General features: G+C 42.1%; 3 protein-coding genes across 6 annotated transcripts; 2 read left to right on the top strand and 1 right to left on the bottom strand.

Moving 5' to 3' along the window:
* The first annotated feature begins 3,855 nt into the window (after positions 1-3,855).
* On the top strand, positions 3,856-50,441 carry KDM7A (lysine demethylase 7A). Of its 4 annotated transcripts, none has more exons than XM_053404737.1 (20): positions 3,856-4,113; positions 19,472-19,557; positions 25,402-25,519; positions 26,257-26,417; positions 27,382-27,523; positions 28,570-28,756; positions 29,704-29,866; positions 31,300-31,387; positions 32,029-32,135; positions 34,025-34,116; positions 34,271-34,360; positions 34,880-35,089; positions 36,985-37,109; positions 38,740-38,912; positions 40,193-40,290; positions 41,079-41,227; positions 41,372-41,529; positions 43,792-43,874; positions 45,014-45,290; positions 45,985-50,441. In XM_053404737.1, the coding sequence occupies exons 1-20, from the start codon at positions 3,962-3,964 to the stop codon at positions 46,077-46,079; spliced, it is 2,754 nt and encodes a 917-aa protein (XP_053260712.1). In that variant the 5' UTR covers positions 3,856-3,961; the 3' UTR covers positions 46,080-50,441. The 4 variants fall into 4 exon arrangements, with proteins under 4 accessions (XP_053260712.1, XP_053260710.1, XP_053260711.1 ...); XM_053404735.1 differs by having other exon boundaries at positions 3,857-4,113; positions 41,372-41,577; XM_053404736.1 differs by having other exon boundaries at positions 3,858-4,113; positions 38,755-38,912; positions 41,372-41,577.
* A 2,366-nt stretch (positions 50,442-52,807) lies between these two features.
* Positions 52,808-70,758, bottom strand: LOC128422505 (cystine/glutamate transporter-like). Its single transcript, XM_053406591.1, has 12 exons — positions 70,382-70,758; positions 68,437-68,563; positions 66,241-66,356; positions 64,152-64,277; positions 61,335-61,434; positions 60,810-60,854; positions 58,911-59,034; positions 57,600-57,703; positions 56,769-56,865; positions 55,445-55,594; positions 54,423-54,600; positions 52,808-53,450 (listed from the first exon to the last, which is right to left on the bottom strand). Exons 1-12 carry the CDS (start codon positions 70,593-70,595, stop codon positions 53,386-53,388), a joined length of 1,446 nt encoding a protein of 481 aa, XP_053262566.1. The 5' UTR covers positions 70,596-70,758; the 3' UTR covers positions 52,808-53,385.
* Positions 70,759-85,950: 15,192 nt separating this feature from the next.
* On the top strand, positions 85,951-100,029 carry LOC128422360 (cystine/glutamate transporter-like). Its single transcript, XM_053406283.1, has 12 exons — positions 85,951-86,198; positions 91,659-91,785; positions 92,256-92,371; positions 92,532-92,657; positions 93,125-93,224; positions 93,313-93,357; positions 93,599-93,722; positions 94,936-95,039; positions 95,431-95,527; positions 95,957-96,106; positions 97,978-98,152; positions 99,344-100,029. Exons 1-12 carry the CDS (start codon positions 86,003-86,005, stop codon positions 99,406-99,408), a joined length of 1,425 nt encoding a protein of 474 aa, XP_053262258.1. The 5' UTR covers positions 85,951-86,002; the 3' UTR covers positions 99,409-100,029.
* Positions 100,030-103,204: the final 3,175 nt, after the last annotated feature.

Genomic DNA, 103,204 nt, shown 5'->3' with positions numbered 1-103,204 from the left:
TGCAAAACACATCCCAGAAGAGGTTGGGTTACACAGGATTAACATATGGAGGAGGGAGGGGGGAATATGCAGAGCTGGAGATATGCGCAGATAAGCACATCCTGATGAGAAGACAATGGTCCATGTACTGGCATTTCCTGGAGGAAAGGCTTGGCAGAGTGATTTGACAGGATTAGGGTCTTGACACCTTGCTTGAGGGATTATGGAGGACAGGGGAGGTGTGATGGAGTCCTAGAGAAATTGAGCAAATTGGCACGTTGATTTTCTATGAATTTTATAGATTTTAGTCCCTTTTGACATTGACAATTGGAAATAAATTGATATATTGTAGCGAAGAAGAAGGTGAAGAAGACATGCCCCCCCCCTCCGTATCACAGCGGAAATGCAAACCCCCAAGCAATTTCCTCCTGGCCTAAACTGGAAGAAACTTGAGTACTTCATCTCAAAGTAAGGGGTGTGCCCTGAAAAAGGAATGGGAAAAGAGACTTACAGATCTTCATAAAGAAACAAAGCAAACCTTGTCTGTAAACATTGGTACTAAAGAAACATTAAGGACTGTGTGCTGAACCTCCACTTTAGATGCACCCTTATTTAGGACAAATCCCTAGTTCACTCATGCCAGAGCCCGAGATTGCTCAAAAGGGAACCATTTGTAAATGGCAGCCAAAGACATTTGCTCTGTCACATATTCCAGATGAAGGGAAGGGTGAGGGTGCATGTATGGCATCAAGGCATTCAAACTTAGTGTATCTGCAGCAGCTGCACTGGCAGCCGACCAGGTGCCCAACGCTATTTTTAATTACCATAAAATGGAGCAGATTGCAGCTGGCCTCGCTGAATAGCGAGGTTTGGCTTATGAGATGGAGAGCTCCTTGCAGCTGGGACTTGTCACGCTGCAAAGAGAGGACAGGTCTCAGAGGCAGCATCATGCTGTCAGTCACCATCTAAAATGTCAGGCCGCACACTGTTAGGCACCATCCTTTTTCTTCCCTGAGCCCAAACAATACTGGGAGTGCAAGAGCCACCATTTCACTGAATAAGAAGCTAGTTCAAATGTACATAGGAAATGGGGTCCGCTGCCATCCACAGCTGCGGCCTCATCACATCGGCTCTTTTCTCCAGAGCCATGGACTGAACATACTGGTGTCCGTGAGACTCCAGATTCCCCTTCCTCTTCTTCTGCATTCTGAGTTGGGGATGGGAACATGATCTGCACCTTTAAAAACAAAAAGCAAAAACTGGGTCTTTAGGAAATTCAGGGGTCAGTGTTTGTGATGGCTACACTCTGCAGGTCAAGGCACTATGTTGTTGTTGTTTAGTCGCGTCCGACTCTTTGTGACCCCATGGACCAGAGAACGCCAGGCACTCCTGTCTTCTACTGCCTCCCGCAGTTTGGTTAAACTCATGCTGGTAACTTCGAGAACACTGTCCAACCATCTCATCCTCTGTCGTCCCCTTCTCCTTGTGCCCTCAATCTTTCCCAACACCAGGGTCTTTTCCAGGGAGTCTTCTCTTCTCATGAGGTGGCCAAAGTATTGGAGCCTCAGCTTCAGGTTCTGTCCTTCCAGTGAGCACTCAGGGCTGATTTCCTTAAGAATGGATAGGTTTGATCTTCTTGCAGTCCATGGGACTCTCAAGAGTCTCCTCCAGCAACAAGGCACTATATGCACTTCTTAAAGGCATGAGACTCAATTGGTAGAGCATGAGGCTTTTAATCTCAGGGTTGTGAGTTTGAGCCCCACGCTGGGTGAAAGATTGCTGCATTGTTGGACTGGATGATCCTCGTGGTCCCTTCCAACTCTATGATTCTATGAAGGCCCACCTGCAGAAGATAGTAGCATGGTGGGCAGGCAATTCGCCCTGCTGGGGCTAGCAAGTGAAGGTGGCAGGCAAGGGATGGCAGGTCATCAAGTGTGTCACATGACACCAAAAGATGCTGTCTCTTTAACCTTACCCTTCACACCTAAACCATGCATGTGGGTGCCTCTAGAAAACTCGTGTTGATAGTGTTGTTTGGCCCACAAACAGTGCCAACTTGTTTTATGTAACTTATCAACAAGCAGATTTCAAGACTGAACCAGGTCTCTGGTGCTTTTTCAGTTACCTGAAGTTTTCAGCATTAATTGCAGTAAAGCATATAAGCTTTTCTTTACTATTAATGTTCATGTTTAATTGCATTCATTCAATGGCTGTGGGAACCTTGTGCCCTGCCCACAACATTTACTTGTTAGTCACAGTTCACGAAGTTTGTGCAGAAGAGTATTGACTCAAGAGCAAATTGAAACCTACGTGACATGCTTCCTGGGTGTGTTGAGGGTTGCAGCCCTAACTGTGCCTCCTTATTCATATAACTCTGTGGCCCCTGAGGTTATCAATTGACTTTTATTCAGAAGTATAGGCAAGTTATACTGGAGTGTCATTATCCCAGAAAGTACCATGAATGATTTGCAAGGTTTGCATTTCTGCAGATCCCCATTTAACCTTCCACCCCAAACAGTCACTTGGCGAACATTTGCAAGTGATGTGTGTGCCCACAGTGGAAAACTGAATTCAGAGTCCGCGGCAGATATTAAATATAACTGTGCTGCTGATCACTCTCGCCTCCGCAAAAAACATCTGCAAAACTCTGCCGATATGTTAACCGGCGCATCGCGGGAGAACGATATGCAAGATGTAGGAGGCCATTCAGAGCAAGTGTTAATAAATAACTTTTTAAAAACCGCGTGCAAAAAAAACATGCGGGTGTTTTTAATGGAAGGATGGCTGCAGCACGCCTATAACGCTGCTACCTTCCCTGCCCATAAATGCACGTGCACGTCCATCCACACGTGCGTATAAACACGCACGCATACCGGGACGCAGCGGGACTCCGCGCACATTTAATTATTCCCCGCCTGGCCTTTGCCACAGCCCCGTGGCTGTTCAAGGTTAAGGCGCTGCCACTGCCGCCGCTGTCACGGCTCCAGCCCCGCCCCGGACTCGAAGAAACAAAGTCAAGCGCTTCGGGCAAACTTCGGCCATTTCCGTGAGGTTCTGACTTCCGCCGCTCTCCTTCGGTTGCATAAGAGTGAGCGAGCGTGACGCGCGGCCGACGAGCGTTCGAGCAGGGAGGGAGGGGGAGAAGAAACAAAAAAACAAAACCACCTCCACAGTGTCCTCGCGGCACCTTCCTTCCCCAAGCACGTGATGGTGCCGGGAGGGCGGGGGAGAGTGAAAAGGGGCGGGACCAACGTGTGCCTGTGACCTCACCCGCCCGCTGTTCTAGAGCCCCGCCTACAAAAAAGAGGGGAGGGGGAGAAAGAGAGAGATGTGTGCGTGAGGGGAAGAGAAGGATGTGTGGCGGCACGTGCTTCTCTCTCTCTCATTGTCAATTCAGAGCGAGACCGGGAGGCGGGGCGGGCGGGCTTCCGGGCGAGGGAGAACTTTTATCCCTTTTGTGAGCGCGCGCGCGCGCACTTGACGCGTCGTGAGAGTTCCATGCCGCCTTGTTTCCTGCCGACGGTTCCGTTCTCCACACATACATACACACCCCGCCCCTCCTGCCGCCCTTCACTTCCTCCTCTTTAGGGCGCATGCTCGGCGATGTACCTTACGTGACTGTCCCTCTCCGCCGCGCGCCCTTGCCGTTTGTCCGCTCTCTAGGGAGGGAGGGAGGGGTATCGGCCGCGCGCCCAATGTGGGAGCCTAACGCACGCGCACGCGCGCTCCTTCCCCCTCTCCCTCTAGATACGGGAGCCTAGCACGCGCGCTGTTGTTATTGGTGCTGCCGACTGACTGGCTGGCTGCTGGCTGGCTGGGCTGGCGGCGGCGGCGGCTGTTGGTTGGGCTGGCGGGGTGGGGGGAGGAGGAGGCGAGGGAGGAGGAGGAGGAGGAGAGCAGGGCGGCTCAGTCAGTCAAGTCAGCCAGCCAGCCAGCCAGCCGGGCGAGAGAGAGAGTGAGCGAGAGAGCGAGTTCTTTAAAGATGGCCGGGGCGGCGGCGGCTACGGCAACAACGGCAGCAACAACAACAACAACGGCGGCGACGACCCCCGTGTACTGCGTGTGCCGGGAGCCTTACGATGTGAGCCGCTTCATGATCGAGTGCGACATATGCAAGGACTGGTTCCATGGCAGGTAAAACACGCGAGGGGGCAGCGAGGAGGAGGAGGAGGGGGCCCGGGTCTCCTCACGGGAAAACAACAACAAAACAGTGAAGTGTGTGAGGGGGAGCATTATTCAGAGGGGGGGAGACCCTGAGGGCCGTGAGGGAAGGGGGCGGCCGGGGGGCGAAACAAACAGAAGGACAATGAGGCGGGGAGAGAGAGAGAGAGGCGGTGTGTGCGCGCCGCGATGCGTGTCTGCGGGAGAGCTGTGTGAACGGGGCTTTTCGGCGTACCAGGAAGCGGCGTCGGGCAGCCGCCGGCGCTCCTCGGTTCCCTTCTCTCTCTCTCTCTCCCCACCCCCTTCTCCAAACAGTGTTATATAAGGGACTCCTTGGCCGAGCTTGAGGGGCTCTTCTGAGGAGTTTGGCGGGACGAGAGGTGCCCGGAAAGTTGAGTTGCTTTTATTATTATTCGCATTGTTCGAAGCGCGTCGCGGCTGAGGTGCCTTTTTGTGTGTGCGCGCGTGTTTTTATGCGTGTTCATCTCGCCGTCCCGTCCGCTTCCTGGGCTCGTGCTTCCCCCGGCCAGAGAGTTGCGTGCGCCTCGCGGACGCTTTTCTGACGTTGCGCTCGCGTGAGTGTCCGGGTTGGTGTTTTCCCCCTTCCTCCTTTTTTCCTTTGCACAGGGAGGTTGGGTCAGTTATGTTGGGAAAGTGCGAGCTCCGAAGAGGAGGCCACGCCGGCGCCGCGGCACTAGCTGCAGCCTCCCCTCAGCTGCGAAGGGAGGAGGTGGGGTGGCTGGGTGGGTATCCATGGGCATTTAAACAAAGGAGCAAGTTTCGGGGCTGCCGCGGCGGCGCGAGTGGCTCTCTTTCGGCCGCCCTTTGATCTCCCAGCTGGCCGGAGGCTGGATGGCGACTGAAGTTCGGAGGAAGGGGCATCGATCTGGGAGAATATTTGTCCGAGCTGCCCCTGCTGCCGCGGCTGCGGAGGGGAAGTGCGCTTTGATTGACAACAGGACATTTAAATACCCCCCATTTAACAAAAACAGAGTCACGATGGAGCTGGCGAGACAGCCTCATCTCCCTCTGCTGGCTTCCGAAGGGAAGCTAATTTAAAGGGACATGGTTCATGCTTCAGATCGTGCCCGGATCAGAGAGACATATACTCCCTCTCTGGTTTGTTTGGGTTTTTTTAATCTTTCTTGTTTTTAAAGGAGACAGATAACACAGAGAGAAGGTCTGTAACTGTCCTCGAGGGTCGAGCCGCACGCGCGGTGATTATTGCGAATACATTGTTCACATTTAGAAGCTAGGCTGGCTCGCCGTCTACAAAGTGCACCTGCCTGCCATTGCAGGTGCACATGTGGTTCTGTATTCGTCTCTGAATAGATTCCGTGTGTTCCGTGACAGTGGGGCTATTATAGATTTAAGTGTTTTACGGAGGAGCCTGACAATATCCTGGTGCATTGCTGCAAATGTAAGCATCAGTGTTTTAATTCAGAAAACTGCAAAACTAAAAAAGGAAACAAGCTTCTATTGTTGCTAAATTTCTGTGAGTATATTGAACAAAGCATTTATTTTTTTCTGAATTACTTCCAAATTCCTAAGCCTACAGCAGTGAAATAGTTATGTAATCAGTCTTTTGGTTGTGTTAAAGAGAACATTGCTGGAATAGTCTGTAGAAGTCCTATTAAACAGTAGGAGAATTTGAACTGATATTTGAAGTTGTGATTTTAAAAAAATCCCTTTGAAATCTGTTACAAAATATTGATCCATGCTTTTAAAAGTTAGGTGAGCTTAAAGTGGCAAAAAGGCAGGGGAATGGGTTGGGCAGTAGCAAACTAATGCATTAGGACAGAAAAAATGATAAGGTGGATGTAGAAGTGTACTATATGGTAGCATTCTAATTTCTTTTATTTATAAGTGTGCAACCAGCTAAAAGTTATTCCTAAGAAAATGATTTCTTGTGGAAAAGAGGGAAAACAAAGATCTAGTCTCTAATGTTTATCTAGGTAAGTCCCATTGAACTCTGTGACTTACTTCTGAGTAGGTATTCATAGGATTGTGCTGTCAAATAATTGTGCTTCTGCATATGGCTTGGCTCCTGAAATCCAAATTACTTGGCAACTGAACTATAAACAGATTTGCTATTGCTATAGCGCCCGGCAGTATCCCACAAGGAAGATAATAAACAAAACATCACAATTTTGCTAAATATAGACTGTCACAGATACATTATTGCTGGCTGTTTGATCCTTTTCCTGATAATTTATCTTAATTTTTAAAATAACCCCCTGAATTGTCACTTTTGCAGTGCAATACTTTAAAGATTACTCTGAAGTAACTCCAGTTGGGGCTTATTTACAAGAGTGTTCAGCATTGTGGCCTGTTTCTGGCCTCAAGATCTGTCTCCTAATTTACAGTTCAGAAAATATTAGTCTATGTGTAGTTAAATTATGTGTTCAGTTGCTATTTTCTTAATACTTTTTTCTAATTTGAAAGGAGCTGGAGTATTTCATTTTGCTTTGGATTTTAGTGTTCAGATGTTTTGTACTTGAGAGAGCTGGACACCTCAGCTTGTTTGCTTATGTTGTTGGATCAGTGAATATGTTTTTAAAGCATTGGCTCTAGTGGTTCTTACAAGATCCTGGACTGTTTTGAATCTTTTGTATGAGTTGTCCACTTGCATGGACCCTTTGTTTTCTGTCTTTTATAATGCAATACATCCAATAGAGATCAGAAGGCATCTTACAATCCTTAGCCTTTCTTAGGAGCTTCCTCTGAGTGGAATTTTAAATTCTTCTTGAAATCCATATGTACTGTATTCTTTTGAATACCACTTTGCATGTATGGAATTTACATTAGGTTTGGCGCTTTCACATGATTTCTTTTAAAATCTGAGGTTTGATTTCTACTTGTAGCCATGCCCTATAGCAGGGACGGTTAACTCCTGAGACTGCAATCAACTCACAGAATAAACTGGCAGGTTGGCGGTTCAGGTCGAAGCTGTTGAGTGAGCTTTTTTAAGGGAGGAAAGTGCCGTTTTTTAGGGGTTCATGGCAAAGTTGTTGAGCTATTTTAGGGAGAAAGGGGGAAAGTGGCTCACCATAAGATTGCTAAGGAAACAATCAACATCACTATTATAACTCAGTCTGTCATTCTGGAGATCGTGCAACAATGGAGGGTGGGCCCAGGGGGCAGGGCCGGATTTTACCACCACTAAGGAAAGGGAGCCAAAAACCTCCCGGGGATATGCCAGTAGATAGCGATCAACCTGTTGGACATCCCTGCCCTATAGCATTTTAGCTGGTTGCACAAACCAGATGAATTGTCACTGAGTGACTTGTCCTATAGTTAGTTCTTTAAAGAGTTAACTGTAGTCATCTCCAGTTCCTGAATCTAAATCTGTTTTTAAACTTTAACACATTAATTATCTCTTTGAATGCCAGGTTAAGGACAGTACTTTTTATATAACTTGGCTATACAGTGGTACCTCAGGTTAAGTACTTAATTCGTTCCGGAGGTCCGTTCTTAACCTGAAACTGTTCTTAACCTGAAGCACCACTTTAGCTAATGGGGCCTCCTGCTGCCGCTGCGCCGCCAGAGCACGATTTCTGTTCTCATCCTGAAGCAAAGTTCTTAACCTGAAGCACTATTTCTGGGTTAGCAGAGTCTGTAACCTGAAGCGTATGTAACCCGAGGTACCACTGTAATACTTTTGCCCCATACAATACTTTTTTTACAAGCCAGAGGAGAATTAGACTTGTTTTAAATGTGACACTGGTAAATAACAATAACTTAAATATGCACTATTCTATATACCAGCTGGTGTATAGAACGCGGGTAGCACTGTGGGTTAAACCACAGAGCCTAGGACTTGCTGATCAGAAGGTTGGCGGTTCGAATCCCAGTGACGGGGTGAGCTCCCGTTGCTCAGTCCCTGCTCCTGCCAACCTAGCAGTTTGAAAGCATGTCAAAGTCCAAGTAGATAAATAGGTACCGCTCCGGCGGGAAGGTAAACGGTGTTTCCATGCACTGCTCTGGTTCTCCAGAAGCGGCTTAGTCATGCTAGCCACATGACCTGGAAGCTGTACGCCGGCTCCCTCGGCCAATAAAGCGAGATGAGCGCCGCAACCCCAGAGTCGGTCACGACTTTACCTAATGGTCAAGGGTCCCTTTACCTTTACCTTATATACCAGCTGTTTCATTTAAGCCAAATTACCTTCTTGCATTTGCTGCACTATAATGGCTAGAACAGAGTCGGTCATGACTGGACCTAATGGTCAGGGGTCCCTTTACCTTTACCTTAATGGCTAGAACCTGTGGCTCAAGTGGATACCATAGTAGCATGCTAAAGGGAATGCTGTGGCCATAGTCTGTCTTGATTTCAGTAAGGTTTCTGACAAAGTCTGACAGTATTCTTGCAGAGAAGCTGGTAAAATTTGGGCTGGATCAGGTAACTGCTTGAGTGACCAAACACATAAAGTGCTCACTGGTGGTTCCTCATCATCCTGGAGAAAAATGACAAGTGTGGTTCCACAGGGTTCTGTCATGGGCCCTTTTTTCAACATTTTTATAAACGACTTGGATGCAGGAATTGAGGGGATGCTCATAAAATTTGCAGATGGCACCAAGTTGGGAGGAGTGCCTAATGCTGCAGAAGACAGAATTAGGATCAAGATGACCATAACAGATTGGAGAACTGGGCCCAAGCTTACAAAATGAATTTCAGTAGGGACAAATAAAAGGTTCTGCACTTAAGCAGGAAGAACCAGCTGCACAAATATAGGGTGTGGGATCACTTGGCTTGCCAGTAGTTTGTAGGGATCTGACCAGGATTTAATGAGGATGAGCAGGGGTTAAATCCTGCTGCTTTGGCCAGCAAGAGAAGTGGCACATGTGGCTAAACTGAGCAGGATTTAACTACCGCATGAGCCAATATTGCTTAGTTTAGCTGCTGGGAACAGGCACATAGGTCAGTGCAGAATTAAATCCCAACCTTCCCATTGGCCAACAACTGACATCATCAGCCCATCAGAGTGATATAAGCTGATTGGTCAGTGGGCATGTTTTTGGACTTTATAGGCCAGACTGGACCCTCTAAAGGGCCAGTATTGGCCCACAGGCCACTATAAGACAAACAGCAGGTTTTTTCTCTCTCTAATGGTCTAGTCACTGTCTTCTCAATACTGTGACAGTTTTAGTTTTTTCGCTTTAAATAATTTTGAAATTTTCCATTTGTGTCAGATCACTGATAAAATCATGTAGCAGTTACTGGTTTTGTTACTGGCAAGAAAAGAGAAATATGTTTCTTTCATTCTTTAGCGTAGTCACATTGGTTATTCCCTACCCTGTACTGGCTAAGAGGCAGCACAGGTAAAAATGACAGGCAGAGTCACTTGATTAATGAAAAGGCTCTGGCTGACTCTGGTCTGCAGGGCTTGTTTACAGATTAGTGGCTGTGAGGCTAATTTATGCAGTCTTGCTATTTGAACCCAATTTTGCATGCCAGCTCTTCGAGAACATGTGTCTATGTATATGCATTCACATCTGCACATGTGTACAGTCAACTGCTGCTCCATGTATATCTAACTGCACATGCGGTGGTAGAAAAATACATGCCTCTACATTGAGGACACTGAGCAGTTTTTCTGTCTCTCCTGGGTTCATATCTTCCAGTTGTGCAGCAGGCCAATAGCATAAAATTCTGGCTAACCCTAGTGCTTGAAACAGATACTTGTATTTACCTGCTTGTCTGGTAGGTCAGGTAAGTGACAAGGAATTCCATACTGATGAATGAGTGGCCCAACAGAAAAGGAATGACTCTCTCAACCTTTCTCCACCAATCAACTTGGTTTTTGTTCTGGCCATTGAGGAAGGGAGGCACATTCATTCTCTGCTGGCCTGCTTGGTAAAAAGCATTTTTAAAAACTAGTCACTATTAGTAGTCCTCGGTTCTATGCTGTCATGGAAAATAGGGTTCCACTCCTCTGTAATGAATGTGGAAATACAGGCTACTAGCCTCTTAGCAGACTAGTAAAAAAAGTAGGCTAGTAATTCTTGTAGGCCTATTTACAAGGCAATCATGTCACTTTGTGACAGTTTTATGTAAAAAGTTTCCAAGGAATAAAATAATTAAATGCAGTTTCATTAGCAAAGTGTTATGTCAGTTAAGGATTAAGCCTTATCAGTTTTGCAACTACATCATTTGCATATTACTCTGAAGTAAGTTTCACTAAGTATGAAGGTGTTTACTTCCAAGTAAGTGTGCTTAGTATTGCAGCCTTAGAAGCTAATTTTGAACAGTGTGGATATCCTAGGCCAGATTCACAGAGATAGAAGTGTAATGACAGTTCTATTTCTAATTAATGTACATTAGCATTGTGTTGATTGTCATGTTGCTGATTGTTGTCCAGTACATCTACATCAGTACTGGAAACAATTTTTAAATGTCAAGAGAAGGTAGCAAATACTCTGATTTTTTAATAAACACTGGTTCTCTTTCTGGCATATTAAAACCAAGTTTATTTATGTTCTGTAAATAAATAGGACTGAATCCAGAGTAAAGGGTACCAATGCAGTTTCAGTTTAAATGTGCAAGTGCAGTAGAGCAAGTAATGCATAGTATTTTAAAAGATTACCTGGAAATAATTTACGGTCTTGTTGTCTTGGATAATAGTTCTGTACTTGCATATTTGCATTTCACATTTGCCTTTAACTGATAGTAGTTTCAGTTCTGTATCTTGCCAAGTGGTGGTGGGGAATACTTGACTTGTGTATGTTAAGCAACATGAAGTGGCTGTTACATAATTACAACTCTGGATAGTTGAATTGGTAGGGGGAGCTGTGTATATTATTGAAACTTGCTATGTTATTAAAACATGTGAGTAGTGTTTCTGTGGCAGTAAAGCAGGATTATTTTAAACGATAAGGCACTCTAATTTCCAACCTTCCCATCGTTTTAACGGTATTTAATGTATTGTTTAAAATATGCTTATGGAGTATTATATTTGAGAAATTCAGCTTTGGTTTTTGATTGCAGAAAATATTTGATAGTACTAATGCAAAAGAAAAAAATATAGCCTAAATGTTCAGCATGATACAGTGAGGGGGGAAAGTATTTGATCCCCTGCTAAATTTGCCCATTAGCCCTCTGACAAAGAAATGACCAGTCCATAATTTTAATGGTAGGTTTATTATAGCTGTGAGAGACAGAATAACAACAGGAAAACCTCCAGAAACCAAGAAGACAAAAGTCAGAGATTGATGTGCATTATAATGAGTGAAATAACTATTTGATCCCCTATAAACCAGCCAGATGTCAGGCTACCTGGTATCTTCACTATGTAACGAGCCGAGATTAGAAGCACCTGCTGTAAGGGAGAGGTCTTACCTGTAATCCCAGCTCATTACAGTACCTGTACAAAAGACACCTGTCGACAGAAGCAATCAATCCTGCAGATTCCAAAGTAGCCACCATGACCAAGACCAAAGAGCTGTCCAAGGATGTCAGGGACAAGATTGTAGACCTGCACAAGGCTGGACTGGGCTACAAGACTATTGCCAAGCAGCTTGACAATGACCCAAAACCCACGGCCAAGGCAACAAAGGAGTGGCTTAAGAAGAAGCACTTTAAAGTCTTGGAGTGGCCTAGCCAGCCTCTAGATCTTAATCCCATCGGAAATCTGTGGAGGGAGCTGAAGGTTCGAGTAGCTACACATCAGCCTCAAAATCTTACTGACTTGGAGAGGATCTGCAAAGAGGAGTGGGACAAAATACCTCCTGAGATATGTGCAAACCTGGTGGCCACCTACAAGAAACGTCTGACCTCTGTAATTGCCAACAAGGGTTTTGCCACCAAGTACTAAGTCATGTTTGGAAAGGAATCAAATACTTATTTCACTCATTATAATGCACATCAATCTTTGACTTTTGTCTTCTGGGTTTCTGGGGGTTTCCCTATTGTTATTCTGTCTCTCACAACTACAATATACCTACCATTAAAATTATGGAATGGTCATTTCTTCGTCAGAGGGCAAATGGGCAAATTTAGCAGGGGATCAAGTACTTTCCCTCCTTACTGTAGTATCTTGTAAAAGTGCTTTGTGGAGAGTGTTACAGAAATATATCATTGGTATAAATAAATCCCTGTGTAGCACTGATTTGTTTAATACAGTGTTTGCGTCAAAAGTGAATTAGTTCTGCTCAAGTTCATCTTGTCCAAAAAGGAGATAGTTCGGTTAAAGTTCACACTTTTACAAACTATCTTTTAAATACCTAGCCATGCAACTGCATACCATGATTTTGGCACTATATGAAGAAGCCTCTGGTTTTTTCTTCCTTCTGTATTGTCATTCCCTCATGGCCTCCATGGTTTGTGGCAAAACATAAGTTCGCCTTCCATTCAAATCAGCAAGCCATGCTTTGGAGCAGGAAGTTGGGGAGAAAAATGCAGTATACATGGGAGGAAGGGAGCCCAACTGTGGCTCATTCTGTGATGATTTATTTAGTGCAGGGGTCGGCAAGGTTTACCTCGCCTGGGCCGGTTCACTCCAGCAGCCTGTGGGCTGGATCGCAGATGCGCATGAGCGCACCTGCCTGCAATTTCCAGCGTCTGGAAATTGTGCAGACACAATTTCTGGCAACATGGAAGCGAGTCCCTGCGCCACGTTGCGCCGGTTTAGCGCAGTGTGTGGGGACTCGCCGAGTGGGTGGCTCGGTTCGGGGGCGGCTCGTGGGCCAGTTAAACGACCCGTGTGGGCCGCTTCTGGTTGCCTTAGGTTGCCGACCCCTGGTTTAGCGCCAAACCATGATTTGGTATTACATTTTGATGAAACCAGAATGTGGAGGCAAGAGATGCAGATCTTCAAATGCACGGTCATTGCCCAGTGCAGCATCCTTGGCTCACATTTGCTGTATGTAGAAGATATATATTCCCTTTGTTATGCATTACATTTCTCCTCTAGGGGACAAATATAAGCACAACTACTGCTGCAAAATAAAATTCCTTAGTGTAGTCTGCAGCATCTCATGTAACTCTTGAAAGTGTGCCTTCATTTCTTGGCAAAACTAGAGCAGGTACATTACTCTTCTGACAGTTTAGTACTGTCCAGGCTGATTCTTGAGGTTGTTAGTGTTACATCATACAGGTGACCACCATTGGTGTTGCATGATGTAGTTACCATATATTACAGTGAAATGTCAGCAGGACTGAATCCTTGGTGGCATGGTGTGACTGTGTGGCATTTTTCAACCCCTCCCTTCTATATTCACATATAGCACATTTTTTATTTACATGGTCTTGTGGCAGTCATTCATTTATTGAATTATTTTTCTTGAATTAATATTGGATCATGATATGGAAGTGTTAGAATCCTTTTTGAGCATTTTGGTCAACATAGCCTGGCAGAAATCTGTTGTCTAAATCTGGCAGCGTATTGTGCAGTTTAGATAAAATCTTATTTGGGGTATGTGTGACTAGCATGGAAATTGTTTCCAATTACCAAGTTAAGCAGACCCACATGTATACTCAACTTCTTTAGAAACTTTAATATGCTGGATGCAAAACTATGGAAAATGTAGTTACGCATTTTTATATGAAATTGTTTTAATTGTTAGATCGGTTTAAGATTTTACAGGAAATGATTAATAAATGGAATGAAAATAAATAACGGTAGTGAAAACTATTAGTAAAGTGTGTTGTTGTTGCAGATAAACTGCCCATGTGTGCGTGTTGATGGCGGTCATAGGAAATGTAGATGTGACAAAGGACATCGATTTCTTGCTCCCACCATTTCCTATAATAAGCCCACGTATTTAAAGCCCAGGATGCCTACCTGGAAAATGAGACATACATGAGCTACAGGCCACTTCCTCCAAGGATTGGGGAGAGAGCTTTTAAAAACTGGGCTGTCATTGCAGCTTTGTCCCTCCCACCATGGGGGGGGGGGCAGGTCAGATCTTCCTGTGCACGGCTCAGAGAAGTTGGCCACGAGCTCTGCCAACTTGTAAGTAGACAGACAGCATTAGTAAGTAGAATAGAAGTAATCAGAATTTGGGATCATCGGGCTACTTTTGCTTTGATTATTTTTACTGGATCTTAAAGAAGTTTCACAATCAAACTAGTGGAGTCTTTGTGGGTTTTCCAGTCTCAGGATTCAGGAATCATCATATGCCTAGATCACTTTGGGTTTCATGGTACTATTGGAGCTCTAAGACCAAAGAGTTGGTAAAGTTAGGATTCTGCTCTATTCTCAGGGAGGTGCTGAGGACTGGAGCACTGGCTTTACGTTCTGCATAAATTGCTAGGAATTGGCTGGAGGTGCCAGGGTCTAGGATCCCCAAGTCTCATTGTTAATTGGACATACCTTGTTTTCTCTCTTTCTGGGGCTGTAAGTTACCTTCAAAAGTGGGTGGTGCCAGAAACTACTGGATAGGAAAGCACTGTAGAGCTGTCAGATGGGCAGTATATAAGTAATAAATTGTTATTATTGTACAGCAGTGGGGACAGTAGGGGGACTGAAAAGGCTTATCTACAGTATTTACTGTGAACCCAATTTTGTGTCACAAAGTCTGTTTAAGAGGCAGACATTGCTGGAATTTGCAGTATTAGGACTTGCTCTCGAGTTCGAGGCTTATCAGTTATTTTACAGTTATTGCTTTATTGCAATGGCCTACAGGTCTCCGTTGAGAACTAGTTCTGTTTTAGACCAAATGTAGTTTCCAGAGCACCTGGTGGGTGACCACATGAAGGACTCAACTTGAAAGAGACCACTAGAATCCAGAAACCAGCACACCCCCTGCAATAATCAGTTTAACATATTTTATTTTTGATCTACATAGAAAACATAGATGTAATGGGAATCGTTTTAATGGTGTTCTGTGTGGTTCCTTATTGTTCTAATTTGCAGAGACTGCAAGCTAGGAAATTACAACACACTATTTAGACTTCACTGGTATCACTGATTATGTTAAAGTGTCTTCATTTATAATTTCTAATACAGTGGTACCTCTGGCTAAGTACTTAATTCGTTTTGGAGGTCTGTTCTTAACCTGAAACTGTTCTTAACCTGAAGCACCACTTTAGCTAATGGGGCCTCCTGCGGCTGTCGTGCCGCCAGAGCATGATTTCTGTTCTCATCCTGAAGCAAAGTTCTTAACCTGAAGCACTATTTCTGGGTTAGTGGAGTCTGTAACCTGAAGCATATGTAACCTGAGGTACCACTGTATTTTCTGACTACTTATATTATTGCCCTTATTGTTACTTAATATGCTTCATAGAGTCCTCTAATTTATGCAGCAGTAATGAGATGCATTACATATAAAACATGTCTTACAATCTTATGATGTGTATATATTGTTGACCAGCATTTAGATTATATTTCACATCAAAATTTTGAAAATAGTTTTTAATATAGAAAACTAGTATGAATAATTACCAATTGTTATGTAGGTTAAATCCGTTCATATTTTAAAACGCGAGCATCTGTTGAAAAATTGAGGAAAATGCTGTTCTAGTTTGTCTCCACCCCCTCAATTTTAACTTTTTAAATAAATCTTAAGTATTAAAGGACTTGACCTTGTGATATACTTAGGCTATGTTCACGAGATTAGTCAGCATTAGAAATCTAGAATACTTTTAGCTGCTCCCTATCAGAACCTTTGATGAAATGAATGAATGAGAAGTTTTATTTGTTTTATTTATTGATAAACAACAAATTCCAACAAATGTGTGAAACTAAGGAGTTAATGCTTCATGCATCAGAAGTGAGGCTAGTTCTCTAAAGCTCATGCCCCGATTTTTAAAAACTTTTTAACGTGCCACAGCCCTCTTTTGGCTCTCTTTGATAAACTAACATTTATATATACCAAGGCTCCATTTGAGAGAGCTTTTACACACTTGTAGCTGGAATATTATAGTAACTTCTAGCTTAGAATTCCCTGTCTGTGAAAATACTGATGTACAAATTGAAAATTAGATTGCAACAAAACTTTTTGCATAGTAGTTTAATAGATTTAATTAAATTGAAATATAATTTATCATACTAATATATTTTAGGCACTTCTTGATTTAATCTGAATGCCTCAATGCTTACATTTCAAGAGGTTAAAATTTATTGTATTGGTCCTGGCTTTTAAAGTTTTTTATTTTATTTTAAATCAGTCAGGCTGAGAAAAAGCTCTTTATCACAGGCTGTATGCCTACAAACGCAGTGAACCTCTGAAACTACAACCTGGCTTGAAGGCAAGCTCTGTTACCTGGTATGTTGCATGGTTGCGGTAACTGTTCCATGCTTACTGCTCCTTGCATTGTCCTTATGGTCAAAGTAGATGTTTTATATCAGTGTTAGCACAGCTTGTGCATCTCCCCATCAGGGGACATTAAAAACAGTGAGGTGAAACTGGAAACATGAGGCATAAGTCAGAATAAATTGAAACTAACTCATTTGAGTACATCAATATCAGTTATGACTGCTGACATCAAAATATGCCAAACGAATGTTTCATTATTTAGAAAATTTGTGTCTTCAGGTCTGCCTCATACTGGTACCAGTGGTTCTAAATAGATAGTGCTAGTTTTCCAGGTCATGAATGCTTTGAATGGAATTAATATTTAATCTCCATTAGTCTGGCATTAAGTAAAGTAGGCCTTTAAATTGGTGATTCTTGCGGAAAATGTTGAGTTCATTCTTGTTCAGCAGGGTATAATGCTGATGTTGCCACTAAAGCAAAAAGCTTCTACATGAAATCACTTCTACATTATTTTTAAAAGGCAACTAGAGTAGGAAAGTGTTATGAATTTTTAATACATTGTGGTATAAAATCTATTTATTTTCATCTAAAGCTGTTGGGTGACATACTGCAAGGAGGTTGCTAAGCTCACTTCATATACTTCATTCTTTTTACATGTTTTATTCACTTTTAAGGCTGTATAGAGAAGTGGGGAAGGGAAAGGATGTCATTCTGTGAACAAAAAATATATATCAAAGATTGGGACTGCTCCTGGCCTAGGTTGATCATAAACACAACACTTAATTTATATACAGAACTGTATTCTTCAGTTTATTAATGAATGTATATGTATTTCTGGTGAAGCACCTTGCTCTCTCCACCACTGTCAGGGGCTTAACCCTCTTTCCTCATGGAATTGGAACCTCTAAAGCAGGGGCAGGGAATCCAGATTATGCTGAAGTACAGCTGCCATCATCCCTGCCCTCTGGTAATGCTGGCTTTGGTTGATGGGAGTTGGAGTGAAATAATGCACGGGTTTCCCACCCCTCCTCTAAAAGGTAGTAGAAAACATGCTGGTAGTTGGGTTAGAGAGAGGGTTGTATAAGGGAAGAAGGTGTAAAAAAGCAGTATGGTGGAAGGAAAGTGAACATATGTTGCTGGTTTTTGTTACTACAGTGGAACCTCGGATGTTGAATGTCACTGTTGACGAATGTTTTGGCTTTCGAATGCCAATTCGAACAATTTTTGGAAGCCGGATGTGCCTTGTGGCTTCCTTTTTGAGTTTCCCTATTGTATTGAGGCTTCCGCTTTTAGCTTTCGAATGTTTAGGAAGCCAAACGGTCTTCTGGAATGGATTACGTTCGAAAACCGAGGTTCCATTGTATATACCATACCTTTGACAGAGACAGAAAGTAAGTGCTCGTTAGTTGTTTTATAAGTGCTGCTAAGTATATTTCATTGTTTCTGCCCTTGTGAAATGACCACATCAACCCATTTGTGGTGGTTTGCAGCAGAAAGTAGAAAGGATGTAACTTCTGTAGTCGTGAGTTTCCAGGCGAAAGGTAGTAAGAGCACTTCTGTGCTTTTACTGGGAAGTAGTTTTAGTAATTTTCATACAACACCTCCTAAGCTGAAAAGAACTTGAAATCCTCTCCAGGTGTAATGATTCCTTCCTTTCATTGCCACCAACTGATTAGCTAATTGGTGTTCTGTTGTTGCCAAGCCAGGAAGAAGGCACTTTACCATTTCCTTTTCTTCAGGCACAAGGCCTGCTTGTGGCAGTCGCCTGTGCTATTTGGTACAGGGAGGAGGGTTTCTATCTTGTGCTAGCCTTCCACTTTGAGAAGAGTATACTTTATCTAAAGGAGGATAAACTGGGGAGGGTGGGCAGAGAGAAGTACTAAGGTGCTTAATTAATTTGGTTAAGATAATATTGCCAATTAGTATAAGGAAAGCATCCAATAGTGTGTGATATGTCTTCAGTTAATTGGCACTATCCAGTCACACTATTTGCTTCTTAGTTACAGAAGTCTGAAGCTTTTTTTTAACACACACACACACACTCTCTCCCCCCCCCTCTCAATAGTTCCTTCTGTTTTAAAACTTGGCTTAATATACTCTTGCTTTGACCTCTAGTAATACTTACTGTCAACATAAAAACATAAAGAGCTAAGGAAGAAAGAAAGGCAATGTTTGTTTGCAGTTTTACAATCTAATGGAAAAACAGCTTGCTATGGAATACAATATACCTGTTTAATGGTGGTGTTCAGATTTGTTGAATAACGGGCTGCATTTTCTGCAATATTATCAAATAAAACTTTGCCACATGATTCTGTTATCTAGTCCTTATGATAATTTACCTACCTTACACTTTGATAAGTGAAAGATTTACGAGTTCTCTACAGTTTACTGACTATATAATTGAATTATAGGCATACAGGTCACTTGCAATTTACATCTGGTTCGCCAGAAGTGGCTTAGTTATGCTGGCCACATGACTCAGAAGCTGTCTACGGACAAACGGCGGCTCCCTCGGCCTATAGAGCAAGATGAGCACGCAACCCCAGAGTCGTCCGCGACTGGACCTAACGGTCAGGTGTACTTTTACATTGTGGGGATGGTGTGTATTCACAAAACCGCATATAGTTGAGCCCCCCCCCAACAATCCTTACCTTCTGGAGGTAGCATGCGATACAGGTCTTAACCCACAAGCAAGGTAGAAAAGGTTTTGACTCTCTGCCTTGCTTACTGGGTTCTGGGAGGCTCAAGAGGGAACAAGCTCAAGTTCTTTATTTAGTAGATGTATACCTTGTCCACCAGACTTTAGCCCCGCCGAAAGTCTAACAATAACATGCAGCACCACATAAAATAACATGGTTTGCTCTGTTTCATAATTGGATTTCATCTGTCACTTGCCTGCAGCCATTCCTTAAGGCTGCAGCAGAGAAGACAAGACAAAGGATGCAGGGTGCCTCCACTTGTGTAGCTGAGGCAGCAACTTTTGGTGTTTCCTTTCCTTGAACTTTTGCACCCCAGCTGGCGATGAGAAGAACTTGTAACTTGTCCTAAGGTTATATATGTAACTTTTGATAATTTTCCTTAAAAGGTGCAGTTGCAACTTAAGAGTTCCTGAATATTTTTTTTCTTCTTCTTTTAGTTGTGTCAGAGTAGAAGAGCACCATGCTGTTGACATTGATCTGTACCACTGTCCCAATTGTGCAGTTCTTCATGGACCCTCCTTGAGTAAGTAATGATTTAAGCAGTGATGCATGTTGTTGTTGTTGTTGTTTTTAAAAATAATAATTTAAACCTCACCTTTCAGTTCTTTTGGGGGCTTGCATGTATGAAAAACACAGATATAAAAGCAAAGCCATTAATTACACATGGCAGAAGGAAGCTTAGAATAGGCCAAATACTTGGTGAAATAAAGAGAGTGCACAAAAACCATAAGAGGAGGCCAACTGAGGAGAAAGTTCCCTAAGGAGGAAGCACCACATCTTTAGGTGCCATGGCCAAAAAGATTATTCCCCATGTCCCAAGTAACTGTACTTATGAAGCTCAACAGGGCATGGAACTATGTGTAAGATAACATGTGCAGTTTTGTGTGGGTGGAGATGGTACTGCAGAAATCCTGGTTGCAAATCATTTAGGTCTTTTATATATAACTACCGTATATATATAGAGGGATGCGGGTGGCGCTGTGGGTAAAAGCCTCAGCGCCTAGGGCTTGCCGATTGAAAGGTCGGCGGTTCGAATCCCCGCGGCGGGGTGCGCTCCTGTTGTTCGGTCCCAGCGCCTGCCAACCTAGCAGTTCGAAAGCACCCCCGGGTGCAAGTAGATAAATAGGGACCGCTTACCAGCGGGAAGGTAAACGGCTGGCCACGTGACCCGGAAGTGTCTCTGGACAGCGCTGGCCCCCGGCCTCTTAAGTGAGATGGGCGCACAACCCTAGAGTCTGTCAAGAGTGGCCCGTACGGTCAGGGGTACCTTCAGCGCAGATTAAACAAAACTGGAGTAATATCGTCGTACCTTGGATCTCAAATGCCTTGCAACTCGAACATTTTGGCTCCCAAACACAGCAAACCCGGAAGTGAGTGTTCCGGTTTGCGAACATTCTTTGGAACTCGAACGTCTGACATTGCTTTCGCGGCTTCCAATTGAGTGCAGGAAGCTCCTGCAGCCAATCGGAAGCTGCGCCTTGGTTGTCAAACATTTTTGGAAGTCGAATGGACTTCCAGAAGGGATTCTATTCGACAACCAAGGTACAACTGTATGCTAAAAAAACCAAAAAGAATTTTCAGCCATTCTGATTGCATTTTGTATTGGGAGCAATATGAGTTCTTTTCAAGGGTATTGTAGAATGCATTGCAGTCCAGATATAACAAAGGGAGGTGTGACAGTGGCCATATTTGTTTTATTGAGAAAAGACTGCTGGCATAGCAGCCTGACCTGTCCAAATAAACTGCATTACGTGGGTTCGCCATGGTGCAGCATTCCATACGCACCAGTATTCTTACACCTTTTAGCTCCAAACTGTGGTTTGCAACTATGATTAAGAATTTTGCAAACTGTGATTTATAGTTACCTGCAGTTTGTGAAAGTTGACATAATGCTGCATCATGGTCAGCTCTGAACATGAAAGGGAAGTGGAGGAGTATGTGAGCATGTGGGGTCCTTCTGATCTCCTGTGTTGGCAAAGCTGGCTTCTTGACTTGGAAACATGCATCATAGATCATAGAATCATGGAGTTGGAAGGAACCTCTTGGGTTCAACCCCCTGAAATGCAGGATTTTTTTGCCCAAGGGGGGGCTTGAACCCACAACACTGAGACGAAGTCTTGTGCTCTACCAACTCAACATGTGTTTCTATAGAAACAGAAGAAGCATCTTTTTAGTCTGATGTTCACAGATTACATATAATATATTCTTATTCTAAACAAATAATGAGTTTACTGTCCCCAGCAATAGCTCACGCAGTGAAACCCTTTCATCATCTGGTTCTAGAATGCCAAGTGCATTAAAATGTGCAGTACTAGATATGTTTTCTTTACTGTCTATTCAGAATGAGCTATAGCTCTAAATGGCGAGCTTTCATTCAGGAGACTTTTACTTACTAGATCTTAGCAATGCTATCCATTTCAGAATTTCCCAAAGGTTTGGTGGTTTTTTGCTTTTTACACATTCTGTAAAATGTGTCTGATCAGTAGCCCTCAGAATACCATCATTTCCAGTATGAAGTTAACTATGCTATTCCTTGCTGAATCTTGATTGGAGTATCAGTTAAGCTCCCAGCCTCTTGGCCTGTTGTTCCAAATCTTCCTGGTGAGCTTGGTGTCCCTTTCAAGGCCCTGAAATAGGCTCCAGAATGCTAGAGCCATTTAGCAGATGGCTGTTAAGATTTGGTGCTCTCTGGCATGCACATATAGGGCCTATTATGGTTGGTAGGAAACAGTCACACCCAACAAAGAACAGAGAATTCCTTTACCATGCAAGAAGGCCAAGCAGACCAATCAGCAGATCACTGGACTTTCTATGGCACTGTGTTAGAGGGTGATTGCCAGGCCAATCTGATTGTACCTGACGAAGGTACAGGGTGAAACTCTCTGTTCAGGACTGAAAGTCTTAGCCTGCTTTGTGATTGTATTGTGATAAGAAATAGATCCATCCTGAATAAATAGATCATCCTGATTTCACATATCTTGATCTGCCCAAATAGCTGTAGTTGTGTAGTATCCTAAGAATCTCAATTTAGTTTTTGTCACTAATGGTAAAGCAAAAGAATCTGTTAGCTTCTTTCAAATATCATTGAGGAATTGCATTTGGAAAGCTGCAGGGAAGCTTCTAAGACAGGCAGATGTGCTTAAGTTACCTTCTGGCCTTCCTTCTCAATCTGGGAAAGTTGAGGAGTCGGGTGGGTGTGCCTAGGACCCCCTCCCCAGTTTAAGCCTCAAATAATTCCCTTTGAGAGGTTAACAGTTGGAAGATGAAGCTTAGGAACAAACTGAAATTAATGCTTCATCGACTTTTATCTATGATTTATTCCTGAATATTATTTGTACCCCCATTAAACATTAAGCAATGTTCAACATTGCTTCTCAGGGTAGGTTACAATGTTTATCTGTTTGAAAATGTGTTTTCTTAAGTGTCCTTTAGAAGGTGCAGTATAAAATTCATAGCTTGGGCTAATAAATAATTTTAGGGTAATTGCTTATAATATATTATACCACCTTGAACTTACGGATAAATGAGATGTTTGCCTTTCTGAAAGTTATTGCAAAGATACACTGGACTCTAATAGATTTCTTGTTTTAATCTTTTCATGTGTGTGATACTGTTGAATTGCTGTTTTGTTTTTATTTCTCTTATTGAAGCTAGCCTAATATTTGTTAGAAGAAATATTGAAAACTTTGACTACAGTAATCTTTACCTTTTTAAAAAAATGCAATTTATAACTACTGGCAAGTAATACTAGCCTGTTAATTCACATACCAATTTGTTCTATAGAGAAGTTCAGTTACATCAGAAGCTTTGTCTTGTGTCTTTTGTAGTGCAGCTGCCCACCTTAATAACTGTCAGATAACATTGGCTGCTTTCCAAAGTGGTCACTGAGCTTGAAGAAACAGGTGTGTACACATGGAGAGAATGATATGCATCATTCCGCACAGAAATATGCACACCCAAGGCACACACTAAAAGACTGCCACATGGAAGTCTCCTTTAAGTGGTTGCCTATGGCAGCTGCCTTGCTACAGCAAGCTGTTTTTGTGTATAATCCAGGCTCTTAATATTTGCTATACAGAAAATGTACCAAGTCTTTGTGATGAGCTGCCACATAAAATGGTTTGGAGTATGAAGCCAGTTTTTGGTTTTGTTTTTTAAAAAGAGCCGTTGAAAGTGGTTTCTGTGTTTCGGCCATCCTGTGTGCACTGAACCTTCTCTAGACTGTGATCCAGGCAAAGCATAAACTTTGTTGCCAGGCCCATTGAAACCCTTTTTATCATGAAGTAGGACACAAGCTGTTTGATTACTGTGCAGTTTCGCTTGTGGTGTATGCTTCAGTTCTGCGTGACATGTTTTCCAACTTAAGTTTCAGATATCATACTACTTCTGAGTAGTAAACTGCAACTTGCAGTTGTGTTGAGAGAGATGGATGACAGTCAAGCATATATTGTAGTAATGCCCTTCTGCTCCTTTGATTAGTTGGAGTAATACAATCCATTGGTTTTGAAACAACGAAAGCTTAATGAGTTCAGAATGCCTAGATGAAATTACTAATACTCTGTCAGCGGCTCAATGTGGAGAATTAAATTTATTTTTTTATTTTAAAAAACCCATAAAGAACAGTAGCTTCAGTGGACACAAGATTTCATAAATACAATTAGTAGTAAACTCTTTCAGATGTTCAAAATAATACATGCTTTGAAGCATGTTCATCTAGGCATGGTTGGAACCCCCCCCCCAATACCTTTCAGACCTTCCTACGCAACATGGAAAGGTTGGGCTGAAGTGGTCCGGCTGTAGCATGCTTCACACATTATTTTTGAATGCTTGAAGTGTGCTGTCATGGTTGACAGTTGGAAGGTGAAAGATAGGAATAAGATACTAGGTGGAATTCAGTGTTGCACTCTTCCAATCGTTCCACCTGTGCATGCATTTCAACTTACCAAATAGAACAACCCTCTTCTCCTCCCACAATGTGCTATTCTGAGGGTTCTTCTGATCTTCCACTTGAACCAATTTTGGGGGGTGCAGGTGGAAGAGGAGGGAAAACTCTCTTATGCAAGTGGAAGCCCTTGCATAGGTCTTCCACTGACGGAGCTGGTTTAGTGAATTCTGTCCCCTGAATGTAATGCTTGAATTAAGAATGGCTAGGGAAATGATATAAATTCTAAATTTAGGGATTTTAATCAACATCTTTCTTTTACGGATATATCCACCACCTAAAATAATTAAATCAGTATACCTTTTTAGTGTGAGAGAGAATTTAAATAAGAAGCTTGCCCCAGATGGAAATTTGTGGACCCCATATAAACCATGCTGAGATCCTAGAGTAAAGAAGGGACTGCAAATTGTTATAAATGCTTGTAGAGCAGGAGTAGCCAATGTGGTGCTCTCCAGATGTTGTTGGACTACAGCTCCCATCAGCTCCAGGAATGATGAGAGTTGTAGTGCAAGGGCTACTTTGGTTCTCCCTTTTGAGAGTACAGTATGGCCTGGTTCCAAGCATGTTTTTCTGAAATAGAGAACAAACCCTGGAGCTGAGCACCTCTCTTCTAGCACTGCTCCCTTCAGTACTTTATTTCTTGCTTGTATTAAGCCAGAGTTTCTCTTCTGTCTCAACCATGGCTTTATGGCAGTTTACAGACCAGAAATATAAGCTAGAAGTCATAAGCCAGAAATGATGCAGCAAGAGGGGGAGGGAATACTCTGCCCAATGTTTGTTCCTGTTACTATTAAACTATGGTTTATGAAGCCTGGAACTATTATCCAGCTGTAACTTTAAGAAAATGTTACGAATTGTAATATTTGGCTCGTAATAGATTTTTCATGCAAATGAGTTCTATTGCTTCAGTTCTGAGTGTAAATGTAGTCTAGACTTTATATTAGTTTCTTTAATGATGCCATCACCCAGCTCATTTATAAATGGGTTTTTTCCCCAATTCAGGGCAGAGGATGATTTATTCACTAATTAATAGCAGGCAGCTTGTCAGAAACTGTCTGAGATCCAGTCTGGTGATGTGATACTTGGACTTGGAGACCTGAGGTCAAATCTTTGATTAGTTGTGAAGCTTCTCTAGGGTTAATCCACACTATTTAAAGTACATGGCTTCCCCTAAAGGATCTTGTGAACTGTAACTTGTTAAGAGTGCTGAGAACTGTAGCTTTTGGAGAAAGCAAGTACTTCAGTTGTATGATGTGCATATGTGACCTTGGACCCAACCATGCATGTTTAAGCATATCTTTCCTTATGGGATTTTTAAAAGAGAAAACTGGATAGTTCTCTTAAATGTCTTGAGGAAAGGGCCAGGTACAAATGTGGTAGTTGCAATTAATTTTAGAAGCTAATGTTTTAATCCTTACTATCTAGTGAAGAAGAGAAGGAACTGGCACAGACATGACTATACAGAATTTGATGATGGTTCCAAGCCAGTACAAGCTGGAACAAGAACATTTGTTAAACAGCTACGTGCTCGCTCCTTCCCAAGGTAAGATAAGTTGCATTAGAACATATATAAGAGCAGGTGCAGAAAGTCTTGTCATTTTTTCTAGCTCCTTCAAACAACAGTTTTGTCTTCAAGCCATAAACTTTAACACACTAAAAATAATGGGCAGCTGAATGTCTTTTTGGCTAAGACATCTAATGGTGATGGTGATATTAATTACTATTACTATTATTCATACAATTTGAAGTATTTATAATTAAAATTATCATTAATACATTTATTTATATCCTACCCTTTTCTCTGAAGGGACTCAGTATTTATAACCTGCCCTTCATTGAATGCTTTCAATCCCAGAATGGGGAACAATCAAATAAAGTAATAAAAATATGCAAAGAAGTAGTATACAAGAATTACAAAATCCATAAAAACAGGGCTATTAAATAACAAACAAATTAATAGCTCCAACATAATGCAAACAAAGCTAAACTACGAGAGCAACAATTCAGATTTCCAGCTGACACTGGAGATACCAGTACTGCAAGAATTCTATTGACTTCAGTTGTTGCAGTGCTGATTTACAATGGTAGTAGTAAATGAAGCTACTATAAACACCCAGCTTAAGTATCTATATGCTATAACTGTTAGGGAGAATGAAAGCCTTAAATTTCAGAAATTGCATTGAAATTACTTGCTGCTCTTCTGGATTAGGTGTGATTAAATACTCAGGTTTTACTGTCATTTAGTTTTCAAATGTTAAAAAGTATTGTTGTTTTTTGTAGTGCTGATGACATCATTTTGAAAATGCATGGCAGCCAGTTGACACAAAGATACCTGGAGAAGCATGGGTTTGATGTTCCCATTATGGTTCCTAAATTAGATGGCCTAGGTCTCAGGCTTCCTCCCTCTACTTTCTCTGTTCTGGATGTGGAACGATACGTAGGTATGGTCTGTTATGAAGAACGGTAAAAACATGTGCAGTAATTAAAATGGTAATAAAACCACGTTTACTGTAATTAGAAATGGGGCTACCTAAACTGATGTATGCAGTCACTAATGGAGTTTAGCCTTTGTCACTCTGCTCTGTGAATGTGGTATGCAGAATACTAACATGTCAACTCTTAGTCAGTGCAATGCAAGCAACTTTGTGGACAACTTGTGTGTAGCTTTAGGGCCCCTTCAAATTAGAACAAAAAAGCGAAAGCAGCCTTTTGGAAAGATGAATATTCACACCTGGAAGTTTAGACATTACATTTCTTTGCCTGCATCTTTACTGTGATAAGGTTTGAGAACATTTAGTTTAAGCTGAGTTCTCTACACTTTACAGTTTCAAAGATGAAAGCTTTTAAATGTGTGATCCAGTGTTGTGCAAGCAGGTTTCTCTTTGCTTCTGTCTTGCTTCCTTCAAATTGTTCCAGAAGGGTTCCCTGTTGTCAGGGGCAGGTTTTGGGGGATTCAGATAGGAAATGAGAGCCCCCTTGTGTACTGAGGCCCATTCTGCTCATGCACAGACATCATTAGATGACACCCTCTATATTTAGACTACACATCAGATTTAGTGAGATTACTCCAACAGTAAAAGTGTGATATCTACATTATCACTATCTCTGAAATTGTAGTTCTAGGTTGCTGGTAAGACTGATCACTTTGTTGGGTAGTGAGGGATAACCTTCAGGTTTCTATGAATTTCCTCAGTGCTTCACAGTTATTCCTTTTACCTTAAGAGAGCATTACAATATAATAAAATATGCCTTGTTCTATATAACTTAATTGTTGCTTATTTTTTAGATTACTAATTACTCCTTTTTAAGAACACTAGAAATGTTATAGAAAGCAATATTTTGCCAAAATCCCTAGATGTGACTTTCAGTTATGTTTATTGGTGATCCTTGTTTTCTTTTTTACAGGTGGTGATAAAGTGATAGATGTTATTGATGTGGCAAGACAAGCAGACAGTAAAATGAAGCTCCATAATTATGTTAAGTATTTCACAAATCCTGACAGACCAAAAGTATTAAATGTGATCAGCCTTGAATTTTCAGACACAAAGTGAGTATATGGTTTTTACACATTTGTTTTGAAATCCTATATCAGGAAGTGGATTACAATATAATTCCCTGGCTTCTTAAAGGGTTGCTCTAATTAAGTAGGAAAATCAGTCTTGGAGGCTGGCATTTGGCAATATGGAGATTGGCAAATGAAAGTACAGTGGTACCTCAGGTTACATACGCTTCAGGTTACATGCGCTTCAGGTTACAGACTCTGTTAACACAGAAATATTGCTTCAGGTTAAGAACTTTGCTTCAGGATGAGAACAGAAATCGTGTTCCAGTGGTGCGGCAGCAGCAGAAGGCCCCATTAGCTAAAGTGGTGCTTCAGGTTAAGAACAGTTTCAGGTTAAGTACGGACCTCCGGAATTAATTAAGTACTTAACCCAAGGTACCACTATAAATATAATTGGCCTGCTTTTCATGTCATATTCAACCATACTTTACAACTATGGTTGATTGTAAACTAGCAGCATAAAGGTCCACCTTGCTTAAAATTCCCCAGGGTCCTACTGCTTCTGCTATGCTGCAGGTAAGCAAGCCCAAGTCTGGCTTCTTGTGTCATCCAAACCTGCAGTTTGGAGGAAATGAGCAATGGGTTTAGTTGACACAACAAGTAAGATTTGGGCTTGTTTAATCTGTGCAATGGTAGCAGTGTATTGGGAACTTTTGAACAGTGTACAGTAGCATGCACTCATTCACATTAAGCCATAGTTTGTTTTATCTTGTGGTTTAATGTGATATGTAAAGTAGGTCACAGTAATTTGATTATGATACCTTTGTCTAAAACTTAGCAGGAATTACCCTAAAATAACTTTGTTTGAAGGAATGAATGAGTACCATTTGATCTTTTAAGGGCAGCATCTGAGAATATGCTAAATATTAATTGGTTATATGAACCGCCATCGCCACTTTTGACTTCTGTAGAGCTACTGTACTTAATTGGTGCAGATAAAAACGTCGTAGACACTGGTTGTATCTGTGTACCTTCACTAAAATTCATTCACTGTGTTCTTATCTATTATTGTATGTGTTTCTTCTTTTAAGGATGTCTGAATTAGTGGAAGTCCCTGAAATCGCCAGAAAACTTTCTTGGGTTGAAAACTACTGGCCAGATGATTCAGTCTTTCCTAAGCCTTTTGTTCAGAAGTACTGCTTAATGGGAGTTCAAGATAGCTACACAGATTTCCATATTGATTTTGGGGGCACCTCTGTCTGGTATCATGTTCTCTGGGTAAGATAACACTGCTGATTTCTAAATATAGAATGTACAGTATTCATAATAGGTTTAAAAATAATAATCTTGAAGGGTTCTTGCATGCACCAGCCTGGTTCCAACATAACACTAAACTAAACTACAGCTTTGCTCAAATGAGGAAATGTGAGATGAGATTGTGTCTGCTTTGCTCCTTCCCAGTCATTTTGCTGCTTTAATGCGCTAAGTTGTGGTTTGGCTTAATGTTGTGTGCAATATTTCCAGTCAAAAGTGAGCTGTAACTAAGGTTTGTCCTGTGTCTTACAGTTTGTCTGGGAGAGCTAAACCATGAGCCCAGGTTTGGACAACACGCTAAGCCAAACCACAGTTTCATACAGCACAATGCAGCAGCACAATGATTGGGTAGGAGCTAAATGGCTCGTGTTTGCTCATTATTATTATTATTATTATTAATTGAATTTACATATTGCCCTATACCTGAAGGTCTCAGGGTGGTTATGAATGACACTGTTGAAACTGTTAGTTCAATTAAGGTTTTAAGTTTAACCACACTGGGCATTTTGTGACTATTGGCCTGAGAGTTTTAAAATTTTTATTCTGAACACTAATGGGTGTGATAGCTGGAAAAGCTAATAAAAACTGATCTCTTCCAACTTCATGCTATTGAGTTGTCTGTTTTGCTATGCCCAGAACATTATTACTAGGCCTATCATGTTCAGTTGGGAAGGAACCTAAGCATTTTTATTCCTATACCCCATTCCCAACTTACCAAACCTGATGCACTCAAAATGATGTTGGGCTGTAATAGGGTTGATTGGAATTGCTGTCCAACAACATCTCGGGGCCACCAGTTCGGGAAAGCCTGCTTGATCCCATAATCTTGTACCTCTCCTTAATTGCTACTATCACAGTTTTATTGTGTATCAGAGACAAATTTAACCTCATTCAATATTTTTTATGTATAGGGTGAAAAGATATTCTACTTGATCAAACCTACTGATGAAAATTTGGCAATCTACGAATCTTGGAGTTCATCTGTCACCCAGAGTGAAGTGTATTTTGGAGATAAAGTTGACAAGTGTTACAAGTGTGTAGTGAAGCAAGGACATACTTTATTTGTTCCCACAGGTAAAATGCTTTCCTCAAGGAATAATCATGCTCATATCTGTTGAGTTTGGTGGCTGGTGTTCAGAGGACTCTTTAATATTCAATTAAAAAAATATGCTAATGTGTTTAGCAATTATGACCCAATTTAGGATAAGGAAGTTGAGAAATTATTAAAAGTTCCCACTCAGAGGCTGCCTGCTGTGTCTGAAAGATTCGCTGTTCTGGACTTGATGCCTGTTCAGATCATTGACTCACACAGACATACAAGGTCTAGACTCCTCTGAGTGTGAGTAACTTCTTTTTCTCACACTCGAGTCTACTTTGAATGTAAAAATAAAGGGTTTCAAAGATTTTTAACTAGGAAACTAAGTATGCCTTAGGTAGTTCTATTTGAAAAGGAACATTTTAAAGCAAAATAATTTAATGTGCAGTGTGTTACGGCAACGACTATGTAACCCTTGTCAACAAAATAAAATATATCTCTGATACTGGGATTTAGCAAATCCTTTGGGAGAGAGCAGTGTGAAATAGTCACCAAGAATATCTCATTATGTCTTTTTCAAACTTGCCTTATTGATGCCAGTACCATGAGGTCACTTATGGTCATGCTTGACTTGTGACAATTCTTTTAGTATGTAAGGTCACATTTATGAGGGATTTATAGGTTGCTACAACCACCACCTTGAAGTGTGCCTGAAAAACTGCCAAACACAGTGCAGATCTTATTACTGGTAAAATGTCCTTCCTAATGTGAAAGAGGGAACCACATTCTTCAGCCAAGAGCTCAGCACAGATGGTATTGTAGAAGTCTAGTCATGGTGTTATGAGAACATAATGGACTCCAGGGCTCCAGAGAAAAAAAATCCAGAGAAGCAATGACCATCCCTCCACTTCTGTGCTGTCTTTTAGAATTTCTGACTGCATTAACTGACCTATTTTGAGCATATATATTGGATATTCTCTTCCATGTACCACTTAATGATTACACATGGGGTGGTTTTTAAATACTGTGCAAGAAACTAACACAAGAAAAATAATAAATTGCAATTATACGAGCTAAGGAGGTTTCTGATACTAGGGTTAAACTCTTTAGACAGTGTTTCCATTCAGTGTGCCATAGACTTCCGTTTCAAGATTGAATTAGATAAAATAAACACTTTTGACTTTTATCCTGGTACTTCAGTTTGTTCCCAGCTGGAGCTGGAAGAGGCTTGGATTTTGGGATTCTCCATTTTCACACACTTTCTTCACAAAACTGCTACACTTAGACAGTTTAATAGGATGTGCATGTCTTTCACCCAGTGTGATTAGTGATGCCAGTATTGTTACAAAACATTATATTGGAGGTCTTCAAAGTATCAGTCCTATCCTGTGTTTTGTTGAAGTCCAAAATGTAGGGCATGTGAAATATTTTGTAGCAGGGATACTCAGGTTCTACTTACCTGTCATTTCAGGCTGGATTCATGCTGTGCTCACTTCTCAGGACTGTATGGCTTTTGGAGGAAACTTTTTGCACAACCTCAATATTGGCATGCAGCTCAGGTTTGTACTGGAGCTTTCTCTTTTTATTATGTATCTTCTCCCATAAGCTTGAAAATATTTTTGTCATTCAGTTGATACATAATTGATTAAATGAGATTACATGGCACAAGACACTAATAAAAGAGACAATGCTGCTATTCTGCCAGGGGTGGACTGAATATTACAAGAATTATTTCCAGATAGAAATGAATAGTTTGTTCTGTTCCACTTGCCTTTGAAATTAAACAAGATAACATGGAAGATTACATCAGAACAAACTGAAATTTGGCAAGCAAAACTCAGGAACTGGAAAATAAATTCTAATTCCTGCATTACTTGAGAGTAAACTTTTTGTTCTAAGCATACCATAATGGCATAAGTTGCTTGAATTCTGTCTGTTTAAAGTTGGGTTTATATATTAGTATTATTAAGTCCAACGTCGCAGCTCAATATGCAACAGAGCTTCAAAAGAGATAAGTCCAGAGCTTAGAAAAGTTCTGCCCAATTTTGTCAAGTTTGATCTTACTACTCTTGACTATAAATCTTGATGTATCTTGTTTGTCATGGACTGCTTCATTTTGCTGCACACCATATAATTTAGGTGAACACAGTTACAGTGATAAATATTCACACAAAATAATCCTTCTAAATTGTTTATTTAGGTGTTATGAAATGGAGAAAAGGCTAAAAACCCCAGATCTTTTCAAATTCCCTTTCTTTGAAGCCATCTGTTGGTTTGTGGCCAAAAACTTACTGGAAACTTTGAAAGGTAACTCATTTCATGTTTTAAGAAGAACGTGAGGCTAGACTTTTTCTACCATTTGCGGGAAGACCCATGTCTAATGTACGTCAGTCAAACAAGACATAAGTTACTCATAGTTTATAACTGGAAAATGTAAGTGTAGCTGCTTTGTTCAGTTTTGATATGACAGAAGCTTTATGGATTAAAAGCATTTGTAGTAAATGATACACATATGATTCATGTGCAGCGGAGTACAAAGGCTTTGACAAAGAAGGCATATGAACCTTTTTCTTTAGAGTGTCCTATGTATCTTTAAATATGTGTCAACTGCAGTTATTTATGTGGAAGTGAAAATATATTTGTTTCAGGACCACATTCATGCACAGCCCTCTAAAGTTACAGTTGTCACCTCACTCAAATTATTAACTTGTACGCTGCTTCCCTTAGTCTCTATTAGTCAATACTCTATGCACCTCCATTTAGATTCTCTGCCAGTCTCCCCCAAAATAGCTTTTTTCTTAGTAATAAGACTCACATTTATAAAGTAAATGTAGTTCAAATAGCTGAACTGGGAACTAATAGAAGTTCAAGAAACTGAGGAAAGCAACTGAAGCTGACAAGTAACTAGACTGTTAGCCAACTGCACAACAGGAGGCTGAACATAAAGCTTAAAAAGTCCACCTCTAACCCCAAAACTGTTCTGATAATACTATGTGGGAAGGATATGCTTTTGTGAGTATGCACATGTACAAGAAATGTCCATGGCCACCGCCTTAGCACTGAACCCAGGCAGCCAAGTCTTCTTTTTTAATCTGATTGAAAAATCATTTCACTTAGCCACCACCCTGTCAAGGGAGCTTCTACCCAAAGGTATGCACATAGCAGAGAGTTCACTCTATATTGTCAAAGATAACACTTAAAGTTGCTTCTATGGCTCCAGATACCTACACACACCAGTCTAGTGTCTAGGCAGCTACTCGCAGGTCCACTCTCTATGGAGCAGTTGCAGCAACTGGCGATCACTCCTCCCGCCACCATTTTATGTACCTTCCCATAATAGGCTGTTTACCCATAGCCAGAGACTACACCTGTATAGAAGCTTGCTCTGCTCTTTGCACTTCATTCCTCTGCTGGTTCTGGGAGACTATGGTGCAGGAGAGGGTGGGGAGACACCCTGCTCTTCACTTGCCTGGCCTGCCTCTTCCTCCAACTCTGAAACTTTCTCTTCCTGTTTCCTGGCTGGTACAGGACCTTTGGTGCTTCTCATTGGCTTTCCTTTGGAAGCTAAAGGGCTGCCCCTAAGTCTAAAGAAAGCCTAGTGAACATGCACCTCAGTAGGTTTCTAGTTTTACTTCACGCTCTCCCCTGCTGATAACAAAGTTTGGAAAGTTACTTTCTACTGAGGCTGAGACTGACTAAAGTCCACTTCATGTGTAGCTTGGTTACTGAATCCCATAGATCCATTTGCTCTGAAGATCCATTGGCATGTGGCTTGGCAAACCACTGTTTGGTTTATGTAGGCAATCCTGTAAAAACTGGGGGGTGGGGAAATTCTCCTTTGGGCCAGGGGTTGGCCATGATGGCTTTCAACTCCTTTTCTTTCCTAGAAGTTAATGAATTAAACGATTCATTTACATTACAAAACAGTTATTGTAGGAATGTACAGTTGTGTGGCATGCTGTCACTGCTAATTAATGACCAGACATATTGTAGTAATTTATAAAAGTTTGTTTTTTAAAAAAGGCTCTTTTTGAACTTTGTAAGTGTTGATGCTATAAACCCACAGTTTACTCTTCATTGTAGTTTTGAATGCATGAGTAACTTTTTACAGGTTTAAAGGTTGAGAGAGATGTAAATGTAAATACTCATTTGACATTTATATTAATCTAATGTGCAGTGTTTGTCTTTATTTCCAGAACTGAAAGAGGATGGTTTTTACCCTCAAACTTTCTTAGTACAAGGAGTGAAAGCTTTACTTACTGCTTTAAAGTTATGGATGAAAAAAGATGTAAGTTGAAATGTGTAGTCATAATTTTTAGTGGGATTTCTTTCTTTAAAAGAAAAGCCTTTAAAATGCAATACAGCTTCATAAAAATTCTGTATATGCTGCTGATTTGTATTTGGGGGAACTTAACTGCTTATTTTCCTGTTTTACTTAACAGCTGGTAACAGAACATGCCTTTGAAATTCCAGACAATATAAGGCCTGGACAGCTAATTAAAGAACTATCTAAAGTGATTCGTTCTGTAGAGGTAAGAATAAAATACACTGAATATGATTGCAAAATTTGGATAATCACATATGATTACTTTCAGCTTTTGGAGATGCTCTCCTTTAGTTGTGCTCCTCTCTCTTCAAAAATAACTGCTAGTTTGCTGAAATAATCACTTCCAAACTTTTATTACTCATGGTTGGCAAACTGTTTAGGTGCTTATGATTATAAGATACTTATCAAGTATAACCCACCCTATGGTCCTATCTTAGAATTCAAAGTTTAAGTAATCACATTATGGAGGAATTATAAAGGCAGTTTAGAGTGAATAATGAAATTTGAATTAAATCTTTAGCTGGAGCATAACATTCTCTTTCTCTTACATTTCAGTAGTGGACAGAGTCCCTTAGGGTGCTGTTGTAATAGACAATACAGGAAGAGGATGGAATAATCTAGTTGAAAGTCTTATACTGCTACTTGAAAGTGAAACTTTCTTTCACTTTAAATTGTGTGGAATTGTCAATATGGGCTGCTCTAAATAACTTTCTTTTATTTAAAGGAGGAGAACAGCAAACCAGTTAAAACTCAGGGAATTATTGGTGTGTGCCAAGTTTCGCGTTCATCAAATGAATCAGCCTCCGCCCATCATTCCAGACGAAAAGCAAGGAAGCTACGGGACCATGCCATCAAAACTCCATCTAATTTGGACATCTTGGAGCTCCACACAAGAGAAGTTCTCAAAAGACTAGAGATGTCCCCGTGGGAAGAGGCAAGTACAGAATTGCATATTGGAGCAAAGTAAAGCACAAGTAGAACATTTAATGTGCAGGGCAGAGGGCACACATAAAAATGGGAAGTTGTTGCATTTTTAAAACAAAGACTGTGGGAGGTATAATCATATCATCACTGGTTAATGTTCAATGAAAATATTATTCTCACTTTTCCACATCATTGAATACCACTGGTTTGGTGAGGAAATAGAGTTGTTGCACTACCCAAGCACATATATATATTGTACTGGACACCACAGGTAGGGAGGAGCGACCTCAAAATGCACTTTCCATTTTGGGTGTATGTGAATAGATGAATTTTGAATTAGCAAATATAGATGTAGTGTGGCAATAAACGTATACGGTATGGCTACAGTAAAAGAATGCTAAGCCTGGAATCAGACCTTTCAAATACTTCTCCATTTTACCCCAAAAAATCCAGGACAGACCATATTTTGGAAGTTGCCTCTACATACTCTCCTGTGATCTAAAAAAGTATTTGGTACCGGAGCTGTTTTAAGAAGAAAAATTAGAAGGGTTTTGCAGTAATGGTGGTCTTTCCCACTGGTATCACTTTTCCTTTAAAACATCTCATCCAAATCTCCAATTACCTCCCATTTCTGGAACCTTAAGTATATAATTCTGCTTGTTCCCAGTGTATAGTTTCTGGGATAGGTTTTTATAGGTGAGGATATATTAATTGCAATTTATCCCTCCAGGTGCCCACATTTGTGGGTTGAACAGTGTTTTAAAATCCTACCCCTAGCAGCAAAATTAAAAGCATAGGTGTTAGGTTGTAAAACCTTGTTTTGAACAAGTCCGGCTATGAAGTAAGCTGGCTCCTCTTTCTTAACCCACTTAAAATAGAATTAAGCAACATACAGTGGCACCTCAGGTTACATATGCTTCAGGCTACATACGCTTCAGGTTACAGACTCCGCTAACCCAGAAATATTGCTTCAGGTTAAGAACTTTGCTTCAGGATGAGAACAGAAATCCTGCTCCGGCGTCGCAGCAGCTGCGGGAGGCCCCATTAGCTAAAGTGGTGCTTCAGGTTAAGAACAGTTTCAGGTTAAGAATGGACCTCTGGAACGAATTAAGTACTTAACCTGAGGTACCACTGTACTGGAAAGTAAGCTTAAAAATATAATTTACTTGATAATTGGTTCACAGCAAAAGCAGAAGTTAAAAATGCAGGCAAAATACTTAATATTTACAGTATAACCTGCTTCAGGCATGTGCTGAAGGTGGAGGAATCAGAGGCATGTCTGCATCCATTGCTGGAGAGAGAGAGAGAGAGAGAGAGAGAGAGAGAGAGAGAGAGAGAGAGAGAGAGAGAGAGGAGTTATTAAGTGTTCCTTCCTGTTCAGGAGAGAAGGGGAAATGACATCATACAGAGTCCTCTCTACCAGTTATATTTCTATGGTCTGAGTATCTTCCTGTTAGCAATACAGCTCTGTGGACTTAATAATATATGTGCTGATACATTGTAAAAATTCATCTGTAAAGTTACTATGGCTGTCTTGTGTCTTAAATTATTTCTCAGGGGAAGTATCATCCGCCCATACTTGCAAAGTAGAATAGTTTAGACATGATAATAGTGAATATGTGCACTAAGCACCAACAATCCAGAGAATGGGAGAGAATTGAGTGTTGTGCAGGAGGAAGGAGTTGCTGCAACTTGGGCCATGTGCGTGAAAGACAATTGTACACATGAAACAGACTTCTCTCTCTGCCGTAATGGCTATTAATAATGCAGGATTTCTTCATTTGCTGGCTGTCAGTGTTTTAACTGTGGCTTGGCAGTGCACCACCGCTGATGTGGATTACAAAAAGAAATAGCTTATTAAAGTACCATTAACCATAGGTGAAATCTTTTGTCCCCTTGCTTTAGGACACGGCAAATGGTAAACTGAATGGAAGGTTTAACAAGCCTCTTCAGCCATCTTCTACTGTTCCTGAATGGAGAACGAAGGACAATGATTTACGGCTTTTGCTGTCAAATGGAAGAATAATTAGGTATAAAAACATCAGCATGTAGCTTGCTACATGTAGTTTACTTTAGGCAATTTTGAAAATCCAGCTTGTACTTAATTGACAGATCTGGGCTGAAAAAGGGATACAGCAAGAAACATCTGTAACCAAACATAGGAATTAAATGTTTGGAGGAACAAAGGGGCACATTTTGCAGGACTGTCTCCAACTTGAGGCAGTTCTGGATAGAGTGCTGCCATAATGGACTTACCTTGTGTGGTGGGGCAGCAGCATTTGAGCCAGACGGCTCTCATGTCACCTCCACCTCAATTTCTCCCAGTGCCCTCAGGAAGCACCATTTGTGGCATTGTGAGCAAATTTAAATGTAGACTAGGTCCAGCTAACTTGCGCTGCTGGAGCTCTGGCTCAGAAAAAGTTCAGGCATCAGTGATTGGGCCCCACTGAGCTCCAGTCCTGCTAATATAGATGGTTTTAAACCTGATGTCAGGTCTGGAGTCAGATGCAGGTCAGCATGAAGAAGCAGTCTCAGTTGTCAGTGAAGTTAACTCTTTATTCAAGGAAAAGGCATACAACTCAACAACACTTACCAGCAGGTTTTGCCCTCATAGAGCAGTTGGCGGGACTGAAGGTCCCTGCCTCCCTCGCCCTTCTAAGGTTCCCCTCCCCCAGATGTTTCCCAAGCAGTCTCAAGCTGCATCTGCACAATTCTGGCCTCTGTTCCTCTCTCCTCGTTATTCAGCACATTCTTGGAGACGGGGTGGGCGGGGAGAGCTGGTCGCAGCAGGAGAGGAAGACTCCCTGGATTCTTCTGTAGTCTCTTGACCCTGCTGCTATGTTTCAGCCTCGCAGTCTGAACAGCTCCTTGTCACATGCTCTTCCTGCTCACTATACCCTGTTGACCCTTCAGCATTCAGTACTTCCTTCCATTCTTCTCCCTCTGACAGAAGTCAGAGGGTCCCATCACCAATCCCCTGGCTCTGAGCCTTTCTTCTCTGGGGTTTCTCTTGGGGTGTGGGTTTCCCGGCTGGTTTTTCCCACCACTCCGCTTCGTCCAGCCAGTCTCTGACACCTGGGGCGGAGAACCTTTTTCAGACTCATTCACGGGGAAACATTCTGGAGACCATATGCCAGCGGTGGTCTGGGTCAAAGGCAAATGTGGGCAAAGCAATGGGTGTGACTCTTACATTTGTACAGTAGGATACATTCCACCAATGCAAAAGTCTGGTGTTTCTGCTCCCCACATCTCTTCATCCCCCACATATCCCTTCAGTAGCACGCACCCCTCCTCCAGCAAGCAAGAGGCATTATCCTACTTCAAGAACACATTGAAGGATTGTTCAAAGCAGAGTGGTGGTAATGTGGCCTTTGGTGAAGGCATGACCTGCAGAGAGTCTTGAGGGCCAACTTGAGAGGCTTGGAAGGTCAAGTTTGGCTTCCTGGCCTGAGGTTTTCCACTCCTGTTTCAAATAATTGAAAATGATTTAAATCTTCTGTTAAAGAGAATAACAGCCAACAATTCTGCACAGACTTGGGAAAAATTCTTCAGTAGATGAGAAATGGTACTGTAAAAGTTCTAGGAAGCAGTGAAAATTGGTTATTACTTCTAAAAAGATGGGGCAAGGCCCCAATGGATCTTTTTTTGGTTTGGTAACAGGTTATTTTATTACAGAGATGAGAGGCAACCTTTCAGAGATCGAAGTCTTTACACTGCGGACAGTGAAGATGAGGATGAGAGAGCAGAGTCAGAGAAGGAAATAACAGTTAAGGCAGAAGAACAGATCTCCCAGGAAGCAGATGGCAGTGTAGATGCTCAGAAACCACTGAACAGTAAGTATGTTTTCCTTGAACTAGAAATCCACGGCTATTGTATCTGTACCATCCTTCAATGTTGCTTTGTACTGCTGATCAATGTGGCATCATTCATCAGGGTAGTTAAGCTTCCACTGACAATTGCTGTATTTAGACATAATGATAAATCATGTCTTAGCACTATGCGATTGAGCCTTCCTCTGCTCAGACTTGTGTGCTGTCCCCATTTTCTCCTTTTCCTGCATGACTGGAAGGAGGATTATGGAAGTTTTTACTTTTGATTTTAGTTAAACCAGACCTTCCTCTTTCTTCTGAACCAGAGTTCATGACTAACACTAACTATACTTAGTTTAAACAAGCCAGCTTCAAAAACCATGAGTTGAAGCTGACATGTTTTTGAAACTGACCTTAGTCTTGAAGTCCATTCCCTGGTTCAGATTGAAGCAGGGCTTTGGCTGGTTAAAACCCCAAATAAAAAAAATGGAATCCTCATCTTGGCCACATGGGAGGAACACACAAGCTCAGGAGAAGGCCAAGCTCTTTTATACAGCACTATGCCATGGTTTAGTGTCACTTCCAGATGCAGCCAATATTTAAAAAAAGGCTAAAGGTGGGTTATGAGTGTTTGTTAAATTCAGATATGGTTGTGTTAATAGACGTAGGTCAATGTCTTTGGTTAATTAGGAAATACATAGCTATGACTCATGAGCTCGATCTGTTGGGGACCTTAGTATAATGAGTTCAAGCAGTATGTTATCCCCATATACCGTATTTTTTGCACCATAACACTCACTTTTTTCCTCCTAGAAAGTAAGGGGAAATGTCTGTGCGTGTTATGGAGGGAATGCCTACGGGTGGCATGCCTACGGATTTTCCTCCTCTAAAAACTACGTGCGTGTTATAGAGCGAAAAATACGGTAAATAAATTATTGTGACTGTCTATGATCACAGGGAAAAAGTCCAATTTGATCAAAGTAGAATTTCTATTGAGAATTCCCTATATATGGAATATATAGTATTTTCTCACAATTACAGTGGCTTTCTGAGGCCAGAAATTAAATTCCTAAGAACTGGGAAGTAACAAATTACTTATTAATTACAAACTTTCATTCCTATACTGCTTAACAGTGGGCATTAAATTCTGTTTTTGGAGTGTGGATATGTATACTAAGAGTTTCATTGTCTTCAAAGCAATGTACAGTCACAGGATGAAAGATTCAGTTGGTAGCAGGAACTATGGGGAAGTATGTCCAAATAATATATGGCAAATCTAAAATCCCTCTCTTTTTCTCCTCCAGTGTTCTTTGAAAGTGTGAAATCAGAACTCAGGAATGGAAACTCAGAATACTCTGATATTTCTGATTCAGAAGAATCTGAGCCTGATTGCACTAACCAGGTAAAATACAAGAGTGCCACAGGTGGTGGTTAAATGAAGTATTAAACATTAGAATTCAAAGGACATCTAGCTCTGAATAGTATTAATGACAAAAATGGGCAAGAACAGTTTGTGCATGGGGGGCGGAGTTAGATGAAAGGTCAGCTAGTATAGATATAAACTGTTTTTTAGGCTGACCCTGCTACAAAACCATTTTCTTTTTAAATTTTATATATCTGCATCTAAAGTACACCAAGCATACATTTATGTAAAATTTTATTGCCTAAGACATGGCTTCCAAATAGAATCCCATCTCATCCTCATAACCCAACATCTCCTCTAGGAATATATATTTAGTCATCCTAACCTTAAGAATTAAACCACAGAGCCTAGCGCTTGCCGATCAGAAGGTCAGTGGTTCAAATCCCCACGACGGGGTGAGCTCCCATTGTTTGGTCCCAGCTCCTGCCCACCTAGCAGTTTAAAACCACGTCGAAGTGCAAGTAGATAAATAGGCACCGCTCTGGCGGGAAGGTAAATGGCGTTTCTGTGCACTGCTCTGGTTTCACCAGAAGCGGCTTAGTCATGCTGGCCACATGACTTGGAAGCTGTCTGCGGACAAACGCTGGCTCCCTCGGCCTATAGAGCGAGATGGGCGTGCAACCCCAGAGTCGTCCATGACTGGACCTAACTGTCGGGTACCTTTACCTTTAACCTTAAGAATTAGCTAAGATTAAAATATGAAGTAGAAATTAGTGTAGAAGTTAATGGTATTCATTGTGTTGAAAGTTTTGTTTTCCTCCCACCAGCAAAAAGATTTCTCTCTTGAGGAGTCAGAAAGCTCAGGTGATGAGAAACAGGAAGTAACTTCAAATTTTAGAGAGGAATCTAAAATAACAAATGACCTCTTTCAAACCATGCAGAAGCCATCTAGACATCTAGAAATGACAATTAAAAGGTGAGTAAAGAAAGGGTGGTGGTGAACCATTAAAAAATTAATGGAGGTGCTTGAAGCAAATTTTATTAATTGCTTTCTGTTAAATAGGAAAATGAAACATTTTAGTCCTGTGATACAGCTTTCTTCTTTCCTCTTATTTTTTAGGGAATGTCCTACCTCGACCAGTACGGAGGAAGAAGCTATTCAGGGCATGCTTTCTATGGCAGGATTGCACTATACCACTTGTTTACCAAGTCATATGCAGAGCACAGACTGCACTGATAGAAGAAGCTCTCTTCAGGAACACAGAAGCTATCCCAAAAGTAGGCATAAAGACAAGCTGTCTTCCCAGAGTCATAAAGCAGAATATGGTATGTTCTCTTGTAGATGTATATTATGCCAAAACTAAAAGATGCCTAAGCTATAGATTGCAAAAGTAGGCTGCATGGCTGGATTAGCTTGAAAGTTGCAGTCCCCTTCAGGGAATTAAGATCCATGGAATATCTGTAGTGGGGTTTTTTGGTCAGATTTAGATTTTCTAGCTTTCTAAGACAGCAGATGGCTCATGTACTGCCTGTAGGAAAAAAATAGATCCATCTGACTTCAGCTACTAGTGCACATGCCAGGCTAAAAAGGTCTGTGTAGTTGGGCAGACAGTTTCTAGTAAAAGCAAGTGACTAGACTGCTGGAAACATGCAAAGCCTACATTTCTCCATTACAACTTGAAGCTGGAAGGCATGTGCTTCAAATGCCCTTGTTTCTCTTTCTGATATTAAGTGCTTAAGATACTAACACAAGAAATCTGTTGTGGTTGAATTGATTAATTTATAATTGGGGGCATTGTGCAGAGATTTCAGCAGGTAACCGACAGATGCAGTGACTCATGCATTCTTGCATTAACAGATGGATTTATTTTTCCAGCTAGAGAGGTAATAAAACTCTAAGCATTCGTATTCTCAAATTACTCGATATGAGATTAGGAGTGTAAAAAACTAAAAACTAAAAACCTTACAGGGGCTGCTTATGGGATTAAAGACACCTGTGTGTTAACACTGTGTTTACTAATTCTACCACAGTAGGGTTCTTTAACATCGTAAATACAACAATTTATATAGATTTTAATGATTGTGAATGAAATTTCATTGGAAGTATAAAATCCAATTTAATACGATGTTCATTTAAAGTTGATAGAAAATACAGGAAAATATCACTAATCCAAGTAGTAGTAGTAGCAGCAGTAGTAGGGTTTTTTACATTGAATTTTCCGAGACCATTATTTAGGCTTAAAATGAATTTTTTAAAATATAAAATTGAGACAATGGCCACATTCAGATGTAATGCTAAGCCACGAGGTCTCCCACATATTTCACTTCCACTTTAGTCAAGCAGAGAAACAAACCATGGAATGGCTTACTTTGTGTCATGCCAGAACTGGTGCTTGTAGTTTGTTTCTCTCCATGTGAACCATGACCGGAAGCCAAGTCTTGTTCTTTGCTTCCTGATTGGATTTGTTTGGGAGAAACCAAGAGGCATGGTGGTTCACACATGATGTTTATCTGGGTTGTTCCTCTGCTTCAATAAGGGAAGAGCGTTCAGTCTAGGTGCAAAAGTGCACAGCTTATACACAGGATAACTTGCTTAATCCATAAGTCATAGTTTAGTACTGTGTCTAAACACAGCCATTACCAAAATGTAGCAAAATCAAAATGTAACAGCAGAATAATGAGGGGGTGGGGAAGCATAAAAACATGATTTCAGTAGTAGCTTGTTAATTTGCTGATTCTGGTTTTCTTAAATTAGTTTTAGTTAATAAATGATAGCCTTTTGTCGGAGGTAAGAAAATCATAGTGTGGTTTGTTTTATATATAAAAGAATCAACAGTGATGTGAATTTCCTTTATAGAAGTTGGTCAGAATTGCCAGTACTTTGCCCCAATAACTTGTTTCACCAGTTTAGGGAGATAGCAAGATGTTTGCTTTTAGCAAAACCCAGAAAGCGTAGTAACTTGACAGCTGTGACAGCAGATGTTGTCTCAACTATAATCTGTTTGATGCTTTTCCACCCATCTCTATATTTATGGTTACGAAGAGATGCAGATGGCAAAGGCAAACAGTTTTGATCCAAAATGCTTCAGTTTTTCTGGTTTTGTATTGGGGAAGATCTAATGCTGTCTGAAGTATGAAAGGCGTGTACAAGTGGCACAAATGCTACAAGGATCTGATAAGTGTAATATGTTGGTGATCTTTCACTGTGAGCCATTACAGTCACCACTGCAGATTGGAGCTAATCTAGTTTCCATTGTAGATTTATTTACCAGTAGATTTCAATATTTTTGTGTACAAGCTAGACCGTCCTATAACATTTTGGGCTGTGGGGTTCCGTGTTAGCATTCTCTTGCCCAAAGAAAACTGCAGACCTATGACTAGGCAATAAGCTATTGCATAATTCTAGTAGGAAATTTGCCTCAGTGTAAAATTTGTTTTGTTGAACTTCTCTTGGGTTACTCTGGTAGTACACTAGGTGGAATCTGTAGGGGGGAATGAATAACATATAAAATATACTAAGAACTTCAAATTTCTGTTCAGGTAAGCACATAAAAGAAGAAAAAGATGTGGGAGCTTCAAGATTTGCTTCACAATTACATTCAGTTTCTAAAGTAAATCCTCAGGTAAGATTATATTATGTGTCTAATAAAGCAGCTTGCTGTGTACTGTACACATTAAATCAGGAGTGGGAACTGGATTTGGCCAATTTGCTCTTGGCAGACTGCTTTTGACACGTGGGTGGGGATGCTGTGCCAATCATTGGGCATCCTATACCATTATGTGTTTCAACTTCAAAGGAAGAATTAAAATTTAAGGCCAATTGCAAGCCCAGCTTTCTGCAGGGGTCAGCTAGGGGTCAGAAAGGTAAGGGACCAGCTGCTTAGCACAGCGAAGGTGGAAAAATGCCGCCTTTGCTGTAGCTGCAACCTGCACCTCCATAAAGAGAGAGGCGACTCCTGACAGAAGGCGCAGGCACAAATTGAGCCCCCGCAAGAGATGGGAGCTGCCCCCCAACCCTGTGTCATCCCGACCCAGCCAGAGGACCTCTGTCTTCGAAGGATGTAACTTCAACTGGCTTCCACACAGCCATGCAGCCAAAGCTTCCAAGCATCTGGTTAGTGTGTCTGGGGCCGAGTCAGGATGGTCGTCCATCAACGGATAAAAGCTGGGTGTCATCAGCATATTGATGACAACCCAGCCCAAAATTCTGGGCAAGGGGGCACATAAAAATATTAAAAAGCACTGGGGAGAATATTGCGCCCTGCGGCACTCCACACACCAAGGGGTGCTGTGACAACTCCTCCCCTAGTGCCACCCTCCTCCCCTAGTGCCACCCTCTGTCCCCGACCTGGAAGCAAAGAGCCCAGCCATTGTAAGACTGTGCCCTGAATCCCCACGTCGGCAAGGCGGTAATCCAAAAATTTGTGGTTGACCATGTCGAAAGCTGCTGACAAATCTAAAAGTGGGGTGGCAGGGGGAGAGATGCCAAAGTGTGGCATGCAAGGCTGCAATGGTGTAGGTTACACAAAGAAAGGAAAAGTAGTCAAGTTCACCTCTTCTATGGGTGCAGTCTACCCACATTTAAGTTCTTTGTTGTATTCTGAACATAGTGTTGGTGTTTTCATATGTTTGTAGGTGTCTCCCATTCATTCAGAATGTAGTTATTGGCTTCCTAGAACAAACTGTTTAAAGTTACAAAAACTGTCTTTCCGGCGGTGTATTTGTTGCATTCCAGAATCAAACTGTTTTTCTCCCTCCATAGGATACAAGTAAAGCTCAGAAATACTTCAAGAAGGAAGGTGCTTCTGAGACCAGTTATAAAATTCCAGAAAACAGGATCCATTTACAAAACAATGCTTTGAACTTCCCCCACGGCAAGTGCATCCAGGACTCGAGCTTGATTGAAGGGGAGTGCAGGCTAAGTGATGGCAGCCTCAGTCCTGACAGGCCATATGGTGAAACATCGTTGTCTGTACCTCTTCATCCAACTAAGCGGCCAGCATCAAATCCACCCCCTATCAACAATCAGGCAACAAAAGGTGGTGTAATCATCTGTGTTTATTTCTCTTAGCCAGAAATCACTGACAATTACTTTTTGCAAAACAAGCTGTAGTGCATGGTTTAAACGATGTGCCCATTCAGAAAATGGGTTCCTACCCAGTCTGCAATGCCACACAATTGGTCCTTTTTAGATGTTGAATTCCATAATATTTCACGTGAGGGATTATGTTGTGCACATTTCTTTTTTTTAGCCTTACACACACACACACACACACACACACACACACACACACCTACACTCTGTAGGGTAAGGGCAATATAGGGTAAGAGGTGTTGTTGTTCTAGTTTTTATTATGTATTTTGTGTGGCACAAAATACATAACAACAACAATGGCATAATAATGACATCCCTTACAAGCCTGTAGTTCAGAACACTCCATACACATTGAAATGCATTATATAAATAAGGACTGGTGGTGGTTATTATTGCAACCTCAAATTTATACATTTGCCCTTCAGGTGGTTGGTATCGCACAACTATCCAATTGCAATAGTAGTAAGTATACCGGAAGAGTCAGAACAGAATATAGCTAGTTCCTGACAAGCTTCTGTCGCCTCATATTCCTGTCTAGGAAATCCCATGTTGTGCCAACATGGGGCTGATTTTACTGAGCTGTGGAAGTACAAGCGTGAATGGTGGTTAGCAGTACCAGCTTTTTCTTTCTTTTTCAGGAAAGCGTCCAAAGAAAGGAATGGCAACTGCCAAGCAGCGCCTAGGGAAGATTCTAAAGCTGAACCGAAATGGCCATGCACGCTTCTTTGTTTGATGCAGTAGCTGCTACCATTGCTGCTGCTGTCCTTTTTATGCACGGACCAGTACTGAGGGGGAACAGTGCCTGGAGCTTCTGTTTTATTCCTCTGCTTGAAGCAGAATGCATGTACCTTATTAGAACACTGCCTAATGAACAAAAACTCAATGCTGCATTTTCACTGTGCCACACCTGCTCAGCAATAACCATTTGGGAAACAGGGGAATATTCAGAGAGACTATGGACTTGGGAGATGGTCTTTCTTCAGGGCTCAATCATTTTGTTGTTTCTGGTAGTGTCTGAGCTAATTCACGAACAGAAGAGTGTGATGAAGGTGGTTATCAATAATTTATTTGACAGATTATTTTTTTTTGCAACTATTGAATTCATTTTAAAACTATTTATTTGGAAAGCTCTTTGTGGGAATTATGATTTTTATTTTAGATGTTGAGAATGTGAAGGTTTTTGTTTGTCCTTAATGTCTGTCTGTCTGTCTGTCTCCAGTGGAGAGCCACATGAATGATTTACTCTGCATTCAAACAATTGATAACAGGTATAGTCTTAAACATGGATGTGATGCATTAAGTTAAGGCACATGGAATCACATGTTAATTTCCGCTCTTTATATAAGCTCTTGACTGGCTTTTGTACTGACTTCTAAAGTACGTATTCTTTGCCAGTTAACCTTTCCCTTCTTGCTCCTCCCTCTTCCTCCTCTCATGTTTTGCCATTTGTTCTGGATGATAAATTGGCATAACGTTACTAAGAGCTCTTTTCACACACGTGTGCTTCCTCCTCCTGCCTATTTGTTTCCATATCATGGAGAACGATTCATGCTAAGCATGGGTAGCTGTAAACCAAGGGTAGCAGTACAGCTATTATTGATTGAAGTGTAGACACTTAAAATGCTTTTTTTTCTTTTTTTGGAGGAAGGCTATTGCGGCAGAGTATTGCTCGTCTACACATGCCAGCCAATGAAAGGTCTTAAGTTTTTGTATATATGTAAATATGTTTCATAGCTTGCTAAAACTCAGAATGACTATTTTGCGTCATGCTTTGCAAATATCCAGTAGTAAATGCCAATTCTGAATTACATGTAAATAACTTAGATGATAAATTTGTATTTTTGTAATATAAAATTGAATATTTAAGCTGTTTTTTGGAGGAAAAGGGGAGGCACCTGTACTACTACTTTGGTAAGAGGGCTATTCAGTACTAAAGTGGGAATACTAGGGATACCGCTTTGGATTTCTTCTTCTGTTGATAAAGAGTTAAAGCATGGCCAAAGCTACTCAGTTGCTTGACTTCTTTTAACTTCAATAAAAAACTTCCAAGCCTTCAGGTTATATCAAAAATAAAATATCTTAAAAGTCCCCAAATAGGACTTTTCTGTGCTTAAACAATTTTATATATTCAGTATTTGCTGCATCTATGTGTGTGTATCTGTATTAAACTAGACATAATGACCTTTGTCATCTATCAGAATAGATATTAGTCAGACGTCCTTGGCTACTGCTGTTACTAAGACTTAGCCAAAATTCTCAGTGGAGACATTTCAAGGCTGCAGTCCTTGACAGAGTTCCTAACACTTCCCATTTAACTGAATAGGAATTAACCGCATAGCTACATGCAGGATGGTAGCCAAAATAACCAAGGTATCAATCTTAACTTGGAAATAAGCCCCATTGTAATCATTGGGACTGACCTCTGAGTAAATATGGTTAGTTGTGGAGTGTAAATGGATAAAAATAGGATAATGGGATTGTGGTGTGTCCTAGATTTTGAAAGTTACCACACATTTGTTCTTCACTCTTCTTTCTTTATCGAATTACAGTTTTCCCCCCAGCACTTGTGTGTCCACACTATGTAACTAAAACCAAACTGGATAAGCTGAATGTTGTCAGCATTATAAACAGAGCCAGTTACAGAAAGAGAATTTAATACTAGCTTTTGGAAACACGGAAATTTACTGGTTAATCTGAAATTGCACACTTTTCAGTATTGATAAGAGAAGATGTTTCCCCCCCCCAGCAGTCCATATATCTTTTAACTGAGCTAGAGATCACTTAAGTTCTCAATTCCCCCTTAAAGTAAAATTACTTGTCCTTTTGTTTTAGATGGAAAAAGCAATTCTAAAGTGAATTTCGAAGCATTTGCATTTCTTCAGTTCTTACTTTAAAATATTCCAGTGAATCCATAGTAGCTAGCAGATCCTATAACCGATCCACTTTCTCTAAACATATCTTGATTACTAAAATATAGCTATGGCCTTATTGGGTGATGGTGGTGGTAGAAGAGAAGAGGGTTTTTTAATGGCTGTTTCCAGTTACTTTTCTCATTCCTCCACCCCCGCCACCCCCACAACTCACTTCCATTGTCATGAGCATGCAAACATATTTTCATAGACTAAGAGAAATACTTCGTAGTTTCTTCTGACCTTTTGTCTTTCAAATACAAATCAAGGGAAATATCCCCTATTACCACTTTAGTAAGACTTTTACCAAAATGAAGCTTTGGATTAGGCATTAAGATTAATTTTGAGGAAGGTAGAGTACATCAATTGTGTGCACCAAAATAAATTGCTCTGAAGCAATCATTATTTTGGTGGCTTGATCGAGACAAGTCTTGTTTGTGTGTTAATAACTTGCTTGATAGAAACCCTTGCTGCACCAGACTTTTATGTGTAATAGATTGTCTGAATTGGGTGCTATAGTCCTGACTTCATCATTTCACTTCCTTGAGGGACAAGAAGCAGTGCTAAAGCCATATCTGGCAGAAGGTTAGTGAACCTTATTTTCAAAGAGGAAGATATTTTTAAATAACTGAAACAAGAGCTTCAGCTGTGGGGTGGAATTACAATAGACCTATTATCTCTTGGAGTCGTAAGGTGATAGGAATATGTGAAATCAAATGTTTGGGCTTTGCCCAAACGAGAGAGAGAGAGAGAATCGAAAAGGGCATTGGTATACTGGTGTTTAGTGACATCCCCAGCCACATTTCACTTTATCCAATACTTGCTGATAAAGCCAGCCTACAAACTAGCCTCAGTTGACTTCTGTGGTAAGATTTACCTATGCAATCAGTAACAATGACATACAATCATTTTCAAAACCATCTCAGAGGGGTAGAACAAGAAGAGCTGCCTTTCTGGCCACAATCTGAAATGCTTACATAATCTTCTTCAGCCGAAGAGTACAATGTCATGGTCAGATCAAATAAACTTTACTTCGCCTAAGCTTTTAACATGCCGTAGACTGCCTTCATTTGCCAGGATGTGTAGTCATTAAAAAAACTTTGTAGGATTTGAGTCATGACTCGACACTTTTGCTTACTCTGCAACTGGTAGCTTGGAAGAAACCCAATGAGACCCAATGCTATAAATGACCAGAGAATCCCCTGCATAATGCTTCTCCTTGCCCACAATTCCTGTGCCACCAAAAACCTCAAGTCATCTTTTTGTGAGGAGAAGAAGAAGAAGAACTTGCATTATTCATACTTCCAGACCATTAAAAACTGTTCATGGCCTTGGGCCTAAGTGAATCCAGGGCAACTTTATTTTGTGTAGTAAATATGAACTGAATTTAAGGGCCTTACCGTTTTGTAGTTTAAACTGGGTTCAGAGCTGCAACATCTGTTTTTTCCCCAAAAAGGCAAAGATCTGTCTACAAAACGAACGAATCATGCAACACTGGGTGAGAATGAGACGAGCACTGATTAGGAAATGTAGCTGCCGCCGAAGCTGCATTTCTAACTAGAAAAGGACTTTGAATATAAATTTTAAGCCATAATAGTTTCTTGCTGTGGGAAGGGAATGAAAAATCACTTTAAGAGATTATATTAATATGAATTATCACAGTTTTAACTTTGCCTGTGCTTTGGCATTTTTAAAATATTCATTGCATTTGAAAAAAAGGGGTTAGGTCTTGGCTATATTTACTAGTTTTGTAGTAGTGTTTTTGCTGATGTGACTTCCCCCCCACACCCTTTTTCTACTGTCAGTCTGATTTCTAACTTTTTTGAATGTTTGTGAAATAGCTGTCTTTCTGCATAGGGGGTTGTGTGTCCTCTGCTCCTTTTTACAGAAACACACTACTGTGTCGAGTGTTTTGGCTGGGAAATGGGATGCTGCAGCTTTAAGAGCATTTTTTTCAATTTATAACAGTGTTTCCCATCCCATTTTTGCCTGCAGGCAGGGAAAGTGTATGTACAGTATTTATTTTGTTTCAATTTTACTTTAATATTTGTAAGTTTATATAAGTAGCTTATTGATTTCTTGTTTGGAAGGACAAGTGGCTTGTTTAAATTTGTATTTGACCATAGTTTCCACTTCCTGTACTTCAAAAATACTGAAATTAAAATCTGTATTGCTTATGTTTTTGATTTCAGCATTCAAGTGTTTAATTTCAGCACACTCATTCAGTGTAAATATTGGATGTGATACAGAATGTCTTGTGGGGAAAAACCAAACTTAATTCCACTGCTATTTCTGATTTTCTATCACTCTTGGTTTTTGAGCAAAGCTTGAGTTCAGAATCTATTCCCAGAATAGCAATACTAGCTTCACTTATTTCAAAATACTTTTATAGCTTTAGGGTTTTTTCCCACCCTGTCAGTGCTTTCTGGTAACCATGCCAGCAGACTGGCACTATCAAATTTCACCTATGACCAGTTACCTCCCTTTGCAGAGCCTTCCCTAACATCACAGCTTCTAGATGATTTGGACTACAGTACTTTCCGTCCCAGCCAGCATGGTTGATAGGAGCTGTAGTCCAACTGAAGATCATCTGGTTGGGAAAAAGTGCCTTAGGACATACGGACCTTGTTGGTTTCCTTAAGCATGTGAATTGGGCTCCTATCATCCTTTTTTTCTTAAGCAAGGGGTTTGTTACGTACTCACTTCATTTAGGCGTATGAAGTGACATGGCAAAACGATGCCTCCTAGAAAGGAACTTCTGCTAACTGATTAATTATGGGAATCCAGCATCCACAGGGTTAACTGAATAGAGTTGTTTCCAATATAGGTTTTTAGGCAGAAAATAGTGTGGCGACAATGAGAAATTGTCTGGTGCTTCCTCATGTGGTTGGCACACATTTCAACAAGAAACACAGTGCCAGTGTGTGTTGAGAGCACGCATAATTGGGGTATTTAAAGGATTAGGCTACTCACCCTATACCAAAGATTCAGGAGATATCCAAAGGCCTTACTGTTCTTCCTGTTTCACTATGAAATCTCCCTAGGGTTTCTGTCGTCTGGGGTAGTACGCGGGCATGATTCTGGGCACATGAAGAAGTGGACCCTGAGAACTGAACTACTAGACAGTTTAAGCAACTATTCCTGATGGATTGTTGCACTGGAGCTGGGAAGTTCCATGCAGCATTGGTCGCATTCATCTGTGTGCCATTGTATCAGCAGAGATGGCTACAAGGAATATAAACCGGGCATCTTGCACTTACAAAGAAGCCTTCCTATCACTTTGGAAATGTGTATTCCTGAGAGTAGGTGATTTGTCTCCAGTTTAAATCCTGAATAAATTAGTGTGCTCCAGGAATAAAACAATTGGGAAACACACCATAGGCTCATGTATTTCGTCACCAAAAACTGAGGATGAGAGGCAAGGATTAAGGGTGCACAAGTATTTTGTACACAATATATGACACAACCCTTACAGCTGGAAAACAGCACACAGTGAGAATGTTTTATTTCCATTCCTAAAACAATTTACAATTATAATAACAAAATTTAACACAACAAATATGTAAATCATTACAATCCTGTAATCCAAAATACATATAAACTTTCCTGCACCATATCTCTACTATTAATTTAGGAGCAGCCCAGATATGAAGCGCCTTTGACTAATAAAAAATGAAGGTTCATATCATTAATGCAGGGTGTAATTTGTGCTTTAGGCTGCAATCCTAACCATGTCTACTCAGAAGTAAGTTCCATTAAGTTCAGTTTGACTCACAGGTACATGGTCTTAGAATTACAGCCTATTATTTTAGTTCTCTGTATGCATTCCACGGTAGAAGGAATTCTTCAGGATGAGTAAGACTCACTAATTTGATATGAGAGCTTATCCAGGAGGAGCCAATTCCTCACTTTCTGTGGCCGTTGAGTCATTGGTGAAATTGCAAGTATTTGGGACTAGACACAAATGTTTATTTGTGTGTGTTTTTAGTTTCACATGCTGTAAGTGTTGAATTAGGCAGCTCCACCAAATGTCACTTTGGCAACAGCTCTTTTACCGTAGATAAGCTACCACTTGACTTAGCTCCTGGAAGGTTAAATGTATTTTAAGTACAGTCCACCAATCTTAAAATGGCACCTTAACATATCTACCAAGTGAAGTCGCTTGTTCTTGAATATACTGTGTTTCCGTCATTCTCCTGGTAACCAGGGCTACCCTTAAATGAATAACCCATTATCTGTTCCACCCACCCCAGGAAAGTATCCACTGTATAAGGATTACCTTGAAAATCCAGTAATCCGTTCTTAAGCAACTTTAATTTTGCTATGTCTCTAGCAAGGTGAGATCATACTGAATTTTCCATTTTCACTGGTTTTCTACACGTAGATATGCAAGCTTCCTCAGCCGGGCAACAGCTTTTAATACACTATAAAGTCTGGTATCCACTCTGTTGGTGGTTCCCAAATTCTTTGCTCCATGGATCACTTGAAAATGGCCGAGGGTCTTGGCAGACTGCTCCCCCCCCCGCCTATTGTAGCAAGTGTAATGTAGATGCTGTATGCTTTTCCATTGTTTTAACAGAACAACTGCAGACCACCTGAACAAAGCTCACTGACCCTTAGTGGTCTGTGGACCACAGTTTAACAACCCCTGTACTAGATTTACCATTGGTCTGTTCCAATTTTTCTGCTCTAGTAGCCTATATACTGAGATTGAAATACTGGCCTAACATTCCAACCATGCAAAAGTCGGAGATTTCTTCAGACTCCCACCTCTATCCAGACAAGTCGGGGGCATGACCATAGTTCAAGGGCAAAAGCCCTCTGGGAGGATGCAGAGAGCAAGGCTGATGAGAGATGTGGTCTAGAAAGAGTCTTAAGGCCTGACAGAGAGACTTGAGGCTTCCCACTCCTGATCTAAGCAGAACTGGGTTATGTTTTTTGCCCAAAACAAGACCACCCTTTAATTTTCTGATATCCAAATGCTCTGGCTAATCGCTGGTAAGGAAAGAATGGCTTGTCACAGTTTTCTCCCTTCTTGTTTAAAAGTGAACTTGGAGGCGTATCCCACACGGTTGGAGTGTGAGGAGCTCCCAAAGAACAGATTTGAAAGGTCCTAGGGATGCACATTCTTCAGTATGTTAGGACATCCTGGGGCACCACTTTCATCAGGATCTGCAATTTTACTGTGATGGAATCTAGACAAATGCAACAAGGAAATCAGAGGAAAAGTTTACTTTGGGAGAGGCATCATTTGGTGTTCTTTAGCGAAAACACAAAACTCTGGTTGCTTCACACATCAGATATATCGTGGTCCACATTGTGAACCTGCTATTCCCTATGAAGTGTGAGAGAAGCTATCTGGTTTCACTTCCTGTTTACATGCAATTAAAATTATTAGCATGCCTCTTGATAGTTAACAGGGCAGAGCCATACACTATACAGATAGGTATATATACTTGCTAACATTTGTGAAGTAGTCTTGAGGAACGCCTTCCTGAAGATTTCTCCAGTCTCTACCAAGTTCATTCGAACTAGACATATTCTTAACCTTTCCTGTGGTTGAGCTCTAAGCAGTATTATACATGCATTGATTTATCTTCTTCGTGTTTTTACCAAAACTTCATAAGGTAAGTACAGTGCTTTTTGGGTCCTTATACGTGTGACAAGGGGAAGTCGTCAATCACAGCCAATGCGACAGGCCCAATTTACTGTGGAGAACTGTGCATGTTATCACAATTATTTATTAAATTTATATACCATCCTGCATCCAAAGATCTCAGGGCGGTTTGTTGTTATGGTGTGTATTTTTGTGGCTTTTATACTCTAAACCACCCTGCGATCTTTGGATGAAGGGTGGTATAAAAATTCAATAAATAATAATAATCAGAGTACTAGCTTAATTTCAGGGAGAAGTTTCACATATGATTTTTGTCCGTCCTAAACTGAGCATAGCTTCTGCTGCACAGATGTTGGCATTTGCAGCTCTATAGTCTATAAAAGGACAGAGGGAACTTCGTCCCCAACTCTTTGGTGATGCAGAACTCCTCTTGACGGCTTGTGAGCCACAAACAGTGCCATGTGCCACGTGTGAAATCGGGCCTCATTTACGCTAATTTTGAAGCTTCCCTTTCACAGTTCTGAGCTACCATAGCTGATGCCATACTTACTGAACATGGATGTGAAGCAGCCTGGGATCCTAGCCTTCTGTACCACCAGATAGTAGACAGGCAAGCCAGACAGAGTCACAGCACAGCCAATGCTGGTGTTCACAGGATCTGAATACAGGGATGTTCCCACGATGCAGAAACAGGCTATTGTGAACACTAGTGGGAAAAACAAAGGCACCTAAAGGAAAAAGGGTCAAATCGGAAAATAAAGTTCTGCATGAAGCATAAATGCAAAAAAGAAACATGTTTTGAACATGGAGAAGAGTAGTATATTTAATCTGAGAGATGGAAAGGACCGTAACTCATCCCTATACAAAGCACTTAAAAACAACAACAACAACACTCTTAACAATGTCTCCATCCTCTAGTTTTAATAAAGTGCAGAAAAAAGAGCTGGTTTAGGCTTTCTTTATGGCTTCTTCCGAAATACTAGCATGTTATGGTGGCATTTTTCTCCCCTTCTCCTATTTTTGGCTTCTAATGGATCCTTGATTCCCTTTTGTTCTTGTTCAGTTAGCAGCCTGTGAGCAAGGTCACACTTTGCTTCTGCTTATGTAACACAATATTTACAGAATATGGCCGTCCAGCAATGAAATTCCCCTAAGCAGCTTATAAAATAATGGCTTCAGACATACTTCATTGTGACTTGCTTTCCTTAACCATGGTTAAGCATTACACTTGACCATATAATAGTTAAAGATTAGCTGCAAATGGATATCAAAACATGGGCACCCCATCTTCATTAAGCAAATTGTGGTTATGGCAGTTTCCCCATCTCTCTGCTTACAAGATGAAAAATGGGTCCTGTATCAGGTAATCCTCCCTGGGGTCAAGGCTTAGTCTGGCAGATAAAACCATGGTTTCAGTATACATTTGAGATCTTACAGGGTGAGAGCAACAAACCACATGAGCTTTATGTCTGAGCTGGGCCAATATGTTTGGATTTTTGTGCTCTTTAGCTAGGTAAAAGATAGAAGCGCAGATTTACCCTTCCCTGTATCCACTATCTTTAGTCTTCTTACCTTAAAGGGTCTTGGCAGTTCTGGATGCCGATAACGATGTATCATGAGCCCCAGGGTGGCAAGTCCTATGAAGAACCAGCGTGAAAAGCTATAAAAGTTCAACAGCCCATAGAGGTCACCAATGGACACCATCAAGTAGATCAATGGCAACTGCAGATGGAGAAAAATGGCAGTGTTGGAAATATGTCAGTAGAATACAAAACCATTTTTCCATGCTCCTTTTAGGTTTTCCTTGTGACTAATTACTGTATAACACTTGTCCATTATTATTGAGCACAATTATGGGAACGTTTTCAGTTGATGAGACCTGATGGTGGACTTGGCCCTGAAACTCCCAACTAGTACAAAATTGCTGATGGGGGCAGATGGCCAGCAGCATGTAACATGTCTGTTGAAACATCCACACCAGCTGCCCACATGCTACCAGCCTAGGTTCAAGGGTCTTGTGTTAATATACAAAACCCTAAACCCCAGATACCTTAAGGCAGTGCTTCTCAAATTTGGCAGTGTTTCTTTAAATAGCTAAAACAAAAGCAACAACACAATAACCCCCTCCTCCCACAAACACATTTAAAAGTATCAATCATTCTTATGAAACAAAAAAATACAAATACGAAATACAAATAGACTAGGCTTGCCACATGTCAGGAAAATTCCTGACATGTCCTGGTTTTCCTGGCGTAAAAATGGCATCGGGGGGGGGGGGGTTGTCAGGGAAAACCTGGATGTATGGCAATGGAATGGAAAAAGCAGCTGAAATAGCTCAAAAAGCTCGAAATCAGTATTTTGGGGTCAGGCTTCCCCAAAAAAGCTCTTCAATTTTGGGTGGTTTCCTAAAAAAAACAAAAAACCTCAACAACTTTGCAGGTATCAGGAATTTTACTTTTTGAAATATGGCAACCCTAAAATAGACATGTAACACTTAAGAACAATATAAAACGACCCCAGCTAAACTCAGCCGTTCTTCTCTAAATTTAGTGACAATTCATTTATCCATCTGTCTTCTTTCAGTAGCTAACAAGCATCCTTTAAGTACGCCAAGGATGCGATAAAGCGTTACCTGCCCAAAGATGGAGGCTAAAACCAGGGTGGTATGGCCAATTTGTTTCAAACATGGAAACCGAGAACATTCTACCTTTATAGAGTTTGTGTACATGCAGTGCCTGACACTGCCTATCGTTTAAGAAACATGCCTAATACATTTAGTTCTCCCCCTTTTCAAATTACACATCATCAGCCTTCCAAGGGCAAAATCCCCCCCCCCAGGCCCATACACTGCATTTTATGTCCAACCGCACACTAAAGCAAACCTTTAAGCTCTTACCATTAGTATCAAGGCTGGAAGAGGAGTGTGTCTTTCAAGGTGTATCATTGAAAAGAGCGCTGGCCACTGTCCTTCCCTGGCAGCGGCAAACAACATCCTGTGGAACAAAACCAGTTGATCACACATTGAATTCCACTTCCTTTTTTTGCTATGCTTACTGGAGGTTTGTTAAACACTCCTTTCGTTAAAAGAAAACATTTCTTTCCCACCCCCCTTAGAAATCATAAAGTGTTAGGGATATCACATACTCTAGGAAAAGAGAACCCCACAACAGCATCATTGCACCTGGTAAATTTGGAGAAGACTTCGTTTTTATTTATATTCCTATCACTGAAATGTAAGCGTTATTCAAAGTTGTTCTCTAGCTTCCACCACTCGCTGTCCACTGACTGGTTTTTTAAGAAAAGTTCTTTGTAAAATATCAGCTCACAAAAAATGGCTGTTGTTATTGAAGTGAATTGTGCTGAGTTCAATATGTCAAGTCAGGGAGCAAATGCTCTTTAAACTACCCCAATGCACGTGACTTTTTTTCCTTTCTATATAGGCATTATCCCTAAGGTGTGTGGAAAAATATTTTCCTTATAGCCTAGGTTTGTGCTGTGTTTCTTTAGCCACAGCTTCCCAGCATTTGGAAATTATTTCTACATAGGTTTGTGAAATGGGGATAAGAACTGGAATTTCTGTACAAAAGGCAGATTTGGGGGGAAATGGCTGCTTTCTGTATTATTCCCTAAAGTAGCATTTTGGTAGAAGGGAGACACTGACAAGATAAGGAACTGTGAACAGTTTCTTGTAATAAGGACATTTGCTTTGAAATGGGCAAGCCCTTACCTTGAAGCAGCAAAGATTCCTCCATTCAAAGCACCAAAACACGAGAGAGCTACAAGTACTGGAATCACAGAGGAAATGCTCTTGAAAGCTTTATCAGCAAAACTCTGGAAGACAACCAAGACAGCCTTATCAGTAAGGCCAACCAACAGTATCATAGGGTACCATTCTTTGAGTTCTGTAGAACCTTCCATTATGTCATACAGTAAACAAAGGCAGTGTAGTGTAGTGGTTAGAATGTCTGACTAGAGCCTGGGAAACTACGGTTCAAATTCCCTGTGAGCCAGTCGCTGCCTCTCACCCTAATCTACCTCACAGGGTTGTTGTGGGGTTTAAACAAGGAGCTGGAGAACAATCTAGGTCACTTGAGCTTCTGGAAGGAAAAGGAGAGATATTGGCTGGCAATATCAACCCTGCTGTGTGGGAATCCCTTGCAGACGACTGCAGTGCCTGGAGGCAGACAGGTGGTGTATCCACAGTAGTGACCAGAGGATGAATGACCGCTGGAAGGAGCACAGAGAGAACACGCACCATGGTGCATCTGCAGCAGCACAACTGGATGCCTTCACCTGCCCCCGCTGCAACAAAACATGTCTCTCCCATATCACTCTCTGCAGCCGCAGACGGCACTTTAACTCTGCAACAGTTTGACACTCCCAAAGGGACACTCCTCCATTGTCTCGGGAGACTTACAGATGTCAACAACTGCTGCAAATAAATAAAAAAGCAAAAACTGGGCCAGCCCAGGGTGGGAGAGGGAAACATATATTTGGCCTCAAGTGACAAAAGTCGTTCTCGGAGAGCCAGGCACTCATTGCATTGAGTACACAACTTCTGTCCAACAGTAAGATAGTTGTGCATGTCACAAGACAGTGCAAAACATTTGAAAGCTGCCACAGCCCTGCTGCCAGCAGAGACCACCTGTGAAATAAGTCAAAACTAAAAGAGGTCAGCACATCAGCCGAAAAGGCCTATCCAAATTTGTGTCCAGACAGTTGAAGGACAATACATAAATTGCTGCTTTATGCTGAATAAAGGTATATTGATCTGGAGAGAAACAAAAATCTAGGAATACTCTGTATTCTGTCTGGTTTTGCTCATTTATAGGTGCACAATTTAAAGATTCTTCCTCGAACAAATGTTGTTTAGAAAAGCATGTGTTTCCTCTTCGCTGCCCATGGAAACAGATGTCTGCCCTAGGAATTTACAATCTGTTACTTAAATTTATGTCCAATAGGCCTTCTAGACCATCTCCCTTCTCCTCTGGTAATATTGGTCTAAAAATACAGATAGCATGCAAATTGCCACACTCACCACAGCTACTGCTTCAGAGTTGAGAATCTCATGTGGTGTCAGGACTGCGTAGTAAGACACATTGGTAAGGATGTAACACCCTGTAACAACGGCCAAGGACACTATTACAGCGAGTGGGATATTCCTGAAGAAGAAAAGCAGCCTCTCTTATACGCGGTTCCATTTTAGAGACAGATTTCCCTTGACCCTGTGGCCACCCACCTTCAATAACGTAGAAGGCATTTGCAAAAATAGGGAAATAAAGACAGTTGGGAATTTTATTTGGTCCACATTTCAAGGTGCTGTCCCTCTTCCCACCCCACATTTCCTATCTTGTAAGCTAGCGCCAAATATGACAAGACCTGCTAAAGGTGTAGAGATGAAAACAGGGACACTTGAATACTCATATTTCTTCTCAAATAACAGGCTACTTTTGGGAGCCTGATGACCTCCCTGACCCCCGTATTATATGCTGGATGGCTATGTGTTGCTTGCATTATATTTCTTTATGTATGTATAAATATGTCTTTTTAAAGATATTGATAGCTTAGCCACTGTGATTCACGCACTGTGGGTCACTCTGTCCTTGAGGTTAGTTTGGAAGATGCAGGGAGTGTCTCACTACTTAATTAATAATAATAATAATAATAACATCTCCTACTCTCTAATGAGAACCAACTTCATCCTTTCCCATTCAAATGAGTAGGAGATCCCTTTCGTGTTTGCTCCCACCTGAGTTTATTATATATATTTTCAAAAACATTTTTTTTTACTACCTGGATTTCCCCAGCCACTCTGGGCGGCTTCCAGCATATATAAAAACATAATAAAGAAAATAACAAACCCTAAAAGAAGAATAGCAAATCCTAATAAGCCCCTCCCCCTCTTTTTATCCAAACTACCTCATGTATTGAACACAGCTGTTGAAGGGACTGCACTGACTGTTAACCTGCGAGCCACTTTTAAGGCGTTGCTAATGTATAAAGCTGGAGCAACTCAGGGCTGGCTGACCATTTCCCTCTGTACAGACTCAGGAGATCACTGAGATCTATTGCGGAGATTTTGCCAATACCTACACAACCTGCATTGTGGTCATCTGAAAGCCGGACTGAAGTGGGGCTCTCACTGTCTGCGATTCAGAAGGCACCGAATGATGGATGCTTCTGTTTATTGAAAACTCACCTGCTGGCTAAGGCTTTCCCTGACCTTTAGCTTTAGCTGAATGGATGGGTGTTGTAGCTGACATCTGTGCTACTGCTTCTTTGTATGGACAGGAAAATCGGAAGCTGCCTTATACTGAGTCAGGCTGTTGATCCCTCTATTAGAGTATTAGCTACACGGACTGGCAGCAACTTCCCAGGATTTCAGACAGGAGATTTCCCATTGGCATCTGGTTAGTTGCTGTGGGAACATGAGGCTGAACTAGATGGGGTTTTGGCCTAATTCAGCAAGATCTTCTTATGCCAATTTACTCAGTCTTTTTTTAACTCTTCCTGAGGTCAACTCTGAGGGGATTGTTATGTACTGAAGTTCTCACCCTGGGGCAGCAGGGGGATACTGTAGATAGTTATGCAAATAAGGGATTGAAAGTGACGTTCAGTGATTGGATAGTTTTAGAAAGTTGATACAGTTACGTTGTGCTGGAGCTCTATATAAGCAGGCTGACTGAACCCTTCAGTTCAGTTCTGTCCTGGCCTGTGAATAAGCAAGAGCTGTTTGAAGAATCGCTGTGTCGTCTGATATGTTCACCCACAACTTAACAGGGATTCTCCTCTTTGGGGCATTGCTGAAGAGACTCTGCCTCCTAACATGTGCTCTGTTGGTCTGTTTCTCCCTCAGATGCTCTCAATTATTTGGGAAACACATGTTTCATACACCGGAAAAGAACGGAACCCCACCCCCCACCCCCCGTTTGCTCACCGTTTAGGATTTACAATTTCCTCTGTTACAAAGCTGATATAGAACCTGAAATAAGAAATCAAGAGTCACAAGGTCAACATATGTGTGTTTTCTTTTTTAAACCTCCCCGACCCCAGTAATAACGAATCCTGCTATATTAACTTCACTTTGCGAAAGTATTCTCCTTTCCATGTATACATATATTGTATGTCTGTAATAAAAATAGATAAAAATGCACACCAGACTTTTTGAAAACAGCTACGGAATCTTACAAAACAGCATCAAAATTACCAAAGGGAATGAGCTGTGAAGCACGATCACCTCAGTAATTCACAAAAGAAATGAACAAAGGAAGATGACACTGTGAGTTATATCCCAACCCTACAACAGATATTTGGTGCAGACTAGATAGATAAATATTATCTGCAATCCAGGATTGTGCCAGCTCTGGAGTAAAGTACAGATTTATTTATTGCTTGATTTGCATTTTCTTTCTGACATTTGAGCAAACAATAGAAAGCTCTATTAGATTTTTAAAAGACTTACCAGCCTCCATAGGCAAACATCCCAGAATAAAAAGCAAGAGGAAGCTTGTCGAGTGTCAGCGAAGTTGTGTTAAAGCTGTCCTGGAAATTTTCATAGTGGCCTGAAAAACAATGAGAACAGGTATAAACATCAGCAGACACCATCCTAATCAGAAGCATTTTCCATTGTGCCCAGCCAGATAAGGGCATAAGGAGAACTGGCTGGATCAGGCCATGTATCGTTGTTTCTGTAAAACATGCAGAAGTTCAACAGGTGCAGACTCCCCCAGCATGGAGCTGTAGTGGGGGAGAAATGGTACCCAAGGTATCTACAGATGCTGTGGATGCATCTTCACTGCCTTAGGGCTTCAACTGGCTACTATGGGTGAACTGTTGGGAACCAAGACCTGGAACACGCCTGAACATTGTTTGATTAGCAGAGTAGAAGAACTTTGGCAGCTGCATGGATTCAAAAAGTAAAATAAAATACACAGACAGCAGGAAAAAATTATTTAAGGAGAGCTTTAAAGGGTAAAGGGACCCCTGACCATTAGGTCCAGTCGCAGACGACTCTGGGGTTGCGGCACTCATCTCGCTTTACTAGCCAAGGGAGCCAGCGTACACCTTCCGGGTCATGTGGCCAGCATGACTAAGCCGCTTCTGGCGAACCAGAGCAGTGCACGGAAACGCCGTTTACCTTCCCGCTGGTACCTATTTATCTACTTGCACTTTGATGTGCTTTCAAACTACTAGGTTGGCAGCAGCAGGGACCAAGCAACGGGAGCTCACCCCGTCACGGGGATTCGAACCACCAACCTTCTGATTGGCAAGCCCTAGGCTCTGTGATTTAACCGACAGCGCCACCTGCGTCCCTTCTAAGGAGAGATTTACTAAGGCATAATTCGTGCAGTTTGTTGCTAGCTCCCTAGCAGGGCAAAGCTCAGCTCATTTAGAGCAAAACAAGTTTCAGCAGAAAAATTACACCACACGAATATAAAATGCAAAATGAAAGTAAAGCATAGAAGTCAGAAGAAGAAGAAGAAGAAACTGCTCACTGAATGGCCTTGGAACTAATCTAAGACACACAGCATGAAAAACAACAGCTGCGCTTCGAGGACTTCAAAAAGTTGAAGACCTGCTAGAATGTCCTAGCAGAGAGGTTTTCAACCTTTTTGAGTCTACAGTTCCCTTGACCAACTACATTCTTTCTGCGGCACCCCAGTGGGGCTCAGGAGCCCAGTTATATCACCATTTGCCTTTTTCAAACGCCCTCCCTTGTGCAGTGTTCCCTCAGCCTCCTCTCCTTGGGAGTCCTCTGGGCAGCCGCAGCTGCTGCCCCTGGTCTTTGAGCTACCCACCCTGCCCCAAAGAGAGATGCCTCCTCACACTGCCCCACAGGGGCCTGGAAAGCAGCCCATGGCCAGCCCCAGAGACACCATTTGCCTGGGGAATTTGTGGTCAGAGTTGCTGCAACAAACAGCTGTGCAAGCCTATGAGAGGCAGAGACAGGAGAGGGCCTCAGAGGAGGGTGGGAAGGAAAGAGGGACAGAGGCCAGTGTTGCCTGTGGCACCCCTGACCATCCTTCAAGCCACCCCAGGGTGCCACAGCACACTCGTTGAAAACCACTGTTCTAGCATATTGCAGCTTTTACGGGCAGTTTCTGCACACATAAAACTTCACACCTTGATATGAACAGGGAGCCCTTTTTCAGCCTAAAGGTTACTTTTCCTTGTGGGGACTTTTCCAGGGGCCACAGGCCTGGGGTGCCTGGGGCCAGAGGCAAGAGGGAGTGGAGAGATGGATGTGATGTTCATTCTTCTACAGTATAAATCAGAGGCACAGGCACACAACTCACCAGCCAGGCCTGCAAGAGGCACCGTCTGAATGATGCACCCCAAGCAGCCAAGGGCATGGCCTAGGGAATGTCGCTCGATAGGCAGGTAGGTTACCCCACCTGTCAAAGCTGGCTTGCAGAGTTAAAATGATTCCCCACCCTTGGCCTAGGAAGAGTCCCAGGGGCTTGCTAGAGATGCCTGAAAGACCACATTTGCTCTGCCACCTAGGCTTGAGATCCCTCACTTCTGTATCCTGGGGTGAGAAAGGGAGCAGGGTGCCTACTTTGTAGGGTGCATGGCTTGGCCCTCAGTAAAACCATGGATGTGTAAAAGCTACCTGGGGCTCAAGTGGGATAGCTCAGTTGGTAGAGCACGAGACTCTTAATCTCAGGGTGGTGGGTTTGAGCCCCACATTGGGCAAAATTTCTGCATTGCAGGGGGTTGAACTAGAGTTGGTCCCTTCCAACTCTACAATTCTATGAGTCTGGAAAAGCACCCCACACAGAAAAAAAGTAAAGGACCCCTGGATGGTTACGTTTCAGGCTGAGGGAGCTGGCGTTTGTCCACAGCTTTCCGATTCATGTGGCCAGCATGACTAAACTGCTTCTGGCGCAACGGGACACCGTGACAGAAACCAGAGTGCACGGAAATGCCATTTACCTTCCTGCCGCAGCGTTACCTATTTATCTGCTTGCACTGGTGTGCTTTCGAACTGCTAGGTTGGCAGGAGCTAGGACAGAGCAACTGGGAGCTCACTCCATCGTGGGGATTCGAACCACTGAGCTTCTGATAGGCAAGCCCAAGAGGCTCAGTGGTTTAGACCACAGCGCCACCCGTGTCCCTACCCCACACAGAATTCTGTTATCAAACCTACTGTTGTCCCTTGGCAAGTCTCTCTCACCACCCCCATCTTTCCACTATTTCTTTGCCACTGCTGGTTTCTGCCCCTTCTGATGCCCCTTTCTCATTTCACGCCACATAGGAGGGTTCTGGCCAGTCTTACCATTTCCCAGAGCCATCATCCCAGGAACAATGATCAGACCAACCGTGACCATCTTGAGGGCTGTGAGGAATATCTGTATGTTGGCAGACCAGCTCACACTCCAGCAGTTGAGGACTATGACTAGGGCTGGAAAGGAGGAGAGAGATGTGACATGTAAATAGAAAATTGGAAAATGCATAAATATTTTTTTAGAAAAAAGAAAGAAAGGAAAAGGAGGAGAGAGAAATCACCATAACTGTACCAGAAATGGCTGCGACTGTGGTGCTCATGCTTTTGGAACAGCTAGAGAGTGTTGACTTTTTGCTGACATTAAAAAAACAGAACCAGAAATGCTTCTGTGTCATAACAGCCCATGGAGATGGAAATACTGCTTCTCCAGCAAGCTTACTTACTAAAAGTGCTGATCATTAGAAAAAACCCCACAAGCTTGATGGGGCTTTCTGATAGGACTCCAGCATGACTGGCAGAAATGTCAATAAATCCCTGTTGCCGGATCTCTGCAGCAGGTGCCTTCTGTGCCAACTTTTAAATGCCTGCTGAAAACTCTTAAATTCTGCCAGACCTGTGCAGGCAATTAAGAATACATCTTTCCACAATGTCTAATCAATGTCTGTTTTCAACAACACAGACACACACACACACACACACACACACACACACAGAGAGAGAGAGAGAGAGAGAGAGAGAGAGAGAGAGAGAGAGAGAGAGTTTTTACTGTATGGTTTTGGGTATTTTTGTTTTAAACTGCTCTGACATTTTAAAAAATGAGACAGCAGCCTCTCAATATTTTCTTAAAATAAAGCAAAGCTGCACCTGCATTTCTGCTGGTCACGTAGCTTAAAGGCCGAGGAGCCCTATAAGGAAGGAGTTTACAACTGTTTGCGTGAAGCTTTCAAACATGCAAGAGCGCTGCTGTTTCTAAATATTGCCAGTGAGTGGTGTTTTGTTTTGTTTTGTTTTTTAACTAGCTGGCTTTTAAATAGCTTTTAACTGCGGTTTTGAAAAGCCCTTTCCTTTGCCAACTGGCTGACAGCATCAAACAAAAAGAAAACCAGCTTCTGTTCATTTACAAACTGCCTTGGATATATCTAGCAAACTTTTTAAAGACACCAGGAACAAATATCTCAGCATTTCATGGATGGCCTGTGAGAACTAAGGCTGCCATCCTAAGCCCACTTACCTGAGTTTAAGCCCCACTAAATCCAGTAGGAATGACGTCTGAGTAGACAAGGCTAGGATTGTGAATTGAGGAGAACTCATACGGTTATCATACGGCACTGGGAACCTCTTTTCTTAGTATAGGGCAGGAGTAGCAGATTTGGTGCCCTCCAAATGTTCTGGATCCGATTCCCAGCCACCCTAATCAGCATGGCTAATGGGAATGGATGATGGGATCTGTAGTCCGACAACATATGGACTACTAAGAGTGAACTGAGATGCAGCTATTGGGAATGAAAGGCAGTTTCTCAATGAGGCTAAGCAAGAGATTAAAGTGGGGGCAGCCAGCTGATGTGGTGCCTTCCAGAAGTTTGATAGACTACAACTCCCATCATCCCTGAGTATTGGCCATGCTGGCAGGGGTTGATGGGAGTCCAGTGGCATCTGGAGGGCACTGTGTTGGCTACTGCTGGGTTAAAGCAATCAGGCTCTGAGAATGCACCAACCATAGTGCATGAAGGTTTTAAAGTCTGATGTTTCGTTGTGTTTTTTTATATTCTGTTGGAAACAGCCCAGAGTAGCTGGGGCTACCAAGTGATGGGCAGGGTACAATCAATCAAATTATTATTATTATTGGTACTGGCCTCAGCAGAACAGTCTGATAAACACCAATTGTGCAAAAGTGGGGTATTAAAAATATATCTCCTTATCAGTACAAACATTTAGAGAAGGGTTCTTGACTCATAATAAAAACAGGTATTATGAGCTATGAAGATTTGCTTTATTTGTGAACTTTCTCAGCATATTTATGATATTTTGCTGTGGAAATATCTGCAGATGTACAAGAGGCAGTGAGAAATGTATTAATATTTGGCAGGTACATTTAGGATTAACTTGCAACCTTAGATATTTAGTTCTCTTTGGTACTCACTGATTCCTGTGGTGGTGATCAGTTTCACAGCCAAAGGAGGGACATCACACGGGGCAAAGAAAGGCTCGATTAAATACCGACCAAATGCCAAGGACACCACAGCCATATTTGCAGGTCTGGAAAATGAAACAAAGGCAAAAACATTTCTTTTATTTTGGTCTTTTCTCTGGCAACTTTGTCTCCCTCTCACCTATGTTTTCTGTCTGCTCCTGATGATGTCTGCTCTTCTAAAACAACCACAAATGAAGACATTCAGACACTCTTCCAAAGCACGGATTGAGGACTGGGAAGAACTTTCTGGCAAACTTTCTGACATTAAGAGCTGTCTGATAGGAGAATGGACTACAGTGGTACCCCAGGATAAGAACTTAATTCATTCTGGAGGTCCATTCTTAACCTGAAACTGTACTTAACCTGAGGTATGACTTTATCTAATGGGGCTTCCTGCTGCCACCACACAATTTCTGTTCTCATCCTGAGGTAAAGTTCTTAACCTGAGGTACTATTTCTGGGTTAGCGGAGTCTGTAACCTGAAGCGTCTGTAACCCAAGGTACCACTGTACCTCAGAATGTGGTGGACTCTCCTTCATTGAAGGAGGTTGGATAGTCATCTGTCAGGGATTGTTTCGCTGTGATTCCTGCATTGCAGGAGGATGACCATTGGTCCCTCTCCAACTCTCCAATTCCAGGATCCAAATGAGAAGCTGTGAGACTCCCTTCCTGCCAAGTGCAAGGGCAGGCAATTACAGTCTTCCATTTCTAAACTGCAGGAAACAAAAATAATAATAATGCAATCTTATCCAAATCAGACAGGCCACAGGTTGCCCTCAGGCCAGGACCCCAGCCATGGTTAGGGATTCTGATTTCATGGCAAACCACAGACCCAAACCATTTTCTTTCAATAGCCCACCACCATTTCATTTGAACTGTTGAACTAATGTTGCTTTGGACACCAGGGGAGAGAATGGTGGCCCAACCACCAAAATAAGAACCCAGGTTTTTCCTCAATATGCCCGAGATGCCCCATGGTATTATGGGAAAAGCAAAAGGCTGGTGAGGCTGATGAAAGAATGCCCTGGTACTGCTGCCCCCCCCATAGGGGAAAAAATATACTTGTTGCCTTTGTTGATGGTGTGCTGTCCCCTGACAGTGGATTTTGCACTGCTCTGAAAAGTGACAGGAAAGGAAGCCCCACTCCAAGTTGGGTTTCATTTCTCTGTTCTACATTTGGCCCATAGTATTCATTGGGGAGCTTTCAGCTCGGTTCTTCATACAGTCTTGAGTAGACAGGGGAAATGCATGGGATGGAGCAAAAGGCCTTGAAATGTGGCCATCAGAGCCTCACCAACATCCCGCTAGGATTATTTTCAAAGCTTTTTGATGGCCATTGGCCAGTCTTTTACAATATGCTCCATCAACTCCCCCTCTGGTGTGAGGTAGAATGATTTCCCCAGCTCCCAACCCCGCTTTCTCCTCTAAATTCTGCAGCATTTGTGACAACACACGCAAAACAAACACAAAAGGGAACAAGCTTTGAACGGATGGGCCTGACCTTGGTGGGGTGGTCGATGAGTGGTGTGTGTGTGTGTGTGTTCTTGTATTTGCACTGAAATAGGGTAGTGGGCCCATGTGTTTGCATTGCTCTGTCCTGGTGCTGCAAGCGGTGAGATCCCTCTCCTGGGGGAAAGCAGCTCCCAGATGTTCTGTGGCAGACGGCTCTGTTTATCTAGTAGCTATCTGGTATTGGTGGAGGGGCAGATCATATATCAAACTGATTTCTATAGAACAAGACCTTTTGTTGTGGCTGCTGCAAAAAAGTACAGTGGTGGTCTTCTTATTTGAAGAAAATATTCATCTATCTCATGTCGTGACTGAAAGAAAGGCTGTGTGTGCGTGTTTGTGTGTGTGTTGTTTTTATTCTCCCATAGGGCTTTCTCTATTATTTCATTCATTCTCTCCCCCCCCATCTCTTTCTTAGATTCTTTTCCCTCTCCCCTCCCTCTCAACGTCTTTGCAGCCATTTGTTAGATCTCAGTGGTGCTGCATCCACCAGCTGGCTGCTTTTAAAAACACAGCTGGAACAGTGCCCCTGTTGAGAGATTTAAAGAGACACAAAACTCCCAGTAAAACCCCCTCCGTCTCTCCGGAGAACCTCCCCCTTCTCACACAACAATGGGAAGTTGAAGCTGCCCTTACCGGATCATAACAAATTCCGCCCATAATCTTAGAAAAGCAGGCAGTGGCCCAAGTGTCTCTAGCAGGTAAATGTAATGACCGCCGGACTTGGTGATGCACGTTCCAAGATCTGCATAGGACAGGGCTCCTAGAAAGAAAACATTTAAAATGTAAACCCTGTGTGCATTTCTTATCATCACCATCACCCTTATCTGATGAGTAATATCACTAATTCTAAGTACATTGATATGAAATTCAGTTGCACTAAAATAAGTTGGACTGGTACCAATGGAAGGATATTTAGAACTGAGATGCATAATCATCAACATCAGTAGTAGTGGTAATTTCCATTCTTTTGTCTAGTTTTAATTCAAAGGAGCTCCCACTTTTTATCTTCACAATAATCCTGGGAGGTAGGTTGGGCTGATAGATGATGAATGTCCCACTGTCACCCAGTGGGCTGCATGGCCAAATTGGGATTCAAACCCCCCCAGACGGCAACGGAGAGTCTCAAATTTCAGCAGCGTCCTGGACAACACCAATATTGAGCACCCCCCACTTTTCTATAGGGCCCCCCGAGGTTCTGCATGCAGTACGACTGAACCAGTCGCACTCCCCTAAATCTGCCTCTGCACATGGGCCTCTCTCTAACAAATTTCTAGCCCACATTTCTGTTAAAAGAAAGAAAACATGTTTTTTAGCAACATAAAAGCAGTATAATGATTATAAAATATAACTAACCAACCCCCATAAAAATATAATGAGAACAAAAAGATTAATACGAAAAGGCAAACCGGGTAAAAGAGTTCTAGTGTGTAACTTGGATGTAGTTAGTTTGTAGAATTTCTGAATCGCTTCCCACAACAGACAGTTCTAAACCAATTGCAAGAATAAAATACAGTAGAAAATACATGAACATATTAAAAATATAATCAACGTAAACACATCCAATCATTGGTGCTACCCAAATGCCCGGGAAAATCAACATCTTTGCTTGGTACCAAAATGTTGACAAAGTTCATTCATACCAGTCGGGCCTCTCATGGGGGAGAGTTGCGTAGATGGGGAGCTACTCAGAAGCTCGTTCTCTTCTTGAGACTCAGAGAAGAGCCTCAGATGATGATCTCAGGGTTCGGTTCCTTTAGGTGGTCCTTTAGAGGTTCCAAGCCATATAAAGCTTTCAAGGTCAAAACCAGCACTTTGAAATGAACCCAGTACAAATTGGCAGCCTTTGTGGTCAGGCCAGATCTGGTGTTATATGCTCGTGCTGTCTTGAGCCAGTTAACAATTGAACTTCTGCATTTTGCACTAGTTGTAGTTGCTGAACCATCTTCAAAGGCAGCCCCACACACAAAACATTGCAGTAGTCTAACCTGGAGGTTGCCAGAGCATTGACAACTGAAACCAGGCTATCCTCCACCCAGACATTTAATAGCAATTCTCCAGTCAAGTAATTCGTACAAAAAATACATATACTCGGGTAAAGTGTGCACAAAAATGGATATATTTGTGAAAATAGCATACAAAAGTGCATTGTATTAGGGGAAATATACATAATAAAATATGCTTTGCCCAAAAAATATGTGCATTGCATACAGAATTGTGTATATTAAGGAAAAATTCACACTAAAATGTGGATGAAATTTCATGAGGACTATTTTAAAAAACAAATAAATCACAAACTGATGTGGAAATGTGGAGAACTGAATTTAATATTGGTGTGTGTGTGTGTATAATTCTCCCACTGTCCTCCACAGAAGCCCATTTTGAGGTTCCATCATCCCCAAGAGGACACACCCTAAGTTGTTATACCGCAATTGCCACATGCTGGGGTGGGAGAGGAGGCTTCCCCCCTTTATGATTGTTAGAATTCCTGCTCCATGATTGCAGTCATGGGATTTTTGTCTATCACATGACGCAGTATGTGAAAAAGGAAATTAAACCACCAAGCAGCCAAACAACTCACCAAATAGTGATAGGATCCCACAAGCCAGCCACACCAGTAAGGAGACCCCCACGTTGCCTGAGTTTTGCAAGACTCCTTTGGGGGAAATGAAGATGCCGCTCCCCACCATGGTGCCCACCCCCAAGGCGATGACGCGGATGAGGGTGATCTTCCTCCTGAGGAAAACGGCCTCCTTCACCTCTGCCGGTGCTTTGCTTCTCCTGCAAACTCCCATGCCTTATTCGGTGTCCCTGCTGAACCACAGGAAGTCCCCGTATGAAGCACAACTTGAGTTCCTTTCCGGACCCCTGCGTTGCGGCTCAGTTCTCCGCTCAGTCAGTCTCTCGCTCTCTCTTTGCTTAGCAGGCATAGTACAGTTTGTCTGGGAAGACTTTGGAATAACAGGAGCATGAAGTAAACAAATATTTAAACAAAAATATCAGGTGGGAGGGGAAACGGGGGCCTAAATCCCACGAAACGGAAGTCTGCTGCAGGGCTTTGTCCACAGCTAGTGATACGTGGCGTGGTGCAAGTCCAATTCCCGGCTTTTCACACAAACAGTTTGTTTTTGATCAGGATGTGCTCCACTTGGTTTTACAGTATGTACAAGCTCCAGTCCTAACCATGGATATTGTCTCCATGTCTGGTGGATGACGTGAGCTTTTTAAGGAAGAAATGTCAACCAACGGTGGGCCCAATGGCCAAAAAGGTGGTTTCTGCATGTGCTGCAGAGGGAAGCAAGGGGCTGATGGGGCTTGTCCATCTCGGGAGCCCATCTAGGAGAAAGAAAACTGTGATCCTAAACCACCTCTGCCTTCCAGGATATCTTGGGGAGAAGGCTAAGTAGTAAACCCTACACAAATCCAGAGCAGAGTCCCTAAGATGGTTGGATGGCGCCTTGTAGGCCTCCTCCTGGCAACTCCTGCAGCTAAGCTGGTGTCAAACACATTGCTCTGCTTTTCTTTGGATCGCATCAGCAAGGCTGAGAGGGGGGGGGTCTTTTCATCTGGACAGCCCAGGACCTCCGTACACACTGCCCAGGCTTGTGCCCCCAGGAAATCACTTCAGTGCTGCTAACACTGTGGTTCAACTTCACCCCTGGAAGTGAACTCCATTGTATCTTGAGGCAGATGGATGCCAACAATATACAAATACATGCCCTCCAACATTTCTCCGATGAAAATAGGGACGTCCCATTCCATAACGATAATTTTACTATTTATACTCCACACATCTTACTGGGTTGCCCCAGCCACTCTGGGCAGCTTCCAACATATATAAAAACATAATAAAACATTTAAAAAAACTTCCCTATACAGGATTGCCTTCAGACGGCTCGGCAGTCGAATAACTCCATACCCTCCAACATTTCTCCAATGAAAATAGGGACGTCCTAAGGAAAAGTGGGATCAAATCAGAAACCAGGAGAACTTCTCTAAATGAGGGATGTCCCTGGAAAATAGGGACACTTGGAGGGTCTGCAAATACATACTTAAGTGATGCCTTCATGCATCTGATAAAAGTGGGCAGCTCTGACTCCTGAAAGTCAATGCCCAGTATATTTGTTAGTCTTTGTTGATTTTACGATGAAATTAACACAACGCCCTGCCTCCCGCCATGAGTTTGAACAGTCTGTAAAAAATTGTGAGAGGGTAGCAAGGTAACTCTACCTATTCAATGATTATTGCAGTGATGACTGGCAGGGGGAGGCTCTGGAAAGGTGGGGAAGCAAATAGTGTTTTCTTCACATGTCGGAAAACATTATTCACCCCAAAGGAGTGGGATTTTGCAAGGCTGACCTGTCCTATTGTGCTAAGTGATGGAGAAAGGAAGGGGATGTTTATCGGCTGCCCTCCCGGAGATCATATTAGTTCCTGCGGCACGCAATGCAAGGACTTTTCTCTTAGCATGCGTAGCCGCTAATGGGGTTATTGGTCCTCAAGCAATTTAATCCTTTATTAAACCCAATTAGCATCAGTGGCCTCCTGTGGCAGCAAATTCCACCGTCTGCATATCATGCGGGTTTCATGCCTGCGCCGTGTGCTCCTCTACTTACACCCCTTCCCTTTTTGTTTGCTCTAAGGGCATCTGTCGGTGATGATAACAAACAAAAAGCAACAAAGAAGGCTCGAAGTCCAGAGGCGGAGAAGGAGTCCCAAAATAAATACAGAGAAAGGGGCCTGCTGGGAATATGGATGTCTAAGCCCATCAGAGAAATGGGACACAGTTATTCTAGTTGCCAAGAGAGTGTTTACTCTCCCAAAGTCGACTCCTGAAACACGGCAAAGGCAGACAAAATGTCTGTCTCATCCATTGCCTCAGTGATAAAATGCAGGCCTTATGTACAAAGCAAGACAATAAAACAAAAACCCATCAAGTCTAATAGGGCCGCGTTCATAGACCTTTTAGATGACTGGAGTTAAACGGGCCGCCCCTATCATTAGGCAGAGTGAGATGGTCAGATCAAGTGGCTGGCTCTGGGTGACATGAAAGAGGCAGAAAAGCATTAGCTTTTCAATTTGTTATCACATGGTGAAAACTAGTTGTACTCAGAGTAGACACACTGAAGGTAAGCAACCACTCCTGTTCTTACTGCCAGAAATTCAGAGAGGTACTTGCGAAATGCTCTGATTCAGGTACCAAAATAACACTATAATTATTCTTATATTATGAATGTTATATCGAGTAGAAAAAGACAAAATATCAAAATATTCCTGCATTGCAGGGAGTTGGTCACTTGATGACTGGGGTCCCTTCCAATTCCATGATTCTATCATAATAAAAAACCACCTTGTTGCCTCCTATGCCAACCAGGTGAATGCAGGCAATTCAGAATACAGCCTTCTACAATGGTTAATAAACCACAATGGCTAACTGATGTCTGTTTTTAAGTTTATAATGGGTTTTATTGTATGGTTTTAAAGATTTATTGCTGTAAACCTCTTCACTATGACACAGTGGTATGCAATTTTTAAAATATAAATAAATATACACAAATAATAGTTTGAAAGATAGACAAGTAAACATGCAAAAGGTTCCAGACTGGTGCATAAAAAGCCATTAGGTATATACCCCGGCATCATTGCTGATGTAAGGCAGTATGTACCACATACTACATGTATGTACCACATACCACATACAGAGGCAGTATGTACCACATACCACATACAGAGCACCATGCCTTTGGGTGTGGGAAATGCATTTGTTCTGCCTCAGGCAGGGAAAGGACTGTAGCCTAGTGGCAGAATGCCAAGATCCAAATTTGGGGCAAGTACTCTTAGGTGAGAAAACCCCAGCAAAATGTTTAAAATCACAAGATAGGTAGCAAAGCAAAGCGTGGAAATAACAGCTGCTATACCTTTAAAAATGCCCTTCCAAGTTCCAAGACCACATGTTTGGCAAGTTAAAAATGGTTTACTTACAAACTCTCCAAAGGTCATATTCATGTGCTTTGCCACGCAGCATTCAGAAAAAGTTGCACAGGTAGTAAAACTTAACTTAGTTCCTAGATTATTGGTATAGGAGCTCAAGAGTTGCTGGCAAGACCCATGCAGTTGAGCTGAAGTTTCTCGGGTAGATTGGAGGGAACCATGGGCTTGATTACCTATTTCCTCCCAAGGTAAGGGAAGTGACATAGCTAAGCCTGGCAGGATAGTTTACTCTATTGTATTAACCCCTTCATGCATGAATTAGACTGCTTTATCCCTCAATGACTTTCCTCCTTTACCTTCTGTCTTTGTTTGTATCAGATTTCTTAATATAACAAACAGTTGGGACCATGTGAATTAGAGACAGAAAAAAATCTGGTTAATCAAATAATGATTTTTTTCAGGCAATGAAACGGGGAGAATATTGTTAAGAACATAAAAAGAGCACTGCTGGATCAGACCAAAGGCCAGCATTTTGTTCCCACAGTGGTGAACCAGATGCCTATGGGAAGCCCACAAGAAGCAGATGAGGCTGTTGAGTATAATTGGCTTAATTGACACTGAAATGAAAATGCATGTGTCTTGATGAAGGTTTAAAATGGAAAATGGCTAAATGTGTATTGCTGACATTGGTAGTTTTTCACAGCAGGTTTCTAAAGGACTCTGAGCTGTACCTAGTTAATGATTAGCTGTTTATTGTTTCCCTACTCTATGCTGAGAGTGAACCTTAGATCAGGTGACAAAGGTACTGAGTTGCAAACTCGCCATCTTGAAAGCTGTGGTGTTTTTAAGTCTTCCTGGCCACAGCGAACAGAAAACGTAAACACAGCTTTCAAGGAAAAGATCTCTAGAAAAATGGATGTAGTTGAAGAGAGAGAGAGACCTTTGCTTATCGGTCTGTTTGGATTATTTCGTATTTTCTAAGCCTGCCAAGCCTGTTCTGGACAGCACAATACATTTTGGTTTTATCTTTGATGCTTATGTTCTATTTTTAAAGAGTTCTGCAAGTAAAAGTCTGACTAATATTTTTATGGGCCCAAACAATGGTTTCTCCCAAAAGGAGTCAGTTCTTATGCTTCCAGTCACTTCAAACTGTGCAATACTGATATCTGCAACATGGGCCAATACAGTTGTTGCTTTCCGGCAACTGATATTCAGAGCCATACCACCTCCAATACCAGAAGCAAGATTATAGAACAAACATTGAAATATTTTCAGTTCATTTCATGCTGTTCTGTATTATATAAGATGTTTCTGCTTTGCAGATTTTATAACCCTCAGGGTGAAGGATTTGAGAAGAGGCCAGGGTTGAAATCTAAATAGAAAGGTTTTTTTTAAAAAAAGTCCTTCTGACCTTCTGACCATGATCTGGTTATCTGGGGGAAGGTTGTTTCCAGAATGGGAAAGACAACTCTTGCATTCTTTAAACAAAATTTAACTGAAAAGACCTTTCACATTTGCACACAAATACCCCAAATAGATGTGTTATTGATTTCCCCCTCCCCTCTTCTCGGTCCATGTCCCAAAGGCCTGAAACTTTGTTTGCCTTTTGGTAAAGAATCTGGACTTCCCCCAGAGAGTTTATTGGCAAATTATAAATCTGTCAGGTTCTTCTGCTCCAAATAATAATTTTAAAAGGAATTGAGTCCAACTACATATTGCAGAGTTATGTGTGTCTTACCCCCATTTAAAAAAACTGAAAAGCAGCCTATTAGGTTACCATGGGGAGGGAGAAGGATTTTTAAAAAACAAAAACAAAAAACCATTGCCTTTTCTGCCATTTGTTTGCTTAAAATCAGCCCCCCCGCCCCACCCTCACAAACTGCTTTCCCACATGCGTGGAACAGTTACGGGTTTCTCTGTATCTTTTTCCCTCACAAAGAGAAAACTGTTGGGTGGTGGAAACACAGACAAACAAACGGTAGGAAGGGAAGGGGTTAAGCAGGACCTCACTTCCTGCTATTTTCCTTTCCAAAGCAGCCTCAGAGGCTGCTTTTAAATTTATTAGTTTTTTTAAAAAACACATACAACAGAAACTTACAAAATTGTGTGTAGCAAGAAATAGCCACGGCATATATGTATACTGGCAAATCCTGCAACAAGAATTCCACCATGAAATTCCCTCTCTCTCCTATCCCCCAATTGCATAATGCATATAACAACAGTGTCTCATACAGAATGTAAACATGAATTGAAAGTGGAGACACCGTATGTACTTTTATGTGTTTGTTTGTTACACAAGGAAGCCTTTAATAAAAACTACAGTAATTAAAGTTTGGCGTCCGTGTACCACCCTTCATCCGTAGATCTCAGGGCAGTTCAAAGCACCTTGACCACTGGCCAGGGCCGTGTTTACCCGGGGTGCAGGGGGTCCTGTGAACTCTGGGGGGCGGCAAATGCATACTGGTCCCTCTTGATCTGTAGCCCCTCTCTGTTGCTCTCGATTCCCCCTCCCCAAAAAAGCTCAACAACTCCCCCCCCCCCCGAAGAGGGAGCGCTGAGTGGATCTTTGCTAAAGACAGCTCTGCCACTGACCTAAGCAAAGATATCAAAACGGTGCACCTTACATGAGCTATTCCTCACAAATAAAAGCATGCACAGTGAGAGAAAAGAACATTGCTGTAGATGCTGTCCTAAGAAGTCAAAGCGACAGGTACTAAGAGCCATAATCATTGCAGAATCCAGCAAGGCAGGGCCAGACAGAGCTGAGGAGAGCAATCAAATGGGCATCAATTTGACAATCAACTGACTTTCAGCCCAGCCACTACCGAAGCCAGGGCTGGAGAGCCTGCAGCCTGTGGGCCATATTTAGCCTGCCAAGACTCTCCATTTGGCCTCCCAAATGGAACCTCAACATGTGCCGTTCACAATAGCTGACCTTTGGTGACGAATGAATACAGCCCTCATACTGATCTGGTCTTCAGTTTTCTAGGTATTTTCTTCAGAAAATTAAAGAGATCGTTGCTTTCTTTTGAGAAGAGATTGAGGCAGGGGGGAAAAAGTTAAGTCATTGTAGCAAGGCGACAGCAGAGGGAAATGGAAGGTGCTAGAGGAGAATTATTCTAGACCCACGTAGCTGGCAAGCCTGCTGCATGTTGCTAACTAATTTCATGGCTCTTTGCCTCAATTTCATCACCTATCAATCAGATGAGAAAATAGTATTTATCTATCCTTACATGAAAGCTCCGTTCGTTAATGTTTGTGAAGTTCTCTGAAGGATGAATGCTCCACAGTGCAGGGCAGAAAAGCGATAGTTTTCTTGGAAACAACAGGGACAAAGAACTTTATTAGTTTAAAAAACGAAGTGTGTGTGGGAAAAACTGGTGTTTTGGTTGTAACCTGGTGGTGTCAGGTAAGTGGAGGTGTTTTCAGTCTTCCTTTCTTTGGGGTTTCTCTTCCCATTGCTGTGAATAATACGGCATGGACGCAGTTAGAGATAGTGTAACAGTGCATAGTTAAACTATGGAACTCATTTCCTCAGGAGGAAGCAATAGCCATCAACTTGGGTGAGACAAAGTCAGGAAGGATGAGGCTGCCAATGGCTATTAGCCATGATGGCTGTGCTCTACTTCTGAATAATAATAATAATTTATTATTTATACCCTGCCCATCTGGCTGGTTTTCCCCAGCCACTCTGGGCAGCTTCCAACAAAATATTAAAATACTGTAGTCTGTTAAACATTAAAAGCTTCAGTAAACAGGGCTGCCTTCAGATGGCTTCTAAAAGTCTGGTAATTGTTTTTCTCTTTGACATCTGGTGGGAGGGCGTTCCACAGGGTGGGTGCCACTACCGAGAAGGCCCTCTGCCTGGTTCCCTGTAACTTCACTTCTCGCTGTGAGGCAACCACCAGAAGGCCTTTGGTGCTGGACCTCAGTGTCCGAGCAGAATGATGGGGGTGGAGACGCTCCTTCAGGTATACTGGACTGAGCCTGTTTAGGGCTTTAAAGGTCAGCACCAACACTTTGAATTGTGCTCAGAAACGTACTGGGATACTGAATACCAGTTGCTTTAAACCACAGGAGGGGAAGGGTTCTCTTGTGATCAAATCCTGCTCCCTGGTTTCCCACAGGCATCCGCTGGGCCATTGTGAAAACAGGCTGCTGGACTAGATGAGATGTGGGCCTGATCCGGCAGGCTTTTCTTATTTTCCTGTGTTCCCAGAACATGGCAATCGGAGATAGACTGCCTCTGAATATGGAGGCTGTATTTAGCTGTCACAGTTTAACCACCATTTATAGAGCTATCCTTTGTAAATTCTGCCAGTTCTCTCTTTTAAAAAAGGAAGGTAATTTATGCGAATGGACATCACACCTCTTGTAGGCATATGAATTCCTTGTGGCAAGCGTGATGTTTGAAGTAGAATGTCCTTTAAAAAAACCACAATTGTTATAGAAACTGCTTTTAGTAAAAACTGAATAAATGAAAGGACCTTGCAAACAACCTTTCACCCCCTTGGGAATGTAAATGCATCTTTGCACATTGTACTCCGTGCTCAATGTGACTCCATGCTCAGTGTGCCTAAATTGCCTTATCCACAAAGCAAAAATACATCAGTGCTCCTTCTGCTGGTTTAAGGTTTTCTGATTTGAGGCCATGCCTCTGGTGAAGAGAAATGGCAGCAAGCTGATCAAAGCTGGGCTTCACAGAACAACAGGCAGGGAGGTCCTAAAATAAATAAAAAATAGTGATAATAATTGTTACATAACTTTTCAGAGGGTCACAAAAGAAAATGTGTTCTCTCAACCACAATCTGTGCTTGCAGCTTTATATAAAAAATAAAAAATGAATAGCAGCTGAGCTGAGAGACCAACAGCAGAAAGGCACCCAGTAGTGATCTCTTCAGAGGAGGAGTTTTGCTCTGAGGGACAATTAAGGGACTGAGCCAAGTGAGTTAGTGCCTCTGCGCTGGATGTTACTCATAGACACCTACCTTGGAGCTGGGTCTGCAACAATATGTGAGTGGTTTAAAATATCTCTGAGATTACTGAATAAATTACCTTCAGGTCCAAAGCAGTTAAGGGGAGCCACTATGCTGGAGTTGATAGAGAGCTGGAAAGAGGCCAGGACCAGGGTTGCCAACTTTTCCTCACTGGCTCCTGCACCTCCACCTTTAATTTACCGCACAATAAATGTTTATATTCATACCACGAAGAGCTCCACATGCTGATTTCTGAAAATCAAGCTGCTGTAAAAAAAAACCAACAATAACAGAACAGGTTTGACAACATGCATTTAATTGCCTTATTATTAAATTTGGAATTGGGGAAAAATAGCTGAGGAGCAAACTACTTTTTCCCTTCCTGGTCAGTTGGCAATCCTAGCCAGGAAAGTCATTCATCAGCACACATTTTCACAAGTGATGTTATAAGTGTACACTTGTAATTCAGCCTCTCTGTACTCAGTAGAGTTTTTACTTTTGAGTAAACATGCATGAGATCAGAATGTATGGAATTTTGCTTAGTTTCAAATATATCCTCTCAAAACATTGCGAATGCTGTCTAGGAAGCTGAAGAGTTTTTTGGTTGTTTTTTTAAAGAAACATTGTTTTTAGTCAATATAGATTTCTCATTTGCTTTACAGATGTGGGAAAAGCAAAAGCCGTTGAACTGTTATTTGTGAAGACTTCATGAAAGTCGCTGCAGACAGAACATTCCAGGGCAAGCAAGAAATCAAGTGAATGAAAAACAGCATTTAAAACAAAGCAAGGTCAAGACAAAGTAAGTCGAGTTATTATCTATTATCAAGATAATAATAATAATAAATGACAATATATTTAAATGGTGATTTGTCCCTTTGTTTGAGGAGTCTCATGTAATAATGGCACCAAATATTCTGGTTGATCAGTATTTCAGTATTTCCACATCTTTCACAATCCAAGAATGAGTTAATAGGACAAATGTTTAAAATGAGCGCAAGTGCTTATCTACACTGAAATCAGGACAAGAAATGTTACTTATTTACTCATTTATTGAATTTGTATACCGCCCTATACCCGGAGGTCTCAGGGCAGTTCACAGAACAAAATCAAATTGTAAAACCACAAAATATATAATCAAAATAAAAACAACAACCCAATAACACACCCACCCACCGGTAAAGAAATGCACTTTAAAGGGAAAGGTAGACAGCTGGTGAAGTGCGCAGAGCTTGCATGTCTAGATGACAAGGTGAAAATGAAGACTGCAAGATACGCATTGTTCGCAAATCCTTTACTAACTTGGCCTTGAAGGTGGCTGACAGGGAGCTCACATGACTTCCTTTAGAGTAACTCCACACCCAGCAATTGCTTTCATACAGACAGCATGCTTGCACCAAAGATTCATTGCTGCCACACTTGTGTTTTCCGCAACAAACACCCCCGTTGTGAATGGCAGATACGTGACCTGTGCGCTCACCCCTGGGAGCTCAGGGGGATCACAGCTCCCCGAAATAGCCACAGAGGGATGTTTTAGGGGCTGCCTTTGCGGAGTCCAGGGAAGCATGGGCGCAGCTAGGGGGGGCAATCCTGCCCATGCAGGATTCACCAGAGCTGAAATGGTTAAAGGGACAAGAATTTCTGGGAAAGCTGTTGCCTGCTCAAACTTTGGAACCCTGCAGGGGGACGCTTAGCTTTATTTTTGTTTTCTCTGATCCAGGTAAAAAAACAGTTTGTGCGATGAGGCAAAGTCTCTCGTTTTGACCCCACGGCTTGTACTTGCGAGTGAAAAGAACTCGCTCCCCACCCTCACCAGGTCACCAACAAAGAGGAAGGTCATGAGGTTCATCAGGGAAAGGCGCAGCTCTTCTGGAACATCTGGAACATCTGCTCATAGCTTATTGAAGAAGCGAGGGTGCTAAGCTAGCAGAATGCCCAAGTTTTGCAGACTTCCGCAAACTGCAAGGAGTGACTGTCAGATATTTGGAGTATGAAGGCCAGGAGCTTGGGATTCCACAGTACCTTCAGTTAGGCTGCTTTCTTCCTAGAAAGAGGGAGCAGGTTGCTAGAGTGCAGAGCTTTAGTAACCTCTTTGAGCCTTCTGGCTCCATAATGCTGGTAGAAACCCTGTATGGCAAGGATAGCCAATGTGGGGCCCTCTAGATGTTGTTGGACTAGAACTCACATCATGCCTGACCGCTGGTCATGTGTTGGCTGGAATGGATGGGGGGTTGGGTTCAACCACATCTGGAAAGCGCCTTTTTGGTTACTCTTGCTGTAGGGAGACTGTTGGTGTGGGCATAATATTCTCATTACAACCCCTCTCCCCAAGGAGAGTTGGGGCATGGCAGTGTATCTCCTTGATCATTTTGGTTGTCCTTTTCTGAACTGTGGCGATCACACACAGGGCCCCCAGACGTTTGACGGTCTTTTGACCCTGTGCTGCCACTGTGATTGCTTTTTCCGCTGCCACCGCCCCGTATCTCACGGGGACCCACGGAGTCGTCAGTTGTTAACATAAACAAATAATCAAGTTTATTTTTAAATGCAGGAACAAGCTTATGGTTTCAGTTAATTTTTCTCTTGTCAGTTTCTTATTCTTAGTTCCTAACAACTCCAAACTGATTATTCCAACTATCTATCTGACTCCACCTAACAATTCCTCTCACTCTCTCACAATACAACTCTACCAACCCACACCTAAACCTCCCTCTTCCTTCTTCAACTCCCAAACCTCAACCGACTCCCAAAACTCAACTGACTTTCAAAACCTCCCACTCTAACTTTTATTCTCCCTTGCATTCTCACTGGCCAATCACATCACACCTATTTTAACCCTTTCCTTATGACCCATCCTAGGAGTCAAACGCCACATGAACCTTTTCCAACTCCTTTTTGAAGCGAGGCGACCAGAGTTCTACACAATATTCCAAATGCATGCAAGGCAGATGCTCTACCACTGAGTTCTGGCCTTTCTTCTGTACTTATATGAGGGATCCCAGTGGTCACTCCCTTTTCTAGACCTCCCAGTATGTTTCCTGAGAGACTTTCTTCTTTGTCTTCAAGGAACACTTGTCCACCATCAATTATAATCTGAATTGAGGAACTCCAGATAATCTTCAAGGTAACCCCAAACATAGAAACAACTGCACTATCCAGCTAGTCACAGAACTGTAGAGTTGGCAGGGACCACAAGGATCATCAAGTCGAACCCGCTGCAAATGCAGGAATCTTTTTGCCCAACGTGGGACTCGAACGCCCAACCCTGAGATCTCATGCTCTACCAACTGAGCTGCTCAATTATTGTTAGCGCGTCTGTTCTCAGCTACTCTTACTGTTCAACAGCTCTGGAATCCGACTTATCTGCAGGGCCAAAAGCTCTTGCATTCCTCACTTGCTTTTCTCAGAGAGTTTTTTTTATTTCCCTTCGGTTCCTGGCTAAGTTTAAAGAAGGGTCAACTGCAACTTAGTGTTCTGCCTACCGGTATTTTCACCAACAGGCATTTGGTCTAAATGAGAAGATATTTTCAGTATCATTCCATGGGACCAATCCTGCTGCATCAACACATTATTATGGGGCTCCTTTAACTTTGGGGTAAGTTTCTTCTCATATTTATGCATGGTTGCCTACGGGTGCTGTGAGGGGCTCAAGCCATACTATGTCTTTTGCACTGGGACATAGATCTCTTGCCTTTTCCTCTCCCCTTAAAAACAACAATGAAGAACTTTCTCAAAGCTTTTCACAGCCAGCTGGGTCTGCTGCAAAGCACAGTGCTGGAAGACTCCAGCCACCTGCCATCTTGATTTGTGGAGGCCCAATCCAGTTACAGTGGAGAGCCAAAGTCCCTCACCCCCGTCCCTCTGAAAGCCACCTAAAATTCACATAAAGCACACAATGTAAACTTTATGTAGATTTGTGTCACATGCCTATGCCCTGAGTTTTTATGTACATACCATTGCTCCTGGCTGTTGCCATGTTTGGCAAGTGTTTGACACAAATAGTAGATGTTTGTGAGGTGTCAACGAACCATTAGAAGCCTCTTTTGTATGGCTGACAGATATCAGATCACAATATCTGTGGAATGGGCACTTTTACACAGGGCTATTTTCCCCAGCCAAAACTCACTGGAACTCTGTTCTGGCACCTCTCAGGTGGGCGCCATTGCCATTATAAGAAAACAAGGGAGGGGGCCATGGTGAGTTCCCGCACCTCTTTTTCTAGAAAAATAGCACAAGTGTCACATAACATTCATTCAGCACTTGTGAGAAATTGACATTTCAGTGCAGCACTACCAAATCTCTGGAACTCCCTGCCTATTGATATCAGGCAGACGCCTTTGTTGTACTGCCTTTTGATGCCTGCTAAAACCTGTTTGGTCTCGGCAAGCCTACCCAGACCTGTATTTTTATTGCAGATATTTGTTTTTGAAGCTGTTAACAGCTGTTTCCTTTCCTGAGGGCCCCTCCTCACCTGGAGCTGGCCCTGCCTGTGACTGCGTGTGTATTTAATGGCTCTGTTCACAGAGGTCAAAACTGACATATTTTTGGTTCCGTTTATGTCAGTGACCTAGAGTTCTATCAAATTCTGCCTTTTTGCTTATGCTTCAGACTTCTGCTTGGGCAGTGGAACGTCTCCTCCTTCTCCACTGCAACTTCCCCCCCCAACACTCTCAAAATATGCTCCAGGGGGCTGGGGGTCCCTTTGGATCAGGTTTGGGGGGGCAAGATAGGGAGAGTCCCATTGCATAAGCTGATCACCCTTTGTGCAGTGTTGGATATAACTTCTAGTAAAGCCTGTGCTTAATCTTTCCCATTGCATACCCTCCAACACTTCTCCAATGAAAATAGGGATGTCCTATTCAGTAATAATATAATTATAATTATATGCCATTCATCTGACAGGGTTGCCCCAGTCACTGTAAGTGGCTGTCTTTAGATGTCTTCTAAAGGTTGTATAGTTACTTATCTCCTTGGCTCGGGGGTCACATATACCCTCTAACATTCCTGATGAAAATAGGGACGTCCTAAGGAAAAGTGGGACATTCCAGGATCAAATCAGAAATCAGGACAGCTTCTGTAAATCTGGGACTGTCCCTGGAAAATAGGGACATTTGGAGGGTCTGCCATTAACATAAATCATTTTGGCTGGATTATGGTGACTACTTCTTCTTCTTCTTCTTCTTCTTCTTCTTCTTCTTCTTCTTCTTCTTCTTCTTCTTCTGTTTGAGTTTGATACACCCTCTGTTTCTGTCCCATCCACTATCAGGATCCACTGCATAAAGATGGATACCAGCCCCTTTTTTTTGTTCTGTAAAATGCTCAGAAACAGGAATGATGTGTCGTGTAAGATTTCTTCATAACATATCTTTTTTCCCCAGTTAAAATTCCATCTGACTCTTCAACAAAAAGGGCAATTTCGTAGAACGAAAGAGATCTGAGTCAACAGTCAACACAGTGTAGGAAACAAAAACGAGCTTTGTAAATATTTCCTTTATTCCAAACACATGCAGAGTGCAGCTGTGAGGATTAACATACTTGCACTTTAATCTGTTACGCAGCGCAACTCAGCTTCAAAGCCAAGATGCTTTACCTTCCCAGTGGACCGTGCTGTGACTAGAGGAGAGGTAATATTTTCCCCTAAGACACAAGGCTGTTTTGCACAACATGGTACGATTCCTTAGCGTTCATACGGTCTCGCTGAACCATAGTTCCGCTTACTGTGTTGTGTTTTCCAAGAAAACTCTTTGGATTACTTCCTGATTTCCAAACGTTTCTGGATGAGTGGTGTTGAGACTAACCAGGACTGGTCCGAGTCATTTTGCTGCCTGGGCCAAAGGGCAAGATCCAGAGATTGAGGAGCGCACAGTTAGGATAGGCTGGGAGTGCCCCTCTGCCAAGATCTACACAAGCTTGGGGCTGACGTGGTTCTTTCAATGATGGAATTAGTGTCAACAACAAAGCTCAACAACTTTCCTTTAAAAAGTACTTTTTGTGTCTGGATTTTTACTTCTTGGAATATGGCAACCCTACACCAGAGCCCATATAGAACTGGAGTCAGAAGGCACGACTTCTTGGCTCAGGGCACCATATGCCTTCCTCCTATTACAAGTAGGATTAGACTAATGTTCATGAAAATAGCAATAAGCGTTGAGAGGTCACTAGTATCAATTATTATTTTCTACCTCCAGGGGGTTGGACTAGATGACCCCTGGGTTCCCTCCCAACTCTACAATGCCATGATAATTTCATTTTGTTTTATTGCTGCAAGAGTTGCAAGCATTAGGAAACACAGTGGTCCTAACCCAGCACAGAGCTGATTTCTACGGGCTTCAGTGTGCTGGACTGTGTCTCCAGAATGGCACTCATCAATTTATTGACTACAGCTATCATGCCTAATCTTACAAGTTACTTCATTATAAATGAAGGGGAGCAGAAAATCAACTTTTTAAAAAAAAGATAAATGGGTTTCCTTTATTACTTTCCGGAGTTCTATATACAGAGAGACTGAAAGAGGAAGCAATACTTCTTATTAACTGTGACATCCATTCAGCTTTGATGAATGAATGTATTGGCTGCGTCCTTTCCTATTCATAGTGGTACATAATGAGAATGAATTACTGGCTGATAATTTGATGCATAAATATTGCATTTAAATGTGTTAATGTCTTGGGTTGTTTTGTTTTTTTTAAAGAACTGGCATGCACACAAGATGTGAGCTGTAACATTTTAACCAACAAAAAGCTAGAAACAAATACTTTATGTGTGCCATGGTCTCCCAGCCACCTGGCGCTCGGGTACTTTACAAAGCACCATAAAAATGTTTGCGATGCTTAATGTGCAGTAATTTTAAAAGCATATGCATGTGCTTAAACACATGTTTAAAGGGAAATGGGGCAGGGCGGGAAAGGAACACTAATGTTTAAAACACCCGGAGGATATAATTTGTTTCCAGGTGAGGAAGAAAGATGGATAACTGGAGGGGAAGGGCTAGGACAGTCCCATGCCTGAGAGCCCGGAGAGCAGTTGCCAGTTATGTAGACAATACTGAGCTAGGGAGGCTCATCATCCACACATTTTTAGAACTGGGCTGGTGAAAGGGTTAAGCATCCTCTGTGTCAGATAATCCCCCTGAAAGTGGTGCTCTGCTCCCACATTAATGCAAATATAGGTTTGAGAGCTGTGTGCTTGCTTCATAACATCCCGTCTTCTTTCTTTTTAAAGCTAGGCTGATTTGAGAGATCACTTCCACACCACAAACCTTTGACACCTGAAGGCTCTTCCAGAGGACCACACAGGCCATGGGGAAATCGAAGAAGAACGAGGAGGCTGTCTTTCTGAGGAAGAAGATCACCCTCTTGAGAGCTTTCTCGCTCCTCATAGGGAGCATGGTAGGCAGCGGAATATTCATCTCTCCCCAAGGGGTGCTGAAGAACTCCGGCAACGTGGGCCTCTCCTTAGTCGTCTGGTTTGCCTGTGGGATCCTCTCTATGTTTGGTGCGTGGTGAGTTTCTTTACTCTCCTTTTTCAGCTCTTGGAGGATGAGAAATCCTATTGGGACCATGTTTCACCCCATCACTTAACAAATTGGTAGCTGCAGTAATGAAATCAGTATTAGCCCAGGACCCAGAACTGAGACAGCATTCTGACTCACCATTGTTGGTTTTTTATATATATATATATATATATATATATATATATATATATATATATATGCATTTCTGTTATAGAATATAAAGGAGCAGAAGAAAACGAGAGAGAAAGTGCAAAAATATAATAAAAAGATATAGTATAGTACGTTATATATAATCAGTAACATTTCCATACATTATTATACAGTGGAACCTTGGTTCCCAAACCTAATCCGTTCCGGGAGTCTGTTCGATTCCCAAAACAGTTTGGGAACGAAGGCATGGCTTGTGATTGGCTGCAGCAACTTCCTGCAGCCAATCAGAATCCATGCTGGGTGTTCGGTTTCCAAAGAACGTTTGAAAACTGGAACTATTACTTCGTTCGGGAGCCAGAATGTTCCGCTCCCAAGGCGTTTGGGAGCCAAGGTTCCCCTGTATATGTAATATAAATAGTAATATTGTCATAATACATATATGATTATCAGTAAAATACTATATGCAGTATAAGCTCGTTCCAAATGTCAATATTGTTTGTCCAAACAAGGTCTGCATCTATAAGCAATTTGTTCATATGTTGCAAGTGTTGTCTTGTCGTCAGCCCATTGATTAAAGGGGACCATATCTTTATTCTTCCAGTTCAGTGTTTCCCAAACTGGGGTCTTCAGCTGTTTTTGGACTACAACTCCCATCATCCCTAGCTAGCGAGAACAGTGGTCAGGGATGATGGGAGCTGTAGTCCAAAAACAGTCCGGAGACCCAAGTTTGGGAAGCTCTGTTCCAGTTCATCAGTACCAGTCTCTTGCCCATAGAATCCACTTTTGTTACCCAGTTGCATCCTGACTCGTGGTTGAAGGAGGAGAGACAATAACATAAGAAGCTGCCTCATACTGAGTGAGACCACTAGTCCATCCAGTTCAGTATTGTCCACACTGACTGGCAGCAGCTCTCCAGGAATTCAGGCAGGGGTCTCTCCCAGCCCTACCTGGAGCTACCAGGGATTGAACCTGCGACCTTCTGTTGGCAAGGCAATTGCTCTGCCCCTGAGCTGTGCCCTTTTCTGTACACACTCCAATCCTGCCATATCTGTTTTCTGAGATGTACTTGGGCACCTGATGTAACTGAGCAGCCCCTGGTCCCGTGACACCTCCATTGCACTTGCGATGCTGCGAGCCTTTGTTTCTGGAGCTCCCAAAGCCACATGGAGTTAATGTGTAACTAATCCGAATTAGGATCTTATCAGAAGAACCCTGTGAAAGAGGCACCCCACCCCCACTGCATGATGAAACTGGGAAGGCCATTTCAAAGCCCTTGACCCATAAGATTCCCAAACAGCAGCCTTCCTAACAGGCTCTTGTATCTCAGCCTCCTACATCCTGGCTAGCTCAGTTGGTAGAGCGTGAGACTCTTCATCTCAGGATTGTGGGTTTGAGCCCCATGTTGGGCAAAAGATTCCTGCATTGCAGGAGGTTGGACTAGATGAGCCTTGTGGACCCTACAGCTCTATGGTTCTATGAATCTTACGTATTTCAGTGTAACTCTCCCACCTGGGAAGTCTAAGAGGGGCATGTACCCTCTCCACCTGCTAGTCCCAGAACCCATGTGATACTTTCACAGCAAGGGGGAAGAAACTGTGACTCTCCAGCTATTGCCCGACAACAACTCCCATCAGCTCTGGACCTTTGGCCATGCTGGCTGGGCTGAGAGGAGTTTTAGTCCCACAACAACTGGAGGGCCATGGGCCCCCCATTTCTTCTACAGAGCAATGTCATTTCTGTGGGATCTTTTAATTACATAACCACACCAGTCAGCTCAAATGTCCCTAGTATCTGCCACCTTAACTGAAGATGCCAAGGACTGAACATAGGACCTCTGTCTTCAGAATGCGTGCCTGTGTACATACCATACGTTTAAAGCGTATTTAAATCACATGGCTTCCCCCCTCCCCCGAATCATGGGAACTTTCGTTCTGTGAGGGGATAAACGACAGTTCCGAGGATTTCTGTGGGGGGAGGGGATTGATGTCCTTTGAATGTGCTTTAAATACAGTGGTGCCTCAGGTTAAGTACTTAATTCGTTCCAGAGGTCCGTTCTTAACCTGAAACTGTTCTTAACCTGAAGCATCACTTTAGCTAATGGGGCCTCCTGCTGTCGCCGCGCCGCCGGAGCACGATTTCTGTTCTCATCCTAAAGCAGAGTTCTTAACCTGAGGTACTATTTTTGGGTTAGCAGAGTATGTAACCTGAAGCGTATGTAACCCTAGGTACCACTGTATATGATTTGTACACAGCCATGGCCCCTCTCATAGCTGTCAACTTTTCCCTTTTCTTGCAAGGAATCCTATTCAGAATAAGGGAATTTCCCTTAAAAAAGGGAAACGTTGACAGCTATGGCCACTCCTCTGCAAAAGGGAATATAAATGGCCTTGGTCCTGTATACCTGAAGGAGCATCTCCACCCCCATCATCCAGCTTGGACACTGAGGTCCAGCGCCAAGGGCCTTCTGGCAGTTCCCTCCCTGGGAGAAGCGAGGTTACAGGGAACCAGGCAGAGGGCCTTCTCAGTAGTGGAGCCCTCCCTGTGGAACGCACTCCCATCAGATGTCAAGGAAATAAACAACTATTTTCCTTTAAAAAGACAACTGAAGGCAGCCCTGCTTAGGGAAATTTTTAATGTCTGATGCTGTATTGTTTTTAATATTCAGTTGGAAGCCGCCCAGAGTGGCTGGGGAAACCCAGCCAGATGGGTGGGGTATAAATAATAAATTATTATTATAAATTATTATTATTATAACATATTTATTTTACATTTTCACCCAACTCTTCCCAAATAACATATGCATCCTGACCATTCGATCCTCACACCAATTCTGTGAGGTAATTTGACCTGAGACAGAGAGTGATTGGACCAAGTCACCCAGCAAACTTCCAGTAAAGCCAGTTCTAGTCCAACACACTAACCACGGCATCACACACAACCTGTGTGGAAAATTGCCCACAAAAAAAGAGTAGATAGATTGCTAGTTATGCTGGTGTTTTGCAAAAACAAACAAACAAACAAACAAACAAAAACACCCTACCCAGTGGTTTTTTAACAGCACTTTTTCATCAAAGAGAACTGAGAGTAAACCATGACAGCCAAAATGGAGCCCTCCTCCCATCTGCCCACAAGAAATTGGAAGCGAAGGCTACAATCATATACTTAATTTCCAGGGTCTCAATGGGGCTTACTTTTCAATAGACATGTATAGAATTACCCTGTAAAGAAAACCCCAAAACAATCAACTTTCAATGGAAGTGTTCTCCAATGATAAATACAGGGGGTTGTGATTCTATCTGAATGGCCTCAAAACATGAAAGTTTGCCAGCTGAAGTTTAGGATAAAAATAACCCAGGCTAAAATCTAAGAAAGCTGATTTTTGACCATATGGTTCCATTGTGGGTGCACATATGGAGTCGTCATGGATTTTTCACAGCCTCCAGGTTCAAGTTCAGGTTGTCAATATGGATCATTCCTAATGTCATAATTTCCATGGTTGGGTGAAATGGTTGCACAAACACTTCATGCAGATATGGGTCATTCTGGTTTCCCTAGTTTCAGTAGCTCTCTGACACTCTGAAGGCTGCAATCCTTAGCCGATGTACTAGGGAGCAAAAATGCCAAAGAGTCTTTTGGCACCTTGAAGACGAACGGGTTTTTATGATTGCCTTAGCCAACTAATAATAATAATAATAATTTTATTATTACGGTCAAAGACCAGTTCAAAAAGCACAACTGAGACTACTTTCACAAAAGTGAAATAGACATTTAAAATAGTATACAATAACAGCTTATAGATTAAAATTGAAATAGTTGCATGTACATGAAAAGACCTAAGATTAGACTAACATGCAGATTGACGCTGGGACACCCAGGAGGCCGGCTACGGCAGTTTTCCGGGGGGTATACTGCGCCGACAAATCTGCGTGCAAAATCTGGCGACCATCCGGATCGTCTTGTGGTTTTTGCCTAAGAGGAGAAAATTGAGTTTTGGCTTGTCCAGAAGGTCAGCAAACCTTACAAGATGGGGGTCGATGTTATCTCTACGTGCCTCATCGTAAAAAGGACATCTAAAAATAAGTGTTCAGGGCTTCCTATTTCCCCTAATGGGCAGGAACAAAGTCTCTGGGCGTACGGGACTTTTCCAAAAGATGCTTCCAGAACCAGCAAGGGCAGAGCCAAACATGGATCATCAACATTATTTTCTTATTTATATACAGTCATACCTCAGGTTACAGACGCTTTGGGTTGCGCAATTTCGGGTTGCACACTGCACTGAACCCGGAAGTACTGGAATGGGTTACTTCTGGGTTTCGGCGCTTGTGCATGCACAGAAGCGCTAAATCACGCTTTGCACATGCACAGAAGCGCCAAATCGTGCATGCGCAGATGCGCCGCTGCGGGTTGCGAACGCGCTTCCCACACGGATCACGTTCGCTACCCGAGTGGCCACTTTACTGCCCTATACCTGCAGGCCTCAGAGCTGTTCACAAGATAATATCACAATATAAAAACTCAAAATACACAATCAAAATAAAAACAAAAGCAACCCAATAACACCCTCAACACATTTTAAAAGACTAGACTAGAGCCTGCTTCATCAGATGCATGAAGCGTGATCCCCAATGGTCAAGTATATGCATGTGCAGGAGTGACAACAAGGGCAGGGGAATGGAAAGGTTGGTGTTAAATGGCAATGGAAGACCCCACCCCCCACCCCCCAAAAAACCCGGTCTGTGGCCATTTTGCAAATGTATGAGGAATGGCTCTTCACCACTGCAGTAATTAGGGATGACTAGGGAGCAAGGTCCTTTGAACTCAACAGAACTTACGTCTGAATAAAAAGGGTTCAGGGGCACTTGAAGTGAAACCTCAGAATGACAGCTCTCTCTGTGCATCTTCTACTGATACACAGAGATAGTGGTGGGAACATAGGAAGCGGTCTTAAACTGCGTCAGACCATTGGCCCATCTCAGGGCTGGATTAAGCGTTAAGCAAAATAAGTCTGTGCTTAGGGCATCAAGGGAAGGGCTCACCACAGAAATCTTCCATTTGCTGGATTTTTAACATTAACGGTCACAAATGAAGCAGGGACTTGAAATCTAGTGCCTTATCCTCTACAGAAGGCTTTGCAATCTGGGTAACTTTTAAGTGAGGATTTTCACGAGGGTCCTATTTTTCTCTGTCATGGACACAACATCACTGGATACCAATAGCCCATCAATGTGTGAAGTGAAGGAAAACTCTTTAGGATGATTTGCTTACGCTCTTTCCTACCTGAACACTTCCAGGTGCTCTGTGTTATGCTGAACTTGGCACCCGGATCACAAAGTCTGGAGCCCATTACATCTATATCTTGGAGACCCTGGGCCCTCTGCCAGGGTTCTTGTTCCTGTGGGCAGAATACTTTGCTATAAGGTAAGCTTTTCCATCTGCAACCTGCTATAAACTTAAAGGTGAGGTCGGAATGCTATGAACCATGTGGCGCAGTTGTGTATATAATCTATGCCTTTAAATGTCAGTGAGAGAAACTGCGCGTGTAAGAAGCAGATATTAAAGGCAGTCCAGGCAAATGGCCGTCTAATATTTCTGGGTGAATGGCAGCTGTTCATAACTAACTGAAGTTTGTGCCCTGCCTTTCTCTGAGTTGTGTCAGCTTCGCCCATCAGGAATAGCAGCCCAGATGAACTAGGCCAGGGGCAGATAACTCTTTTCAGTCCTAGAGACATATTCCCTCCTGAGCGATTTCCAGGGGACCTGAAAACAGTTTAAATAAGCCGACTGCCCAGTTTCCTTGACTTTGCAGGAATGTGGCATCTTTGCATGGAAAAAATAAGAGTTTTCTTGAGGTCTTGTTACAGAATGCATAAGCCAGTTTTTCCTTCCAGGCCAGCCAACAGTGCAGTTGTTGCTCTGGCATTTGGACGCTACATCCTGGACCCCTTTTTCGCACCCTGTGGCGCTCCACTTCTGGCTGTGAAACTTGTTGCTCTTCTTGGCTACTGTAAGTACGAAGCAGGAACTGTGCCCCATTTATTTCCTTGGGATGCGATTCAGTCAAATCAATGGGAGTCTTATTATTAATTTCATATTCTGAATTCATCAGCTGAACTAGATAGTCCCAGCGTGCAGGTCAAATGCCTTTTTTACCCTCTCCAATCCAGACATTGTCCTAATCCTGAACTCTTGGAGTGTCAGCTGGAGTGCCAGGCTTCTGACCTTCTTGTCCATCGTCAAGTTGGTAGCTCTCACTCTCATCATCGTCCCAGGAATGATACTTTTAGCTCAAGGTAATGCATTATTCTCATTGTTATTAGCTATAAAACATCACCACCATCAAAATGCAAGGACTTGTCTCCAGAAAATATTATAGCCTCCATATATTCTGCCCTGAGGGCTGCCTCCCCCCACACTTGAGTGACAACAGTGGTCAGAGTCTGAAGTTGGGTGGGTGGGTATAAGAAACAGGGCCTTTCCATTTGTGGCACCTGCTTTGCAGAATGTCATCCCTAAGGAAGTCTGCTAAGAGCTCAGGTGGAATGTTTCCTGCCCCCTATTACATTCTAACTGATCTTTTAAAGTGGAAATGGCATGGGTTGAACGTGGAGACTTTTCTGCATCCAAAGTATATGCTCTACTCCTGAACCATATCTCAAAGATGTATGTGGTAAAACGAAGCCTGTTTACATGCTCATCTATCTTAGGAATGTGGCTATGTTTATCATACTTTGCTTTCTAACTGTATGGTTTTCTTTAGGCCATACAGAAAATTTCCAGGATGCTTTCAATGCTCAGACCCTTGCTTTGGACAAGCTTCCTTTGGCTTTTTATGCAGGGATGTTTGCCTATTCAGGATGGTATGCATAAATGACATACATTTTTAAGATATTCACTTATAAACTGTCAGGGCCACTGAAATCTGTTCCTTTCTCTCCCACGATGCAGGTTTCAAACTAGTTTTGTGCGAGAAGAACTAGTGAAGCCAGAGCGGTGAGTCAAAAGACCAGTTAAAAAATATCTGTATTTGACCCTGCTTAATGTATTTCTGAAGCTGTTTTGAACAGGGATGGATTATTCCATCAAGGCACAGGCTTCATACATATATATATATATATATATATATATATATATATATATATATATAAATAAACAATACAATGCAATTTTGCATGTACATGGGAACAGTTGTACTGACTATCCTTTTCTCTCCCCCTCCCCATTTTGTTTGTAGAAATATCCCTCTGGCAGTGATTGTGTCTGTGATCACTGTGATTGTGGGTTATATGCTTACTAATGTTTCCTATTACACGGTACTGACAGCAGCAGATGTTCTGGCCTCCCAGGCAGTAGCTGTGGTGAGTCGAAAGCCAATGTTGTAGTTAATATCAGATTAATTCCCCTTCTTCCCCAAGAGGGTTCAGTTTTCAGTAGATGGAGGGGAGAGGACTGGAATGTAAGACAGTGGCAATTAAATTCAGCCTCTGCAGAATGAGGAGTTGTTTGGTTATCGAGAAGTCTCAGAAAAGCAAACCATTGTATGTGCGCCACCCCAGTCTCTGAGCAGTGTGAGATTCCGGGGGTTCCAGGGTTCAGTTTCCTTGAAATGAGGGTCAGCAGAGACTGTGGTGTCTTTATGATATAGAGTTTATTTACACATATAGACAACCTGAGACTATGATGGAGCGGCTCACAGCATTAACAGCCCAACATACAAACAGGCATTATTTTAGGGGGAATTGCTTTGCAGAAATGTATATATTAGGCAAAACTGCGAGGAACGCCTCTATTAGGAGAAATTTGCATTAAAATGCTGGTGAATTTCCAGAAGGACTTCTATATATAGCTATAAAAGAATTCTCAAAGGAACGTGTAAATGTGGAGAGCTGAATAAGACTGAAAATTTGAGAAACTGAAATGGACCGATTCACCCATTCCTAGCTCAGTCCTTCATAAGCTGGGAGAAGGGAATCTGTGGCCCTTCAGATGTTGTTGGACTTCAGCTCCCAGCAGCCTTGCCTATTGGTGGTGCTGATGCAAGTCCCCTCACAGACCCACAGTTCCCTGAGAGATTTAAGAGTTAACCCCTCTTCCCAGGGTGCTCTGGGAATTGTAGCTCTGTGGATGGAATTAGGGTCTCCTATCAACTTTCATTGCCCTTTACAAACTACAGTTTCCAGGACTCTTTGGGGGAAGCCATGACTATTTAAAGTGGCATGGTGATGCTTTAAATGTATGCCTCCAGCTGTTTTGGGACTACAGTTTCCATCATCCCTGACCACTGGTATGATGGGAGCTGGAGTCCAAAAGCTGCTGGAGACCCAAGTTTGGGAAACCCGCTGTGCTGATAGGGCCTTGTAATAATGTCTCTAAGCTTTTTGTAAAATGAGTAAGACAAGCAAAAATCAGGGATTTGGGAGGCATGGGGAACAACAAGTAAATATGAAATCAGAATGAAACAGAGCTCTGTAGCATATCACGCCTGCTTTCACTGAAGGCCACTCAGTGGTTTTCCTTCACCAATAATTATAAACCTCACATTTCTGAACACAAACATGCCTTTTCTTCCAGAGCTTTGCACACAAAGCTTGCCGGAGTGTTATCTCAATGGTGCCTATCTTGGTTTCCTTGTCTTGCTTTGGGACCATGAACGGAGGAATCTTTACATTTTCAAGGTCAGTGACCTCTTTTTTAAATCTTGTTTTGAACACTTGATTGGAAGCTGCCCAGAGTGGCTGGGGAAGGTCAGCCAGATGGGCGGGGTATAAATAATAAATTATTATTATTGTTGTTGTTGTTGTTGTTGAGGGATGAACTACATGCTACATATCAGGGCTGGGGGACATGTGACCCTCCAGTTGGTGCTGGACTATAGCTCCCATCCCCCCCTGACCATTTGCTGTTCTGGCTGGGGCTGATGGGCATTGTAGTCCAATAACATCTGGAGGGCCAAAGCATGAAACTGAGGAAGAGAACCCCAGCGCTGAGCATCTCTTCTAGAGGTTCCCCACCCCTGCAGACCAATTCATTGCGTTCTTTCACTGCTTATTTATTTTCTCCTTCTAGGACCTTGTTTGTGGCTTCACGAGAAGGGCAATGGCCTCCCCTCTTCTCCATGATCCATATTCAAAGACATACACCCCTACCAGCAGTCATGTTGATGGTAAGAATATGGGTTGACTCCATCCTAGTCATTCTTAGAGTAGACCCACTGAAATGTTTAAGATACCCATGAGTAATTTAAGGACTGTCGGTCTCAATGGGCCTACTCTAAAAAGTTGTGTACACATTACTGGCTTAAAATGCAGCTAGGTCATTCTTTTTCTCAATTCAGATTGAGGCTGAACAGTATTTCCTAAGAAACTACAGGATATGGATTCTGGCTAATGTTTTGTGCACACTGCTTCCCACACCAGGAGTGGAAGCGCACTGGGTACACAGAAAATGGGAGTGTGTACACAAACTTGCAGTCCAGCAACATCTGAAAGGCCACAAGTTTCCCATCCCTGTTCTAGGTTTTCAGCTACGTCTGTGTGTTCAATCTGAGATGGTGGTTTACTAAATCTATTTCCCCTCCTTCTACACTCCTCAGTTCCCTTTGGTCACAGCCATGATCTGTGTGGGAGATATCTACCACCTGCTGAACTTCTTCAGCTTCTCCCGGTGGCTCTTCATAGGATTAGCCACCCTTGGGCTGATAGTTCACCGCTGCCGTCATCCTGAGATAACAAGCCCATTCAAGGTAAGGGTCTGCTAGCCTGTTTTCTCCCATGATTCTCCCTCTGTTGCTCTTTATTTTAGACCAGGTATGTACTTAGACCCATCTCTCTGTGCTAATAAGTAAGAGTAAGGTTAAGAGCTGGAGCTGTGAGCCAAGTGGTTCAGCTCCCACCTCAGAGTATGCCCAACAAATATCACACCCAACAACAACTGATCAGAAACAGTGTTAAGTGGTTAAAAAGAAATAGGTGACCCATGTTCAGCCCCCCAACTCAGACATTTTAAAAGGAAATTCATACACCGCTCCATATTTCAAAGAAACCTCTGAGCAGTTTAGAGCATCATACGGCATCTCTGAGCTGTTTACAGCATCTTGTGATCTCAAGCCAGGCACACTCCCTCTCAGCCTGACTGGGGGTTGTTGTGAGGATAAAATGGGGGGGGGCAGAATAGGGATGGAAGGATCTGTCAATTTTGCATCTCTCAGTTTCTCATTTATCCATTATTAAATTTAGTTTTCTGTGTTCTGCAGTAATTTGCATTTAAAAAACCCCACAAAACCTCATGAAAATTCTTAGCATTTTAGGGCAATTTTCTCCTAAGAAGCCCATTTTTAGATGCACTCTTGCCTAATGCACACACTGTTGCAAGCTATTTCCCATAATATAATGGATTTTTGTATGTCATTTCCCCCCAATATCTTCATTTAATGTGCACCCGCCCCCAATATGTCCATTTTTGTACACATTGTTCGGAGAAAGTGTGAATTTTGAGAGATTCTGCTTTAAATGCATACTGAACTGAATTTCTCCTCTGCCCCTAGGGAGGAGAGCTATGTATGCTGCCCTGTGTTCCTTGAAGAAAGGGTGGTGGGATACAAATAAACAACAAACATGAATTGCTTGTTTGCTTAGAGAAGAAATATTCGCCCTACTTCCAAGGTGTCCCAGGGTGGATTTTCATTATCATTCTTTGGGTGGCCAGATGCGAAAGGAGGACTCCTGTACCTTTAATAGCTGTATAGAAAAAGAAATGTCAGCAGGTGTCGCTTGCAAGAGAATCTACACCAGCTGAAGTTCCATCTTCTACATCACTATTAAACGTGCAAGAGCCCAGGATTCCTTTTTTCACCTGGCTACCTTATTTTCCATAATCAGGAATAACATGCTTTTGGTATGTCTTCATAGCCACTACCAAAAGCACTTCGAAAATGCGGGGTAGTGCTTTGCTGTTTTTTTAGCCGCTCACAAAACTTGGAAGGAAAAAAACACCAAGAAGAAACCATACAAATTAAATTCGAGAAGACCAGTGCTTATAATATGTGCATCTACTGCCGCCTTGTGGACATAAGCTAGAACCCTTATTTCCACACCTTTGAAAGCAAAAGAATGTTTGCATGTCTCATTCATACGGAGCTTCTCTTCTCAAGACTTGGGCGCACAGATTAAGTACATGCAGCTCCTGTGCCCATCTGGAAATAATAATAATCCTTATGTGGATTATTATTAGGATGCATGGCAGAGGAGAGGAATTGTAAGCTTAAACCCCCAATTACCTTGTTTACCTCTCAAGGATATCCCTGTAGAACTTGGGACTTGGACCACACAGTGTGCAGGTAAAGCTCTCATTCATGTGTTAGATTTTTCCCCACCCACCCAAATAAACATTTTAATTAGAGTTCTAACAATTACATTCAGTCCTTTGTCATGGGTCAAAGGCCTTTTATTTGCGTTGCAAATACCTCTAGGTATATGCGTCTTTCTCTAGGAGCTTTCATTTTCCTCCAGTCCTCCTTTTGCTTCTCAAATGTTTTGAAACCTGCAAACTTCCTCAGCCTTTCAGGGCCCACTTGTAAAAGTAACTTCACTTTTGGAACTCTTTTTTCCTATCCAGGTTCCTCTCTTCGTTCCTGTTTCCTTTACAATCATTTGCCTTTTCACTGTGGCGATGTCTTTCTACTCGGACCCAATCAATATCAGCATTGGCTGTGCCATGGTTTTAAGTGGGTTTCCCATTTACTATTTGTTCATCAACAGGTCAATGCCAAAGTGTTGCAGCACCACATTCTGTGAGTAGAAACTGCTGGGTAATTTTGAATGATCATATTCAGTACGGTATTCTTTAACAATCGCTGCATAGCCAGAGCTTGATCTGGCTGTCGAGAGCTGTATTCCCTCAGGAATGAGGGGGAGATTTATTATTGATTGGTTATCAATGCTTCTTGATTGTGTGTATTGGGGGGGAAACCCGCAAAGCAGCATACAGAAAAGAATAAAATATGAAACTATCAGTAAAAACAGTTAAAGACAGATATTTATAACATTCAAAAATAATTAAAAACAACGATAAGCTAAAAGCAGATTAAAAGACACATCAACATTCTATAGCTGGGTCTTGTCTAAACAAAAAATGTCATTCGGCAGGGAGTTCCAGTGTGGGGGTACTGACACACTGAAATATGTGTCCTTACAAATGCGGAACGAGTATTATGGAGTACCCCTAACAGCTCCAGTTGTGTTTCCAATCCTTATTATGGAATGGAAAAACCCAATACTTTAAAAAAATGCCAGTGAGGAAGGCATGGCTGCCATGGTGTGTTTAATTTGCAGCTTCATTCATTATATTTTTGAGCTTTTTCAAGTTACCTAAGAAAATGCTCTGCTTTTTGAAGGGTTTTTTGTGTTTGTTTTTACAATGAAATCAATATTTTGAGTTCCTTTGATCAAAGGGGAATTGCAAGAAGCCCAAAGGGAAATGTTATTTGGGAAGGGGATGAGGAAAACCAAGAGGAGCACTCTGTACAAGCAATTGAGATTCAAGCTACAAGCCTTATGGCAACTTCTAGAGAGGGAGAAATGGAACTGCAAACTTACCGTCCAATATTATGGGGGCATTTCCAAGTAGCCCTGTTTTGAGCAATCACATAATTATATTAATATTGATGCTAAGCATCCATAAAGTACTTCTGAGAGTTTAACATGCTTACATGTATTATGCCCTTGTAATCCTTACAATAACTTCTTAAAATAAGTCAGTATTAATATCCACGTGTTGCAGATAGGGGGCTGAGGAAGGGATTCAAATCTGTCCATATTTAATTTGTGCCATTTTTGCTTCTTCTTTTTTTATAACCCTAATTCCATCCCATTCTGTTTCCACATTAATTTTTCCAATTTTGGAAGAAACATAATTCGTACTTTAGGAACACCAGAACATGAAATACTTTTGCCCTTATATATCTAACCCCTTACTATTACAGATTCTCTTACACTGAAGCTTCAGATCCTCTTGAAGGTGGTGCAACAAGAAATCAGGACTTACTGAGAAGCATAACAAGAGCTGGAGGGGTGAACCAGAAGCCTGAACTTCAAAGCTCTCATTTTGTGGTGACTTCTCCTAGCTTATATTTAACGCCACCCTCACAACTCGGAGCGTGCCTGCATTGGAGCATCTTCTGCTTCCAGTTTGGTGTTTTCATACCAGATGGAGAGTTCCTGAAAAATCAAATGCACAGGAAACCCTGTGCAGATGAGTCACACCTTTGACTGTGCAAGCAACAGCCCATGTGCATCCTGATATTGTCCTCATCTGCCATGCAGATGGGCACGAGAGCATCCGGTCCTTGAAGAAAGACTCCTAGAGATGTGTCTGTCTGAATGCATACGGAATCCCTAAATGCTGGCTGTGTAGAGGCAATAGCTATTTGTAGATATTGAAGTGGTACTGCAGAGCTGTTAAGGTACACAGGCTCATTTTTTAAAAAGTTTGATTTGAGCAGTGTACCTTGGCCAATGATACTTTTTGATGTACTCCAAGATGGACTCTAAAAAACTGAAATAAGCCTTGCCGAAAAAGACGTGTGTGTGATTATAATGGGCATCTTTAGAATGGTAAAGAAGCCCTCCCCAAATCTGAAACTTCTGATTTTTGGGTATATATACACATACACACTCACACATGTTATTACTGTTATTATTAGTAGTGTGTAAAAGGACAGACACATATAATTCCAAGTGATCATATTGCCTGTTGCAAAGTGGGAGGGAGGAAATTTCCTTTTTGTGACATTGACTAAACCAGATGCAGCTTTCAAGCAGCCAATTTCACACCTCTTTTGAAGTTCATAGTACTGGTAGAATTAAGCATATGGATATGATTATATTCTCACAGGTGATGCTTACTGCCTTCAGTTATCCTTGCTAATGCTTGATCAGGTCTAGTGCCATCGCACCAGTTAGGGGGCTTTACCCCCCATTGATCCTGAGAAATAATAATCATTTGTGTATGGTGCATGGCTTTGCAAGATGGACTGAGAGCACGCTGTAAATGACACATGCTTGTGTATTAACTAGTGATGGTAACATTAGTTTTGCAACACAGAATGCAACTTGAGAGGGTCACAAACCAAAACCTTGGATTCAGCAGCTACAAGCATGAAAAATCAAAATCATATCAAATATAACACAGTCTGTACATGGATCCATGTAAAAGAGTGGGGGGGGGAAGGCTAAATAATGTATGTTTCAATTCATGTGATGCCATATACACCTATTTTATTGTCTTTAACATCCTCATCTCTTCTGCAACAATCCTGCCAAAAATTTGCTCCTCTTTATGCTTGCTATCAGCCATGGAAGGAAAGCCTTCATTGGCACCAATGGGAGCTTTCTTTCTTTCTTTCTTTCTTTCTTTCTTTCTTTCTTTCTTTCTGAAATATACTCGGAGTCGAGAGTGGATTTCATGCTCTTTATTCTGCTCATAGTGGTGAGGAGGAAAAATGGAAGTTTCCCCAGAATGTCTGACATTAGACATTATTTACACAATGGGCCCCACGTGATTAGCTAATTCCGGGATTCACCTGTAGGCCAATCAGGTTGCAGATTCACTTCCACCTGAAACTAGATTGGGTGGCTTCTGTGGACCAATCAGACTGCTGCATTCTGGACCCTATTGTTCTAGGACCAATCAGACTGCTGCATTCTGAATCCTATTGTTCTAGGACCAATCAGACTTCTGCCTTTTGAATCCTATTCAAGTCAGTAGGTACATAACCCTTTCTTTCTTTCTTTCTTTCTTTCTTTCTTTCTTTCTTTCTTTCGTCTCCAGAACTTTTGAAGCAGATTTGAGGGCACCCCAGGGTGCGGTTAGCTTGTGGGAGGAAAAGGAAGATGCAATCCCATTGCACTAGTGGAGGCCTCTTCTGTTTGTGCACTTGATAAAGCCCAGGTCACTTCCAGATGTCCTTTTCATTGGGCATTTTATCCTTATTTGTTTGCACAAAGTTTGGAGGGAGATCAGTCAGCATTGGTTATTTATTGCACATTCATTCTGATTTGTGTGTGGGGAGGTTAGACGACATTGAATCAAGCAAATGTTATCCCTAGTGCATTTCCCCATCACATTCCTTATTGCAAAAAATCTGATTTTGGGTGGGTTGGGGAGTGAGTTTGATGTCCAAGAACACCAAATAAGTTCTAACTGTGCAACCTGAATTAGCTGGTAGTGATGGAATCCCACCTGAAAAATGTTTCATACATATATGAAAATCTGACTGAGAGTGTTCCCAATGTGTATGATTGGCTGGTTTGAATGATTTAGCATCATGTAGCCAAATAGACAAGCAACTTTGAACTACTTTCTTATTTGTGGTTTTCTAAACTGTGTCTAGTAAGCTTCTTTCTATCAGCACTGAAGGCCTTAGCAGATAGTGATTATGTAAACACTGACTGTACAGTCATTGTTGAGATATAACATTTTGTATAAAATGGTAGACAATCACAGGAAATGTTGAACTTCCCATTTTAGTTTGCTAAAAGATGTGAAATGTTTTCTATGTTTTTGAGGGTAAAATTCCAATCTCATCCAAGTTCACAATGGAAACTTTCATATTAAAGTGACATTAGGTCCAAAATCTAAGGAGCATTTCTAAGCTTTTTATACACTCAGTGAACACCTAATTAAATGGTTTGAAATAAAGCACAGTTTTCAGAAGTTATTAATATAATTTTTTTCTTGCCATCTTGCATATGTTATCATGCTAATGGAAGAGTTGAAGCGTTGGGTCAAAGCTGCTACCTTATTCATTGTAACCAGACTTTAGGTGAAAGCACTTGCAAATTGGAGGTAGACGTGGTTTGTACACTATCACTGTCATCCAAACACACATACTTTTCTTGTGAAAGTTCAGGGCGGTGTGGGGAAGGGTTCTGCAAATATTTGATGTCGTTCTGATTAGACTGGAGAAACCTAACTATAGGCTAATAATGTGACATCATTAGCAAAGAATCATAATCATAATCATAATTTATTTATACCAGCCCATCTGGCTGGGTTTCCCCAGCCACTCTGGGTGGCTCCCAATTGAATATTAAAAACACAATACCGCATTAAACATTAAAAACTTCCCTAAACATAACTCTGGGTTCGGCTGAGTTGCAAGTTCCGAACCAAATTGGGGGAAACTGAGTGTTAGTTGAGTCAGATTGAGATGCTCTGCTGTTCTGCCTCAGGCGGAAAAATATATGCGGCTGTCCCTGGCATGGGAAGCAACTTTCCATTTCAGGGGGCAACATGTGACTATGTCTGCAAGCATATACACACTTTCCTGGGAGTAAGTCCCACTGAACTTAGTGGGGCTTTCTTATAAGTAGACATGTGTGGGACTTAGGGATGGGTGAATCTTGTCAGTAGGGCTGGGCAATATCTAGTTTTCAACATTGTGATGTATCACCAGGTAAACATCACAGTATACCGATACATCACAATGTCTGAAAGAAGAACGGAGCTATGCAGAGGCATTGACTAGCTTCATGGTTTTTCCTGCATCATGATTTTTGCCAGTGCCTGCTCTTGTAATTCGCTGCCCCCTGCATGAGGCATGGGAGAACGGAGCCAGCAGTTTTAACAGGGGCTGTAGTAATTGAGAGAAGCATTGGCTGGTTTCCCCCACATTCTGATTTTTGCATAGCACACATACATCATCACCATCATCATGATTCATGATATATTGCCAGGTCAAAAATTATGAAACCGATATCATGATGTGGATTTCAAACCAGTTTAGGACAATATATTGATATATTGCCCAGTCCTGCATGACGGCTTTAATTTATCACTTTCC

The sequence above is a fragment of the Podarcis raffonei genome, chromosome 10 (genome assembly GCF_027172205.1).
Source record: "Podarcis raffonei isolate rPodRaf1 chromosome 10, rPodRaf1.pri, whole genome shotgun sequence".
NCBI classification, from domain to species: Eukaryota; Metazoa; Chordata; class Lepidosauria; order Squamata; family Lacertidae; genus Podarcis; species Podarcis raffonei.
The sequence above is the reverse complement of the archived record's forward strand: the minus strand, read 5'-3'. Positions and strand labels throughout refer to the sequence as shown.

Bases quoted from the DNA above. Each gene is read 5' to 3' on its own strand.
- KDM7A (XM_053404735.1), top strand. From the start codon at position 3,962: ATGGCCGGGGCGGCGGCGGCTACGGCAACAACGGCAGCAACAACAACA. The intron at 34,117-34,270 runs GTAAGTTGAAAT...TTTACTTAACAG, and splicing joins AGTTATGGATGAAAAAAGAT to CTGGTAACAGAACATGCCTT. The intron at 34,361-34,879 runs GTAAGAATAAAA...TTTTATTTAAAG, and splicing joins AAGTGATTCGTTCTGTAGAG to GAGGAGAACAGCAAACCAGT.
- LOC128422505 (XM_053406591.1), bottom strand. From the start codon at position 70,595: ATGGGAGTTTGCAGGAGAAGCAAAGCACCGGCAGAGGTGAAGGAGGCC. The intron at 68,564-70,381 runs GTGAGTTGTTTG...TTTTCTTTCTAG, and splicing joins TGGGATCCTATCACTATTTG to GAGCCCTGTCCTATGCAGAT. The intron at 53,451-54,422 runs GTAAGTATGGCA...GCATTTGTCTAG, and splicing joins CTGCTTCACATCCATGTTCA to ATTCCATCACAGTAAAATTG.
- LOC128422360 (XM_053406283.1), top strand. From the start codon at position 86,003: ATGGGGAAATCGAAGAAGAACGAGGAGGCTGTCTTTCTGAGGAAGAAG. The intron at 92,372-92,531 runs GTAAGTACGAAG...TCTCCAATCCAG, and splicing joins TGTTGCTCTTCTTGGCTACT to ACATTGTCCTAATCCTGAAC. The intron at 93,225-93,312 runs GTATGCATAAAT...CCCACGATGCAG, and splicing joins ATGTTTGCCTATTCAGGATG to GTTTCAAACTAGTTTTGTGC.